Genomic DNA, 144,179 nt, shown 5'->3' with positions numbered 1-144,179 from the left:
GATAGGGACCCCCCCACCACCGGAGCTATACCCTCACAGGCAGTCAGGGAAGCAGGAAGGTCTACAGTGTACAAGGAAAACAAGGCCGTTCAAAGATGGAATTCGGTACGAGAGTCCCCTTTCTCCACCTTGAAGGACACAACACCAAGTATCCGTGTGGAGAGCACGAACAAGATCCAATAGATAAGATGGTAAACCAAGGGCTGCTAATTTTCTCCACAGCGTTCCACGATCTACTTTATCGAACGCTGTGGAGAAATCAATTAACGCAGCGAACACTACCCCCCCTCTCAAACGTGTGTATTTATCAGAGATCACATGTAGGGTGGTGAGATTATCTAATGTACCGTGCCCCCTACGGAAACCAGTTTGTTCTAATGGCAAGATGTTGTTCTCCTCGATCCAATCGTTGAGTAGTATTAGGATACATTTTGCAAAGACCTTTCCGATTGAGTCGAGGAGGGCTATCAAACGGTAGTTCATGGGGTTGTCCCTAGCTCCCTTCTTAAAAATAGGGATCAATATACTTCCCCTCCAAGAAGCAGGGACCGTTTTAGTAACAAAGCAGGATTTAAACAATGGGTAGAGGATCTTACTCCATAGCAAGGGTTCCTGCTTTAGAACCGTCATAGGTAGTTCGTCAGGTCCCATTGCGCCGGAGGAGCGCATGTTCTTTATGGCCATTTCTATTGTTTTCTCTGTTGGAAAATTAATAGGAACCTCAGGTGTTAGATCAGGGTCACTATCTACAGCCAATGTATCATTCCCTGCATACAGCTTCCGAATGTGAGAGGACCATACCTCTTCAGATATGGGGATGGGGAGAGGGCTCGTTCTGGTACCGCATCCCTTACCAACTATGGACCAAAATTCTCTAGCCTTGCCATGCGCAACTGCTTCCCGCAAATTTATCCATACAGAATCTTCCTTCTCCTTTTTTAATTTCGCTTTTAATCTAGTTCTCTTTCTTTTTAGCCTCAATATTTCTTTTGCTAGTTCACCAGATCTACCTAAGTATTGCTCTCGCACTAATTTATTTATTTCCTTATTCAGGCTACGCAATACACTAGGATAAACTACCTTTTTCCTAGAACAACTAGCCTTTTTCACATCCAGGATGATCTTCCTCATAAGTTCTTCAAAGTTAACAATTTCGGAACCATGCCAATCATTTAATTCTAATATAGTTTTACATAGAATATCCTGCACCCCTATAATGGCAATTGGATTCCAGAAACATCTACCCAAAGAACCATGAAAATTAACATCCTTATTATTAAGGGACCAAGACTCAGTGGGGGGAGGTTTTAACGAAATAGTTATAATGATTATGCTGTGATCACTCAAGGATGTAGGGGATACCATAAGATCCTGAATGCATGGGAAAATGTCATAGTCTGAGATCACATAGTCAAGTATTGAGGCACTAAAGGGGGACCTGTGAGTAAATTTCGCAGGCACATCAGAGGGAAATCTCCCATTTAGAATAAGCCCCTCAACTGCCGATATTTCTTCTAAAAGAATCTTCCCTCTTTTATTAGTTATTATTTTATCTGGAAAGAGGGATTGAGGAATAAAATAGGCCTCTTCTTTGGGTTTATTTCTAAATAGATTTAAACTAGCATTAGAAATTTTACAGTTCAAATCTCCTACTAGGATAACTTCAGGTGGGGAATACACATTTTTAATCTGTCCAATATACTGAAACACATGCTTCAATAAAATGTTAAAACGCTCTTCGGGAGGAATGTACACATTAATAATTACGACAGCAGACTTATTTGGAGAGCTAGGGAGATTTGCTATTGTTATAGCTTGGAAGAGATTATTTCGGTCAATATAATGAGAGAAACTCCAGTGCAGTTTGTTAGACAGTAAGCAAGCAATTCCCCCTTTGGCATGACCTTTCTTGGAAGGGGCCGCCTGCGCTTCCAACACATAGTAATCCTTCCCTACATCAATGTTATTAGTACACCATGTTTCTTGGATGCAAATCACATTTGCTCCCAGCGAGAATAGAAACTCTAGTTTCTCTGGATTACTATGTATTCCAGCTGCATTCCAAGAAATAATTTTGAAATTATTGTTAAAGATGATGGACTAATTTGGGGTTATCTGTGCTCTTATTTGATAGGGCACTAGGCAGCCAATTCCACCGATGATTATCCTCTGATGGAAGAGAGTTCTGAATTAGTGGAGGAGGCAGTACCTGGGAAACCGAACGTTTCCCCTTAGAGACCCAAATCTTTAGATCTTTAGGTTTAAGTATTTTATTAAGTAAGTACAGTGGTACAGCAGTGAAAAACAAGAAAGAAACCAGGCGATAATAGACAGTTCCTAGCGTGAAAAATTGATGCTTTCTCCAGAGCTCACCGCCACCTGCAAAGTTCTACAGTCCTAGCTAGGCGAGAGCCGCCATGGGTGGCATCCTCGAGCATTGCATTCGAATGTCGATCAGAAAGCAAATAACAATCCCTCTGTACTTTACATTTAATGTAACAAACTACCCCAACAGCCCCCCTTGCCCACCCCCTTTCCCACCCCCTCACTCTCCGTCCGGTGTCGTGCAAGGAAGATCTCAGAAACTCACAAGTCCTCTCCTGCCATCTACCTAACATGCGTACCCGACCCTCCCACTTCCTACTGGCCGTTCAAGTGATCGGTGGTGTAAGCCTAAGGAGTCTCAGGTATCTGGGGCACGTAAGCTCCCTGAATTCAGTAGCTAGTAAAGTATGGAATGGTTGCCACAGCTCTGTGAATTGGTCGACCTCCCCAGCCAGTGTAAGCGAAATTTTCTCCATGCCCAGTACGTGCCACAGCCTGTGTAGCCAACCCGTGATCGAGGGAACAGTGGAAGTGCGCCAGTGTATTAGAATGTTCTGCACAGCTGAGCCCAAAGCGATGGCTATGTGTCTCCCTCTCCGGGATTTCAACGGGAACATTAAGGCATTAGGCAGGCCCAGTAGGGTATAGGCCGGGAAACGAGGTAACTCTATATCAAAACATTTATCAATTTCATCGATCACCTCCTTCCAGTAGTCCTGTATCAGTGGGCAGTCCCATAAGATATGTGTCAGTGTCCCAGTGTGCCCACAAGCGCGCCAACATGTAGTGTCTATGAGCCTGTTCATTTCGTGCAAGCGTTCGGGAGTGTGATACCAGTACGTTGACACCTTGGTGAAGGTTTCTGTGAGCCCACATGATATGCAGAATGTCGCGCTCGGTATGAGATTTGCTCCCATTCCTTGTGGCTAAGCGTTCTCCCCAGTTCCCTGTTCCATCTCTCCCTACCAGGATTATAGATGTGTGTGGGTGGAGGCTGTAGCATTTTATATAGATCCGATATGAGTTTTGCGTCCGATGTGCGCGTCGCCATCCATCGCTCATAAGGGAGCAGGTCCCTGTCCGCCGCGTCCCGCACCTGTGGTTGTAGTGCCCAATGTCTGACTTGCCAATATCTCATCCTATCCGCCTCGGCCAGCTGGTAACTCTCTTTAAGGTCCTCAAAGGGGAGGATCCCATCCCTCCCGTACACATGAAAAAGCGCTCTGCAGCCTTTCTCTCGCCAGTGCGCAAAGGCACCCGGTTCCGTCCCTGGCGTGAAGTCTGGATTGTCCACAATAGGAGTGAACGGAGAGGGGAACGAGGTAAGCTCGAATAGTTCACTAGTGGCATCCCATACCCTCAGCGGCACCCTAGTAACATAGGAGGCGTAGAGATTCGGGGGTCTGTGTTGTCTGCGCAGGAATGGTATTTCCTGCAATGGCCGGCCCGCCACTGCCTGATCCTGGAAGAGCCAGTGCTTGTCCGACTCCCATCTGCTCCATTCCACCAGGTACCTCAACTGTGACGCCTGGAAATATTTTTGAAGGTCAGGGACTCCCAGTCCACCCGCTTCCGGCGCTAGAGTCGTCAATGCTCTCTTCATTCGGGGTTTACGGCCTTGCCAGACGAATTGGGATAGAGCAGTCTGCATCATCCGTATCCAGCCTTTAGGGGGCTGCAGCGGAAGTGCCCGGAAGAGATATAGGATCTGTGGTAGCACTGTCATCTTCAACGCCGCTATCCTGCCTAGCCACGATATCGTCCCCTTGTTCCACCTCCCCAGTTCCTCTTTCACTTTCTTGCCTAACGTCTCGTAATTAACCGCCACCGTTGCCGACAGCGTGGGAGCCAGCAGGATACCTAAATAAGGCACGTGGTCCCGCGACCACCTTAGTGGGTAACGCCTCTGCAAATCTTGTCTCGTCCCAGGTGTCAGGGAGATATCCAATGCCGTAGATTTCCCCATATTCATCTTAAACCCGGCCGCTCTCGCGAAAGCCCCGAGCTCTCCCATACACGCGGGTAAAGCCCTCTGCGGATCCTCTAGCGTAAAAATGACATCATCTGCATATAAGCTGACCGTGTGGGTATAACCCCCCATCCGCACTCCCGTAGCATCTGGATTTTGTCTCACTCTCTGGGCAAAGGGCTCCATGTAGAGAGCGAAGAGTAGAGGAGACAGCGGGCATCCCTGTCTCGTGCCGCGTTCAATATAAAAGCGCTTCGATCCACAGCCATTGACACGCACCGCCGCCGACGGGAACTTATAACAATTAAAGACCATGCACCTAAATTTCTCCCCTATGCCCATTCGAGCCATCACCCGCTCAAGATACGGCCAGTGCACCCGGTCAAACGCTTTTTCGGCGTCGACCGAGAGGAGCATCCTTTCCCCAGGGATTCGCAAAGCTTTTTCCAGTACGTGCACCAACCGCTTGGTATTATCCACCGTTTGCCTGCCGGGTACAAAGCCGGACTGGTCCGGTTCAATCAGCCTGGGGAGATACTGTGCCAACCTCGCAGCCAGGACCCCAGTGTAGATTTTAAGGTCAACGTTTAGGAGGGAAATCGGTCTGTACGAGCCACACTGAGCCCTGTCCTTCCCTGGTTTTGGTATGACTGATACCGTGGCCTGCAGGAGATCCGGTGGGATAGCACCGGGGCAGTCGAAAGAGTTAAACAGCTTGGTCAATATTGGAGCCAAGGTAGTGCAAAACGTCCTATAGAAGAGGGTGGTGTATCCATCTGGTCCCGGAGCCTTCCCGAGTTTCAGCCTAGCGATCGCCGTAATAACCTCTTCTATCCTAATCTCTCGGTCCAGGTAGTCAGTCTGTATTTGAGCTAGGGACGGGAGAGTCACTGAGTCCAGATATACATCAGGGTCCCCAGTCGTTGTGCCGTCCTCAGCATAGAGCTCAGAGTAGAACTGTCGAAAAGCTTCAGCTATTTCGACGTCTTCTGTGACTGTGCGCCCACCTGGCACCGCAAGTTCTTTGACTCGACGGCATTGGTGTGCGATTCTGAGCTTAGCTGCTAATAACCGGCCACAACGATCCCCTCCCGTGTAATATGCGTGTTTCAGACGGAGAGCCGCATATTCAGCTCTGTCCAGGTCCAGAGACGACAGGAGTTTCCTCGCCGCCTTCAGTTGTTTCCAAATTCTAGGAGCCCCCGTTCGCCGATGCACCTGCTCTAATTCCCTGACCTTGAGCGTGAGTTCTTCCCGTTTAACTTTCCTCTCCTTATTTTCGGTTGCCGATATTGTTATAAATTCTCCCCGTAGAACCGCCTTAAGCGCTCCCCATTGAGTCGCCAATGTGGTGTCGGGGTTAGAGTTATGCAGTTGAAATTCAGTCACTGCCTCGGTGATACGCTGCACCACAACTTTCTTGTGTAGAAGAGTGTCCCGCAGACGCCAGACTCCGCGCTGAACCGGGGTCGACGGGGGCAGGAAGGTCCCCGAGACCGGTGCATGATCTGATAGGGAGATGACCCCTACCTCGGAGGCAATGGCCATGTCCCGAACCGGGCCAGAGACCAGCAGATAATCCAGCCGTGCATATGTTTTGTGTGCGTGCGAGAAATAAGAATAGTCCCTATCTGTGGGGTGAAATCCTCTCCAAAGATCGTGCATATCGAGTTCAGCTAAATGTGTTTTCAAAGTGTTCGACAGTTCCCCGGTCTGTGGAAAGCGCTGCGCTGATCTGTCTAGTGAGGAATCAAACACCAGGTTCAGGTCCCCCCCCAGAATGAGATGCCTGTCAGGAGATGCTGTGACATCTATCAATGTAGTGTGGAGGAAATGTTCCTGACGCTCGTTTGGGCAGTAAACCGACCCCACCGTGAATTGCAGAAGCCCCAACTTAAATCTGTACGCCAGCATTCTCCCTTTTTGCTCAGCTAATTTGTGTAGCACCTCACCCCTAAAGGATTTAGATACCAATATAGCTACTCCTGCCATTTTAGTGGTGTTGGAGGAAAAGAACTGTGTGGGGAAGGAGCGGGACCGTAACCTATGACAGTCACCAACCAGCAAGTGCGTTTCTTGCAGCAGACAGATGTCTGCCTGTGAGGCCTCTAACAAGGAGAGAACCGCCCTACGTTTCGTGGGATTGTTTAGCCCTTTCACATTCAAAGTCACTACTTTCAATCCTGCCATACTAGATTAATGTAACCTTCCAGCACCTGACGAGCACAAGCAGCAAGTGCCAATCCTGCCTTCGGATCGGCCTGTGAGGTCTGGCTAAGCTGAGCGAACATAACAGAAGCACCGGACAGAGCTTCCCCGAACTCCCCCCACCCGGATCCCAAGGCCCCCGAACCCCAACTCCCTGACCCCCGCACTTCCTTCCCCCTTACCCCAACTTGAACCTTCCAACCCATCCTTCTCAACCGTCTGTAGTCGAAGTAGTCCCAGGCCTGCCCCTCTCGGACAAGTCTGTGGTGAATTACCTTCGTGGGCGACTTGCCACCAGCACCCCTCCCTCGCCTTCCCGCGCCCACCCTCCTCCCCAAAGCCAGCTCCATCAGTAATGCATTGTCAATCTCCCCCCGAAGTCACGTTATGCGGTTAGCGCCACTTCTTCCTCAACCACCGAGGTCTCGGCTGCTGTTCGAATTGCGTCCGCCATCCCAGATCTGATTGTGGGCGAATTCGGTCTCTGTGAGGCACTCTGTGTCCTGCGTCTCGAGACTCTCCGCCAGCCTCCATCAGTTGAGTTCCTCCTCCTCTGTGGCGTGGACGATTCCTCCTCCTCTGCTGTGATCCCTAGTACTTCGCAGACATCTTGAAGAGACCGCAGCTGGTGCGACTCTCCATTCCATCGGAATATGAGGCGAAAAGGGTGCCCCCATGAGTAGGGCGTATCGTGTTGTCTCAGGAAGTCTGTTGCAATCTTGAATGCCCTGCGCTTCTGGAGCGTGGTCGCAGCGAGGTCTTGATACAGCGCTACTTGGTGACCTCTAAATGTTATTGTCTGTTTCTTCCTTGCTTCGTACATAATCCGCTCTTTCAGTGGAAAGTCAGGAAGGAAAGCCAATACATCCGGTGGGGGCCCAGTTGCAGGCCGTTGCGGGCCTACTCTGTGAGCCCTATCTATCTTGACGGGGAAATCCGCAGGTTCGCCAAGGACAGTGCGGAACAGTTCCTGCAAATAGGCCACTATGCCGGAGGTCTCTTCTGTGGACGGCACTCCCCGGACTCTAATGTTGTTTCGTCTTGATCTGTTTTCCAGATCTTCATTATGCAGCTGAAGGTCTATGTGTTGGTCCCTGAGGCGGAGTACCTCCTGCTGCAAGTGCGTAATCTCATCGTCCTGTCTTTGCGTGGAGCTCTCAACTGCTTCTACCCTCTCCCCGAGTCCATCCACGTCTCTGCGTAGTTCCCGTACTTCACCGGCCACCTCCTTTTTCAACTCTTGAAAGTCTTCCCTCAATGTCCCGAAGAGGGATTCTAAAAAAGATCTGGTGACCGGGGGCTCTCCGCTGCTCCCCCCTTGAGATCCGCATGCGCCTCCCGACTGTGTTGAGGTCTTGTCTCCTTTGCTTGGTGGTTTATTGAGCATGTCCGTGAGCGTGCGATTGCTTCCTTTGCCGCCCTTCTGCCCGGCCATCTTCCTCACTGCTCCGCAGCTCGTGTGTAAACTATAGCAGGCCCCAGCCAATCCGTCCCCCGACCAGGCTCTTATCTCTGGCGTGAGCCCTCGGGAGCCTCCGTTATGTAGGCCTGTCCCCGATGGTGTCTGTGACACAAGGTCGAGTCCCCGGCACCCGTTCACTCAGGGGGAGCCCAGTGCCACTCAGTTGCTGTCCCCAGGTTACTCCTCCTTCCTTGTTATGCGCCGGGTACCAGGCGCTGTCGTGTCTCCCAGGCCACCCCGGTGCAATATGTCGCAAACTTTCGTTTTACTCAGGGCAATCTGTAGCTCCTCTGGGGGCTCCACATCCCAATGCACTCACCCAGCCCACACCTCACCTCCTCCGCTGAAGTCGTGGGGAGAGGGGAAAGCTCTGTCCAGGGCCCGGCTCAAAGCAGCCCGACTCCGACGCCCCGGCCTGCACCACTCCGGCCCCCAGGTGCGATCCGCAGGGCGCCGAGGATCCTACACTACCGGCAGCTGTCCACTCCAGAGGGGCCTTTCCCAGCCCCGTCACCGCTCTCCGGGGCAGCGTCCCTGTTCAGGCTTTGTTCCTCAGGCCCGGTGTCGCCGCGGTGCCAGTTCCATGCCGGTGTTGTGCTCCGCAAACACTAGCTCTTCTTGCGGCCAATCCGCAATGCCCCTGGGCGCTCTGTACTCTCCTCGTCACCCCGGGGCGCTTCTGCCAGATCGCGGGGGGGAATCACGCCCGGGGCCCGGCCCCACCACAATCCGGCCTCGATACCCCCGACCAGGACCACTGCAGCTCCCGGGGCAGGCCGCCGATCGCCGGTGATCAGCCCGACAGGATCCGCCACTCCTCCGGCGCCGCCTCTCTGGCGCCCTCAGCCGTCGGTCGTTCCCAGCTAGGCCGCAGCCACGGCCTCGCGTAGTCCCCGGGCCGGGACCGAGCCTCCCTCACCACTGGGGAACTGGTCAGCGACCTTGAAGTCAAAGTTCCTCCGCGCCCCTCCTAAGCATCCGCCAGTACCCGCTGTTGCACCAGTGCAGCCTCCCCAGTAGTCCCGGCCTGCGTCTTCTCCCAGCCCGGCCGCAGCCGCGGCCTCGATTAGCCTTGGGGGCGTGCCCGGGGCCTGCCGCACCGTCCACGGACCGCTCAGCTCACCTCGGTCCTAGGCCACCGGCACCTCCGGTCCCCTCGCGGGCGACTCCGTCGCAGTAGATCTTCCTCCGCAGCCCCCAGGGCCTGCGTTACTGTCAGCTGGGCTTCCAGGCGGCGCCGCTCTGCCACCGCTGCTCGGGGTTCTAGCAGTCGGGTTCACCGCATCTGACTCCGCGACCGGCGAAGGAATTGGCGCTCCACTCAGCTGCGCTCCTATGCTCTCCCGATCACACCCGGACCACCGGGCCGATTGGGGGGGAGAAAGGCGTGAATTCAGGGCTCAGGGCCTAGGCGGGCGCGGGAGCTCAGGAGGAACACGTCCGTTCACTCCGCCATCTTGGCCACGCCCCATCTTTAGATCTTTAAATGGAGAAAGAGCCCCATCTTGCTTATCACCCTTTTGGGCCATCCTGAGGGGATGAATGGTATTACCTAAACTGAAAATAGGCAGAACGTCAATACCTCTGTATTGGAAATTCTCCGCTTGCTGTAATATAAGATTTACAATAATTTTGGAGTGAAATTTGACCCTTATGCTTGACACACTATCTCCACCTAGCAAAGAAAAAAACTCAATGTCACTTGATTGGATAAGGTGAAGACTTTCCAAGTCACTGAAACATTTAAGCAGCCATGATCTATTTAAGGGCAAATCAGCATCAAATAAAGGCAAAAAGTCCAAAACCAAAGTGTCCACATAAGACATTGATATTTTTGCCTGGGAAGAGAGATGTGGACGTACACCAACCCCATCTGTAGGAGAAAAAGAAGAAGCCAAAGGGTTGAGGGCCCCAAGTTCGGTTGGGATAGAGCTCCTTATCTCTACCATTGGAGGGGCAATCAACCCATGTCCACCGTTCTGAGGTAGATCCTCCACAGTCCTAGGAAGAGTATTACAAATGATCTCTGGACCACAATATGGACGGCAGGATTCACTAGCTAAATTTGTGGACACCGGGTTAGAGACAGTGACATTATCTTCATTATCAGTTAAAACAATTGGATCTTGGAAGATTATCCACCTTTGTCTTTTCTTCCTATATTTGCGCAAAGGTTTCCTTTTTTTCCCTTTATTGTTTCTATGTTTGCCGATTTTTTCCTTTATCTCTTTCTCATCATCATGTTGCCCTTTTTTCTCAGGGATGAATATTGGAAATAATTCTTGTGTCACTTTTAAAACTGAAACAGACAGGTTTTCTTCCTCTATTTCCAGATCTGAGTTCTTTCCACAGTTAGTCGCCGCAGTGATTGGCAGGACCGTAGCATTGTTTTCTATAACTACTACTGTAGGCTTTATACCAGAGTTCTCTGGAGGGGCGTTTACATACCCCGTTGCCAAGCTAATATCGGCCTCGGGGGGGGGGGGGGACACTCCTCATTTCAGGAGCCTTTTGCAGCAACGTATTCAATATTTGAGTGACAGAGTCCAAAATACAGTCAGAGCTGCCCACAAATTTGCCCAAAAGAAGTAATATGGAGGCTAGCAAATGTTCCAGGGCAATCAGAGATTCCGATATAGGTTTTTCACCTGCAGCAACAGAAGGACAAATTCCAGATAGATTGAGCTCATTTAGCAACGCGGACATATCCTGTACATTTATTGAGGGAGTACTGCTATATAACGATAACCCAGATGGGGTAGCACCCACTGATGGCTTAATGGCTTCTGGAGATTTCAAACTACCTGCATCCAGGTAGCGGCCACAGAGTTCTAGGTCAATAGATGACAGCGAGGAATCTCCTCCTGACCGAACGTGAGGAGTGGAGGCTTGTGGAGCTGGTGAATTGTTAGCTTGTTTTCCCTCCATAGTTTGAACCTGGAGCTTAGTAACACCATCAGCTTCGGAATGTACAAGGCAGGTCCTCGCAGTAGTTTCTATTTGGAATGGATCTGTCAACAGAGAGAGGGGGACCGAATTATCAACCACTTGTGTCGGCCCCACATGTACAACTGACAGCGGGCCATCTTTTCCATCAGCTGGTAAATTCTTATCCACCGGTTTTTCCCATAATTCAAAAAGCTGACATTGTCCCTTTAGTAAAGGATTATTAACTGATTTATTTCTTAGGGGGTTGGATTTTGTTCTAGCACAGTTCCTTCCCCCTACTAGTCTCCCAGAACGAAGTTTCTTTGTCATCCTCTCCAGTATTTTTCAAAGGATGTCGTTTAAAGAAAATTAACCTCCACAAGAGTGCAATTAAAAATGTACATAAACCGTAAAATAAATGTGATAATGGAGGAAAGTCTGGGGTTGCCCTCCAGTCAATGTCAATAGAGCAAAAAAAAAACAAACTGTTGTTTAAGTTCACAAGGCGGCACTTCGTTTTGAGCACAACACGTATATTTATAAGCAAATATAAATATAAATAACCTGGCCCAGCCCAGCCTACCTCAGGCTTAGCCCGGCGCCGCCCGCGCGCGTCCCTCGATGCGCGGTCCTGCAGCACAATTAGAGCCAGGTGAGGGGGGCGTGGCGGGGAGGTGCTCCAGGCCCAGATGGCTTGTGGGCAATCATGTTTCCTGGTCTCCCTGGCTGCCTACCAGCCCAGAATCACGAGTGTTTCCCGCAAAGCGGGAAACGCGAGCAGTAGAATACAAGCGCTGCCAAATAGTGCTTTCAGAAGATCAGCGCTTTAAATTGACAGCAGCGTCCTTCCAGCGACGAGAGTTCTCCTCTTACACAGAGCAACAGCCAACCCCGGATCAGCAGCAGCAATCTCTGCTCCCCAGCGGTCCTTCAGCGCAATTAGAGCCAGGTGAGGGGGGCGTGGCGGGGAGGTGCTCCTGGCCCAGATGGCTTGTGGGCAATGATGTTTCCTGGTTTCCCTGGCTGCCTACCAGCCCAGAATCACGAGTGTTTCCCGCGAAGCGGGAAACGCGAGCAGTAGAATACAAGCGCTGCCAAATAGCGCTTTCAGAAGATCAGCGCTTTAAACTGACAGCAGCGTCCTTCCAGCGACGAGAGTTCTCCTCTTACACAGAGCAATAGCCAACTCCGGATCAGCAGCAGCATGTGCATGAAACCATGCACAATTCACAATTGCTCTATTCATGGAAGTTTCCCTTTTTTTATATGTGTTTAAATGAAAATGAAGATGCCCCCTAACTTTATCAGTACAGCAAATTGCAGAAATCCCCAGAGTCACTCCCTTCTGTGTGAAACAATATTGCTGCATGGAATGTGTAGCCTTTTGATGCAAGGGTTAAGTTGTGTTTTGTCTGTAACTCCCACTTCATCCATCCCTACTCACCATGAACTGTTGAATAATAGTTCTAATTTATTTTTAAAAATAGTTACTGTAGGAAGGTGGATATCTGACTATGGTTAGCCCCAAACTTTTTGCCTGGTGTTTAGCTGGTTTTTGACATAGTTGGCCTGGGATCCTGCTATTCAGGGCCCCAGGCTAATTGCTCTCTCCTTAAAATGGACTCCATGTACCCTAGGTACATACACAATTGGAACTGGTTCACCTTATAGGCCCCTGTAACAGTGTACCATAGGTATCCAGGGCATAGGTGTTTCCAAGACCTGCCAGGGGCTGCAGCATGTATTGTGCCACCCCTGGCCTGGCCTCCATATTTGACACAACTGGCTGATCACTCAGCTGGGGTAAGTTGGTGTAATCACCTCTTACTTAGATATAGTATCCCTATATCTAACCCTAACTGGACATATGTTAACCTATAAGCCACTCCTATGGAAGGCCTCAGCAATCCTGGAGGCAGAGTGCTTGGTTTCATGTGAGATGGTGCTCTGGCATGAACTGAGCCTGTCTGCAGCTGTCGGGAACAACTCCCTTAGCTGTTCCGGGATATTGCCATACCATATACTCTTAATTGCATTATAATCCTCACGGTTATATGCTAACTTTGGTTTGACTTTATCAAAACATGTCGAGTAAGGTGTCATATGATTTGGAATACTATCCCCTCGACAGTCCTGTCGACGGGGATAGCATTCCACCCTTTTATAGGGACACGACATGTACATAACCTGAACCCAGGTTAAAGTTAACCAGAGCCTCAGCATCACAAAATGGATGCTGCCACCACAGACACAAGTCTGACCTCCTGCTGCTGGGAGTCCTTCCAGCGAGGGAGGCTTGGACAAAGGGTTTCCTGCCTTGGGAGGTGCGAGCACCACCCCAGACAGGATTTTGTGTATTGGGTAGGACAGGGCTGAATAGATTGAGACATGCCTGGGGCACACATGGTGTCCCTGTGCATAAGCCAGTCCAAACCGGTGCTGGGGCTTTCCAGCCCCAGTCCTGGCGCGGAGCAGGACAAAGGAAAGTAGAATACAAGCGCTGCCAAATAGCGCTTTCAGAAGATCAGCGCTTTAAACTGACAGCAGCGTCCTTCCAGCGACGAGAGTTCTCCTCTTACACAGAGCAACAGCCAACTCCGGATCAGCAGCAGCAATCTCCGCTCCCCAGCGGTCCTGCAGCGCAATTAGAGCCAGGTGAGGGGGGCGTGGCGGGGAGGTGCTCCAGGCCCAGATGGCTTGTGGGCAATGATGTTTCCTGCTCTCCCTGGCTGCCTACCAGCCCAGAATCACGAGTGTTTCCCGCGAAGCGGGAAACGCGAGCAGTAGAATACAAGCGCTGCCAAATAGCACTTTCAGAAGATCAGCGCTTTAAACTGACAGCAGCGTCCTTCCAGCGACGAGAGTTCTCCTCTTACACAGAGCAATAGCCAACTCCGGATCAGCAGCAGCATGTGCATGAAACCATGCACAATTCACAATTGCTCTATTCATGGAAGTTTCCCTTTTTTTATATGTGTTTAAATGAAAATGAAGATGCCCCTAACTTTATCAGTACAGCAAATTGCAGAAATCCCCAGAGTCACTCCCTTCTGTGTGAAACAATATTGCTGCATGGAATGTGTAGCCTTTTGATGCAAGGGTTAAGTTGTGTTTTGTCTGTAACTCCCACTTCATCCATCCCTACTCACCATGAACTGTTGAATAATAGTTCTAATTTATTTTTAAAAATAGTTACTGTAGGAAGGTGGATATCTGACTATGGTTAGCCCCAAACTTTTTGCCTGGTGTTTAGCTGGTTTTTGACATAGTTGGCCTGGGATCCTGCTATTCAGGGCCCCAGGCTAATTGCTCTCTCCTTAAAATGGACTCCATGTACCCTAGGTACATACACAATTGGAACTGGTTCACCTTATAGGCCCCTGTAACAGTGTACCATAGGTATCCAGGGCATAGGTGTTTCCAAGACCTGCCAGGGGCTGCAGCATGTATTGTGCCACCCCTGGCCTGGCCTCCATATTTGACACAACTGGCTGATCACTCAGCTGGGGTAAGTTGGTGTAATCACCTCTTACTTAGATATAGTATCCCTATATCTAACCCTAACTGGACATATGTTAACCTATAAGCCACTCCTATGGAAGGCCTCAGCAATCCTGGAGGCAGAGTGCTTGGTTTCATGTGAGATGGTGCTCTGGCATGAACTGAGCCTGTCTGCAGCTGTCGGGAACAACTCCCTTAGCTGTTCCGGGATATTGCCATACCATATACTCTTAATTGCATTATAATCCTCACGGTTATATGCTAACTTTGGTTTGACTTTATCAAAACATGTCGAGTAAGGTGTCATACGATTTGGAATACTATCCCCTCGACAGTCCTGCCGACGGGGATAGCATTCCACCCTTTTATAGGGACACGACATGTACATAACCTGAACCCAGGTTAAAGTTAACCAGAGCCTCAGCATCACAAAATGGATGCTGCCACCACAGACACAAGTCTGACCTCCTGCTGCTGGGAGTCCTTCCAGCGAGGAGAGCTTGGACAAAGGGTTTCCTGCCTTGGGAGGTGCGAGCACCACCCCAGACAGGATTTTGTGTATTGGGTAGGACAGGGCTGAATAGATTGAGACATGCCTGGGGCACACATGGTGTCCCTGTGCATAAGCCAGTCCAAACCGGTGCTGGGGCTTTCCAGCCCCAGTCCTGGCGCGGAGCAGGACAAAGGAAAGTAGAATACAAGCGCTGCCAAATAGCGCTTTCAGAAGATCAGCGCTTTAAACTGACAGCAGCGTCCTTCCAGCGACGAGAGTTCTCCTCTTACACAGAGCAACAGCCAACTCCGGATCAGCAGCAGCAATCTCCGCTCCCCAGCGGTCCTGCAGCGCAATTAGAGCCAGGTGAGGGGGGCGTGGCGGGGAGGTGCTCCAGGCCCAGATGGCTTGTGGGCAATGATGTTTCCTGCTCTCCCTGGCTGCCTACCAGCCCAGAATCACGAGTGTTTCCCGCGAAGCGGGAAACGCGAGCAGTAGAATACAAGCGCTGCCAAATAGCACTTTCAGAAGATCAGCGCTTTAAACTGACAGCAGCGTCCTTCCAGCGACGAGAGTTCTCCTCTTACACAGAGCAACAGCCAACTCCGGATCAGCAGCAGCAATCTCCGCTCCCCAGCGGTCCTGCAGCGCAATTAGAGCCAGGTGAGGGGGGCGTGGCGGGGAGGTGCTCCAGGCCCAGATGGCTTGTGGGCAATGATGTTTCCTGCTCTCCCTGGCTGCCTACCAGCCCAGAATCACGAGTGTTTCCCGCGAAGCGGGAAACGCGAGCAGTAGAATACAAGCGCTGCCAAATAGCACTTTCAGAAGATCAGCGCTTTAAACTGACAGCAGCGTCCTTCCAGCGACGAGAGTTCTCCTCTTACACAGAGCAATAGCCAACTCCGGATCAGCAGCAGCATGTGCATGAAACCATGCACAATTCACAATTGCTCTATTCATGGAAGTTTCCCTTTTTTTATATGTGTTTAAATGAAAATGAAGATGCCCCTAACTTTATCAGTACAGCAAATTGCAGAAATCCCCAGAGTCACTCCCTTCTGTGTGAAACAATATTGCTGCATGGAATGTGTAGCCTTTTGATGCAAGGGTTAAGTTGTGTTTTGTCTGTAACTCCCACTTCATCCATCCCTACTCACCATGAACTGTTGAATAATAGTTCTAATTTATTTTTAAAAATAGTTACTGTAGGAAGGTGGATATCTGACTATGGTTACCCCCAAACTTTTTGCCTGGTGTTTAGCTGGTTTTTTACATAGTTGGCCTGGGATCCTGCTATTCAGGGCCCCAGGCTAATTGCTCTCTCCTTAAAATGGACTCCATGTACCCTAGGTACATACACAATTGGAACTGGTTCACCTTATAGGCCCCTGTAACAGTGTACCATAGGTACCCAGGGCATAGGTGTTTCCAAGACCTGCCAGGGGCTGCAGCATGTATTGTGCCACCCCTGGCCTGGCCTCCATATTTGACACAACTGGCTGATCACTCAGCTGGGGTAAGTTGGTGTAATCACCTCTTACTTAGATATAGTATCCCTATATCTAACCCTAACTGGACATATGTTAACCTATAAGCCACTCCTATGGAAGGCCTCAGCAATCCTGGAGGCAGAGTGCTTGGTTTCATGTGAGATGGTGCTCTGGCACGAACTGAGCCTGTCTGCAGCTGTCGGGAACAACACCCTTAGCTGTTCCGGGATATTGCCATACCATATACTCTTAAGTGCATTATAATCCTCACGGTTATATGCTAACTTTGGTTTGACTTTATCAAAACATGTCGAGTAAGGTGTCATACGATTTGGAATACTATCCCCTCGACAGTCCTGTCGACGGGGATAGCATTTCACCCTTCTATAGGGACACGACATGTACATAACCTGAACCCAGGTTAAAGTTAACCAGAGCCTCAGCATCACAAAATGGATGCTGCCACCACAGACACAAGTCTGACCTCCTGCTGCTGGGAGTCCTTCCAGCGAGGGAGGCTTGGACAAAGGGTTTCCTGCCTTGGGAGGTGCGAGCACCACCCCAGACAGGATTTTGTGTATTGGGTAGGACAGGGCTGAATAGATTGAGAAATGCCTGGGGCACACATAGTGTCCCTGTGCATAAGCCAGTCCAAACCGGTGCTGGGGCTTTCCAGCCCCAGTCCTGGCGCGGAGCAGGACAAAGGAAAGGGGATGTAACCGCCCCCTTCCTGGTCCCACCCAGAGGAGGGACCTAGCAGGTGAACTACCCCTCAAATTGGGAATAAGAGTGGGAGCAGTGCCATAGCACCTCAGATCATCCTGAAATCAACTTGAAACTAAGAAGACGACTGGACTTCGACATTCTGCTGCACAGAAGACTGAAGAGCATCTTCCTTGTGGCCTAGGAGTGGCCACCCTGTGAACACAGGCACCATCCAGCAACTCAACATCTGCTTTGCCGCCGCCTCCTGCCGGAGCCCGAGCCCACAGCCCGCCGAGACCCAGACTCCCAGACATCTCAGAGCCCGATCCACAGTCCCTGCAAAGAAGGGACCCGTGGAGGCACCGAGAGACGTGGGACAGGACATCTCGAAAGACCCCCGAGAAGCTGACTGCGCAGCACCCGAGGCACCCTCGATGCTGTGCTTTGGAGTTTGAGAAGCCCCACAACCGAGCAGCACTTGCACCGAAGACCAGCCCAATTTGGAAAAGAAGGGGACCCCTACTCCTAATGCATTCACTACTCATAGGGAATAAATTGAACTTATTTTTGAAAAGCGAACAGTAGTGAGCTTATTAGTTAAGCCAAAAAATCCCAAGGAACATAGTCAATTAATTAAGTGAATATTGTGACATATAGACAAAATTAATAGAAACAAAACTAGCTGTGTGTATAAAAAATAGTTTTTTAAAATTTATTTAGATTATTTTCTTCATTTTTGTTGAAAGTTTCTTTTATAAATATACATATATTCAATTAAAAAAACAATGACATACATTCTATGCTTCAAAAAGATTGTGGAAACATATAAAAAGACAAGGGAAAAAAAGGAACAAGTAACACAAATGACTATGTTGTTAAGTAGGGCTAGTGGAGTAAGCAAAGCGGTGGATGGAGACTCTACGCGCGTTTCGGCTATTGCCCTCTTCAGGAGTCCGTCATTTGCAATAGGACATAAAACACAACAATAATAATGAGATGGCACACTATCTTAGGTTTATTTCTTAGCTTTATTCAGGAAAAATTATTCTGTTGGGGGCAACGCTCTCGATATCTTATTATCATGTGTCTGTTTCTTATTGGTATGCTTCTTGAGAGGCTTGCTCAGTTATTAAGGTAAAGCAGTAGAGTGGATGACACTTTTTGTTGAGTAACTGGGTAATTGATACTAAGCGATAGACAGTCCGGCAGAGCGTGAGACGACTGAAGTACCCTTTACAATATATATATGCAGATTCTGTAGTAAATGTAGAAAACTTGTTTCCTTGTTTGATAGTTGGAGGATCCGCGGCGTTGGCAGACTTTATCGGCATAAGACGCCGTGATGTGGTTAAAGATGTGCAAATTGTTTATTTCATTGCTTGATGAGTGACGGATCCAGAGCGCTTAGTCTGCATCGGACGCCGTGTTGTAAATGGGGGTCTGGATATCGTGAGTTGTGGTGGCCGAACCAAAGGCACCGAGAGACGTGGTACCGGACATCTCGAAAGACCCCCGAGAAGCTGACTGCGCAGCACCCGAGGCACCCTCGACGCTGTGCTTTGGGGTTTGAGAAGCCCCACAACCGAGCAGCACTTGCACCGAAGATCAGCCCCCAGCATCTCCACGATCTGCGTGGGGCCCTTTTGCATTGTGCCACTCGACGCGCCATCCCGGCCACTTGCCACGTGGCTAGCGGCCATCTTGGTGACGAAACCTACAATTTACACTGCAGGTCTGGTTGCTCCAGACTTGCCCTCGCTCCTGTAAAAAGGAGCACCCGCTCTAACCTTGCTGGTCCGAGTGATAAGCTTTCTTCACTTCCTGCGTGGCTTGCATTAGCCAAGGCCTGTTTGCTCCAATCAAGTTGCCGACACCGCCATCAGCTAGAGCCTTCGTGGGACAGCTCGTGATCGACTCCTGGACGTCCTCGACCTCTTCGTGTCCACGTGGCTGAGGAGACAAGCTGCACCTCATCGCCTGTTTGCACCGAACATCGCCTGGTTCCATCTTCGTTCCACGGTAGTCACTGGCTAGTGACTTTGAACATTGTCCCCTCTGCTTTCAGGTCTTCACCGCTTCAGATCCACCCTTGGATCCACCGGAACTCTTCTCGTCTCGACGCCTGCAGCATCTTCAGCTCCAAGCACCATCAACCAGCGTGACGAAACCCGACACTACTTCGCACATGTGCACCCGCTTTCTCTGGGTGAGGTAACTCAGCAACACCGGTGTTCCTACACTGGTACACACCTCTAGTGTATGTGTCTAAAGTTTCATCTTGCTAGGTTAAGCGGAAGGTTCCTTAAACACTAACTTTGTAACTTTTACGCACCATTGACATTGAATTGGTGTATGCGTGCACTTTAAGCGCTACACCCGAGTCCCGCGGGCCTTTCCCGACTTCTTCACTGTTAGTGCCGAACAGCTCCAGAGATTCCCAAGGCCCTAAGCCTACATCCTTCCAGCTAGGTGGTTCTTATACCACTATTTTAGTATATGGTTTAGGTGGCCCCTATGGCTCATCCATATTGTGCAACTTTTGTGTATTTAAACTGTGTTTTGTTTTAACGCATTTGCTTCTGTGCTCATAAAGAGTATAGGGGATATTTGTAGTAAAGAAATATATATATATTTTCAATATATATCTGTGTGGTGTCCTTTCATTTGGTATTCAAGGGGATTGTGTATGGTAAAACAGCTTGCTTCACATGCCTTTACAGAGTTTAGCCTAAGACTGCTTTGTCCATGCTACCTCTAGGATAGCTGGTCTATAAGGTTGACTTACAACCAATCATCATAAGGGTTGCTTGGCATGGTACAAGGTGATCACTAGAACTAGTGAGCATCATATACCAGGCCAACTTCTCACAGTTACTTGCTGTGGGCTGGAACCCGGCCAGACGTATGTGATTACAGTTTTGAAAAAAGACATTGTTGTGGAAGGACTTTGCCACCACCTCAAAACATAATTAGAAATTTCCCTCAGCCTAGTATTGATATGAAGGACATGCGTTTTGATGACTTAAACAAATTGTCAGTTTTGCTTAAAAAAAGAATCCCTTTGATTTCTGCGATTGAACTATATAATCTGCAGACAGCTAGAACTGCTTCATTGATTCAAAGGATGTTACATATGCAATATCTGATGCATTTTGCTGATAGCATGCAAACAACATTCAACTCATTTTTGACAACTGGTGTTGTGCATCTTTTTAAGAACATTTGATCAGGCAGGTGACTAGATTTAAAGTAGTATTTGGACAGATACCATAATTTTTTAGGTCTTGCCTAGCCCAGAGAGCATGCGCTGCTCTAGGAGAGGGCCTCTTGAAATCCCTCCAGGTTCCAAGACACTTCTCCGTGTGGGCCAGCCTCCTCCCACACATTCCATTGGCCTTTGTGTGTGGCTTTTACTAATGAAAGCACGCAAATGGCCAAAGACGGGTGCATGTGCCACCTTTCCTCAAAAAGTTCATTCCCATGGCCTAGGCGTATCGGGAGCGAGCAGCTGCGCACATTGTGCCAGCTGCATTCCTCCCTGGATCAGGTTACTAATTAACCCAGTTGTCTGCGCTTGTTTTTGTTTGGTGTTGGGACTTACCGACGTGCAGGGTAAGGCTTATTTCTGGAAACATCTCTGAAAAGGAACCCCTTCCCCTCCTAACGTGGTGCCAAGTCTCGCCTGTTGTTTATTTTTGTGCTGTTTGCATGCCTTTGTTTGGTGTCCGGACTCACCGACGCCAGGGTAAGACTTATTTCTGTAAACATCTCTGAAACGGAACCCCTTCAACTCCTAACATTGTGCCAAGTCTCACCTGTCGTTTATTTTTGTGCTGTTTGCTTGCCTCAGTTATATGATTTTGTCATTTGTTGCTGGGACTTCTGTTAAGTTGAATGACGTACGAAAGCATCATCGCTTTCACTGGATGTTCAATATTAATCCGATGCGAGGTGCGAGGAGGCTAAGTTCCCAGTTGTATATGTTGTTGTGTCCTGAGTTTCTGGTGTGGAGCCCTAGATACGGCTTACAGGGAGCTAGAAGGTGCATAGAAAATATTTTGTTTATGGGTTACAGGTCCTGTGTATGTCCCCGGCTGCCGCCCCAGCTCTGCACAGTCTGCAGTTCCTTCCAGCTCGCTCTTTCCTTCTAGTTCCATTGCCTTCTTGGAGTTACTACTATGCCTTTTTGCTATGCCTGGCATTGTACTTCCTTAGTCTTTCATAATTTTCACATATGGCAACTGTTATTTATGTTTTCGATTTCTTCCACTGCTCGTGTCCTTCTTTCCCTTCCCCCTGAAGTTTATCTCACCTTCTCCTGATAATTGAAGGGTCTTGGGCCCTAGGCCCGCATGCAGCCAAATTAGTTTCTTTCTCACCTTACCTGGTAAAACCCCTTTGTTGCTTTGGCAGCATGCTGCATGGGAGATGTGTGTATAGTGCTGCTCGTGGTTTAAGCACTTAGGGGTCCATTAGGATGGCGGACGGATCGCCACCGCCATGCAGGCGGTGGCAATCCGTCTGCCATCCTTGCCCGTCCGCTCTCAATTTCCCCCCCGCCATATTACAATGGCGGGGGACTGCGGCGGTCAGAAAGTCCGTCCGCTGCTTTTCTGACCGTGGCGGAAAAGTTTTAATATGGTGGCGGTGTCTATCAGACACCGCCAGCCATATTAGGATGGGCTGTGGTGTATGCCTTTCCGTGGCGGCAATGCCGCCATGAAAAGGCATACGGTTCCTGCTTTGGGGGTCTACTGCGGGCCCCCAGGGTGAAAGGGGGGTAGGGGGTGCACATGGAGGGTACCTATGGTACCCCCCTGCATTTCACAGCACTACATGGCAGGCACCGCGCAGTGCCTGTCATGTTGTGCTGTGAAATGCACAACATGCATTTTTCACATTGCGGCGGCCGGTGCTTTAAGCACCATCCGCCGCAATGTTAAAAATGCAGAATGCACCCGCCACTGTGGCACGGTTCCTCCGCCCTTGTGGCGGATGGTACCTGCCCCCGACAGGATGGCTGACGGACTTTGTCCGCCCGCCATCCTAATCGACCCCTAAATTGGTAAACTCGACATTTGATCATTTTGTGGGCGATATATAGGACTACAGACTTGTAATCTCGAAAACAGGGGATTCCTTCCTTTGAACTATGGGGTTACATCCAATGTCACTGGAAGAATGCGCCAGCAGGCTAGAGCCAAATTATGCCGCAGGTTTGAGTAAATTATGCAGAATGAAAAGGTAAATAATGGAGCACATAAGTATTACTTATTTTGCCATTTTTACACTTGTCAACACTGTCTTGCCATTGGTTGCACCTTATTAGTACCAGTTTAAAACCCATATATAGTAAAAAGCAAACTTGTACGATTATTCGAAAATGTTAAGAGTTCGTGGGCATGTCAGTGGGGGATAATGTACTGCACTTATAAGGTCCCAAAGGTGAGACCTATTGGCTATGCCAATGTTTGTTTACTCTTTGTTCTCCAGCCTGTTTGGAGATTTTTCAACCATCTTTTTGCTAATTGCCTGTGGTATTGTCATCTTTCTTCTTTTCTGACAAGGAAACCAGTAACATGGAGTACATGTATCCAGCTGAACTAAGATGCAGGGAGACTCTAACATGTTACTTGGGATATGCTTGCCTATCCAAACTCAGCGAAAACTGGATGATATCCTTTCACAAAATGGACGCTATGCGAGTGAATCCTGTGTTCTGGTGAATAAACTATCCAAAGGAAATAATTTTGGACCTACACCTGGAACAGTACAGTGACTTATCTTGATCTGAATACTTTGATGTAACCAGTGGCAGGGTCTGCTTGCACCGCACCATTTACACTCCTCTTTGATTTGACACGTTGCTTAGGATTTTTGACTTTTTAATTTGCTTGTGTGTATTGTTGTGTACTTTTTAACATCTTCTTTGCACTTACCTGCAACTTTCTCTGTGCCTCTTGCTTCAGTCCGCCGCAGCGTAATTGCCGATTGTGTGGAGAGCAGAGGACACTCCCACACCATTTCTGGCTGAGCATTTCCGGGCAGGCAGCATTCTAGTTGTTGTTAGCTGCCTACTTAAACCAATGCTCGTGCGGGTGCGCAGTGTGCGCGCCGCTGGCGCGCTTTAGGCGCGTCTAACGCAAGCCTGTCTGCACCTGTCCGCGTCCGGCCGGGGCCAGAAACCCTGGTCCTTCTCTACCAGCCCCCATAGTTTACACCTCACCCGCCCTCCACAATGTAAGGCACAAAGTTAATGCCTCATGCCAGATTTTTTTCTCTGGAGGCACACCAAGTCCTTTGCGCATGTGGTCAGTTTGAATGGCCAACTTTTCATCCTCAGTCGATGCCAGCCTTTTTTCAACAGAAGGCGGCTTCCCAGCCTAATGCTAAGGACTTAGCTCACCCTTCCCCATGTAAATTGCTCAGGTGTTTCACTCTAAACTGTCATTCCCTCCCTAAAAATCAGATTCACTTGCTTAATTTTATTTGTGATATGGACCCAGATATAATCTTTTTTAGTGAAACATGGCTCCATGATGGCTGCTCACCTGATATAATTTCTGCCCTCCCTGCTAATTTTGCACGTACGGGGATCATCAGACCGCACAGAACAGGGTGTGGCATTGCCATTATTTACATAAAGGATTACAAATGTAATATTAATGACCTTCAAGTTCCTAACTGTGAGGATCTTCATTTCTCTCTACTGGTCTCACCAAAATTAACTCTCTCGGCCCCTTATTTATCGTCCCCCGGGACCGCCAAGTAACTGGTGTGTAAGCTTACCAGAATACTTGGCACCACACATTTTACAGGCAGCTAATTTCACTCTGCTTGGTGACATTAATTTGCATCTTGAGTACCCCAAAGATAAGCTATCTGTAACCTTCCTTGAGGATTTGAGATCTCTTAATCTTTCTCTTTTGAATTCTGCAGCCACCCACATTGCAGGTCATCTTTTGGACCCTATTTTCTCTAACCCCTCCTCCTTCTCTGTGACCCTCCTGTCCAACTCATCTGGCCCAACCATTTTGAAGTACCATTCAATATTATAGTCCCTTTCTCTTCCTCCACTTGGTCGACCCAACATACTACTAACAGGCACTGGGCCAAATTGGACATGTTGAAATTAAACAAACTACTTCTTCATACCATTAAACCCACAAGCAAAGAGAGGCACCCATTAAATAGCATTAAATATGCAATCAAATAACAACGTTTTCAGAGACTTGAGTGTGGAAAATTCTTCTTTATTCTTTTCTCAGGTTGGTTGATACACACAGCCAACGCGTTTCACCCACACAGGTCTTCCTCAGGGCTGTTGAGGTAACGAAAAAAATGCCTTACACAAACTCCATACCACATTCAGACAATATACAACAACAAAACAAATTCACAAAAAATGGGCAAGAAACAATCACCCTTGTGTTGATGTTACCATGTTTATACCCATGATCGAAAGTCAACATGGCAAGTCCCCAGTTACTTCTACCACACAATAGTTGATGTGACTTGCAGTGAAAACACCCACACTCAATACAAAAAGTAAAGAAAGAAACTGAAACAGAGAAAAGAAAACAAAACCGTGAAATCACACAAATAAACGTCAGCAAGAACTCGATTCTGGTGGTACAGCCGCCCTTATCCTTCTGGATTTAAGTGCGGCCTTCGATACAGTCTCACACTCCATTCGTTTGGATAGATTGGAGGCTTCAGGCATTGCCGGAACTGCCTTGAAGTGGCTATCCACCTTTCTGAAAGATCAAACTTTTCAAGTCTCATCAGTTTTAAACAATTAAAAAAAAATCTCTTTATTAAGCAGCTTGCAACAAAATAATACAATACCCAGTGACCAGGGTCACACGAAGGTCTCATCAGTTAACACACCTCTGCTATTCTAATACTGACCTCGGGGGTTCCTCTAGGTTTTATTCTGAGCCCTATACTGTTTAACATCTACCTAAGCCCCTTGATGGACGTGATTGAAGAATCTGGTCTCACCGTTTTTTCTTATGCGGCCGATTCCCAGATTAATTTCTCACTATCTGATGCTCAAAGTAAAGATCCTTCCCCTCTCAGGCAAGGCTTGGCTAATGTCGCCCTCTGGATGAACAGAAACGCCCTCAAACTCAATGGCAATAAAACCGAAGTCCTGATCCTGGGAAACAACCCTGAACTTTGGGAAGTCAGCCACTGGCCTGCCATACTGGGGCCTTTACCCGCACCGGTGGATGAGGATAAGAATCTCAGATTCATTATCGATAAAAATCTCTCCCTGACACTGCAGGTCTCTAAGCTTACAGCCTCCTGTTTTTCCATTCTGAAATGGTTTAAGAAAATACTCTGGCTGATTCCCCAAAGCTCACAGAGAACAGTGCTGCAGGCCCTGGTTTCATCCAGATTGGACTATGGGAATGTACCGTATCTGGGTGCTGATAAAGCTTTGATTTGTCTCTTGCAGATCATCCAGAATGCGGCTGCCCTCCTTCTTTTCTGTCTGCAGAGATACTCCCTGGTCTCCCCCTTGCTTCATAAACTGCACTGGCTGAGGGTTGATAAACAGATTGAATTCAAAGCCTTGTGTTACATGTTTTGTACTAGACACGGTCTCGCTCCTTCTTATATCCAAGATCTGGTGTCTTTGTATTTCCCTACCCGAGCGCTGAGATCAGCCAATCTTGCACTGTTTACTGTGTCCAGGTTTCGCAAAGCTTGTTTGAAGGGGCGCTCCTTCTCCGTTTTACATAGTAAGGTAAACAAAGGTACCCCAATATTAGAACCTGGGGTGATATAATGTTTTTAGACGACAATGGTTACTATGTGGCCAAAAATGGTCCAAGAAAAGACGCAAGAGTTGCGTCAGAGTTTAGAACAATAGGTCTAAATCAGGATAGGCAATTAAGGAGCAAGGAAATATGTTGCCAGGGAAACGTTTCAATCACGATAACATATATTATTTATTTTCAACAATTTGCAAAAATAGTTCAGGTTCTCACATAAACAAGTGACAGTAAGCGTGATGTGATAAGTGAGGGTGATTTTAAAATATATACATCACATTGACAACACGCAAGAGAACTCCTCATACACAAATTATAAAAAATGCATGGAGTTCTTGTAGGGGGTTGACAGCGTTTCACTCTCAATGACTCAAGATCTTCTTCAGGACAGAGCATATGTGAGCCAGCGGAATTCTGAAAACCGGATGGGGCCGATGAGAATGTAGAAGTATAGTAAGAGATCAGGCGTTGATCAGTTGGAGAACGATAAGTATTGAACGCTGGGTATGGCGACTACCGATCAGCTGCTTTATCTAGGTGAATTGGAAAGGCAGTGCCTAATGTGAAGACATGATTGGGAGCGCTTAGTATGACCCCAACCGGTCCAATTCCAAGATATGGTTTAGCTAATTAATTACCTTGGCGACCGATATTGTCGAGGTGCAACACAGCGGTGTTGATCATGGAGGAGAATTAGTGGGTTCCTTCCATTGGTACTACTTAACTAGACCACATGAGTCAGTTTGTTCTAGAAGAGCGGGCTGTGTCTTCGGCTTCAAAAACTTGTCCCTCCACTCAAAAAACCTTCTCCGTTTTAGGCCCTAAACTCTTGAATTCTCTTCCGATTGCTCTCAGATCCTGTAACTAACTGCTTCAGTTTTGTAAGAACCTAAAAGCTATGCTTTTTAGCAGCCCTGACTGAACCTTCGCCACCTTAGGTATTCTTTCTCTGTGCCCCTGTTACTGTTCGTCGATAGCAACGGGAGACCCTTTTGGGTAGCTGTGAGCTTTATAAGCTCTTAAATTAAAAAATAAATAAAATAACCACTACAACCGCACCAGAGACCATGCCGAGCAATGCATCTGTTTCCCTAACATGATGGTGACTATGATAGATTAGTCTCACCAGTGACATTTGTTGACGCAACACTTGATGAGTGACTTGATTCATTGTTAATGTTCGAGCCTCCAAAGGAAGAACTTTCAACATTACACAGTACCTTAGATGAGCAACCAATTGCTGGTCCATCAAATGTGCAAGCTAGTAGTAACACACATGCATTACTTTCTTTCTTTAAGGACCACACATGTGCTATGTGTGCATCCAATTCCATTGACATTTTCTCCGATGAGGATTGAAGTCAACATCTGAATCACCCAGTGACCTGCATCTAACTTTTGCACCATGGAGGCTGTACAATAAACTGGGAGAACGGTTTGTGAACAGACTGTTTCAAATGTTTTCTTTTTCTTTTTTATGCTGCATCTTTTTTAATCTGTTCTATTTTTATCTTCGCTAACTCACATCTCTCTTTAGGACACACTTTAGACAGACAGCATTTTACATATAATCATTGTGAGAAGTTGGCCTGATATATGATGTCTCCAATTCTGGGGGCACCTTGTATCAGTCCAAACAATCCCTTATGGTGTCTGGTTGTAAGTCAACCTTATAGACAAGCTATCCTAAGGGTAGCATGGACTAAGCAGCCTTAAAGGCTTAACTCAAGAGGGCATGTGAAGCCAGCTGTTTTACCATATGCAATCCTGTAATATCAAATGAAAGGACACCACACAAGTTATATATTTTAAAAATATATGTATTTATTACTAGAATAATCCTCTTTACTCTTTATGAGTGCAGAGGCACAAACGTATAAACAAAAGCACCGTTAAACATATAAAAGTTGCACAATTATAGATGAGGCCGGGGGCCACGCAAACCATATATTAAAAAAGTGGTATAAGTATCACTAATCAAACAGTGGTCAGGCCTGGGGCCTGGGGAATCACTGGGACCAATCGGGACTAGCAATGCTGAAGTCGGGAAAAGCCCACGGGAATCTGGTGCAGCGCTTGAAGCACACACACACACCAATGCAAAGTCAATGGTGCGTAAAAGTTATTGAGTCACTGTTTTAAGAGTCTTCCGACTGACCTAGAAGGACAAAACTTTAGACTTAGACACTAGAGGTGTATACCAGTACAGGAGCACCGGCGTTCATGAGTTACCTCACCCACAGGAAGCGGGTGCACAGGTGCAAAGTAGTGTCGGCTTTCGTCGTGTAGATCTTGGGTGCCTTGAGATGAAGATGCTGCAGGCGGCCAGAAGAGAAGTGACCGGTGTGATCCAAGGGTGGATCGAAGCTGAAGGGTACCTGAAAGCAGAGGGGACAGAGTCTGGGTCAATCAGCAGTGACCAGGGTGGAACCAGGAAGGAACCAGACAAAAGTCAGGCGCAATCAGGTGGTTGTCGAGAAGCTTGTCTCTGCTGCCACGTGGACTCTGCGGCACTGAGGATGTCCAGGAGTGGATCACAAGCTGTCCCACAAAGGCTCTCGCTGTCGGCAGTGTCGGCCTCCGGAATGGAGAAAACAAACCTTGGCAAGCGCAACCCACGCAGGATTCGAAGATCGCTTCTTACTCGGACCAGCAAGGTCAGAGTGGGTGCTCCTTTTCAGGGGAGCGAGGGCCAGTCCAGAGCAACCGAACTGGCAGGTCAAATTCAAAGGTTCGTCGGTACTGGGGCCGCTAGCCAACAGGCAAGCGACCGAACCTACGCGTTGAGCCAAAAGATGCAGAAGGGCCCCACGCAGCACTCGGTGAGTGTAGAGGGGTGAGCTTCGGTGCAAGAGTGGCTCAGGGCTGTGGCTTCTCAAACCCCAATGCACAGATTCGAGGAAGCCTCGGGAGCTGCACGGTCAGCGCCTCGTGGTCTTTCCAAGATGGTTGGCCCCACGCTTTAGGTCACCTCCACGGGTCTCAGCTCTGCAGGGACTGTGGATTGGGCTGTTAGAAGGCAGGCACGTTGGGTCTTGTTGATCTCTGTCACTCGAGTTCCGGCGGGAACTGCAACAAAGCAAATGTCGAGGTGCTGGATGGTGTCTGTTTGCACAGGGTGGTCACTCCTTGACCACAAGGGAGATTCTTCAGTCTTCTATGTCGAGTAGGATGTCGAAGGGTCCAGAGTTTCATTTCATAAGTTTCAGTCAGGATAATCTGAGTGCGTTGGCACTGCTCCCACTCTTATACCAAACTGAGGGGCTGGATTACCTGCTAGGTCCCTCCTATGGGTGGGACCCAGGAAGGGGGTGGTTACACCCCTTTCCCTTTGTCCAGGGTCACGCTGGGACTGGGGCTGGTGTGCCCCAGATCCAGTTTGACCGGATTATGCAAGGGACAGCCTTGTGCGCCCCAGGCACTGTCTAGTTTCATTCAAACCACCCTGCCCCAATACACTATCTCCTGTCTGGGGACGTGTAGCACCTCCCTGCAACAGGAAACCCTTTGTCCAGGCCTCCTCTGCCAAGTTTCGGTCAGCAGCAGGAGGTCAGACTTGTGTCTGTGGCAGCAGCATCCATTTTGTGATGCTGAGGCTCTGGTTAGAATTAACCACGTTTTAGCAAAGTAGCAGGTCTTCTCCCTCTAGAAGGGTGGAATGCTACCCCCATCGCCAGGACTGGCGAGGGGGTAGTATTCCAAAGCGTATGACAACCTACACGACATGTTTTGATAAAGCCAAACCAAAGTTAGCACATAACCGCGATGGATTATAATGCACTTAAGAGTATATGGTATGGCAATATCCCGGAACAGCTAAGGGAGTTGGTCCTGACAGCTGCAGACAGGCTCAGCTCATGTTAGAGCACCATCTCACATAAAACCAAGCACTCTTCCTCCAGGATTGTTAAGGCCTGCCATAGGAGTGACTTATAGGTATATATGTGTCCAGATAGGTTTAGATATAGGTATACTATATCTAAGCAAGGGGTGATTACAATACCTTGCCCCAGCTGAGTGATCAGCCAGTTGTGTCAATTTTGGATTGCCAGCCAGGGGTGGCAAAAGATATGCTGCAGCCCCTGGTAGGCCTTGGATGCACCTATGCCCTGGGCACCTATAGTGCACTGTACAGGGGCTGATAAGGTGACTCAAGCCAATTTAGGTATGCACCTAGGGTACATGGAATCCATTTTAAAGAGAGGGCAAAAAATCTGGGGTAACCATAGTCAGGTAGCCACCTTCCTACACAACTCCCCCCCCCCCCCCAAACAAAAGGAGATAAGGCTATCCTTGACCAGGTAAGCCTATATTGCCTGAGTGGCCATATAAGGAAGTACCTGCACTAGCATGGTTACCCCCTGTCTCATGGTCCACTAAGCAATCCCTCACCCTTGGGGTATTAGAGTGTCTCCACCATAGGGAATAACTACAGTGGGTGTGTTTTTGCAAAGTAAAAGGCTGGTGTTGATATGGATTTCTGAAGTGAGGCTCCACTAATGTAGGGCTCAGCTTCCTCCAATTATCTTCCACCATGTGTGCCTTTCTTTCATTGACTGAGTTGCACTGTGCTCTCAGGGTCAACCTCTGGCTGCCTACAGCTGGAGGCTGGGTGCCTTTGGTTGGCTTACTGGAGGGACAGTTCAGGTTTGGGCCCTTTGGGTCCCAGGTTTGGCTGTGCCCAACAGAATCCATCTGTGGGAGGTCCCTAACTAATTTTAAGGGGGATCCCTCAGGAGTTTTTAAAGTTTTCACCTGGCTAGGGCTGCTAGCTTCGGTGCCCCTAATCTGCTGATGGGGTGCTTTATTTGACCGGGGGCCTTTGGGGTCCCACTGTCCTTCTTGTCCTCTGCAGCCCTAGGCTGACTAAGGCCAGGTAGAGAGGGGCAGGTTACCTGCTCCAAACTGGGTCCCACCTGAGAAGGGTCCACTGACATCAGGGGTTCTGCCAGGCTAGGCCTGACTACCTCTGGGGCAGTTCCTTCATCGGGGGTAAGATAAGTTCCCTGAGGAGGCTGATCCTTTCCTAAAGTCTGGTGGGAGGGAGATTTCTCTTCCTCCTCAATGCTCTCTATTTGTGTGGAGTGATCCATCTTTTCAGGCTTCACAACACATGTATCAGTTTGAGTTTGGGCTGTGGCCATCACAGCCCCACCAACCTTTTCAGGAGGAGACTCAGTTTGGGTATGAGCTGTTATCATAACAGCTCTGCTATTCTGTTCAGGAAGGGAGTTAGCTAAAGATGGGGCTGAGTCTTGCACAGCCCTACCAACCTTTTCAGGAAGGACATCTTGGATTGGGGCTGTAGCCATCACAGCCCCACTAACCTTTCCATGGAGATTTATCATTTTTGAATGGATTTCTTGTTCAACCTCAGCCCAGGCTGAGATTTCCAAATAATTCCCCAGTAGACAATCTACAGGCAAGTTTGGGGTCACTGCCACTCTCTTTGGGCCAGTGACTCTCCCCCAGCTGAGATTTACCACTGCTATGGGATGATTTTTCTGAACGCCATCAATGTTTGTCACATGGTATGTGGCACCAGGTAAAAGTTGCCTTGAAGGGACTAGGCTCTCAGCCACCATGGTGATACTAGCCCCTGTGTCTCTGTAGGCCTCAACATTCAAACCATTGATGAGGGGTTCCTGTCTATACTTGCTCAAAGTATTTGGGCAATCAGTGAAATTGGCAAACCCCATGCCAGTCTCATAGACAAGATCAGTTGGGGACCTGGTTAGGCCAGAGTCCACCTGTGCTCCAAAGGTAAACGCACCCAAATTCTTGGGGGTGCTCCCACCACCTGGGGGACCACTGCTAACAGTGACAGGAGGTGTTGGAGCTCTACCTGGAGGTATATTTTCCTTATTACTATTCTTTGGACAACAGCTGTCTGTTTTCCAATGGCCAACCTGTTTACAGGCATGGCAATAAGGCCTTTTCTGAGTAGAGGAAGTGTCTTGGGACCCACCCCCATCCTTGGAGTTTTGGCGCCCTGGGGAAGTCTTCTCTTTTGATTTATCCCCACACTTTTCTTGAGGCTTGGTAGACTCCTTCTTCTGGTCATTACCCTAATTTCTAGGCCTAATCCTGGTTCTGACCCATTTATCTGCCCTCTTTCCCAATTCTTGGGGAGAGGTCAAATCTGAGTCCACCAGGTGCTTGTGTAAAAGCTGGTTCTGACAATTACTTATGATCTGCTCCCTCATAATCAAATTATACAATCCTGTATAGTCATGTACTTTGCTGCCATGTAGCCAACCTTCCAGAGCTTTAGTAGCACAATCTACAAAATCAGTCCAGTCCTGTGTCTGTGTCTTCTGGGTATCTCTGAACCGTAACCTGTATTGTTCAGTAGTTAAGCCAAACCCATCTATTAGAGCACTCTTCAGGACATTGTAGTTTTTAGCATCCTCATGTCTGACAGTGAGGAGCTTAGCTCTCCCTTTCTCAGAAAAGGAGTACCATATAATTGCAGCCCACTGATCCTGAGGAACCTGCTGTACCATGCAGGCTCTCTCCAGAGCAGTCATCCATTTGTGGATGTCATCCCCATCTCTTTAGGGGGGCACACTTTTGCTCAGGTTTCTACTATCATAGGACCTGTCTTTCTCTCTAGGAATTATGTTGCTGCCACCAGTGGAATCTAATCCACACAATTTCTGCTCCCTTGCTAAAGCAAGTTTAGCTTGGGCCAAGGCTACCTCTTCCCTCTCTATCTGGAGTTGGACAGCCCTCATTCTGGCCCTATGCTCTTTTCTCTGGGGGGAAGTCATTCCCCTTTGAGATTCCCTTGAGGCATTAGAAAGGTGAGAGTCCCTTGAAGGAGATCTATCCCTTCTATTGCCTGGAAATATTCTGGGTTGGGACCTGGGGAGGTACTGGCCCTCTCCATTTCCCAGTAGGTCCAAGTTGGCTGGGCTAAGCCTCCCAACAAGTACCTGGTTACCCCTCTGATCCTGATCTGACCCTTCATCCTCTGATTCAGGGTCCACCACCTCATCTTCTGGGGTGCTGTTCTCAGTTTCTGCAGGGTTCACTCCATCTCCTGATCCTAAAGGAGCTGTACTAGCTTTCTCAAGATCATCCCTCTCCAGGATGCCTATCAGGATGGGAATGGTGGGGTTGTGACCCCTTTTCAGCTTCCTTGGCATGCACAAGGCACTCAAGTCCTTAAAGCTGAGTTTGTCATAGCTGGAGGGGGCCTTGGTAAGGTCATCCCTCACAGGTAGAGAGCTGGAAGCTTCACCTGTGCCAGACATGACTGCTAGTGAGGTGTAAGTGGTGCACTTACCTACACTATTGCCCAGATGCATCAACGATATTCGCATTCGCAAACGGTGCGAATCGCAATATACGGCCGTTTGCGAATGCAAAGCATGTCATCGGAATGCATCATTATTTGGCAGTGTTTCGCATTTTTAGGATTCGCACTTTCAATTGCGATTCCCAAAAAAGTTCGCTAACATTGCGATTTCTTGTCATTTTGCGAAAAAATGCAATGCATCAAAATTAGCAATTTGCGATTGTGTCAAAAATCGCTATTAGGAAATGCAAAAATAAGAAGAACTCAAACGTGGTGCTAATTTCAGCAAGTGGCAGGAGTGGATCTGTCACTCACCTGTACTGCATATAAGGACCTCTCAGACCATGACCCAGCCTTTCAAGATGGCTGCACTTTACTTTTTGGCACGCAGACAGAGGCTGAGAGCAGCTGCAGGTTGGAGGAGAAGGCTCATCGAGGAGAGGATCTTCAGAGTGCGCATAACGTTATTGGGGCAGACAGAGGCTGAGATATTCAAGAAATATAGGCTGAATGCCACTTTAATATTAGATTTAATCCAGGAATTGGACCCAATCCTGCAGAGGCAAACACGCAGGACACAAGCCATACCTACCCATGTGCAGGTATTGTGTTCGTTGCACCTCCTTGCATTGGGGTCATTTCAGGGGGTAGTGGCCATTGCTGGTGGCGTGTCTCAGAGTTCCCTTTCCCGAATTTTTAATTCCTTTTTAAATGCCATGTTACAACGAATAAGGTTACATATCCAATTCCCATCCACACCCCAGGAGTTAATGAAGACCAAACTGGATTTCTACAATATGGCACAATTTCCTCATGTAATTGGTTGTGTAGATGGTACACATGTTCCCATCTGTCCTCCCTCTGAAAATGAATATATTTATCGGAACAGGAAATGCTTCCATTCCCTTAATATTCAAGCTATCTGCAATGCAAAAACCATAATCACAGACCTAGTTGCCAGTTACCCTGGAAGTGCCCATGACTCCTTCATCTTTAGACATAGTGCCATTCATGCGAGATTGCTCTCCGGTGAATTTGGAGATGGATACCTACTAGGTAAATGATTCATTCAACTCTACAGACTTTGATTTGAACTACGCACATGTATGCTTACCTTACATTTACATTGCTTTCTATTGCAGGAGATAGTGCTTATGGAGTGAGGTCCTACATATTAACTCCATACCTGAACCCAACTACAAGGAAAGAGCAGCACTACAACCAGGCGCACATTTCAACACGGAATGTCATAGAGCGTACCTTTGGAGTCATGAAATCACGCTTCAGGATTCTACATAAAACTGGAGGAGCATTGCAGTACCAACCAGACATTTGCTGCAAAATTGTCGCTGCATGTGCAATGCTACATAATCTAGCAACGGAAAGGGGAATCGAACTTGATGAGGACGATGTCTTACCTCCGAACATAAATCAGCCTCCACAACCTCAACCAAGAGCACATGGACCAGAGGCAGCAGAGGGCAGGAGGAGAAGGGCAGAGATCACACAGCATTATTTTTGAAAGAGGTAAGAAAAACTCCAAACAGTTCATGTTGAGATAAATGTGTGCATTTTAATGGTCAAATAAAATGAATGCCTACATGACTCGTACTCAACTTGAAATTGAAATTAAATTGTCGGCCAAAAAACCAAGCAGGGTCCAATGAACAACTACAATTGAACAAAAATGGCACTCATGCATACCCTGCAAGATGTTTCAAAATGTCATTTTTTGTGGCCACGCACTCCTAATGCCTTTCCAGGACTTTTCACAGTAAGCATTTTGCCATGAGTGGCATCACTCTGCTTTCTTATACTTCTCCGTGTGGCACACAAGGCATGCTGAGATGTGCCACTCTCAGCACTCGTGTCACCCCGTTCCTCATTTTCAATGACATTTCCAGTGGATGCCTTGGACTGTGTTTCGGCTGATGTCTCTAGGGATGCCCCCACACCTTTTTGTATGTGTTTGAAAGTTTTCATCAAAAGTACCTGTGTGGATAGTGTTTGTTTGCAGAGGGCACGGGTACAATTAGTAAGGGAAGTTATTTCCTTGTAATGTGTCTGCATGCTGTTCAAGAGTTTCTCCTGTTTTTTTGCAGAAATCTTTTGATGTTTGTTAAACAAATTGCACATCATTTCCAAAGAGTTAGCAATCCGGTCAAGCTTTGATGTTGTTGATTCATGGCCAGTTTTCATCACATTGATCATCGCATTCATACTGCTTGCTAAAGTGCCCATTTGTTCGCTTATGTGACCCATTTTGCCTTTGATAATCCGAATGTCTTTTCCTTGCAGACGCTGCACCTTCAAAATTTTGTCCTCCACAAGATTGCCTGTGAAGGTTCCATCAGCATCCACTCCACTTTCACGCGCTGCACTTCGACTCAGTCTGAACTGTTGCTGTCTCCTACGCCTGCTCATCGATATATTTGACACTGCTGGAGTGGTTTGTGGCTGACTAGGTGTCACATTTACATTCTGCTCTGGTTCAGAATCAGTCTGGAGCAGTTGACGCACTCGCTCTCTCTCACTTGGCACTGAATGAGCATTAGATGTACTGGGAGCATTTTCATTTTCATTATCAGGCCCTTCTGAGTGGTGCATATCCCTTAAGTCATGCTCGATGAGATCTTGTAATTGCTCTATGGATCAACGAAATGGGAAAACATTTGTTACGTTTTGTTTGCAATGACATTACTCTATATCTATATAAAGTTCAAGAATGAATTGACTCAAAATTATGTCGTGTCTTATTTCCGATTTGCATGTGGCTATGTTTATATGTGATGCTAATGTTCATCATTATGTAGTCCAACAAAAGACCTACAACTACCACAATGCACTGCTCCGAAGTCTTTCTAATCATGACTGGGAGAGACTTTGGGACTCAGGAAGATCAGTTTTAAATCAAAATGCAGCACACACATCATTACTTGTTAATTCATGGACTGAAGTCACACTTTTTAACCCACATAGCATTCACTTACCTTCAGTAGGAGTTGGAATCTCCGATGTGTCGATGTTTGTAACTCCGACTACAGTCTCCGGCAAAAGTGTGGCTTCCACCATTTCTTCTAGGGGAGTGTTTGCAGTATCCCTGGGTGTTCCGCCTCCGGTGAGATTTGAAGATTTCATTATTTTGGCTAGCTTCTCTTTTGCACGGCTGCGCAGGTCATACCACCTTTTCTGGAGATTATTGATATCACGATGTGCCACTCCGACTGCATTTACTTTTGATTGTATTGCACTCCATAGGTTCCTTTTCACAGGTTCAGGAACCTTAAGAGACAGCTTTCCAAACAGCTCCTCATGTCTTGCAGTCACCTCCTCGATGAGTATTTCCAGTTCTTGATCAGAGAACTTGATTTTGCGTTTTCGAGCAGGCCCCTCGGCAACGGGATTCTCGTTTTCCATTTTCAAAGGCAAGTCCCAGACTCCAACAGCAACCGCCGCGAACAGCTCACACTGTGAACGCCCTTACCACACCTTCTTACTGAGGTGGTGACCCACTTGTGGGACACCCCCGCGCCGCACGGCCACCAGCTGCTGCGTGTGCCCCCTGCGTGCCCTCTGACTCGCTGCTGCCTCGTTTGCCGGCTGCCGCCGCTGCGAGTGTTTTTCCCTGGTTTTGACGATTCTTTGTGCTTGCCTTGCATTACTTTGTGTAACTCTCTTTTTTTCCCGTTTTTTTCGTTAATTTGTGCCTGTTTGCATTTTTTTACGTGTCTTTTCTCCTTCCTTGTTGTCCGCCTACCGCGCCGCCCCCCGCCCTCCCTTCCCGCCACCACCGCTTGTCCCCGCCCCTTTTGTCTTCTGTATCCCTCCCCGCTCCCGCCTCCCAGCTGCCCCGCCCACCCGCGCACTTGGCCTTAAATGGCGACCGTGCGACGCAGGTGAGTGTGACCCACTTGTGGGACACCCCCGCGCCGCACGGCCACCAGCTGCTGCGTGTGCCCCCTGCGTGCCCTCTGACTCGCTGCTGCCTCGTTTGCCGGCTGCCGCCGCTGCGAGTGTTTTTCCCTGGTTTTGACGATTCTTTGTGCTTGCCTTGCATTACTTTGTGTAACTCTCTTTTTTTCCCGTTTTTTTCGTTAATTTGTGCCTGTTTGCATTTTTTACGTGTCTTTTCTCCTTCCTTGTTGTCCGCCTACCGCGCCGCCCCCCGCCCTCCCTTCCCGCCACCACCGCTTGTCCCCGCCCCTTTTGTCTTCTGTATCCCTCCCCGCTCCCGCCTCCCAGCTTCCCCGCCCACCCGCGCACTTGGCCTTAAATGGCGACCGTGCGACGCAGGTGAGTGTGACCCACTTGTGGGACACCCCCGCGCCGCACGGCCACCAGCTGCTGCGTGTGCCCCCTGCGTGCCCTCTGACTCGCTGCTGCCTCGTTTGCCGGCTGCCGCCGCTGCGAGTGTTTTTCCCTGGTTTTGACGATTCTTTGTGCTTGCCTTGCATTACTTTGTGTAACTCTCTTTTTTTCCCGTTTTTTTCGTTAATTTGTGCCTGTTTGCATTTTTTACGTGTCTTTTCTCCTTCCTTGTTGTCCGCCTACCGCGCCGCCCCCCGCCCTCCCTTCCCGCCACCACCGCTTGTCCCCGCCCCTTTTGTCTTCTGTATCCCTCCCCGCTCCCGCCTCCCAGCTGCCCCGCCCACCCGCGCACTTGGCCTTAAATGGCGACCGTGCGACGCAGGTGAGTGTGACCCACTTGTGGGACACCCCCGCGCCGCACGGCCACCAGCTGCTGCGTGTGCCCCCTGCGTGCCCTCTGACTCGCTGCTGCCTCGTTTGCCGGCTGCCGCCGCTGCGAGTGTTTTTCCCTGGTTTTGACGATTCTTTGTGCTTGCCTTGCATTACTTTGTGTAACTCTCTTTTTTTCCCGTTTTTTTCGTTAATTTGTGCCTATTTGCATTTTTTACGTGTCTTTTCTCCTTCCTTGTTGTCCGCCTACCGCGCCGCCCTCCGCCCTCCCTTCCCGCCACCACCGCTTGTCCCCGCCCCTTTTGTCTTCTGTATCCCTCCCCGCTCCCGCCTCCCAGCTGCCCCGCCCACCCGCGCACTTGGCCTTAAATGGCGACCGTGCGACGCAGGTGAGTGTGACCCACTTGTGGGACACCCCCGCGCCGCACGGCCACCAGCTGCTGCGTGTGCCCCCTGCGTGCCCTCTGACTCGCTGCTGCCTCGTTTGCCGGCTGCCGCCGCTGCGAGTGTTTTTCCCTGGTTTTGACGATTCTTTGTGCTTGCCTTGCATTACTTTGTGTAACTCTCTTTTTTTCCCGTTTTTTTCGTTAATTTGTGCCTGTTTGCATTTTTTACGTGTCTTTTCTCCTTCCTTGTTGTCCGCCTACCGCGCCGCCCCCCGCCCTCCCTTCCCGCCACCACCGCTTGTCCCCGCCCCTTTTGTCTTCTGTATCCCTCCCCGCTCCCGCCTCCCAGCTGCCCCGCCCACCCGCGCACTTGGCCTTAAATGGCGACCGTGCGAACGTGCAGCGGTCACGCGCAGCGGGCGCGCCGATTGTGCGCCGAAGGCGCGCCAAAGGTAAGCCCGTCTGCGCCCGTCCGCGACCGGATCGCGACCAGCGCCAGGACCCCTGGACCTCGAAGACCTCGACCTTCCCGCCTGACGTACTCAGCCGCCGCCCTCATCGCTCTCAACACCGGCCGACTCCCAGATTGCCACCAAGCCACTCCAAGACGCACCCACGGACCGTTCAGCTGCCACGCCTGCAAGTTCTCCTGCATCCGGACCAGCCCCGCACCAGCACCCGCCAAGTCGAACTCCAGCAGCACCCACCTCAAGTGCATCCTGCTCAACACCCGCTCCGTCCACAGACACGCCATCGAACTCTGGAACCTGCTAGACGCCACTGCCCCTGACGTTGCCTTCCTCACGGAGACCTGGATGAACGCCTCTTCAGCTCCCGACATCGCCATCGCTATCCCAGAGGGCTACAAGATCGTCCGGAGGGACCGTAACGCCAACCAGATGGGAGGAGGCATCGCCATCATCCACAGGAACACCATCCGTCTCACGACCAGCACCGACAACACCCTGACCAGCGCCGAACACCTGCATTTTCAGATCCACACCAACCCGAACACCACCCTCAGAGGCACCCTGATCTACTGACCCCCTGGACCACGCACGCAATTCAGCGAGGACATCGCCGACTTCGTCAGCCCGCATGCCCTCCCCTCCGCTGACTACATCCTCCTGGGAGACCTCAACTTCCATCTGGAGAACAACAACAACCACAACACCAGCACCCTGCTCGACAACCTCGCCAACCTGGGACTCAAGCAACTGGTGTCCACCCCCACCCACCTCGCCGGACACACACTCGACGCCGTCTTCTCATCCAGCACAGACATCGACTTCAGCCACGCCACAGAGCTTCAATGGACGGACCACAGCTGCGTCCACTTCACCTTCAAGAGAACGACGACCCACCAACACCAGCAACACACCGCCCGCAGAAGCTGGAACAAGATCACAGCAGACCAGCTCGCCACCTCCCTGAGCCAACACCCTCCGGCCAGCTCAGCGAACCCCAGCCAGGCCGCCGATAACTTCACGAAGTGGATCAGCAACTGCGCGGACGAACTCGCCCCGCTGAGAACCCCGCCTAGCAGACCCGGCAGCAAGAAGGCCCCATGGTTCACCGACGAACTCAAGCGCTCCAAGAAGAACTGCCGAGCCCTCGAGAAAGTCTGGAAAAGGGAACCGACACCGGACAACAGGACCTCCTACAAACTTGCCACCCGGAAACACCACCAGCTGATCCGCGCCGCCAAGAGAACAGCATTCAAGGACCGGTTGGACAACAACGCACACAACAGCAAGGAACTCTTCAACATCGTGAAAGAGCTTTCCAACCCCAGCGCAGGAAACAACGACATCACCCCATCGCAAGACCTCTGCAACTCCCTCGCCTCATACTTCCACAACAAGATCACGGACATACACAGCAGTTTCAACAACCAGCCAACGCACACCACGACCGACCAGCCACCCCCCCCCACCACCACCCTCCACGCCTGGACCCCGATCAGCACCGAAGACACCATCCGCACGATGAACTCCATCCACTCCGGATCACCGACCGACCCCTGCCCTCACCACGTCTTCAACAAGGCCGACGCGGTCATCGCACCCCACCTGCGAGACATCATCAACACATCCTTCGACACCGCCGTCTTCCCTGAAAGCTGGAAACACGCCGAACTCAGCGCTCTACTCAAGAAACCAACAGCGGACCCCACCGACCTCAAGAATTACCGCCCCATCTCGCTTCTCCCGTTTCCAGCCAAAGTCATCGAGAAGACCGTCAACAAGCAGATGGCCGCCTTCCTCGAGACGAACGGATCCCTCGACCCCTCACAGTCCGGCTTCCGAGCCAAACACAGCACCGAGACCGCCCTCATCGCCGCCACCGATGACATCCGAGCCCTGATGGACAATGGAGAAACAGCGGCCCTCATCCTCCTAGACCTCTCCGCGGCATTCGACACGGTCTGCCACCGCACCCTAACACGGTGCCTCAGCAACATCGGAATCCAGGACAAGGCGCTGGAATGGATCATCTCCTTCCTCGACGGTAGAACACAGCGAGTCCGCCTACCACCGTACAAGTCAGAGGCCTCCGAAGTCATCTGCGGCGTCCCCCAAGGGTCATCCCTGAGCCCCACCCTCTTCAACGTCTACATGAGCCCCCTCGCGGCCATCGTACGCAAACACCACCTCAGCATCATCTCCTACGCCGACGACACCCAGCTGATCCTCTCCCTGACCAACGACCCTGCCGCCGCCAGAGCCAACCTGCACGAAGGGATGAAAGAGGTAGCCGAGTGGATGACGACCAGCCGCCTGAAACTGAACTCAGACAAGACGGAGGTCCTCATCCTGGGCTCCTCACCCTCCGCCTGGGACGACTCCTGGTGGCCTCCCGCCCTGGGCACCGCACCCAAACCGACAGACCATGCACGAAACCTGGGCTTCATCCTGGACTCCTCCCTCTCCATGACCAGGCAAGTCAACAGCGTCTCCTCGGCGTGCTTCAACATCCTACGCATGCTACGGAAGATCTTCTGGTGGATCCCCACAGAGACCAGGAAGACCGTCACCCAGGCCCTCGTCACCAGCCGACTGGACTACGGCAACGCCCTCTACGCCGGGACCACCGCCAAGCTCCAGAAGAGACTCCAGCGGATCCAAAACGCCTCAGCCAGACTCATCCTCGACATCCCACGATCCAGCCACATCTCCGGACATCTGAGAGACCTTCACTGGCTCCCCATCAACAAGAGAATCACCTTCCGCCTCCTCACCCACGCACACAAAGCCCTACACGACCAAGGCCCGAGCTACCTCAACAGCCGAGTCAACTTCTACGCTCCCAAACGCCACCTCCGATCAGCCAACCACGCCCTCGCCGCCGTCCCCCGCATCCGAAGAGCGACTACAGGAGGAAGGTCCTTCTCCTACCTGGCCGCCAAGACCTGGAACTCCCTCCCGTCCGACCTGCGCCTGACCCAAGACCACCTCTCCTTCAGGAAGAAGCTGAAGACCTGGCTGTTCGAGCAGTAGCGGCACCCTCCCCCCCCCAGCGCCTTGAGACCCTACGGGTATGTAGCGCGCTTTATAAGTGTCACTGATTGATTGATTGATTGAGGGGCAGCTGCGCCTAATTGCTGTACTGGCTTTTAGGCAGTTGGCAGTAAATGAGATGCATCATGTGTGTGAAATCGCATTATGCGATACCGCAAAAAGCGAATTCGCAGTTAAGGAATCGCATAAAAAATGCGAATTTGTGAAAAATGCGATTTTTACCGAAACGCAAAAATTTAGCGAAAAAAAAATGATGCATAGCCATTTGCGATTCTTTATATGCGATTCCTTATTTTTCGCAGATAAGAAATCGCACTTTCAAACGTTGATGCATCTACCGGTAAGTGTTTTCCTACTGTACCTTGCTAGTGAGTTGTAGGCAGGGTGTGCTAACCCCTTTGATCGACAACTACTAAGTTCAGTAGAACTTAAATATGCTAAGCTTTGTTTATATGTACCTAAGGTACTAGATGTGATCTTACAATTTGATAAAAGATTGCGATGGTAAAACAACAGCAAGCTCAAATCCGCACCGCTGCGCACCAATGTGAGAAGTTGGCCTGATATATGATGTCTCCAATTCTGGGGGCACCTTGTATCAGTCCAAACAATCCCTTATGGTGTCTGGTTGGAAGTTAATCTTATAGACAAGCTATCCTAAGGGTAGCATGGACTAAGCAGCCTTAATGGCTTAACTCAAGAGGGCATGTGAAGCCAGCTGTTTTACCATATGCAATCCTGTAATATCAAATGAAAGGACACCACACAAGTTATATACTATAAAAATATATGTATTTATTACTAGAATAATCCTCTGTACTCTTTATGAGTGCATAGGCACAAGCGTTTAAACAAAAGCACAGTTAAACATATAAAAGTTGCACAATTATGGATGAGGCCGGGGGCCACGCAAACCATATATTAAAAAAGTGGTATAAGTATCACTAATCGAACAGTGGTCAGGCCTGGGGCCTGGGGAATCGCTGGGACCAATCGGGACTAGCAATGCTGAAGTCGGGAAAAGCCTGCGGGAATCGGGTGCAGCGCTTAAAGCACACACACACACCAATGCAAAGTCAATGGTGCGTAAAAGTTATCGAGTTACTGTTTTAAGAGTCTTCCGACTGACCTAGAAGGACAAATCTTTAGACTTAGACACTAGAGGTGTATACCAGTACAAGAGCACCGGCCTTCATGAGTTACCTCACCCACAGGAAGCGGGTGCACAGGTGCAAAGTAGTGTCGGCTTTCGTTGTGTAGATCTTGGGTGCCTGGAGATTAAGACGCTGCAGGCGGCCAGAAGAGAAGTGTCCGGTGCGATCCAAGGGTGGATCGAAGCTGAAGGGTACCTGAAAGCAGAGGGGACAGAGTCTGGGTCACTCAGCAGTGACCAGGGTGGAACCAGGAAGGAACCAGGCAATGTCGGGCGGAATCAGGTGGTTGTTGAGAAGCTTGTCTCCTCTGCCACGTGGACTCTGGGGCACCGAGGATGTCCAGGAGTGGATCACAAACTGTCCCAAGAAGGCTCTCGCTTTCGGTAGTGTCGGCTTCCGGATTGGAGCAAACAAACCTTGGCAAGCGCAACCCACGCCGGATTCAAAGATCGCTTCTTACTCGGACCAGCAAGGTCAGAGCGGGTGCTCCTTTTCAGGGGAGTGAGGGCCAGTCCAGAGCAACCGGACTGGCAGGTCAAATTCAAAGGTTCATCGGTACTAGGGCCGCTAGCCAACGGGCAAGCGACCGGACCAACGCGTTGAGCCAAAAGATGCAGAAGGGCCCCACGCAGCACTCTTGAGTGTAGAGGGGTGAGCTTCAGTGCAAGAGTGGCTCAGGGCTTCTCAAACTCCACTGCACAGCTTCGAGGGAGCCTCGGGAGCTGCACGGTAAGCGCCTCGTGGTCTTTCCAAGATGGCCGGCCCCACTCTTCAGGTCGCCTCCACGGGTCTCAGCTCTGCAGGGACTGTGTATTGGGCTGTTAGAAGGTAGGCACGCTGGGTCTTGTCGATCTCTGTCGCTCGAGTTCCGGCGGGAACTGCAACAAAGCAAATGTCGAGGTGCTGGATGGTGCCTGTTTGCACAGGGTGGTCACTCCTTGACCACAAGGGAGATTCTTCAGTCTTCTACGTCGAGTAGGATGTCGAAGGGTCCAGAGTTTTGTTTCATAAGTTTCAGTCAGGATAATCTGAGTGCATTGGCACTGCTCCCACTGTTATACCAAACTGGGGGGCTGGATTACCTGCTAGGTCCCTCCTATGCGTGGGACCCAGGAAGGGGCTGGTTACACCCCTTTCCCTTTGTCCAGGGTCACGCTGGGACTGGGGCTGGTGTGCCCCAGAACCGGTTTGACCGAATTATGCAAGGGGCAGCCTTGTGCGCCCCAGGCACTGTCTAGTTTCATTCAACCCACCGTGCCCCAATACACTATCTCCTGTCTGGGGAGGTGTAGCACCTCCCTGCGACAAGAAACCCTTTGTCCAGGCCTCCTCTGCCAAGTTTCGGTCAGCAGCAGGTGGTCAGACTTGTGTCTGTGGCAGCAGCATCCATTTTGTGATGCTGAGGCTCTGGTTAGAATTAACCGCGTTTTAGCAAAGTAACATGTCTTCTCCCTCTAGAAGGGTGGAATGCTACCCCCGTTGCCAGGACTGGTGAGGGGGTAGTATTCCAAAGCGTATGACACCTTACACGACATGTTTTGATAAAGCCAAACCAAAGTTAGCACATAACCGCGATGGATTATAATGCACTTAAGAGTATATGGTATGGCAATATCCCGGAACAGCTAAGGCAGTTGGTCCCGACAGCTGCAGACAGGCTCAGCTCATGCTAGAGCACCATCTCACATAAAACCAAGCACTCTGCCTCCAGGATTGTTAAGGCCTGCCATAGGAGTGGCTTATAGGTATATATGTGTCCAGATAGGTTTAGATATAGGTATACTATATCTAAGCAAGGGGTCATTACACCACCTTGCCCCAGCTGAGTGATCATCCAGTTGTGTCAATTTTGGATAGCCAGCCAGGGGTGGCAAAAGATATGCTGCACCCCCTGGTAGGACTTGGATGCACCTATGCCCTGGGCACCTATAGTGCACTGTACAGGGGCTGATAAGGTGACCCAAGCCAATTTAGTTATGCACCCACGGTACATGGAATCCATTTTAAAGAGAGAGCAGATAGCCTGGGGCCCTGATTAGCAGGGAGCCAGGCCAACTAAGTCGAAAACCAGCTAAACACAAGGCAAAAAATCTGGGGTAACCATAGTCAGGTAGCCACCTTCCTACAATCATGAATTGAATAATCATATATATATATATATGTATGAATTTCCTTACATGTTAGCTAAACACCTATAGGTTAAATGCCCCCCATGATATCACATTAAGACGTACAAGCCAGGAATTACTTTAAGCCCCTAAGGTCTGACTCCATTTTATGTAGGCCTAGACTCCATCTTAGGTAATGGGAGTTGCTATTGTCACAATTTTAAGTAATGGTAGTTGCCATTTTCCTCAATTTATGCAGAATCATTGTCCTGTGTGCCATTGACATAAATGTTGTCTGACCTTATAATTCCAAGAACTGTAAAAGCATCAAGTCATTTAGACAGTGACATAGTTATAACACCTAAAGGGATATCAGTCTGGAACAAGTGTCTAGTTATCACAATGTCAAGGTTAAATAGGAACAATTGCAAACATATAGTCAAAATTGTGTAGTCTGAATTTACGTCCATTTACGTCTGGAATGCACCTTTATGCACACAATCTATGTCAGACATTTCTAAACATGTCAGAAATTCCAATCTCCGATAAGATTTTGACCACTTGTCAGGAAAGATCCTTCGCCCAGATTATCACACAATATACAACCAGAGACGGTCTTGACTGTTGCCAGCGCATCAAGAAGATGCTACAATGCGCTTGATGGAGATAACAAGCTGAGGCCAGGAGAAAGACTGCTGCTATGTTGCCTGTTTTTCTTTTGCAGAGAGCACTGCCTTCACGGCTCACTAAAAACCACAGCTTTTGCTGTCAACAAGGTATGCAGTGCATTGGTTTTCCATAAGAAAGTCTAGATTACAAGTTTCACTTCCCATGCTCTCCTAGTGTAATGCATAGAAGTAGGGATAAGGGAGTTAGGTTTTAAATGAAATTTTCACTATGTTAAAAAAGTTCATTTTATTCTCGTAGTTCACAATAGGCCAATATGCTGTTTTTATGATATTTTGTGTTCTCGTTTTAGATGTGCTGAGAAACAGGATTGTCTTGTTGCAATAAATGCTTTTAGTTAAAAGTGTCTATTCTTCTTAGTACCTTTTGTGTGTGAGATATTGTGAACAGTGAAATAGATTTGTTTCTGGTACCACAATGCCCCAGATTCCAGTTTAGGGATTGTTAGTAACCCAGAAGAAAGAATTCCACTTCAGTAATGCATTGGGTGGGGTTCTGTGGGCTACATTAACCTGTCTTTTGCATTCAGCGCTGGTGCATTGAACCAAGTTTTCCTATGTCACACGTAGATGGGAAAGCAAACCTTGTAGAACTATGCCAGAGTTGTAGTTTATGCAACAATGCAATGCAGATGTACTGAATGCACCTGACTATACTCAGACTGTCATTGTACAGAGGGATGGCTCTGACAAAGAAGTTGGAGTGGAGTTAGCTCAGCTAGGTAACAAAGGTAAATAGCGTCCAGTAACCTTTATTAGTAAAAGCCCATTATACAAAGATAGTGTGGGCAATGTGTAAATTCCACCATTACTTGCTTAGCACTAGGCTTGCAGTACAAACAGAACATATGCTGTTGTGTTGAAGTGGTTGAAAGCTATGAATGGAGAGTATCCCAAGTTGTTGAGATGGTCTAGCTCTTTGCAAGGGTTAGATTTTGTAGGGGAGCACAGAGCTGCACTTATGTACTGGAATGCTGATGGACTTTCCTGCCGGTGTAACCAATCTGATGACCCAAACATTCCAGGTTAGAAGTTTGTTCTGGGTAGTCTGATCTGGGAAGAGCATTTGTTGGGATGTAAAGTTGCTCTTACGGTAATGGACGTGTACCCCGGCCCTGTGTCCCCCATCTACAAATATATCTCCATCCTTGGTAACCCTTTTTGGTCATGAGCGAGTATGGATCATGCATTTGTGCTATGACGTAAGCCTGTCTCATGGAACACAGTCTGTTTAGACTGGGAGGGGCAACCAAAAGGCTACCCTCAAGTGGCGAAAGGCTACTGCCTTCACCTTAAGAAATGGCCCAATGGACCAAAAAGGGTAAATGTGAAAATGTTCCATCTTTTGACTATATATGACTTTTGAAGGTGGATCATGACTGTGGTAGCTAAAATAATTGTTTTTAGAGTGATTGTCTTGCTTCAGGATGTTCAAAAAACAACATTTCAAGCATGAGTAAAAATCTATTTTAAAAAAAGCTTGTTTGGTCACTTTTAAGGCCTTAAAAAAGCTTCTTTCACTTCTAGGTGTGAAATAAACTAAATTTGGGGCAATTTTCTATTCATGCGAAATCACTGTATTTTGGTAGAAATCATGATATTAGCCCTTAAGAAATGGCGCCAAAAGTTCACAAATGGTCAGTTTTTTAAATGTTTCATCTTCTGACTATTTATGACTTTTGGAGAGCATTGTGAGAGCTAAAATCAACCTGCTAACAGGGGTGTTTATGCTCCTAGAACCTAAACAATCAGATTTTTGAGTATGAGTTGAGTTTTTGTTGGGTGGGAAAGAAGATGGCGGATTGAAGACGCCGCCTGGTGCAGCTCGAGTCCTTAGCTCCCTTGCCTCAATGACTTACGGATGAATAGCGGCTGGTCAACCCCCCTTGACGAGGCTAGGCTACGCTAAAACCTGAGAAACAGCAGACCACAACTCTTTCTTATAAAACGTATACATTCAAGGCTTTGTGCTGACTACCTTCAGGAAAGACGCTATTTTTGTGCAGAGGAGCGACGAATGCGGCTTCTACTCGTGGGCGGATACGTTGGCCGGGACCTTTGGTCAGAGGCAGGCTGGGCTCGCTGGGCGCTGCTCTCTTGGCTCAGCTCCCTGGGTCTGGGCCACGGCTTTCATCCTTACACCTGGAGAGTAGCTAGCGTCTCCTGCTTTGACACACGAGGAGTCTGTTCTCCAGTATCGAACAGTACGGCGTGTGTAATGGCTCCGAAGAATCCGCCGCGGAGCACAAGGACCGTGAAGGGTGCCCCGGCTGCATTAGCGGAGGAGAGCAGCTGTCAAGGAAACGCCGCGGCCGCTGCTGCAAGCAACGTAACGGCTGAAAAACAAAAGACAGCCGAAAAACAAAAGACTCCTGCGAAGACCCTTGGGAATGGGTTACCGAGAGAAGGAGCCGGAATGAGCTTACAGAATCTGCACATGACTGGGAGACAAGATAAGGCTGCATTCGTATCGGGTAAGCAGCAGATTATACGACCTCCTTTGTTCACTGTGGCAGATAAAAACACCACTACAAAAACGAAATTGATTACTGTAACCACTGCTTCCGCTGCCTCTGTAACTAATAGCGCTAAGATTAACAAAACGGATGCTATTGACCAAACAAGCAAAGAAGCGGAAGATACAATAGAGTTAATGGATAAGGAGCAGATCAAAGACACTGCCAGAGATGAAAACGCTGAAAATTCTGAAGAGGCTATAGAAATACCAGAAGCAGATAAGGTTGACAAAGATATAGTGCAGGCGCTGGATTTAAAGGTTATGGAGATAATGGATGTAGAGCCAGATTTATGTGACGCTGAATCGAACAATGCACTTAGTACCACGAACTATGAGACTTTGGAACCTAATATTAATACTCAGGTGGTAACGGGGCAAAATGCTATTGAAGGTTACGAATTAACTGGGCCCTCCGGCGATTCTGTTGTGGAAAATAATGAGAAACTGGATGGGTCTAACGATGAATATGAGGAACTGATCGACGAAGAAGTTAATGGTGGGGTGGACTCTTCCCAGGATGTGTTGAAACCACTTGGTCGAAAAAAGGGAGGGGGAAGGCCAAAAATAAATCAAAGAATAAGAAAAATACTAACCCCCTCCACTCTTTCCACGGCTTTAACATATGCAAATACTAGAGGCAAACCTATTATAGACGAGAGCCCACTGCGTAAGTGGATTCAGGCTAAAGGAGGGGTCAAAACCATGGCCTTACGATTATCAGGAAATAGCTCTACGGGGTTGCCCATCCCCCCACAAGAAGAGAGGGACAACACAACCTCCTCTAATTCCTTAAATCAATCACTAGTAGATAAATCTTTGGGGGGATGAGTTCGCATGAAGCAACGGGTGGTAGAGAAGAGACAAATGGAAATGCCCTCAATCATACTGTATACCCTACCCATTCTACTATAGATGTCACGGATGAGGAGAGTGGCCACTTTGAAAAGGACACACATATTGCCTCAAACCTATCTCCGGAGACAGTCTCTCGCATGGATATTTTGACTGACACACCATTGTCGGAGATTCCTTCTCTAGCCTTAATCCTACATACGCTGACTGAACAACGGCACGAAGCGCAACAATACTTCTTAAAATTGAAAGAGGACAACACAAAGACGCAAAACTATCTGCTTGAAGTTAATAATAAAATGAGTAATATAACCCAAGAAGTAGAAGAACTACAGCAGAGGGTTGTGCAAATTGAAGAACAATCGGCAAATACTGAACAAAATAATGTCCACCATGACGAAGAGATCTGTGCCTTACAATAAAAAATTGAGGACATGGAAAATAGACAACGAAGACAGAATCTTAGACTTTTCGGGATTCCAGAAGGGTCGGAGGGGTCAGCCCCTCGTGCTTACATTGTTAAACTTTTTCAACGTGCTTTCCCGGATCTGGCGGATTGGGATTGGGACTCTCAATTACAGAGAGTTCATAGACTGCCGCTAGTAAACAGAAACAAAGGAAACAAATTTCCTCGTCCTTTTTTGGGAAATTGTTTACTGAGGCAGGCTGTTTCTCTGAAAGCAAGACCTAATTCCCCAATTGTCACAGAAGATGTAACTTTTTTTGTTAGGTCAGACCTTTGTAAGACTACTATGGAGAGACGATGGAACCTACGTCAATTAATTGATTCTTTTAAAGCAACAGGGGCACAGGTCTTTCTTCAGGAACCGGAATGCTTAAAAGTCATTAAAGCTGGCCATACGTATTTCCTCAATCAGGTTAAAGAGGCGGAGATAGTTTTAGCAAAAATTACCATGTATAAGACTTAAAGGGACTAGATGCTGATATTCTTTGAATCTCAATAATGTTCAATAAGGTGATAACAAAATGACAAACTGATATTGCATTTGGGGGGTCTATAACGATACACTTAAAGATGAAGGTGAGGGTGAGGGGCATACGGATAGCTGCACCCACAAGAGGCTGCCCACCCAACGGCAGCAGGTGCGTAAGAGGGGGATTTCCCTATGGTACGGGGGGTGGACAGAGTAGGGAGGGGGAGGGAGTGGGAGAGGGGTATGGAGGGGGAAAAATTAAAAAAAACATGACTAGTCTAAGTAAGAATAATTTGGCAGTTATAAGATGCAAAATTAATAGGAGCGTTAATGAAAGGGATAGATATTTATGATTTCACTCACATCCGAAATGGCGTACTGTAGTTGTTTAGCTTGGAATGTGTCAGGCTTGAATAATAAGACTAAAAGAAGCCTAGTCTACGAGGAACTGAAAATGTATGATGCGCAGCTGGTTATGTTAACAGAAACACATTTTTGTTTTAAGGACAAAATATTTCTGACCCAACTGGGATACGAGATGGTAGTTTGCACAACTTTAAATGCCCCAATAAGAGGAGTTGCAATATTAAAGAAGAGACAAATGCGGGGAGAAGTAATTAAAACTGCTGCAGATAACGGGGGACAATGGGCAATAATGCAAATGCGGATAGAAAAATTTAATTATGTCTTTTGTGCTATCTATGGGTCAAATAGAGATGAACCACGTATATTTGATTGGTTGAATGTAGAATTATTATCCTGGGAGGGCGAACTTATTTTAATGGGGGATTTTAATTGTGTATTAAATTACGAACAAGATGTGACGAAGAGAGGGATATTCCCACGCATGCGTAAAACGAGAGCGGCAAGTCTGGAACTAGCAAAGATACATAATGTGAAAGATATATGGCGCAGCCTTTATCCAGGCATACCAGGGTATACTTATTACTCATCCCCCCACAAACTTTGCTCTCGAAAAGACCTGGCTTGGGCTACAGATGCACTAATGGATTCAGGACATATGGAGATTATGCCAAAAATTTCCTCTGATCACAATCTTATTATCTTTACATTTTGTTTAGCCCAAAGGCCAAAAGAAATACGACCCTTTACGTTTCCAAGATACTTACTATCGGACTAAGTTTTTGTAACAGCCCTTAAGGAACATATAAAGGAATTTATTACAAACAATATTGATACTGCCACTGTTTTATCAGTATGGGATGCTTGCAAGGCCTCTATTAGGGGGATAGCACAACAATATGTATTCAAACAAAATGCAATACGAAGGAAAGAGACTAAGGCAGCGACGGCCAATATTTTACAGATTGAGAAACAACTAGCCGATAATCTCAGAGCCGAGGTGCTGAGTAGGTTAGATATTGCTCAATTGGAAAACAAACTTTTGACTTTGCGCTCAACTATAAAAAGTTCACTTAGGGAAAAAAATAGCTGTAAGATACTTAATATAAACTTCATCAATATGAATGTGGAGATAGAGTAGGGAAGTTTTTGGCTTACAAAGTTGCTGACGATCGTGCATCAACTTTAATTAAATCTATAAAGGGCCCTAACGATATTTTATATTCACAGCCTATACAAATTATGGAATAATTGGCCTCTTATTATGAAAATCTATACACTCCAGAGAGCAGGAATACAGAAGATCAGATTCAATCTTACATAAATGATAAGATCTGGCACACTTTCTTTTCATCTGCCCTTATTATTCCACCCCACGGAAACTATACCTTATACCGTGCCTTAAAAAATTGAATTTTGTACAAATCAAACCTGCACTTTACTACCTCCAACTACTGAATTGTGACTGTACTTTATTTGTCTGTAACTTTTTTTAAAAAGCCATCTGTTTCAGGAAAAGTATGGATGGATAATCATGCTGTGAATGTTTTAGGTACTTTTTAAACAATATAGTAATTTATGTTTTTAACTAAATACTAAATACTGCTCATGCTTATAGTGCCCGCTGTACTTTCTTTTTCTTTGTACTGTATACTGTGTCTCTTACATGTCATATGAAATGAATTGTCTGGATTGTTTTTTAAATGTGCACTTATGAATTGTACTTTTATGATTGTAATACCTACAATCGAATAAAGATTTTTGAATTGAATTTACATAAATGATAAACTAACAGTAAAACAATATTTAGATCAGGAAAATCTTGATAAACTGGAAGAGAACTATACTTTAGAAGAACTACGCTTAGCAGTGTTTTTTCTTCCATCTAACAAGGAGGCAGGAGAAGATACACTTCCAATCGAACTTTATAAAATCTGTGCAGATGAAATTTTACCTCTTTTTTGTTTAGTAGTTAATTCAATTAATGTCACAGGCAAGGCCCCGGACTCTTGGAAAACCGCTAAAATCATGTTTTTTCTGGAAGAAAAAAAACCAAGTACAGAATGTGGATCTTACAGACCTATATCTTTAATAAATACCGACGCTAAGGCTTACTCGAAGCTGTTATCAATACGATTGGCACCTCTTATGCCATATTTAGTAAATGATCAACAACATGGCTTTGTAGTAGGAAGGGATACTACTAACCATGTTAATATGGCCATTACGGCATTTGATGTGGCAGCAACTAATCTCACCCCACTCGGTATGATACTTCTAGACGCAGAAAAAGCGTTCGACCGAGTTGGGTGGGATTACTTGTGGAGGGTTCTGAAACAGTTCAGCATTAAAGAGCGGTTTCTTAGAAGTATACAGGCTTTATACAGAGATCCTAATGCTAAAATTAGCTATGCTGGGTCACTCTCACCAACATTTGCGTTCTTAAGGGGGACTCGGCAGGGGTGTCCGCTTTCACCCCTGCTTTTTGCTCTTTCTATGGAGCCCTTTATTAACGCCTTGCAAACCCAAGATAAGATTGCACCGATACAACATGAACATAAAATCCTTAAAGTAACTGCATACGCGGATGATCTAGCTATTTATACTGCTAATGTGGCGGATGCATTAATCGGAATTACGGAAGAAGCTAAAAATTTAGGAGCTATTTCAGGGTGTAAATTAAACCTTAACAAAACACAAATTATTATGAATTAACAAGCTAACTATGTAGTCCCAGGACTTTGTAAATCGGTAGTTTATTTGGGGGTAAAAATCTCTTCTAAGATCAATGAAATAAATATGTTAAACTATGACCCCTTACTAAAGGAGGTGACCATATTGCTTAAAAAATGGCATAAAATTCCACTTAATCTACTTGGCCGAATTAATCTGATTAAAATGAACATCTTGCCTACATTTTTATATCTCTTTCGTTCTATTCCGCTGCGAGTTAACAATTTATTCTTAAAAAAATTAGATGGAATTTTTAGCAGTTTTATTTGGAGTTATAAAAAGGCCAGAAGATCCATGTCCATACTAAAATTACCACTTGAAAGAGGGGGTCTGGATTTTACGGACTTTAAAGTTTACTTTTTTGCATAATTTTTAGGCCGGCTTCGGAGTCTGTTAGCTAAAAGTCAATATTTCTTTTTCTATCAGTTCATGCTTTGCACTTACTCAAATCAGTTTTTAGCAAGAGTGCAAGATCCTAACTATTTTAAGCGTGTAAAATTTAAGACCGCAAGGGATGCTGTACGTATCTGGAACTTGATTCTGACTTACTGTGACACTTCTTTTTTTCACACTGAACTACCACTTTGGGACAATCCTGGGCTTCCCGATATCTTTAGTGATAAGACTGGGAGGGACTGGGCTAATTACGGAATTAAGACGCTAGGAGATCTGTATGGCTCAGAGGGCTTCCTACAGTTTGCAACTTTACAAATTTTGTATAACCTGCCCGAAGTAATGACATACAAATATCTTCAAATCAAGGACTATTTGATACGGAAAATGAAGTTGAAAAAAATAAACAGCTCGGACATCTGGAGCTGTTTATATACTACGAAAAAGAAGTCTCTAATTAGTATGGGTTATAAATGTCTTAGTCAAAACAAATCGGATGACTGCCCAAGATTGGCGTCAAAATGGACTGTTGACTTAGGAATTAAAGTGACACCACTGAATGTCTCAATTGCTTTTGTTAATATTAATAAACTAGTCCATTCCTCTAGCTTGAAACTACAACTATATAGGACGGTTAGCCAAATATATCATACTCCATTAAAAATATCTAAATGGTCACAAAATATTTTAAGCAGTGATCGTACAAAATGCCCTAAATGTGATCTGGTGGCAGCAGATCTCACACATATGATCTATTTGTGCCCCATGCTTACTAAATACTGGCAAGAAATTGAAAATGTCTTACTTCAAAAGTAATTGATCAATACTTCAATCACCGCACCTCTGGTATTACTATCTTTACACCCTATGGGCATTAATAATAGACGTTGGCTAAGCATAGCTTTGTCCTGTGCGAGACTGGTTGTAGCTAGGGCCTGTATCTCGAAGAACCCTCCTCATACGATTGAGTGGTGGAATCTGCTACATGAAATATATACTATGGAAAAGGCTCTTGCTAAGGGTAAAAGCTTAAAAGCTGTTGCTAAATTCGAAAAGATTTGGGTTAATTTTCTGTAATTTATAAAGGATCTATGTTGTTTTTCTTGCTTTACACAAGAATTACAGGAAAATGGCTTATTTGGTCACTTTTAGACTTTAAAAGGGATTCTTTTATTTAAGGGTATGAAATAAAGTCCATTTAGTGTCAATTTCTGTTCACATGAAAACTGTTGTATTTTGGTTGAAATGGCTGATACCGTCCGGGCCATAAGAAATGGCTACAGACAGCCAAAAGTGGTCCAGTTTTAAATGTTTCCATTTTTTTTTTACTAATCATGCCTTTTAGAGAAGATTCACAACTTTGGGGCTAAAATCAACAGGTTTGGGGAGATTTTCTTGATGGCACTGGGCCAAAAATCAAGATTCTGAGTATGAGTAGAATTATACGAAAAAGGCTTATTTGGTCACCGTTAAGGCTTTAAAGAGTCTTATTTCAGCTCTTGGCGTGCAATAACTGCCGTTTGTGGTCATTATCAGTTTATGTGGAAAACGCTGTATTTTGGTGGAAATCGCTGATACTGGACCTCAAGAAATGGCCCCACATAACCAAATTAGTCCTTTTTCAAATGTTCCATCTTTCGATTATTTGTGACCTATGGAGGTGGATCATCACTGTTGTGACCTAAAACCAACGTGTTTAATGTCATTTTCATGCTTCCAGAGGGTGAAAAAACAAGATTTTCATTACGAGTAGAATTCTACAAAAAATGCTTATATTGTCACTTTTAAGGCCTTTAAAAGGGTTCTTTCATTCCAGTATGTAAAATAAGTGTTATTTTCTGTTCACATGAAAACTGTTGTATTTTGGAGGAAATCACTGACATCGTCGGGCTTTAAGAAATGGCTCCAAAAAGCAAAAAGAAATCATCAGTTTCTAAATGTTCCATCTTTTGAAAATGTATAACTTTTGGAGGGGATCATCGTTTTGGGAGCTAAAATTAACGTGTTTAGAGTGATTTTCATTCTCTAGAGGACAAAAAAAACAATATTTTGAGTATAAGTAGAATTCCACAAAAAAGCGTATTTGGTCACTTTTAAGTTTGTAAAAAGACGTATTTCACTTCTGGGTGTAACACCAAGGCTCAAGCACCTACCTTCACATTATGGGTCAGATTTACTAAGGGTTTGGTTTATCCTTATGAAGGTGACACAAGGCAACACAAGCCCTTAACTGGGATTTATTAGGCCATGCAAAGCCACCTTGCGTGGCTTAGTAAATTCGATGGAAAGCAAGGCAGTGCATTTCACTGTCTTGTACTACCTTGTGGGGGGGGGGGGGTCCATGTGGATTGGTATGGCTCACTGGTTAGAGGCGGCAGACCCGGGAGCAGAAGTCAGCCGGGACCAGGGTTCAATTCCCGACGCGGCAGGGTCGTGGACTTTGGTCAGCGGACTCGATAATTCACGCTTCGGTGCCTACTCTAATCAGGGGTCCCACTCGGCAACTCTGGGCACTAGCTTGCCTAATCTCCACAACGGCCCCTCCAACGCCGGGGATGCTTGGCTCCACCTTGGGGACTCCCAGCTGGGAAAATCCCACAGGGAAAGCCAGGACAGGTTCCCCAGCGTTACACAGCGCCAGGAAACCTCCGGGTAACAGTGCGCTTTACAAGCTCAAACATAATAATAATAATAATAATAATAATGGGTGGTGTGTGGGTGTTCTCATGCACCCCACCTTGGTGAAACAATCCCAGATTTACAAAGGTCTGTAAATCTGGGATGGCACCAAAATTGTGCTAGTTAGCAGCACATAAACAAAGAGGAAAATGCCCTTCAGGATTGTTTTTGTGCATTGGCACTAGGTAGCCACGAGTGCGCCAGCTCTAGGAGACAGAATAAATGCATTATATTTTAGTAGATATTGTGTTTTTCTTCTCTTTCATGCAACGCAAGGTTGTCTAGCTATGTTGCATGAAATATTGGTAAATCTGCTCCTAGGAGTCGAAGACCGTAACCACTAGGCCACAATTTACTTTTGAGCATGTTGGCTTAAAACATAACTATGGTACTGAAGTCTAAAATACAAGTCAGTGAAAAGCTATAGGTGAGCGTACACTGGAAGTTGTATCATTTACAGAATAGAAGGAAGAGTGAGAGCGTGAAAATAAAACATACATAGTGAAAAGAATAATATTTGACCACCAATAAAATTGAATATCACTTAAAGGTCACTCATTCATTTTCGTAAGGCTATACAATGGACCAGCCACAAGACCATGGAGACACCAAGAATAGAACACTTGACCTTCACATTGAGCTTCTAAGATCTTAACCACTAGGCCACAATTTACATGGTGGGGCCCCCTGTGTACATGCACCCACTATCCTGCATGGCATGGACTGCACAGTCCATGGTGTGCAGGAACGTGCTTTTGCGCTCCCATTGCGATGCCTTTCTAAAGGACACCGCCTTGGGACCACCAAAGGACTGCCCGCCAGGCCACAAGAAAACTTGTAATCTGGCAGCCGGCCGGAAGTCTAGTTTGGTGGTGTGGGAGCGGGGCCCCCGCGTGGTGGCAGCTCCCACACCACCACACTCATAATCAGGCCTTAAGTATACAAACCTTAGTGTCTCCAGGGTCATCTATCTGGTCCATTACAAAGTATTTTCATAATCAACAAGTGATACTCAATCTTATTGATGGTCAGGTATTATTCTTGGCACTCTGTAAGCTTTATTTTCACTCTCTCTCTTCCTTCCTCCTATTATTTCAATGATGCAGCTGTCAGTGTACACTCACCTTTGGCTCCAGATTTACTTGTATTTTAAAGTTAGGTTTCATATTTAATATTTTGATCCAAAACGTTAATGAGTCACATGACATGGTGGTTTGATCTTAGACTCTCAATGTGAAGGATAGGTGTTCGACCCTAGGTGTCTACATGGTCATGTTTTTCGTCCATTACTAAGAGCTACGATTAGTAATTTAAAAGTTGATTTTCATTTTTATTGATGGGTAAATATTTTTCTTGGTACTATGTATCTTTTATTTTCACCTTCTCTCTCTCTCTTCCTCATTATCTGTAAATGAAACAGCTATCAGTGTTACACTCACCTGTGGCTCCACAATGATTTGTAATTTATAGTCAAATGCCATAGTTATGTTTTGAACCAACGTGGCAAAGAACATTTTGAGGACGAGTAGTTAAAGTCTTACACTTGCAATGTGAAGAGTAAGTGTCTGAAACTTGCGGTCTCCACGACTCTGTGTCTGGTCCACTACAATGTGTTAACATAATCGATAAGTGATTTTAATTTTTATTGGTGGTCGAATATTATTCTTTGCACTATGTATGTTTTACTTTCACTATCTTTCTCTTCCTTCCACCCATTCTGTAAATGATAAGCTAGCAATGCATACCCACCTGTAGCTCCACATTTACCTGTGGTTTACAGTTGAACGTCATGGTTATGTTTTGATACAAAATGTTACAAATACACTTGTGGTCTAGTGGTTAAGTTCTCAGTCTCTCAATATGAACGTTAAGAGCCTTCATGTCTCCATTGTTAAGTGTTTGATTTATTACAAAGAGTTCATGTGAGGAAAGTGGTCCATTATATTGTGTGGTTGTGCAACCTCACTGTATAGTGAACTCACAAAATTGTCTTGAGTCCAGTTAGGCTTATTTGCAAAACCTTTGCTCAATCTTAAGTATCTGTGGCTTTGAGAAGCCAGGTTTTGTCAAAGGAGTAAGTACACAATGTTTAGAAGCACCAAAACAGTGGAACAAGAAAGCAAAGCAACACAAAGGAAACCTGACACCAAATTATTAAAATAGTTCTTATTTTTATGAATTTGTAGATATCAAAATTTAAAAAAATCTATTGGAGGGTTCCGGAGATATAAATTATTAAGTAAATAATACATCTTTCCTGTTAATTTAAAACGCAAATAGGTATTGGCAACTACCATGGTCAGTGGTTACTTTGAACATTTTTGAAAACTTTTGTAAAGTTGAGAAGGGCTACTCTGGCCCAGTCTGGTTGACTAACTCCAGCAGGGAGCGAGTCACAGGGGCTAATAAGGCTTGACAGGACAGTTACTTTGCAGTCAAAGCAGTCTCCAGCCCAAATATAGGTTATATGGGCAAAGTAGACTAGATGCAAGGTATACAGAATGTTGAAGATGCTGCAAGATGCTGAGGAGCTGATTCGGTGACTGCCGTCTTCCAAGGGCATCCCTTGGACCATGAATACGGTGGGGTGACTTTGGCCACATGGGTCAATATCCCTCGAAGTCCGATTGGGGTCCAGCCAAAAACCAATTGCCACTGGTCTACTGGTTACAGCGGAACCATTGGTTATGTTTAACAGAGCCTAGCAGCCAATTTGGGTGACAGACATGCATTCCAACAACTATCTTGGGTCCAGAAGACTCAGATGCAACTTTTGAGCTTCAAAACGTGGTCTCCTGTGGCTCTCCCAGAGGCCTCTCCCCTGGAAGATAGAGTGCTAGATGGACACATCCCAGAGAAGATAATTTCCCTCATTTACAGGAAACTAGTCAATAACATGGATGATCCACTGCAAACTCTGAAGGGAAAGTGAAACAGTGACGGCTTAGAGCTGGACGACGAGGATTGGCAAGAAGCGGTCTCTTCCCCAAGGGTAGTAGCGATCCAAGCCAGACTGAGATTAGTGCAGCTTAAAATAATGCACAGGGTCTATGTCATTGGTTCGCATGGGGCCGGCTGAAAGCGGAGAGTGTAGACGGGGGTGCGGGGAAGTCGGGACATTTATGCATGTCCTGTGGAACTGCCGGATTATTGAGGAGTATTGGAAAAACATTCACCACACAATGCGGGCAATACTAGGAGTGGATATGCAGCCAGAGACGCAAAGATGTTTGTTAAACGTTTGGGAGCCTACAGATCTCAACACGTATACTAAGCAGTGGGCGACTTTAGCGTTCATGGTGGCAAAAAGGAACATCGCACAGCTGTGGGGGGCGGGTCAGCCACCCCTACTAGGGAGGTGGAAGGAAGATCTGGACTGATGTATGTACAGGCAAAAATCAGTCTATGTAACTAGAGGTTTGGGGAGCCTGGAACCTTAAACAAAGTGATGTGATAACTGTTATGTATTTTGAAATGTATAAGAAATTGCTGGGAAAGTGCTGAAGTTGCCTGCCTGTAACTAATGATGTGTTTCAGTTGAATTGTTTAATAAAAAGATTTTTTTTTTTAAACGTGGTCTACAAGGCCCCGCAACAGCGTTCAGTGCAGTCAGGCAGTCTTGGCTATCAAGTCGCCAAGGCAGGCTACTTCAGCTTTTGGAGTCATGTAGCTGTAATAGAAAGTCAGCCAACCGACTCTTGGGAGTCACTCTTTCTGTCTGAGGCTAGGGGCTCACCCTTCCTCAAGCAGGACACTATAGGCACAGCTCATTACTAGCCCAGGAGCAGCAGGCAAAGTCCAGTCTTTGATGGAGCCTCTCTTTGCCAGGTTCAGGGAACATCAGGACAGTCCTTCTTCGGTCCTCTATTCAGTAAAGATGTGATCTGAGGTCTAGGTGGCAGGGGTGACACTTTTATGCACACAACTTGCTTTTGGAGGAATTGGTCTCTCCGAGCCAATGGATACCAGGTCTTCTCCCGCCTGATGAGGACTTCCTGCAATGTATTTAATCTAGCTATCTCAGAGTGTATTATTCTTCCCATTTCCAAGATGGCAGACCTCTTTTCCTGCTATATGGAGCTTGGTAGCCCACCCTAGAGTTGTGGCTACCTAAGGGCTACATGCCCATGGGCAAACTGATTTGGCAACTGTTTCCCCTTCTCCGTCCCGGATGCCAATCTGTCTACCGGAACAATAGAGCACCCCCTCTTACATTTGTGTCCACCTTTTGCCCTTCAGAGGCGGCTTCCCATTTGAAGGTCGCCTTTTGGACTCACACCCTGTGTGGCTGCCTGCCATGGAGAGGAAACACCTCTTTGTAGTACAGACCACTATTGGTTCCTCTCCTGAGAGTCGCTCCCACCCCTTCCCAGGAGGGCAGAAGGCAGTCTTGTGGTCAGCATATGCAAATGGCCACTGGAAAACTCTGGCAACAGAGTTGCAACTTTCTAAAATTGCCTTTTACTCACAAGTTAAATTAAATTAGACTTGGGCATCAAGTCTGGTTTAATGTAATGTTTATTTTGATACCTTGAAGTACCAACTTTAGAAGTCCCATTCAGAGGTTAGCACAGCCGAGTGGTTAGTGTGTAACTCTGTACTTGCCAGTGGGGCTACTAGCCTTTCCACAGTCAAAACAACAGTTTGAGGTTTTTACTGTTACGGTATATAAAAACACAAGTCCTACTTTGTAATATGCAGCACACTACCTTAAGGCTCAACAGGCCTAACTTAGGGATGACTTATAAATACTAAAAGGGGAGGTCTGGACTTAGTCATTAATTTAAATGGCAAAGTCTAGTTGCCAGTTACGATGGTTCACATAGTGTATGTGTCAGTTGTACTTTGTATGCCAAAAGTTAATAACATTTTGCTTCAAAAAGAAATCCGCTAATTTACATATGCATGTTTACTCAATACTGCTACACATAATAAAAACCCAAGAACATAACCCTATTTTGACCTGCCCTGGTGTTGGTCATGAATTGCTTACTTTTCTTTTATTGTCAGAACATGCATATGTCTATAAAATTAAGTTTTTGTCCTGAACATCTGTTTTGCATTTTGAACCTTTGTCCTGCAATTTAACAGTCACTGTCCAGAATTTGCCTCCATACCAGGTGGTCACACTACATTTTGTATATACACAGTCACTGTGGTGCGCATGCACAAATACAGACTGTGTCCATGTTGTGCACCATGCCTTAGACACATAAATACACTGCCAAGCTGATGCACAACTACACATATCTGCCAAAACACAGGCACTGCTTCAACACACTCACATATTTGCCCACATACAAGTCAGGTCTCAGGTTAGTCAGTATGAACTTTATTTGCTGGTTAAGCAGACACATGGCACAATAACATTGCAGCGGGGTATACAGGAGCACCAGAATCCTCCTTTGCTCCAGGCATTCAGAAGCAACATAGTAACCCTAGTGGCATTTATAATGCCCAGAGCACAGAACTCTGCCTACTCATGGAGGGAAGGACACTTGGCTAGGAGAGAATGAGAGATGCCGGAGGGCTACAAAGAAAATCCTACAAGAAGAAAGTGGAACTGGGTACGAGGCTCAGACACCACTGGAGGTGTTGGAGTAGTTTCCAGGGTGATACCCATTTGGGTGAGTGAGAGCAGGTTTCCTAGCCTGAGGCTCAATTTGGTGATTGGCAGTAGGAGCTTCGGGGGGATCTTTCATTGGGTGAATGGGATAAGGGGTGATGTTCTGCACTTTCATTGGATCAGCTAGAGAAGGGTTCCCCAGCTAATATTTATATGGATCAAGGGGACTAGAGGTGCCTGGCTTGGTTCAAGAGCAGTAGTGTGGCAGAGTGAAGAGCACTGCTTAATTTGAGCTGCTGGTTTCCAGTCCATAGCACCGGCACTGAATTGTCAACACCATCCCTTGTGACTGTCTCCCACAAGGTAGCGCTGTCTGAGATGACCACAACAACAGTCAATTATTACTTCAATATACATAAAAAAATTATTATTACCTGCCACCTAAGCCATTCTTATAGTTTTGGGGGCATGAAATAGTCTGCATGGTCACATTGTAGCAGTTGTTGTTGTTACTATCACTGGCAGCATGGCAGGGGTAATGTGTAGCACAAGCTACAGTGGTCTCCTGATGAGAGCCCTGGCAATTATTTATTTCCAAATTAAGCACTGGCCAAGAGAGCTTCTCATTAGATGGGAAGATATTAAAGAACGAGAGGTGTTCTCAGACTATGTTTCCACCAAGTGAGCCAGAGTTTGGGGTCCTAAGATGAGCATCATTTATGGTGAATGGGAATGTGGGACATGAATGTTTCAAGCTGAACATCTACTGGATTGCGGATACATAGTTTTCTAGGCTTAGACACTAGGGGGTGACTGAAATAAGGGGGGTGATGATACAAACACCATAGGATGAGACACAGTAGAGCGTTCCAGCTCGGGCTCTCACTGAGTGAGAGTGTGGCCATCCTTTATGTTCTAGTTCTATGTTGAGCATTCAGCTAGAGTCCCTCACATTTTAAATGCATGGAGGAATGCAGGCAATTATCTCACTGCAAAGAATCCCTTTACTGCTTCACACTCCCCCAATGCAGGCCAATCAGGCCTTTTAAGAAGTGTTCTTTGAGGGCCAGGGGAGGTCCATGATGGGAGTAGGGGTGAGTTTCTCAGTGTGATCAATGAGTTCCCTGCAGTGAATATGCCCTGGGCTGTTGTTGGCTTAATTTAGTTGTTCTCTTTGGGATTTCCAGCTGCCGTGATTCAAATTCCTGTCCTTTGGATGAAGGTTACTTATCCGCCTCTGTTGTCTTCTCCTTCCTGGACTCAGTTACCACCTAAAAAAACAAAGAGAGAAGTTTGGAGGTTTGGCATGAGTGCAATATCAGAAAGGGAAAGCTGCATTCCTGAAACACTAGCCTAGCAGCATGATGTATTTTGTAGGTACATAAACTTTACATAATTCCACCTTCTAGAGTCTGAATCCAAAATATATTCTAAATATTTGAAAAGCACCCATATGGGAGTTAATTTAGGGCATTTTTGCAATGGTACATGCATCTTATGGAGTCTGTCAGAACCATCATGTGAGATCATCACAAACTTTACTGTCCTTGTGAGGAGGCTGGGTGTGCTGCATATAATTCTTTACCTTATGTCAAACTGCAAGACTGGTGCTACAACTATGAAACTTTGTAGAGTTGAGCCCTAGGTTTTGAGACAACTCTCTGGGATAGAACAGCATCTTGCCTGCCCTGCTTTTGTCTTGTGCATGTCTCTCTTTCTTTTTTTTATAAATCTTTTTATTGAAACATACATCAGCAATGCAGTACAGTGCAGGAGGGTTATGCAGGTTACACATTACAGGACGCTTGGGTGGATGGATACATTGATTACATCATAGAGAGCAACATCATGGGGTCATAGGGTCATCTTGTTCAACACTTCGAGGCGGTACACAGATCTCCCCTCTATATACATTCCACGGAGTCTAGATACGGTTTCCTAGGCCCCCCCTTGCCAAATATACAGTTTTTTTCTCTGAACATACACCAATCAAGGCTCTGCTCCCAGGCCTCCAGAGGGGGCGGTTGTGCTGCCCCCCCCTACAATTGAGCGATGTTTCGTTTGGCCAACATGAACCCCAGTGTGACTCATTGTGTCTGAGGAGTGTTTAAATCTGTGGGCTACCAAATGTTTAAAAGACATCGTCTCGCCTCTGGGCGAAAAGAGACGCGCAGCACCTCATTGATTGTATCATGGATCTGGCGCCAATAAGGGCTAATATGTGTGCATTCCCAGATGGTGTCATAAATGTTCCAGTGAGGCCGCAACCCCTCCTGCATACGCCTGTGTCGGACCATTCCATGTGTACTAGCCGGGGCCCAGTTATGTAGATCCTGTGGAGGATTTTAGGCTGAACCAGTCTCAGATGTGCCGGAATAGCCACCTCTTTAGGGAGGATACTGCAGTTTGCCAATCCTCATCATCTAGTTCTATCTCATCCTGTGTCCGCTTATCCCGCAGTATCTGTAGAGGGTCTGCCATGTGGTTGATTAATTTCTTGCATATCAATGGGATTGTTTAGTCGGGGAGGTGACCGTCTAGAATTCTATCTTCCAGGGGAGAGGCTTCCGGGGGATCGGAACCCCTAGGTAGCAGTGATTGGAGTGAGTGTGAGACCTGGGCAAATTTAAATTACTCTGTACCTGCGAGCTCATATTCGCACTGAAGCGTACTGAAGGACTTGACTCCCTTTCCTCCCCAGATATCCTTGATAGCCGAGATACTGATTAGGTCCCACCTATCGAAGCCCTTCATTTTCCACAGATCACCCAATTGTTCCGAGTCCCAAAGAGGAGTGGCCAAAGTCAACGTATGTCTCCAACCCAGTGAGTTGGTGGCATTGTGCCAAATTTGAACGGAATGTTTCGTGGGGCCAGTTAACAAAAATCTTTTAGGTCGGGAGTACAAAGCTCTGCCGTATATACCTCCCGGGAGGAGCCACCTATCCATAGCATAGCCCGGGTCGTCCACACGACCATATTTACAGTGATGAATGGCCACCAGTTGTCCATCATACCAGTTTAGCGTTAGTTTGTTGAGGGCAATTCGGGGTCTACCATCCCACAATAAGTCCCTCTGTAGGCCTTCAATTTTCCTAAAATAGTGGGCCAGAACTAGATCTAAGGTGTTTTGAAGGGCATAGAGGAATTGTGGTAAGGCCATCATTTTGAATAGGGCGGCCCTGCCCAGGAGCGTAATAGGGAGCGTCTTCCAGTTAGCAATGTCACTTTTGAGTCTCCGAAGAGGGGGAAGAAGATTCTGGGCAAAACGGACCGAGGGATCAAGTGAGATAAAAATTCCCAGATATTTAAATCCGGCCATGTTGATTTGTATTGGACAGTCCCGGGGTGGAACAGGGGGTTCCCCGCTCAGTACAAATAGCAGGGACTTTCCCCAATTGATGGAGAGGCCAGAGAATCTGCAGAAGATTGCGAGGATGTCTAGTACTACCGTCAGCAATTTCTTAGGAGAGGCCAAATAAAGTAGTATGTCGTCTGTGTACAAAGATATGAGGTCCTCCCATCCGGGGGACCATCGAAACCCCCTGATCATCGGATCCTAATGGATCCAAGCAGCAAAGGGTTCTAAGGCCAAGTAGAAAAGGAGGGTGGATAATGGGCGACCCTGACGAGTTCCCCGACTAAGCGAAAAAGTGGCAGAAACTTTGTGGTTTACCACCACTTGAGCTAGTGGATCGGAGTACAAAAGACACACCCAGTGAATATAGTTCGGGCCAAACCCTAACTTAGCCAATACTGCCCATAAATAGGGCCACTCAATTGTATCGAAAGCCATGGTCGCGTCTAGTGACATGACCACTGCTAGTTCTCGAAGGATGTGGGCTATAGCCACCACCCCATGAACTCTGCGCAAGTTGAGGGCAGTATTACTATGGGGCATAAAACCAGACTGATCCATGCACTAGGCCACTGATCACCTTCACCAGGCAGTTAGCTACTAGTTTGGCTAATATCTTAGGTTCTGCATTTAGGAGAGAGATAGGCCTATACGAGGCACAGTCTGTTTTAGCCTTCCCTTCCTTATGGATTGCGACAAAGGTAGCTATTCTCTGCTCCCGGGGGAGCATTCCAGCTTCCCTAGCCTCTTCAAACATGGCTTTCAGATAGGGCGAAAGTTTATCCGGCTTAAGTTTGTAAAGTTCAATAGGAAGTCCATTTGGGCCCAGAGCCTTCCCCGAATTGAAAGAGCGGATCGCTTGTGCAATCTCGTCAGCCGTGCGAGGGCTGTCCATGATGTCCCGATCATCCGGGAAGAGACCGGGGAGCTTAATATCCCGTAACAAGTCCTGAGAGTCTGCTTCTGTTTGGGAGTTCACTGACGTGTAGACCGTTTGAAAATGGTCAGCAAACTTATCAACTATTTCCTGGGGCTCAGTGATCGAGATGCCACCCTCTACTACAAGCTCCAGGACCAGCGGGCTTGCCCATTCCCTTTTGTCTAGCCATGCTAGAAGCTTTCCGGCCTTATCTCCGAAATCATTTAGTCTACCCTGCTGTTCCCTGCTGAGGGCCTTGGCCCAATCAGAGACTAAACATCTGTAATCATGCTGCTTCAGGTTCAGCAGGTGGAGCTTCTTCGGTGTTGCCCCAGATTCCAAATCGTCCTCTAGTCTGTAAATATCGTCCTTGAGCTTGAGCACTTCCTTCTGCTTGTCTTTTTTGGAGCCAGATATCAGCGACAGAGCCTGTCCTTGAATCACTGTCTTAAATGCTTCCCATAAGGTCTGAGAAGAAGACACCGACCCCACATTGTCAGTAAAGTATTTGTCAATGGTCTTGATAAGGTCTTTACGAATCTTTGGGTTATGCAGGTACCAAGGGTTAATTGGAGCCAGCCTTCACGTCCTGCCCGGGCTTATATGTAGATGGACCCAGACGGGCAAGTGATCGGAAATACCCCTAGCTAAGTGTTTGATTTCGTTTATGTAGGGGACTTGTGCAGCGGGAACAAGACAATAGTCCAAACGGGAGAGACTGTGGTGTGTCCCAGAGTGAAAGGTGTGCTGTATCTGGTCCGAATGGTATACTCTCCATCCATCAACCAGCCCCATTGCCTCAAGAAACTCAGGCAGCCACCAAGCCGATGGCCTCACCTCCCGGGGGGGGGGATACCTATCCAATATACCTGAGACCACTACATTAAAGTCACCCCCATCACTAAGAGTCCCTCTGGAATGGTGAGTAGGACTGCACCCAAGTTAGCGAACGTTGAGTCTTGTAGGCCCAGAGGGACAGAGACGGACATGAGGGTAAGAATCGGGCCCTCCCACATCCCAGAGACAACGACGTATCTGCCTCGATCATCTGCCCACGTGGAATTCACCGCTAGAGGAAATGCATTTCTTGTCATAATACCTACCCCCCTGGAACCCGAGGTGAACCCGGAATGTGCAACCATTTTGTATCCCCCCCCCTGTGCATCGCCTTACATAGGTTCCCAACCAGGTGCGTTTCCTGGAGCATAACCACATCTGGAGCATGCCTCTTAATGTACTGGAGTACAATACTCCTTTTGATTTTGTCCCCCAACCCATTTACATTCCAGCTCAAGATTTTAACGTTTTTATCCCCAATAACGTCTCTGATGCAGGTCACAAAGCCAAATATCCTCCGCATTTGCCCCAATCTGTTAGTTTCCCAAGGTTGCAATCATATACTGTGCCGATGTAGCCAAAGTAGCACCAAACCATCAAACAAAACACCCCAACCCAACAACCACCCACCCTGCTGCCCTACACTCTGGGCTTAGAACTTCCCATAGAAAACTTGCAGAGTGCCTGTCGCCCCAAAGAAGAATTCAAAGAAAGAGGGGGAAAAAAAGTGCGCTCCGCGTCCCTGCCCCTAATCATGGTGCTTGTAACGCCCCAAATAGATGGATAGCTTAAAATCACGTGCAATCCTCAACCCCTATATTCAAACACTCGTGCCCTCCCCCGACCTACCTCACCCCCAATTACTCAGGGTCAAGCTGCCATGTTCTGAGTCCTTATCTCAGGGAGGTCGAGTGCCGGCATGTTCACCAGCATTGCGATCTGTAGGACCCTTGGCACCACTATACTCAATCCACTCTGCCACAGCCTCCGGTTGATCGAAGACCATGCTCTCTCCTCCGCCTCAACCCGTAGGCGCGCCGGAAACAACATTGAGTACTTCAGGCCCCGTTCCCTCAGGTCGCATTTCACAGCGAGGAATGACCGCCTCCGTTTCTGTACTCTTTGCGTGAAGTCCGAAAAGAAGGAAATGTCAGCGTTTTGATAGCGAAGTTGGGCCCCTCCTCTGGAGTGCAGGAAAATCCCATCTCTGTCCCGAAAGTTTAGGACCCGAGCCAGCATGGGCCGCGGGAGTGCGCCCGGTTTGGGATGGCCACCCAGGAACCTGTGAGCGCGCTCAATAACGAAGAACTTACTAAGGCCTTTGGGCTGGAGGTGTTGGAGGATATGGTCCTCAATTAACAGGTCTGGGGATTGCCCCTCTGCCCTCTCCGGAACTCCCAAGACACGGAGGTTATTGCGCCAAAGTCGACCTTCATAGTTGTCTAACTTAAGATCCGCGAGGGTGCGAGAGTCCTGAAGCTCACAGACCTCCTTTGTAGCTGTGAGACGTCGTTGACGAGACTAGAGGTCGTGATTTCAACCTGCCTGACTTTCTCGTTCCATGTTCCAAGATCCGCCCTAATAAGGTTGCCATCGATCGCTACGGTATCCAGGAAAGTCTTGACTCCAGTAATGGCCTCCATGACATCCCTGAGTGACCGCACTGGTTCATCTTCCCCGGGGCTCCCCCTGACGGCATCTTTGGACAGTCAGACCCTCTGAGCGTCTTTGATGACCGTGTAACAGTCCAGTTTGTTAGTTTGGACTGGCTTCGTCCCACGGGATCCAGCTCCCTGTACTCTCTCCATATTGATGCCCAAGGTAAGCTGCCAGTCAGAGTAGGGCACCTAGTGTGGGCCGGAGTGCCACCTTCCACAGTGCGTAACAGTGACACCAGCTGGGTAGTACCTCAAAAGCGATGTGCAGGCCCTAGAGTTTCTCTCACTGTCTGTTTTCCCCTGGGGTAAATGGGTCCCCAGAATTCAATGCCTGGCAGCTGCAATCGCCCAGGGGGGCAAGACCGCCAATGGAATCACAGGCTCCAGGGACAGTAGTCGCTGCACACCCAGTAGTCGTCTTGCGCTGACCCCCGGGGCACCCATCTCGGCTCCGCTCGCCTGGGGTGGGCTGAATGTCAGTGAAAGCACAGGGGGAGCACTATGATAAAAGGACGCAAGGCCAAGTCCAAGACAGCCAACTGCTTTCCCAAAGCACCCCCGAGCCCTCGGGGGGGGGGGCTTTCCAGTACCTCAATGGAACAGTAATGTCCACGCAGGGTCACTGAGAAGGCTGATGGTGCGGGGCACGTGACTCAGATGGTGCAATCAGGGGGGGGCACAATAGTTAAATGCGCATCACCGCCATTAGCCAGCTGGCGGCAAATGCACGCTGTGTTGGCCACCAGAGCTGCCCCCACCGCCTCGCCGGGAGTGTCACGCAGTCCATAACTCACCGCTGCGGCCGCCGCAGGTATCGGGCATCCAGCTGCTGAATGTTGAGGAGAGTCGAGGCGGCACCTTTGGGCTCGCGGTGCCGCCAAACGTTGCGGCCAGACCGGCCGGGTCTCCTCGCCGGCGCTCTCCTGCGGTGCTATGTGTGGGAGCTTGCAGCCAGGCGTCCAGTCACTGCCGCCGCCACGGGCGAACAACACCTTCGCATGGCTCTGGTACTGGGCCGCGGCGTCCCTGATTGATCGCGGTGCCACTGCAGAGAGGGGCCGGATCAGCCAGGCCACACCGCCGGCGTCTGGGGTACTGTGGGCCCCGGCTTCCGTGATCTCTGTAGGCCTCAGTGCGTAGGGGAAGATATCTCCCTCATCAGATCTGTGCGGCGGTTCCGGGATGGCAGGCTGGGAACCGCTACTAGTCCGACCCCTGAAGCAGTCGTCGGGTGATCCGGATATCAATGCAAGATAGTCGCGGGGCAGGGACGGCCTCTGAAGCTAGTGCACTACGCGGCCATCTTCGACCCGCGCTTGGCCACGCCCCCCCATGTCCTTCTTTCTTAAGGGATTTTCTAATTAGCTTTCCATCCAGACTAAAAGGAGTCTCCATTTTGGGGAAAAAGGTGACATAGTTTGGGACATAACATTAAGGTTATTCAGCAAACAATGGGATGATCTACTGCGCGTGGGTCTGAATGTTTCAGAACAATTATTGTCCTAGATCACTACTCTATGTTCTGTGTATAAGCGGTCATTCGCAAGGGTGGGCTGTTGTCACTATGGAGTCTCTCTCATAAACAAGTGCTCCATCTCTCCACAAATCCCCTCCTTGTCCCCTTTGTGTGCAATGCAAGGCAGTGACAGAGAACTACTTGTCAGGAAGGCCCATCTGTGGTTACATGCGTTCTTAGAGCGGCATATCATGCCCTCAAGCTCTTGGCGAGAGATTGAAATGGGGGGAAGGTTGGGAGGTGGATGGTTGTACTTAATGTTTTTTTTCTGTAAATACAAACCCGTCTAGCACAGGGCCTTGTTCGCTTTTGGTGTTTGTGTTGGTTTTGCTATGCAACATTAGAAAAGGTAACATTACTGTTTTGTGTATGTGATGTTTATTTTCTGTTCTACCACCAGACACAGCTACTTATAGTGTAGATAGATATTTAGGTTATCCAGTTTTAGGTTTAAACCAATAATAATGGATAAAACCCACCAAAAGGAAAATAGTCCTCACTAGTGTAAACATATAAACACTGAAAAACACATTCACAACCATAAACTAAATGCCATTCAAAGAAAAGAAAAGGTGAGTGAAAGAGTAATTTTTATTTCTTCCATAAAGGGCTAATACAATGTAACTTATACAAGGCAGCAGTAAGAAAGATTGGGCTAACATTATTCTGCTTGAGGTTTGTTGTTTAGGGATGTCACTAAAATTGTTTCTTCTTCCTTTTGCTTTTTATTTTAAGGTTTGTGGTCTTTAGTTTAAAGATGCAGGGTTTAGAAGCATGTTTTAGGTCGTATTTAAGTATTTTTGGCCTAGGGTATAATTGTTAGAAAAAGTTGCTAAGGGAAGCCTCTGGTACCTTTTCATTATCTCAGATCCTGATGGCAGGAGGGAGGGGAGAGAATGATGTCACCTTCCTTGTCAGATACATCGCTCTGCTGTGGGAATGCAATGGCAAGCTGATCTTAAAGAAGGCTCACTTTGCCAGGAAGTTTGTACTCTGGGACCTACCGACATTCAGAGCACTCACAAACTCGGTGGTTATACCCCCTTGACGGGGAGGTGGGTGTGAAATCTTAGGAGACCTATTCCCCAAGGAAGAATTCCTATCCTTTGAAGCTGCCCAGGATAGTTTTAATTTGGGAATGGGACACTTCCTCCAACATGCCAGCCTCATGGCGTTCACTAGGGATATATGGACCTCCTTCCCAGTGGCCCGAACTCTTCACACACCTTTCAAGCTCTGCTGGAACTGAGGGAGGGTGACACCTGGTCAAGCAATTGTACAAGGCCATGTCCGTGGGCAGACCACCTGCATTGCCCACCTCTAGAGCGGCTTTGGATGGAGAGCTTGGGTTACAAATTGAGGATGCATAGTGGGCAAGAATGTGTCGCCTGGTGCAGTCTGTCTCCAGCAATGCTAGATTTAAGCCCACACACACTTTCAATTTCTGCGTGGTACCTACATAACACCTGTCATTCTACACAGAATAGACCTTTCAAAATCCTAGCACTGTCCCCCTTGTCACCATCTGGATGCCTTTTTCTTACATCTTGCTTGGCACTGCCTGACGGTCTACGTCTTCTGGATGAAGGTGGTCAAGAGGGTGACGGTGGAGGTGACAAGTCTCAGTCCGGCGGACCAGTCACGTGTCTTTTGGGGGACATTCGTCGTTAGTTAAAAATATGTTTTTTAAATTCCTACATTTACTCCCTGTTCTTGCCAAATGGCTTATTACGAATACCTAGTTGGGTACAACAGGCCTCAACTTGGGGCGCTGGGAGGGCAAAGTGAGCAGTAGCTGATATTTGAGATTGAAAAAGTGCAGACGAGGTGAAAAACTGAGTGTGGATCTGAAAGTTTGGGATGGACTGCTGGCTACTTTCCTGGACCCCTCAGGTTCCCATAAGGCAGCGGTCTTCAATCTGTGGGGCGCGACCCCCAGGGGGGTCGTGGAGTCCTGGGAAGGGGGTCGCAGATTCTGCAGAGTGCAGTTCCTGGCATTGGGCTGATCAAGGATGCTCACGGCGGAGGCCTAATTCACACCGAGGTGTGAAAAACATCAACGCCTCATTAACAAGTAAAAGGTCTTTTAAAGACCTGTCAAGTACTTGGGTGTGACTGTATGTGTGTCCCTGAAGCTGTTTCAGCCGGGCTCACATACACGAGCTGGGGGGAGCTGGGGGGGGGGGGGGCAGGGGGAGTGGCTGTAGTTTAGCCCTTTGAGTTCAATGGATGTTGTGCACCTGGAGCTGTGGGTCCAGTGACACGTCCCCCGCCCCCAGCAGGGAGGCACAGAGATGCCCTCCCATGAGCGGGAAAGAAGAAGGACGACGACGCAGAGAGATACTGATCCCCCCGCCCCCATGAGAGAGGCACAGAAAAGGTGGGTGGATGGATGATGGGTGGATGGATGGATGCAAGGCTGAAGGATGGATGGATGTGGATGGATGAAAGGCTGAAGGATGGATGAATGTGTGAAAAGGTGGGTGGATGAATGATGAGTGGATGGATGAATGAAAAGGTGGATGGATGAATGATGGATGTATGGATGGAAAGAAGGATGAAAGGGTGGATGGATGGATGTGTGAAAGTGTGGGTGGATGAATGATGGAGGGATGTGATGAGGTTTAACAGGCGCATTTATGATTGTCAAAAGTTGATGATGAGGAGTACCAGTTTCTAGAAACTTTTGTCGGAAGGGGGTCCTTACGCCTAAAAATGTTTTACAAGGGGGTCTCGGCATCAAAAAGTTTGAAGACCTCTGCCATAAGGCCTCCGTGGATGAGGGAGATGTTCTTCATTGTCGACGGATGATTAGACTAGATTGGATTTTTTCCCCTGCTTCCTGTGAACCCATGATACCCCCTCACCATGTGCACCTTGCATGTTGACACCAGATGCTAGGTGTTATTTTATGCAGTTTGAATCCTCACAGATTATGATGCCGACTTTGTATTGTACCTTCCTGTGACTATCTGCTTGATGGCAACCTTTTGCTGTAGTTTTGTTTCCGTTTTCTGCTGATCTTGACAGCACCCAATAAAGATTTTTTTAAGGTCTTTTGGCATCAGGTGAAGGCTGTCAGATGGCTCTCAGATGACATCTTGAACAGTAGAAGAAGAATCCAAGAAAGGCACAGCCAGTGTTGCCTTTCCAGTTCAGAGTTGCTGTACTAAATCTTCCTCAACTTTCGGAAAAATGATTCTTTGAAGATGCTGATCCCAGGATGAAACAAGATATCTGAAGATAGCGCCAAATCAATAAACACCATGAGTTTTTGGGTAGATGACATTAGTCTGACTACAGATCGCCCTCCAGTCAATGCCCACTTTGTTATTTTTCTAACTTTTGGACCCCTTTACAGACTCTTGCACTAGGTGTCAGAAGTGTTCAACACACAACGCCATCTTCGCCGACGTCCAAACCTTAAGGATGTGGCAAGAATGGTTATCCTTCCTCAGAGGAGCGGACGACGTTGCACTTCACGCCTCTCCCGGGAAGCCTTGGAAATCCCTTGACGCCTTTTCCTTTTCATACGACCCACCGTGAAAATGGACTCACACTTTCCACAAGGTAATGCTTACCGATCGCAATATCAACTGTGCTACACCTGTAATGTATTGTATAATGTATTCTATTGTTACTACGGTGTAATTGTACTTACACGACACCCCTATGTTGTATCATATTTTACACTATTAATCGGCTGTAACTGTGCTTGTTTGACCACCTCTATGTCATTACAGCTTCACTGCGACTCCCATGGTAAGGCACTTGAGTAATCTGAAGTTTTGTTTGTTTCAATTTCTATTTCTACTTAATTTGCATTTCTTTTTGTTTTTGCCATTATCATTGTGTTTTCTTGTGGTCTATATTATTATCATTGTGTTTATTACTTATTTGTTCATTTTTTGAAAACCTCAATAAAAATGACTTGAAATAAAAAAGAAGTGTTCAAAACATGTGGATCCATGTGGATAAATCTTTCCTTTGCTCTAATCCACCTGCAATATTCAGTTAACGAATGATCACCTATCCTGGGGATTTTGGGTGCCTTAGAGCTTGGGGGCTCTTCATGCTCCAAATTCTGGAGTCTGGCAAATAAAGCAGCCCAGAGTACATGGGCAACACTCCCATTGTTTCAGGGATCCTTTACAGGAAGTTGTTGGCAGTGTCTCCCCTTCCATCAAACATGATTGGTTCTTGGCAATGACATGAAGTTCATATTCCTGTCTGTGCTTCTCAGAATCCCCTATACTGGACATGTGTAGACTCTGTGGTGGACACATTTGACTGGAAGGTTTAAAAAAGACCTTCCAAGAAATACCCTATAACTTCCAGCCTCAATGTGGTGCAACTTTCACCAGCCTGCACTTCTATTCTTGGTACAGGACCTAAAACTACATGTTGGTATATATTTGTCTCACCTCTGCCACTGGCCCCTGAAGCGGCCCAGTGCAGAATGCTCCCAACTCATCTCAGCCTGGGCCATTATAACCATCCTTGCTAGTGTATCTTTGATGCTCTAGTTTCCATGCAGACACTAAACCATTAAGTTAATAAAAACAATCTCACCTCAGACCACATTTCTCTGAAACCATCTATGGAACTGTGCCCCTACTTCACCTATGCCCTGGGGCCCTAAACCACTTCTTTGTAGCATACCAGTGTCCTTCATTTTTAGTATATCCTGACCACGCCACTGCCCGCAGACCCTACAACCGTCCATGTTGGTATGCATTTATCTCACCCCTGACCCAAAACCCTGAAACCCTCCATGTTAGTGAATCCTGCCCCACACCTCTGCCCTAAGACCCTCCATGTTAGTATGGACTTATCTAACCTTTGAAAACAGGCACTAAAACCTTGCATGCGATTATGTCAGTGTCTCATCTCTTCCCCCCAAGATCTAAATTTCTATATGATAGCATACCCCATGCCCCCAGGTCCTAATCCCTTCCATGTTAGCATATTCTTATTTCACCCCAACCCTCGGGCACTAAACCCCCTCAACATTAGTATGTGCTTATCTGACCTCTGCCCCAGGCTCTAAAACCCTCCATGCCAGGGCACCCTGCCACTCATCTCTTGTCCCAGGCCCCAAGTCCTCCGTGTCCAGAGCGCTCACGTTTTGAGAAATCTTAGAATACTTGGTGGCATCACATAAATTGATGACACAGACCTTAACGTGAAGGACTTCATGAGAAGTGATCAGAGAAATACAAAAAAGCAAAATAAACGTAAAATGAATAAAATAACAGCAACACTCGTGGTTTGCTGTCCAAGCGGGGCAGCACTCCGATGTCTTCAAATCAGTTCCTCATATTACATGCAGAGGCCTGTAGGAATATTTCGCTGAGTTTGAGGTTGCTTCATGGTGTCTTTATAACTCCCTGGAGCTGCTCTACACGCAGCACATCTCTGAACAAAGTTGCATTTAAACTTTCTAGTCCTTCCCACCAGGTGTGACATTTAGCCTGTTCTGGCGTGAGAGATCAAGCCACGCTCCAAATGTGAGAGTCTCACCCACAATGAGTGAAACTAGTGGTCTCTGCCTGTTATTAGGTCACTGCCCCAGCTCTACGCCCAGCCCAGAGTAGCTCTACGGCCAGCCCGGAGTTGGCGCCATGTTCGTATGGGCCTTTCTCACCTCTCCATCTCGAGTCTAAATGGTTTTAATTAGAACTGTCTTCCGACTCAGGCCATCGGAGCTGTGATCGACGTCTGGAGCTAAAAAAAAAAAAGCTTCATGGTGTCTTTATACCTCCCTGGAGCTGCTCTACACGCAGCACATCTCTGAACAAAGTTGCATTTAAAGTTCACTTTCTAGTCCTTCCCACCAGGTGTGACATTTAGCCTGTTCTGGCGTGAGAGATCAAGCCACGCTCCAAATGTGTGAGTCTCACCCGCAATGAGTGAAACTAGTGGTCTCTGCCTGTTATTAGGTCACTGCCCCAGCTCTACGCCCAGCCCAGAGTAGTTCTACGGCCAGCCCGGAGTTGGCGCCATGTTTGTAGGGCCTTTCTCACCTCTCCATCTCGAGTCTCAATGGTTTTAATTAGAACTGTCTTCCGACTCGGGCCATCGGAGCTGTGATCGACGTCTGGAGCTAAAAAAAAAAAAAATCAAAGAAGAGGAAAACGGTAGGGAGGATAAGAAGGATGAGATGGGAGGACAGGAGAAGAAAACAGAGGAAAAGAGTGGGGTAGAAAAGGCAAAATTAGAGTTGGAACATTAAAAAGCAGTTCGTTTAATAACAACCACCTATAGTTCCTTTCTAGCCCTCCCCTCCATGAGTATCCCCTATACCACAACACCGCTTCCCTTACTAGATCCACAGTAGAGGTTACGGGTGGAATGGGGATGCTTGGAGATCTCCCAGTGCCTCCTAAAGGCGAGTGCGGCTGGGGCAGAGTCATTCACATGTCAGGCAGTGACCGGCATGCTGTGACTGTCTCTACCCTGGTCCTACTATCCTTTTGAGGCGTTGCTGTAATGTGGGCCTGGGATGCTTTCCTATGGGCCAGTCCATCCCTGCGGAAGACATACAATCACAGCAATGCTCCCCTGGGAGCAGCCAGGAGCCTTCCTAAGCCTCACTGAGTCCCTGCACAGTCACAGGGGCACCCACTCTTGAACACGGTGTAGCCCATTCCCGAGTGCAGACTTGTTGTGGCTAGCAGGGGTACAGCAAGTACTCAGGACTGTTCAGGCTCCCAAGCGTAACCTTGCCTCAACTAACTACACTTTGACCCATTGCAGGACTTCTCCATGCTTTGAAAGAAGTAAACCTTCACCATCCTCGGTATTCGTAAACTGGGGCTCATTGGAAAGGATGCTAGGGGTATAGGCTCTATGGTTAAGAATGGCAACATTTGAGGTCCTATGGATCTTGCGATATAGTCTATTGTTGATGAAGAAGCTAATTTGTATCATTTAAATATTGGAATGTCCCAGATTAGGTACATTAGCTGATGATTATGATTATTTTCTCTAAATATTTGGATATGTTAAAGTCATTTTTTCTGACGATTCTATGTATATATTGTGATTTATGTTATGAACTGATGTATACTACCCTTATGTGAGGTCAATAAAAAAAATTAAAAAAGGAAAGGTTGTAGGTGGAAATGCCAGCTACTTCCTGTGACAGGGTCTGAGAGGCACCTTGCACGCACAGTCCATAGTCAATGCTTCCCAACCAGAGAACCATCTGGTGTCTCAGAGCAGGAATCCTGGAGGCAGAAGAAGTCAGAGATCCTCTAGAGCAGTACAGAGCCCCGAACCTACTAGAAATTAGGGATGGCAGATGATCACATTCTAAGGACGCCCTCATTGGGATATTTATAAGATCTTTTGTGGTTTTGGGACCCATTGGAGGTGCAGCCACTGTTACCTGGTCTACAGACTACATACAGTAGGCGTCATGCAATGGGTTGTTTCTCCTGGTCTCTCCTGGCACACTCACCAGTACCTCTCTCTTTATCTTGGTTAAATAAGCGGTCACCTTGTTCTCTGTTCAATATGGCTGCCTTGTTGTAAAAAACAACAAGACATCTTTCCTTATTTAGAATTTTTCTGCATTCTTCTCTTTGGTGCTATTTTCACATCACAACATTAAATACGGTGGGCCTTATTTACGAGAAAGTAACCCAGCGCGGTGCCACAAGCCATTGGGCTGTGCCGTACCGCGTTACTTTCATAGCACAGGGATGCGTCATATTTACAACAATATGATGGATTCCTGTGCTCTCCCCTGCGCTGGCGCACAATTGCCTGCCAGCACTATGGTGCAAGGGTGCCTGTGTTGCGGGGATGATTGTTTTTGTGCAGGAAGGGATACCTTCCAGGACTAGTGTTTTCCACTTTCTATGCGTGCACAGCACGCCTGGAGAGAGGACAAAACGAGAAGAAATAAAAGTATTTCTCCTCGATGCGCCTCCTAACGCCTCCCCTGGGGAGGCATAGGATTCTGGTGCATTCCCAGGTTTACGAAATGCAGTAAGTCTGGGAATGCAGCAGAATTGATTGGTGTTACGTGAACAAACACAGCAACGCCCATGGAACGCCCCGGTCACACAAAGTGCTGCGTGAAAAGGGAATGTATTTACAAGGAAACAGAAAGTCACGCAGAGTGGCTTTACATTTCCTTGTAAACGTGAAGCACCAAATTGTGCCGCTGGTGTGTCACAAAAAGTGACACACCGGCGGCATAAATATGCCCCAGTATCTTCTATTCTCAATATTAGACCCAGGTGTTGATATTTGTAATCATTGTTTTGAGGTGTGTTTGATTTATAGAGACAGCTCCTGAAACACTGCACTCTTGCCAACATATTTTGGAAACATACTTAAGTAGACAAAATGTCAGACGATGTTTGCCTGATTCCAATTCAATCATTTGATATCAATTGACGTTAAAGGTCTCAGCCCATCAATGCTTGTATTCCACTTTCTATAAATAAATCTCAATTCAGTCAGGAGTGCTGCATCCATAGCATTTTTTGCCTGTGTCGTCATTGGGGGATCATGCAGGGCTGCATAGCGTGTTAAAATTGAGCCCATCTTCGTGAAGGTTTACAGGTGTATTGCAGCCCCTGCTAGCTAGGAGTACAGAAGATCAGCAAGCACAGGCATCATGTGAGTAATGGCATCTTGGGATCAGTTTTCTAAGTGGAAAAGACTTTGGTGCTGAGGTATGCCCTTCACTTTGAACCACATAACAACAATCCTAATGGCCTTCAGTGGCCTCCTGCAGAGTCCCATTGCCAATCCACAGAGGCTTGTTGTGTACAGGGCCCTGCAGGAAAACCAGCCTTACTGTTTATGGCTCAGAAGCTTGGCCGGTGTTCCTGGAGCTCTGTCTTTCAAAGCCTACTACCTCCTTTAAGAATGAAGATGTTTTGCAGACTCGTGCACTAATATTCTTGTATTTTCCATCTGTTTACCAGCACTGTACAAGGACTCCATAAAATACACCTTTACCAAATATTGTAACACTGAATGTGGACTAGTAAACATCCTGCCTTTGACTATTTGGGAATATTCTTATGCTTTCTCTCTACTTTTGAGGGTTTGACCAGGTACTTCTGGATGAGACAAACATGTACAAAAGTTCAAATTTGTAAAACACTGTCCACCTCAAGCATTTTGTCTAAAAGATGGAAATGTCTAACTCTCTTCACAGATCTGAAGGTCCTTTGTTACCCCAGAGATTGCAATAGGATCTTACTTCATTTAGTTATTATTGGATCCTATGCAGAAATGTCAAAGTAAAATAGCTTATTGTTTTTGAAAGTAGTAAGATCACCTCTTCAATGGAAGGGGATGGCGTGGTAGCAAATGTTTAGTATAAAATAAACAAACCAAAGCTTTCACTCTTAGGAGACTTTTATTTTTTTTTTTTTTTTGATTTAAAGATTGAGTCTCAAGGACCGTCTTCAGTTTTGCAGAATCTGAAGGTGAATTTGTGAAGTGCTCATATTCTAAGACTAAGAGATGATACGGCAATCCAAGGACAATATTAGTGCAAATAGCGCCTGCAAAGGTGCTCCTGCAGTCTGACGGGACCCCAAAAGGACTATGGTCATTGGGCGCTTAAAGCTCTAGATAACAAGCAAACGTCTAAGTGGTGGGATTATGTGCCTGCCTTCCCCTGGATCAGGAAAATGCTTGATTGAGTTCTGGAGAGGTTCCTAGAACTTCTCTACTGAAGAGGAAGAGTGTCAGGCCATTGATAGTGGCTCTTATGAGCCTTGTAGATGTTCTTATTATTTCTAATGTCTTGACATTCTTGAGTTTCAAAAGAACAAGGGAACCCTATATATAGTCAAGGACCGAGGGTCACAATCGCTGAGCGATTGTGCCCAGAAGTACCCTAAGATATTCCGAACAACACGGGTAGATCACCCTTTTAAAATACCGTGAACTTCACTGATGGTTCCTTCTCTAGCTGGAGTTATTTGCCTTGCGGCCCTCCCTGACCTCTGACACAAAGCCTCGGCTGCGGTTACCCTCCACTGCTTGAGGCCCATCTTACTTGCTGCTCATAAATCTAATACACGAATCCATCGAGACGCCATCCAGATGTCACGAACGTTCCGCCCAGACTGTGGGCACTGTCTCTCTCTAAAATAGAAGCACGTTGCAAAATTACCTTCTTGCCCCTGGACTCGCTGAATAGCTACATGGTCCAGTCATGAGCGTCCCTTCAATCGTGCCTAACTAGGTTGCAATTAAGGCAATGTTATTTGTAGTCCTGATGATGATCCTTTATTGGTTATACGATCGAAACGCCGTCGACTGTTTATGTAGTGACACACTAGCTTTCCAATGTGTTACCAAACCGTGTTATCTACATGAGCTTAACTAGGCCAATCTGTTATCTTCTCACTAGTGGCTCTATACATAATTGCCTGTTTATTTCTTTTTTACTGTATTGTTTTTGTCTTTTCCCTTATGTCGTATGTACTGGATACAGGACTGTATCCCATTGTATAATTGTCTGTCTTTTATATTTTTCGCCATTCTTTCAATCAATTAAATCAGTGTCCGGCTGGACACCTTTCGTATTATAGAACAGATTCTTGTCTAGAATTTATCTTTTGCCTGTGTATATCTTGCTTAATCAAGGGCCTTTGTTACTTGATAAAATTGACATTCTTGAGGGCCATGCGTGAGGTAGGCAGTTTCAAGAAAGCCAAGGTCAGCCGTACACAATTACGTCTCATTGCTTCATAGAATATTCTTGCGGTTGTATTACAGCGCATTCCTATGGGTTACAGTCCACATGCCATTCACAGTGCTGGGGATCCGAGAGCACACTCACATGTTGGCCGCTTTCCAGGTGCTGCGCAGGACCCTTGGTATGCATTGCAGACATTTGTGCAGGTCACAGCACATCCAAGTGGCAGGCAGGGGATTATAGATCATGCAGGTTAAAGAGTAAAAAGGTTGTTCATTTACCAAAGGGCTGACTCACCAGGGCTCTTGATGCTGAAGGAGGCAAAGGAGTGCATGGGTACAGTGATCCTAAAAGGAAGACGAAACTGGAATTAGGGGAGGCAGCAGAATCTGCACACTGTTACTTCATCCTAATCCACTCATGTAGTCACTCACCGCCGCCTTTCCACCCACCTTAAGCAATCGATTCACTGTTTAGGCCCATGTAGCCATGAGCTCACTCACTATCACTCTTCTACACATCCAAAAGCATCATTGGTTCACCAGTTACACTCCCACCTTGCACGTAATCACTAACACTCTTCCAGCTACCAAAACTAGCATTAGCTCACCCTCTGACCCCCATCTAGAGATGTGCTCACTCACTGCCACCTTCCACATGTTCAGCACTACCTTTTTACATCACCCCATCAACAATCTATCCCCAATCACCTTTTATATTCAATACACAAACCTGCTCTCCTCGCCTTCCAGGAGCTTGCGGTACGTCGCAATTTCGATGTCCAGGGCCATCTTGACATTGAGCAGGTCCTGGTACTCGCGGAGGTGCCTAGCCATCTCCTCTTTCATGTGCTGGACTTCTTGCTCCTGGCGGTTAATGGTGTCCTGGTAGTTGTTGGCCTCTGCATAAAATTGCTCTTCCATCTGCTTCATCTGACGCAGGAGTGCCTCATTCTGAAACAGGAAAGTAAACAGATAATCCCAGGTCCGTGGAATATAGCGCGGAATGAGTCCTAGTGACCGTGCTGAACCTGTCACACAAAAGCTTCCTGCACTAGTGCAAACATGGAAAGAGGGGTCAGGAAGAATTGTGCTTCTGTTCCTCTCTTCCTCTTCCAAGAGGGTTCAGAGGCAATAACTTACATACATCTGCTGCTGAAGCCGAATGTAACTCTTCTCTTCCTATGGCCCCAGATAGGTAGCGCTGATAGTGCTACTGTAGTTATGGTTGAATAAGAGTTTCAACAGGAAGTTAATGTATTGTTTTCTTAATAACTTTGGACTTTGAGGCCATTGGAAGAAACTGCATCAAACATTAAATAATTATTCACTTTGGGTCCTTCCTGGCAAGTTGCATGCAGATTCATCAAGCGGAGGTCAAAAACAGGGCAAGATCCAAAAATGTGAGTTTCAATTTGAATTCTGATAGGGTTGTTTACTTTTCGATACAAAAAAATGGCTATATAGAATTACAGCAAACGTGAACGTGATGGAAAGTTAGAATTTGACTGCTTTTGTTAATTTGATGCCAATGCTTTCAGTAGTATTGAGAAATTAGCATTTAAAGAGATGCTCAGAGGGGCATGAGGAGGTTAAATTGTAAAGTTATCTTGGCAGTGGGCAAACTATATCATTTGTCCTTAACTTTAGCACTGTTTGATGGATTGGCATGGAATTTGCTAGATACTCAACATGTTTATCTTACTCTTTGCATTTTTTAACTTGTGCAGATTTGCCAAGGGGGACACTTTAAAGAGTGGAGGTCAAAGTTTGTTCATTTACTTCAAAAGTTGGCATCATTTAACAAATCCACATGAAATCTGACAGATATTTAACATGTTTCACCTTCTTTGGATGCAAGTTTTGTACAGATTCCCCATGAGAGGAGCAAAGTGGAAAGATGGGCCACAAACAATTTCATGTGCTCTTTAATGAATCTGTATGAAATGGGGCAGGCTCCAAGCACTAAGCACAATGCAGGAATCTCAGGTTTGATGCAGATATGGAAAGGGGTGCAACGTTAAAAGGGGTTGCGTAAATTCCTTGAATTGTTAATCAATTTGGTACAGTTTTGTAGATCTGCATAGCACTTGACTCAAACTAACCATGTTTAGCTTACTATTTGAAGTGCCAGGCAAACCCACCCACCAATGAGAGGGTGGGAAGGGGTGTAACATTTACACACCACTACAGAAAGAAACCTTGAGGGGAATTATATCAAGCTTGGAATGAATCTCAAACCTTATTCAGGGAAGTGTTGGTACTTGGTTTGAATTAAATCCATTTAGTAGTTTTCAAGACATTACCATAACAATAATGTGTCAGCGACTTGAAAAGGTCATCAATTAGATATAGCTGGAACATAAGTGTGTTAACAGGCCACAGTCATGTTTGCAGACTTTTTGTGGACCTACACATTTTAAAAAAAGGTCCCATGTGACAAAGAAATGTTTAACTCGTGTTATTAATTTCGAATCTACAGTACCAAAGTTTGGCCCCAAACCCATTATAACAGATACAGGAATAAAATACCCTGTCAGGCTATAGACCAGGCCTTATGGCCAACTCGTGCTGTCCGTGTTTGAAGGTCAAGTGCATCAGGGGTTGGCATTCTGCGGCACACTAGCAAATTATTAACACTCCCGCCTACAGCGGGAACTGTGCCCCTTGTTGATGGATTCATACAAAAATCCTTGACATGGCACCCAAGATATTTATTTATAAAGTTTTATATAGCGCGACCATGACCCCAAAGGATATCAGAGCGCTTTACAATAAAATGTTACTTACCTTATAAGCATCTGATTGTGGCATGTAGTATTAGCAAATAAATGTGTTTTTGGCACCTGCTCACTTTTCCCCCATTGTCAGTCTAGAGTGCCACCTGGCCTCTACCTACGCAAAGTGTATACACCCTCCCTAGAGGGCGGGTACAGCCGTTAGGGATAAATAAAAGGGTAGTGGGCCACTTGAGGCCACACCCATATAGTGGAAGTGTTGGTGTCTGTGTGCAGTTGTATTGATCAGCCTGCCCAAGACCCTGTGATTAGGCCCCAGGCCCTTTACACAGGCAACAAGGAACTCCCTGATCATACAACAGCACGCTGTGGTGTCACCTGTCCTGCTGTGTACCCTCAGGCCCGCCCGCCTCCTGAACCTCTTCCCTGGTGCTCTACGCAGGAGCCTTCTTTTGCCCCAATGGGCAGATCAGCTCTGGTGGGAGTGCAGCTGTACCTCTGTGAAGTTGGGTGGCACAGCCCCCTCATCGCAGCCTCAGCGAGTACAGCAGGTGGAGGCCGTGCCCCTCCCTGCTCCTCCCAGTAATGGACATGCCGCCGGCAAGCCGCCAAGGGACTCCCCAGTGAAATAGCTGCTGAGCCTGACTACTCTGCCCCCAACTAGTGGCCACCTGAAGCAGCCTGAGCATCAGTAGGGCATGCACCCATCACCAGCTGGTGGCCATCAGCAGGTGGTGCACCTGTTGCAGACATGGCTGCAGATCCACCAGCAGGCCCTGTATGCACAATCCAGCGCCATCCTTGCCCACCCTTGCAGAGAGCCAGAAGACATATCCATTTCCCAGAGCGGACAGCACTGGTTACTACCATGGTGGACAAGCAACAACCAGCAAGCAGGAGCAGCAGGTTATTTGGCTCTGATAGGACACATAATCAATGGGGGGAATGGATCACTTGAACCTGTAACACCAGGGTCAGGTGTGGTAACCAACTTTAAAAACCCTCATTCACGTACAGGAGTGGTATAGAGGTATATCTTGGTTCTCCGTTTCCCATTGATTATTTACCTTAAACAGGAAGCCGAATGGATCACAGCTTCTTCCTCCCTCCTCTTGGTTATTTGATTCTGATAAGACACAGCCCTCACACATCCTTGCCAAAGCTCTAGCCATCCAGTGCCCTGGCGGGCCTGGCCACACCCATCCAGTGGCCTGGCCACAGCCATCCAGTGCCCAGGCAGGCCAGGCCCAGGTGGCACATGTGGATTCCTGTCTGAACAACTATTTATTTCCGAGTCATACGAGGAGCGGGTGGCATGGTGAAAAGGTCTCTCCACCTGCACTTTGGGGGGGACACTGCTTGCAACGGGCATTGAGGACGACTATGAAGCATCATTGAAGGCCCCTGATGATTACTTCGAACCGCAGTAAAACTAGGACTTTGAGTCGTTCAAACTGTGTCAGGCTAGCCAGATTGAGGACTGAGAACATTGAAACTTTTCACGCCTAACTGCAGTATCTCACCGGCACATGCATGAATGATGACCAGCCCAAGGAAGTGCGGGCCCAGCTGATACAGGGCTGCAGGTCTGCCAACCTCTGACTCATCCTGAGCCAACCCGGCATCTCGCTCGAACCCATCCTGGTCAAGGCCCAGTCGAACAAGCTCTTCTAACAGCCAGGTGGGGTAGCTTGTGCTCACCCTCAACAGACCACCTGATGTCTCAGGCACCTCTGATACCGGGCCCGAGGGTCAAGATGGAGAGAGTTGATGCCATCTTCAGAAGACGTGGTAGATAACAATCTACAATAGCACCAACCATGGTGCCACCAAGGTTCAGCAATTGTGGAATGGAGCAACATCAAGGAGAAGACTGCCCAGTGAAAGGCAAGACATGCGCCAAATGCAGAAAAGCTAACCACTTTGAAAGTGTCTGCAGGAGCGAGGAACAAAAGCGAAGGCCCCTGGTGAGATGCAGGCAACCAGCCCCTCTGAAACACCTCATGCTGGATGACAGCCCATCACAGGGGAGCAGAACAGGATCCCACTCTGTTAAGGGAACCCCAGAGAGTAAAGATGAGGTTGTAAGAAGAAGTGCTCATTCTTCAAATAAACCATTGAGTTCTCTGGGTACATCTTCTCCAACGATGGGGTGCATATGGACCACAAGAAAGAAGAAGATATCCACAGTGCCCCAAGCCACAAAATGCTTGAGAAAGTGACGCTTACTAGGAGGCCACGGTGAGAGCCTCCGAGAGCATTAACAAAACTGGATGCCACTGGGAACAGACTGATCGAATTGAAGAGGCCTTCCAAAGTGTGAAGATGGCACTCATAAGTGATGCCACAATGGCGCACTACAACCTGCACCGCAATATTGAGCTGGTGGTAGACGCCAGCCCGGTAGGACTGGGAGCGGTGATGATGCAAGAGGCAAGCCCCTACAAATGGGCTCCAATTGCATTCACCTGCTAGGCCCTCATAGAAACAGAATCTATCTGTGTCCAAATCGAGTGAGAGACCCTGGCCATCAGATGGGGCTGCTGCCAGGTCCACCTCCACCTATGCGGTGGAAACTTCGGTGTTGTAACTGACCACAAGCCGCTGGTACCACTCTTTGCAGCCATGCCCAGAAACCCACCATCACAAATTGGATGGTGGGCCTTCCAGCCCCAGATGTGTAAATTCACGGTGACCCACAGGCCAGGAGCCCACAACCCAGCCAACTTCCTGTTGCAACACCCACCGGACAGGGGAGTGGCCAATAAGTATGAGGATGAATGGGCAGAGGACATTGTCAACATGGTCGTGTGCAGTGCATGTCCTGTGGTGATGAACGTGGAGGAAATCGGGACAGCAGTTGAGGCAGACCCCTGTCTCCTGACAGCAAAAGACACCCTCCACGACCGATGATGAAACCATTTCCTGGACAGAGCAAACGTCTTGCAACTCCAATGACAAAGCCACCCTCACTCAGCTGTGGTGTGTCCTCCGTGAGCTAAGCTACATTGGATGGGCTCCTGCTGAGAGACTCCTGAAGTGTGATTCCCAGAAGCCTATGAGGATCCGTTTTTTTGCCATGGCTCATCGGAGGCACCATGGCAGAGCGAGACCAAGACCAGGCTGAGGACAAAAATCTGGTTCCCCCAGATGTATGAAATGGTGTACAACATGGTCAATGCTTGTGTCCCTGTCAAATCACAGGGGGAGGGTATGTGCCGAGATGCCCCCTTGCCACACAGGATTGTCCTCAATGGCCATGGACTCACCTCAGCATGGATTTTGGCAGCTTCCCTGAAAGGAAGTCCACTGTTGTAATTATGGACGATCACTCCAAATACCCCGTCCACTGCATTGAAAATGTGGCACCAAGTGATAGACAAAACATTTGCGATGTTTGGACTCTCTGAAGTCGTCAGAATGGATAATGGTCCTCTGTTCCAGGATACGGAGTTTGAAAACTACTTTTTGCACCTTGGAGTGAAGCACAGGAAGATCATGCCAGCCTGGCCCGAAGCCAATGGGAAGGCTGAATGCTTCATGAGAACCCTTAACAAAACCCTCAGAAATAGGGTCGACCTGGAGTCTGCCTGCACAGGTTCCTAATGGCGTATATCGACAAACACCTCGTGGCACGACGGGGTGCACCCCGTAGATCTGCTCCTGAAGTGACCTGCTAGGGACACCATTCGCCTCCAGTAGCTGCTGGCGGCCATCGGCGCTGAACAAGGAGGGGCAAAGGAAGCACTGAACCATCAACAAAAAAGGCCAGCCTGCCCAGAGGGGCATGAGCACCGACTATCAAAGTGGGGGATCTGGTGTTCCTCAAGAATCATCACCCCAGCAACACATTCAGACCATACTTTGAATGGGACCCGTGGAGAGTGGTCCACATATAATAAACCATGGTTATGGTGTCACAAGGGAGTGAGATGGTGACTAGCAAAGTATCATGGTTTAAAAATGCGCATGGTGCAGCACACCCAGACACCCCTGAGCCCCGGCCAACACTCCCAAAAGAGTAGTGGGTCCAAGATGGAGGGGCAGTGACTAGTCCAAGGGCCCCAATGCTAATTTAGGAAAGAAGCTCAAGAGAACGATCGGATTAAGCTCCTACTCCGGAGATTGATCAATCAGCAAGGGGGTGTGTTACAGAGAGCAGTCTTGAGGGAGTAACGGATGCCCGGAGCCGGACAACAACATCGTACCACCTGAGGCTAATCCCAGAACCCAGTTAAATCCTCAAACATTATACATGGGTGGCCCAAAGAGACCTTTCCAAGGACTAACCAGAGGCCTGATGTACAGTGCCACCCGGCCTCTACCTATATAAAGCGTATGGATCCACCATAGAGGCCAGGCATGGCTGATAGAGATGGTGGACCACTCGAGGCCACACCGTTGTAGTGAAAGTTTCGGTGTTGGTGTTCAGTTATTAATGAGTCCCTGGGTTTAGTCCGCAGGCCTTTTACAGTCAGATCTTCCTTAAACTTGAGATTCCTGGACTGGGATCAACTTGCTAGCAGCTGATTTATTAACAGTGCTAAAGTTATTTGACTCCTGCATTTTTACCATGTTATCTAAACGTGATCAGGGCCTGCCAAATTTCATGCAGATCTGTGCTAGAGTACCAAAGTCTCTTGCATATCAAAGAGTATATTTTCCCTCCTTTGTTTGGTCAGCATAAACCTTGGCACAACAAGAACGAAATAAACATGCTATCAGTTTGTCAAATGTCATGCGAATTCATGAAAGGGTATCACAGCTATTAGTAAAAGAGCTCTGTCTGAGCACCTCCTTTGTAAATGCGCCTCACTTGATGAATTCGCACACATTTGAATAAACTAAAGCGAGTTGAACATGCCTGCCTAATTCCATCTACATTTGTCAAATGGTAAAACATATATAAGCAAATCAGTATCCAGTTCACTGGTGGCGATAGTTCGAGCGCAGTAATGGTGGAGTTTCCACAGGAAAGGCATTCTTTTCTTAATAACTGCGGTGCCATTCTACATATCTGCATGAAACTTTCCCAAAAAAGTGGATCCACTTTGGGTGCTTCAAGGTACGTTTTGTGCAGATCCGTCAAGCGGGGGACAACAAAAATGGGGCAGTCCCAAAAGCATGATTTCCCAAATTCATTCCCAACTGGGACCCTGCGCTTCAATACAGGAAAATGGCTTCAAGTAATTGCACCAAACTTAAAACAAAGTTATAACTTTACTCAAGGGTTGCGCTTGTTTGCTTTAGTGTAAATCCGTTCATTAGCTTTTGAGAAATTAGTATTTAACGAGGTGCTCGTGTAGGGCATAGAAAGGATATATTTTAGGTATCTCTGGACTGTTAATTGTAAATGTATATTGCTCATGACGTCAAAATAAGTTACAACACCTAAAAGGAAAATTTAATTAAATAACAACAGATTATTAAATCAAGGAATAATAATACATTCATAGTCATCCCTTTCTCAGTAGTGAGAGTAACATGAAATCTAATGTTATATGTAAGCTTAGTTATAACTTTTGTTATTGCACCTGTCGCAGTAAGGGTGAGAGCATGAACACTGCACTTGGTGTGCAAGTTATGGCTTTGCACGGCTCCAGTGTGAGTTATGGTTCCATCCATAACTTGCAATAGATAGATAGATAGATAGATAGAGTGAGGACGATAGATAGAGTGAGGGCGATAGACAGATAGAGTGAGGGCGATAGATAGATAGAGTGTGGGCGATAGATAGATAGAGTGTGGGCGATAGATAGATAGAGTGAGGGCGATAGATTGATAGAGTGAGGGCGATAGATTGATAGAGTGAGGGCGATAGATAGAGTGAGGGCGATAGATAGAGTGAGGGCGATAGATTGATAGAGTGAGGGCGATTGATAGAGTGAGGGCGATAGATTGATAGAGTGAGGGCGATAGATTGATAGAGTGAGGGCGATAGATTGATAGAGTGAGGGCGATAGATTGATAGAGTGAGGGCGATAGATTGATAGAGTGAGGGCGATAGATTGATAGAGTGAGGGAGATAGATAGATAGAGTGAGGGCGATAGATAGATAGAGTGAGGGCGATAGATTGATAGAGTGAGGGCGATAGATTGATAGAGTGAGGGCGATAGATTGATAGAGTGAGGGCGATAGATTGATAGAGTGAGGGCGATAGATAGAGTGAGGGCGATAGACAGAGTGAGGGCGATAGACAGAGTGAGGGCGATAGATAGATAGAGTGAGGGCGATAGATAGATAGAGTGAGGGCGATAGATAGATAGAGTGAGGGCGATAGATAGATAGAGGGAGGGCGATAGATAGAGTGAGGGCGATAGATAGATAGAGTGAGGGCGATAGATAGATAGAGTGAGGTCGATAGATTGATAGAGTGAGGGCGATAGATAGATAGAGTGAGGGCGATAGATAGATAGAGTGAGGGCGATAGATAGAGTGAGGGCGATAGATAGAGTGAGGGCGATAGATAGATAGAGTGAGGGCGATAGATAGATAGAGTGAGGGCGATAGATAGAGTGAGGGCGATAGATAGATAGAGTGAGGCCGATAGATAGATAGAGTGAGGGCGATAGATAGATAGAGTGAGGGCAATAGATAGAAAGATAGATAGATAGATAGATAGATAGATAGATAGATAGATAGATAGATAGATAGATAGATAGATAGATAGATAGATAGATAGATAGACTCCAGCCTGTGGGTGGTACTTACAGTTCCCTTTAACCCATCAATCTCACAGTTGAGGCTCTGGATCTGACGCCGCATATCATTCGTCTCCTGCTTGGCCTGCCGAAGGGCTTCTGTGTTACGGTTTGCAGCATCTGATAGGTCAGCAAACTGTGAACCAATGACAAGATGTGGTACAGTGAACAAAAGAGAACATACTTATATAACAGATGGGAACATGTAAGGGGAACCGAACATAGAGTAAGGAATAAGTAAGGATATAATTCATTACATTTGTAACACGTGCACATGACCAAAGAAGAGCCCCCAGGGATGGGAATTATGGGGATACTAGCAGCTACATGGTAAAGAAATAAAGAGAGGGAAGATATCAAGAATACAAAAGGATGAAACGGGGTGAGATCAACATTTTAAGACAGACAATGAATGAAAGTGAAGTCAAACAACAAGACAAAAGATCTGAACATAGGTAAGATAAAGAGGAAGAAAGATGAAAAGACAGAAAGTCAAGAAAAGAAAAGGACAATGAAAGATAAAGGAGAATAGAAAGATGAGGAAAGATAAGAAAGAGAAGAAACAAAAAGGTAAGAGTGATGAAGTAAGAAAATGCAGGAAGAGGGGGAAAGAGTATAAAACATATGGACAGTAAAGACGAATGTGGGGGGGGGATGCCAATCTACTTAAAGAGGTTTGCAGAATGCCACTCTGTTCGTCCTAACTCACTTTACAATGCAGTCAGCCCTTACCTTCCAATCTACCTTCCAATGTCTTTCTAGGCATAATGTATAACCCCACCTAATGCCCTCTTTAACCTCTATCCTGCCCTTCCTAGTGGGGGTTGAGCAAAAAAAAGTAGAGGCAGATCAAGCACAAATCACTGAAATGTTGCTGCTGCCCCACTGCCTGCCGTTGATAAAAAATGAGGCATAAAGCAGTCATCTCAACATAAGCGTACTGCCCAGTTCGCGAAGACTTTGTGTGGTTTATATTGTTCTCTCTGAACCACATTTCACCAGGGAGAACCACACAAATCGTAGGAAATCTACTCTTTCTCTGGGTCAGCTATCGGGTGATTTGGATAGTTTAAATAGCCCAATATCACTGCGTAAGCAGTTTAAAAAAGTGGATTTCACCCATTTTCTCTTTTCGCCCACCTCTACCTCGGAATACCTGAGGCTCTTCCTTGGCCGAACCATCTGGTTCCTCAGCCCTACCTGCCACAGAGCCTCGCTTTCCACCATGCGCCGGCAGTACCTTGGATTTGTACCACTCCTCGGATTCCTGCTGGTTCTTCACAGCGATATTCTCGTACTGGCTGCGGATTTCCCGGAGGGCGGCAGTCAGGTCTGGCTGCTTCGTCGCCTCGATCTCCATGTGCAGAGGCTGGCTGTGAACCGTCACCTGGACATCATTCAACTCCTGAGCATCAAGGGAAAGTAGCAAAACATGATATGAATGTCTCAATTCTCTCTAGCGTAATTACGCGTAATTACCGCAATAGTACTTGTAATTATTTGTTATTACGTGAGAAGCATAATCCAGCATTTAGCAACGTTTTTTGAGTGCAAAATGCACCCTGGCTTCCAAAATGGACCAGAGGATGAATTTTGCGCTAAGAAAATAACACTTAATGCTACATGACACAAACAGCCGTAGCCAGCAGCAGTTTACGCTCTCCTAGCTTGTTGTTCCTGTGCTCCAACTGTAGGATTTACGCCCCAAAATACTCTTAATTACTCAAGCTGGCGTAATCGCATAATTTTGGCAGCTTCACATTATAAGAGAAATGCGTAATTACTGAAATTACTCTGTTTACTCCATGCAATTACAATTTCACCCAGGCCAAATATTTACTGGAGAGAAAATGTGCGGTACATTGTGGGACAGGCAGAATTTTTTATGGAAAGCACCAAAATCTGCAAGATATGCCTCATATTTCAGGGAGTGGATCCTAATGGGTGATACTTATCACACATTAAATTCTGAAAACAGCACTGCCAGATATTATTGAGTGCGATAAATATTGCATCCAACACCATGGTACTTGTAATCGAGACCCAAGCTGGTTTCTCCTTCATTTTGCATGGGCCTATATGGTAGCCCCAGCTCCCTTTTGGCTTGTCTCTACGCCCTCCCCCCACCTTCTTCGTTTACCTCTATCCTCGTAGCCTATGTATCTATTCTAAACTGTTTTGCCCGAACTTTGAGACCTGAGCCAATATGGCTAATGCCCGATGGAGTTGCTAGACAACTAATGAGGAGATTGGCCCTGGTTTCCCACTCAACCGTCACCTACCCAGCCGGACATTGGACACAGTTCTTCCTCGTCTCCCTGCTATGGGCTACTTCCTCTCCTCCTTTCCTATAAATTCTCCCAACCTCGTTGTTTGTTCACTATACCTTACTATGCTATTGTAACTGATGTCATTTTAACGCAATGTGCCTCTGTTATAGTGCTCCGATACCGACGGGTAAAGCCAGCGCTTTATAATCCTCTTGATGTACCTTCTAATGCAACGTTCCCCTGGTTTTGCGCTCTGATACCTCTGGGTCTAGATAGCGCTATATAACATTCGCAAATCAAATAAACTTAAAACTGTTTTTTCCTGTTTGCGGAGACATGAGCAATATGGCTGATGACCGGTGGAGCTGCTTGACAGCTAATGAGGAGATTGGCCCTGGTTTCCCCCTTGACCGTCACCTACCCATGCCGGACATTGGGCATTGTTCCTTGTCGCCTCCCAGCTATTACTCCTTCCTCCCCTCCCTCCTCGAATTACTGCAACATTGTTTATGTGTACTGTACCCTACTATGCTCTTGTATCTGATAGAACTTCTAACGATTCTAAATGTAAAGCGCTCTGATACCCTCTTGGGTCAAGTTTGCGCTATATAAAACTTTATAAATAAATAAGAGTAGTAAGTAATTATTTATTATCAGCGTCAGTATATGAAGTAGATTCTACAGGGTGCACTTGAATATAAAAAATGTTTCTTCATATTATGATTATCCTTTTGGCTTTCTATTTTATGAACTCCCTTACACAGTTCAGTGTTCCAACCTATCTTATTTTATTACTCCAAATCAAGGCACTCTATTCTTTCTCAACAGCGTGCTTTTCTGACTCCCATAGGACTATGGCAGCATCTTACAAACCCACTTATCTTTATATTCTTGCAAATCAAAGTGAGACTAGTCATGTTCCAACAGCATTCAGGTGTATTAAGAAACCGTTTTGCGATTCCCTAATTGCGAATCCTTGAGATTTGCCATTAGGAAATCGTAAACCGGCATGTATGAAAGTATGTTGAACACTTTCTGCGATGATTCTCAGTGGGTCGCAAATGATCTACCTCATGAATATTAACGAGGTAGGTCGCAATTTGTGACCCATTAGGATTTGCAAGAATCATAGAGATGGTGGCATGCGGAGGTCAGCAGACCACCATGTCTGGGATTGCTTTTAAATAAAGCAATTTCTTTTTGTAAAGCAGGCTGTTTTCCTTAAAGGAAAACGGGCTGCTTTACAAAAAGAAAAATGTAAAGTTTTCCTTTCATTTTTAGGTCTCGCCTACACAGCGCGCATGAGCTGCATAGGAGACCTTTAGCCGTCGTTCTGCTCTTTTTCGAAGCACATACTCGTGCTTGTGGGAGCATCCACCTTGCGGGAGCGAGCATGAGTGGCCCACAAACACGAGTATTTGCTTCAAAAAAGAGCAGACTGCGTGCGCACGCATACACGCACGCACCACTCCCGGGCCAGCAAACACATGATTGCAGTGCCAGCAGTGTGTTTTTCTTTTACTGTGACAAGCACGAGTGTGCTTCAAAATATCAGCATTATAACTATTAGCTACCATCTTCGAAAGGCGCGTTCTTTAAGTTGACTCCTATGAACTGCCGTGTGTACATTAATGTGAAAGGGCAAAAATGCTGCTTTTTCACTAATTAACCAGTTTATATTTTGTTCCATTATACAAGCTTTAATTTAGAAAGGTGCCATTTCATCCTCACGTGCAGTTGAGCAACAAATTGATTAAGTATTACACTGCTTTCTTGGTCCCTCAACAGGTGCACGTCCACCTGAATAATCGATGACGTTCCAATTTCCCAACGCAACAGCAAAGGCATCGGTACCAGAACGTAGTAGATGAGAGGCATTCTTGACACAACAGGGGTGCTTCTAGTCATAAAAACGCATTTAGGAGGGCAGGAGAATGATTAACCAGTGTTGATTTTTTTTTAACACTGTGACGACGGAACATTCGGAGTGCGCTGTTCTGCCTCAGACCGGGGTTTAGCCCTTGCTTGAAGCGGCGGCCATGCGAATGTCAGTCAAATGTAATTTTACTTTTATTTTAGTCGACGCCTTCCTGGTTCGATCTTCTGGTGCTTTTCAATACATTTTGCCTGACTTTGATAAAGTCCCTGCTCCGCCCACAAGCTCGTCCTTCGCTACGGGTATTTTTTTTACATTTATTTTTTAGGTCTTGCTCTCACTTTTTAGTTATGTGTTATATTATTGTATGTGAAAGAAGTTTTAATACATTTATGGGAACTTTCACATATAATAATAATTTAAAACATAACTAAAAATCGCGCTCCACTTTCTTTTGCCTCTTTGTGCCCTCTCACTCCCTGTCTCTATGCCACAGGGCCTGCTTAATCCATGTCTCTACTCTTTACCCCGCTCTCACCCCGTGCTTCCGGCACCCTCTGCCTGTCCGGCTCTTTGCCACAGCACCCTGCTCGCTGTCTCTACTCTCTGCCCCCCTTCCCCCCTCGCTCTCACCCCGTATTTCCAGTAACTTCTGCCTGCTTAGCTCTATGCCACAGCACAGTGCCTCTACTCTCTGCGCCCCCGCTCTCACTTTTTAGTTATGTTTTATATTATTGTATGTGAAAGTTTTAACACATTTATTAGAACTTTCACATACAATAATATAAAACATAACTAAAAACTTAAAAGATCCCGAAGGAGAGACCTATTGGCTATGCCAATGCTTGCTTAAGAGTAGGCAGTGGTCTGTGAAGTTACAAAACATCATTTAAAGATTTTTTATGTGTAGGAAGGGGGACCTTCTGCACATAAACAATCTTCCCCTCAACACAGACCATCTTGCACTATGGTGCAAGGGTACCTGCGTTGGCACTAGGCAGCCAAAGTTAGGGCCTGTGCAAGGGAAAATGCAACCCTCCACCATATCCTAGTAAATATTGTGCATTCCTGTGTTTCTAAAGTGACGACGGGGTTGTTAGCGTTCTTGGCTTAACGACAAGCTTCGCCACTTTAATGTATATATGCCCCTAAGTTAGAAGCGTTTTCCACACCCATTTTCTCTGGTTGCCTGGAGACCCAGGAAAGGTTTTTCCAGGTGTAATTCCAGACAGAAAATGTGGCTTAGGCTTTAGGAGCAGCAACATCAAAGCTTCAATTGCCATTTTGCTTCTAAATAGGCTTTAAATGCTCTCCCCTGCCAAACATTAACTTCCCCTTCCCTCCCATACTCCCCCAAACCCCCTCACTCATACCCCACCAAGAGGTCCCCGCAACATTTACCCCCTGTTCAGAGCAGGTAGTAACTGTATGTGTTGAACTCCATCGAATTGGGAATTCCATGTGGATTTATGGCCCTAAAAGTCAGTTCCACCCAGTAATTCCCCGTTCCATGGGATTTAAGTTGTACTTTATGGTACTGGGATGATTGCACTGAACAGTAAATGCAAACTAGTACCATCTACCTAATAACCAGGGCCAAAGCATCTTCCTGCTCCAGACTGTGATCTACGAAGTTACAGGAGAAGGAAGGGATAAATTATATGAGCAGCTACACAGCACCAACCTAGCCACATATGGATGCAGATTGCTCTATACATACACACCAAAAAAGAGAGGCTTATCATAGGAGACCCATCCATCCATATGGAAACATACACTTGACAGAAATGCTGTCAAATTATTAAAATGATACAAAATGGCTATGGATGGTAGTTGGAGACATGAGAAGTAGCTGTGCAACTTTTGAAAGGCAGGGTGGCCGCCTGCTGCTGTACAAATACGCCTTGTGGACAAGGAAAGAAGAGGAATGGCAATTAAGTTTGGCAACCTGAACAGAAACTACACAATCTTCAAAAAGCTCAGATTCCACAGACTTCTGTTAGGCCAACATTTTGAGCAGTGGCTTGCGCCTCTCTCAGGCTTCAGAAACCCACTGAGCTCCAGTGAGAAGAGTCCTAGTCGGCTCGTGGATGAAGCCTATTGAGGCTGTCACTCTGCTGTTGACATATTGAAAAAAACACAGTTGATGGACAGAATGCAGAACAATGTCATACATTCACCCCAGTACAGAGATCTGGGCCTAAATCCATCGTTTTTTTTGCACTCCACACCACCCCAGTTTAGACATGGCCATGTGCAAATCAGTCTAACCCTGTGCCTCAAGGGAACAGTCCAGCCCGAACTGCCAAGCCATGCCTTCCCTGGACCGGAAACAAGCTTCCCAGTTCAGACATGGCCAGTGGTGTGGAGTGCATGGGACTCAGAGCATACCCATCCAGGGAAGGCATGGCTTGGCAGTTCGGGCTGGACTGTTCCCATGAGGCACAGGGTCAGACTGATTTGCATATGGCCATGTCTGAACTGGGGTGGTGTGGAGTGCAAAAAAACGATGGATTTAGGCCCAGATCTCTGTACTGGGGTGAATGTATGACATTGTTCTGCATTCTGTCCATCACCTGTGGTTTTTGCATTTGTCACCCCGAGTGGGATGGGTATGCTCAGACGTGAGTCCCATGCACTCCACACCACTGGATTCAAGCAAGCCGGGCTGAAGACGGCTGGAATGCCAGAAACCGGTCCTCTGAAGCTTGTTTCCGGTCCAGGAAAGGCATGGCTTGGCAGTTCGGGCTGGACTGTCGCCATGACGCACTGGGTCAGACTGATTTGCATATGGCCATGTCTGAATTGGGGTGGTGTGGAGTGCAAAAAAACGATGGATTTAGGCCCAGATCTCTGTACTGGGGTGAATGTATGACATTGTTCTGCATTCTGTCCATCACCTGTGGTTTTTGCAGTTGACATATTGAGGCATCAAGTGCTTGGTATGTTGCTGCCCTGACCTTAAGGATGAGTTGGCCCATCCCGTATTACCGCCCCACCGCTCCATGAGAGTCCAATAGCTTTTCTTAGCTCCTAGAGGCCTTTGCTTATTCGAGTTTACATAAGGAGGCCTCCCCCTACCCTTTTAGGTTATCATTATATCTGACACACGCTGGTAAAGATGCATGTAGACAAGATCATCACTGATTTATATGGATTGTTTGGACTTTTGGACTGTCAAGGAAGTGAAACTGACAAATCACATGCAGTGACTCACCGGCGAAAGATTATTTCAACCAATGTTTGAGTGTGACATGCCATTTGCTTGTTGTGTTCGCATCTCCCACATGCAAGTTGTACATACAAAAAGCATGTGGGACATAATATTGTTTATGTTGCTTTAAATTGCTTGCAGCCTTGTGCAGGCCTACAGCCATATGGGCTAAGCATATGGTTGCTGTATTTTGTTTATTTTTCTGAAAGATGCTGTTTGTATAGAAAAGTTATTTCCCTGTAAACAAATGCACATTTGGACCAAGCAAGGATATAATCGGTTAGGTTTCTGAAAAGTGCAGACATCTCTATAAACAGGTCTCGTGACTGTAAATGAATATACTTATTATCTATCCCAGGACACTGTGTTACTGTGGATGTATGCAGCGCTACTGCATTGCACTTATTTTATGTCATGCACTATACCAATAACTCCATGTATTCTTGTGTTATTTATCCCCCTCTCTCTTACTGCCTTACCTCTGCAGTCGCATCATTCACCAACCAGCATAGATTATCTTTCCAGTTGCACAAGTATACTTGTCATTCCTCCAGATGGTTCCAAACCTATGGCCCTAGTCACTAAGTTACACCAACATGCGTATTTTTATTTTTCGTTTCTATAGCACTCGTTCTGCCATTATTAAGGCATCTCAGCGCACTCAGTTGTCTGGGGAATCATTCATGGACATTAATTCAACACAATGCAAAAAGTCGCAGAAGTGACATCATACACCCTGTGACCTTAATGATGTCACAGGAAGTGACATCATATGACCTTTACCCTGCATCGTCCCAAGTAGTGATGTCACATAACCTTAATCCTGATGACATTGCAATAATTAACATTGCTAAAGTTACATAATTGAATAATTAATATGATATATTCTCCTAGGAGAGAAAAAAGGGTGGGGGGGGGGGGGGTTCTCTTCCCAGAGAATATTTTTTTTAATGGGCTCTACTAGCGCATTTTAATAGACAATTTTCACACTCACTAAATATTTCAGTCCTTTCATGGTGTTCACAAGCTACTGAAATCTGACAATCCAGAGGCGTTTACCCAATTAGGTTTTTGAAATGTCCTATGGGTGCCCCCTTATCAAACAAATTACCTCCATTGCTAGGACCAGCATTTTACCACGGTGGCGTCTTTTGTACAAAGATTACATACAATGTGCTAGTGTCAGAGTTTTCCTAATACTGCTTCTCTTGCACTATTGCGGTCCCTTATGTCAAAGGTTATGTCTTATATGTCATGGACCACATTTTATCATGGATGACCCCATGACCTTACCACAGTTGTCTTCTCATATGCCAAGAATTTCCTCCAATGTGCCATTACCACCAATTTGCCACAGGTGCCAATTATACCAAGAATTTCCTCCAGGAGGCCAGCGCTGGCATTTTTTCATGGGTGCTCCATGCCAAAATGTGCCTACAGAGTGCCAGCAGTAGCATTTTGCCGAGGGCATCCCATATGCAAGTATTTCCTCCTGTATTCCAGTGCCAACCGTGTGTGAAGCTCACTTACAGACACTTATTCACACTCATTCGATCACTAGCACTGACTTGCACTCATTCAATTCTCACTTATACTTACTCACTCATTTTGACACACACATCCACAATCCCATATACAAACATACATGCTCACACATACACGCCCTCTCATCCAAATTCACTCTCACCCACATACATGCAAACAACATTAAAAACATTTTTTTCTTATCTAAGATGCCAGTGAAGGTCCACATCTTGCTGCTCCACTTTTTATTACAATAATAGTGAATAATAAACTATTATTCACTATTACTGTAATGAAAATGAGCAGAAAACGAGGTTAGAGCCTGAACTGATAATGCGAAACACCCCTGTGTTCTTGGCAGTGATCTGCCACTTCAAAGACCAGGGGTTACAAAGGCAATGCCAGGGGTAGCAAGAAGCAAACTAGGGGTCGCAACTTCATTAATCCATCTCACCCTACTTGAGACAGAAAATGTAGCGTTTGCTTGGGGATCAGAAGTGAAAGTGCGCAGAGAGGACTGATTCCAAAGCAGTCCACCATCTAGGAGCAGTAGCACGCAGTACATGTAAATGTAAATGTCATGGTACTTATAGAGCGCACTGTCACCAGACGGTCACCTTGCGGTGTCACCTATTCGGCTTCCTGACGCTGATACTCATACCGCTGTGGAACCCCACCTGGCTTTCCCTGGGAAGTGTCCACTCCTGGGCACCCCCAGGGTGAAGCCAGGCATCCTTAGCGCTGTTGGGGCCGTTGTGGAGGCTAAGCAAGCTATTGCCTAGAGTTGCAGCGTGGAGCCCGTGATTAGAATAGGCACCGAGGCGAGAATTAACAGGTCCGAAGAAATTGAGCCCGAGACCCCGCCGAGGTGTGAATCGAACCCTGGTCCCTGGCCAGAACTCTGCATCAGGGTCTGCCGCTCTAACCATTGAGCCTCCAGTACACAAGAGCTCGAATTACCCTGGGATCTCCATCAACTGTGAACCCTGCAAAGGGACCATTGAAAAAGGGATTGAAGTCCTGGCTTTTCCCATAATTTGTGCTAGCATTTAGCCGTCTCATTTATGTGCCCATTGGCAGGCACATGTATGTGATCACAAATGTACCCACTCCTTGTAAATAAACGCGCTGTCTGACTATATGATGAAGCATTACCGAAGGCCTCTGCCGCAGGGAAGCCGCTCAGCCTGCTCAGTGTTCCTCAAAATACCAGAAAGTACCTCTTCGTGGAGTTTCTTCAGGAACTCAATCTCATCCATCAAGGACTCAATCTTGCGCTCCAGCTCCAGGCGCGATAGGGTAGCATCGTCCACATCCTGCATCGACGAGGTGCCAAAAGAAGAAGAAAATGAGAAGGACTGACTGCAAACAACACTGAGGAGGGACAAAACCAGAGGAAAGGGAAAATGCGTACAAGGAATGGGTTAACATGGGGAGTGTTGGGGTAAGTAATACAGAAAAGGCTCCAGTAAAAGAAAGTTTTTGAGGGAAGAAGAGTGGTAGGAGGGGAAAGATAATTTGAGGAACAAGCTTGAGAGTGTGGAAAATAGAGAGGGACAATAACAGAGGGATTATACAGAGTCAAAGGATATAGAGGGAGAAGACAGAAAAGGTGCATGCACAGAGGTGTGAAGAGAGGGTGTGAGGAAGGAGAGAGAGTTCAAGGGAGAAAATGAGTTGTGTCAGGAGATTAAGGTTGAGAAAGAGAAGTAGGTGCGAGGAGGAAGTTAGTTACAAGTGCAAGACGTGTTGGTGGAAGGAGAAATCAGTGGAAAGGCAACAGAAGGGTAAAGGGAGAAAGATAGGTGTAAGCGAGAGCGATGCAAATGGAGATACCAGGTATCAAGAAAGCAAAATGGATTTTTATATACATTGTATTACATATTTCTATGTACACACCAGACGTGTTATATCCTAAGCCATGTTTCACCTGAATGATTCTTTTCTACTGTATTGAATTATATACTTGTGTCTTAACTTATGTTTAATACATTTACTCTTTAAAACTTTACAAAAATGAAGCAAGGTGGAGGGGAGAGACAAGAGGTGAGAAGCAAATTTCTGGGCTCACCTTACGGAACATAATGAGGTTGTTTTCGGCCTCTTCCCGCTTGTGAGCTTCCTCATCCAGCCTGTGCAAAAGAGAGAAGATAAGTGAGTGCAGCCAAATCAGCAGAAGAATGGTTAATTGAATTTTTACATAAAAAAAAAAAAAATAATAGCTAAAATATCGGGCTATAGGTCATAAATATTTGGCAGAATGGTCATCCAATTGCTCCCGTAAATTGGTTGTCACCGCGACCTGAGACTTTCTAAGAGTTCAGCTGGGGAGCATTGCTGTCACTTAATTGTCATAAAGAACAATTGATGGTCATAATACAGAACAATGTCATACATTCACCCCAGTACAGAGATCTGGTCCTATATCAATCGTTTTTTTGCTCCCCGTGCCATTCCAGTTTGAACCCAGCCATATGCAAATCAGTCTTGACCCTCTGCCCAATAGGAACAGTCCAGCCCGAAAAGGCCAGGTCCTCCCTGGACAGGAAACAAGCATTCTAGGACCAATTTTGGGGTTTCACCCCATATCAGCTAGGATAGCCTTACTCCAGTGGCATGGAGAGCACAGGACCCACGTCTGGGAATATCCGTCCCACTCAGGGTGACGGATGCAAAAAGAATAATTGATGGACAGAGTGCAGAACAATGTCATACATTCACCCCAGTACAGAGATCTGGGCCTAAATCCATCACATTTTGCTCCCCATGGGTCTCATGCTCTCCATGCCACTGGAGTAAGGCTATCCTGGCTGATGAGGTGATGCCCTGAAACCAGCCCCAGGGTGCTTGTTTCTGGTCCAGGGAAGACCTGGTTTGGCAGTTCGAGCTCGACTGTTCCCATGAGGCACAGGGTCAAGATGATTTGCATATGGCTGGGTTTAAACTGGGGTGGCATGGTGAGTAAGAGAACTATTTAACCCATATCTCTTGACTGGGGGTGAATATTCGATGTGCTATGCATTCCGTCCATCATCTGTGTGTCTTTTGCTTTCTCGTCACTTAATTGCCAGCACCTGCCCTATTGACAGTCCACCAAATGGTGGCGTGTCTGAGATGTGCAGGCATTGAAAATTAATACTACCGGCCTCTCACCCCATTATTACTGCTTTGTGTGGCCTGAAATAGCTTGAATTGTCACACTTGTAGGAGTGAGATGGTTAGGTGTTCTGTTGGTACTGTCATTGGCAACGCTGGCAGGGGCAATGCATGGTGCAATCTGCAGTGGCCTTCCTAGAAGGGCCCTGGCACTTAACTTTTTGCAAATTAGACACTGCTAGGTTGTCTTTCTCGCTGTCCACAGGATCCAAGTTATACCTCACTGTTAAGGCCTAAAGGCCTGACATGGCTGACAATGAACAGTGCAAAGAACAGGATTACAAATCCCAGATTCATAAACAAAACGCAGGCTGGATGAGATACACACACAAGGCCCTGTGAAACATACGGGCTCTGCACACACCGCTGTCACCTGGCCCTCTGCTAGCACAGCAGAGTGACTTCCAGTCTGTCCTGGTTACTTAGCACTCCGCTTAGCATGCTGGGAGCTGTAGGACCGTTTAGCAAATAGGGAAAGTGGTACCACAGAACCCAACATGCCTGGTTCTTCTTGCTAGCAGCAGGCCCCCCTGAAAGCCTTCCTCGGACAAGGGGTCAGTAGGCAATGTCGCTAAGAGGATTCCGCCTGGCCAAGGTGGAGAAGTGTGGCTCACTGGTTAGAGGAGGCAGACCCTGAAGCAGAGGTCAGACCCGGGACCAAGGTTCAATTCCCGACGCGGCAGGGTCTTGAGCCCAAATCTCCACGGACTCGATAATTCTCGCTTCGGTGCCTACTCGAATCATGGGTTCACACTCTGCAACTCTGGGCATTAGCTTGCTTAATCTCCACAATGGCCCCCCCGCGGCGGGATGCCTGGCTTTCCCCTTGGGGATGCCCTGTAGGGGCTATCTCACAGGTAAAAGCCAGGACGGGGGGGGAGGAGCCTAGCCTGCAACCATGATGGCCGCCTGACTCCTCGGCTCCGCCGACCCGCCCGCTTTCTTTCCGAAACACCGCTTATCCTGATGTCCATCCTGATACAGCGTCTGCGTTTCGGAACCGGGTGGCGATCCTGATTCCGATGGTGTGCTCCCCGCTGATTATCTTGCGGCAGAACTGGCGATACGTCCCTACCTCCGTTCCAGCGTGGCGCGCTAGTGACCGGGTCTTTGTTCCCGGAGACGGCTGTTCCAGAACTCGACGACTGCGGATGCTTGCAGCGGAGAGATAGGCGACTGGCGAGTTACTGTAGCAATTCCTTTCTGGCTACGTTGTATCGCCCGGCCCTCCGCACCTCTACGCTTGCTGCCTTGCAATTGTGGCCGGCGTTTTATTGTACTTTCCAATCGACCTGTGGCTAGCATTGGGAGCCCTATTATTCCTCAGCGCTTCGGTGGGTGCCATCTTCACCGAGCGCTCCATATTTGGGACTGCCGACCCCGGAGGATTGATCCGATAGCTCATCGAGGTGCATGCTACATTGTAGCCGGGTCTTGGTGGCCAGGGACAGATTCGCGGTTGTCAACCCCGCGGCTGTGGTGCTTCGTGGATCTACTACTGGCGCTTTGTTATGGCGATGGGCACCAATGGACATTTTCGAAGACGACAATATGGCGGCGCCCTCCGGGTGCTTGAAACTGCTGCAGAGGAGCCTCTTGAGATTGCTGTTGTTCTGGGCGCTCTGAATAACCTGCGAGCTTCTATGTGCTTACATGCACAGGACCTAGAGGGCCGACTGGATACTATATTGCTCGGCGGTGCTGCTCATCATGCTCTGTGCGCCTTGCCCTATCCTGTGCCCGACGGTGGCTGCCAATCTACCCAGACGTATGTAACGGCACTGGACGCCCAGGAAATAGTGGCCGCCGCGCTACCCATTCAGGATGTGCAGAATTTGCGGACTCTAGACCCTATCCGTCGGCTGGAGGCTTCTTTTTGGACACTATGCTTAGGGTTTACTTTGTGGCCCCTCGGTGGATCCCTTTGTCTCATCATGGGGTTGCTGCTATGGCCCTGGCCGGTCAACTTTCAGGTATTGCTGCTGTGTTTCCACCGTTGCTGGGTAGTTCTGCTCAGTTTGGCTTCGCGTTGGACAGACCACTGTGGATGGTGTTTGGCTCGGTCATTGTCCTTACATTTGAGATTCCCGTCTAAGATGGCCGCTGCTCGACCGAACTTTATTGACTGGCTGGAACGACAGGGACAAGGCTGAAGATGTTTTCTTTTTCTCCACTTTGTTCTGCTGCGGACAATGCCGGTGATTACATTGGACAGCTGGGGAGGTGGACGTTGGTGCGGTGTCGGGTTGGGGTCGGGGGAGGGGTGGCCGAGGTGCGAATCCATTGATTGCTTATTTGTTTTCTCTGGCCCTCCTCCGGTTCTCCTTCTTCTCCGGGGGTTGTCTTTCCCCCGTCTTTTCCCTTATGTGGGTACTCTTGGGGCGACAGGCACGTTAGTAGGGGGGGGTGGGCCATAGCCTCTTCGACGTGCAGGGTGGGGGGGTTTGGGCTTTATTCCTTTCTCTTTTCGTTTCTATGGCCTTCTTCTTCTCTTTATTCTTATTTCTCTTCTTCTTCTTATATATCTTGGGTCAGACGGGAGGTTGGGTTTGGTTCTTTATGGGACGTCCTTTTTCTTTGTGTTTTGCGTCTATGTCCTTATCACATGGTTTATTGATTCTATGATCTAGATATCGATTTTAATACATAGTTATTGAATGATTACAGAATTTGCTCTTCCTTCCTTTTTCCACTATCGTTTGAGGGCGCAGATCCTGTCACGAATTTTCCCATGTAACAAGTGTCCTTTATATACGTCAATGGATCCTTTATTACTGCTATAGAATGATCCCTTCTATATCCTATCATACCATAGGCAAGCTAGATGTAACTCCTGTTGTATACATTGATTGGGCGGGCGCTAATTGGGGCGACATCTACTTCTGTGCTTATGTATCCTTATTGTGAATGATTCACGCCAGTATTTTGATAACGATGTATCACTTGTGGATATCCTTTATGTGGCTCGCCCACTCAGCTACCCTGTCTGACTTTAGGATGATTCGTCAAAATTATAAAATGAAACCCTCTTTATCCTTTCCCTGTGGCTCCTTGCAAATCCAACGTGGTGTTCTTATTTTTATCTGCTGCATCGCAAGGTACCTCGGAATGGTTGTATATTGTCATAGCGGCCGGCCCGCAGTGGTTGTAGGCAGACGCTGTGTACTATCTTTACGGAAAATAAAGATTTTCAAAAAAAAAAAAAAAAAAAAAAAAAAAAAGCCAGGACGGGTTCCCAATGCAAGCGCCGAGATGCCTCCCGGTGATTCGAGCGCTATATAAGAAGACATTAAAAAAAAAGGTGTCCAGATTACGCTCACCACATGCGGCTTTTATCGGGCTGGAAGCTGCAGAGGCATCAAGCCTCCCAGGTCCATGGGTAAGCAGATCGTCCAGGTCAGGATTTCCTTAGTGTTCTGGTACTTAAACAGTTTTGAAGTTAAAACGGGCTAAAACTACCAGAATGTAGAGAGACAAAAATGGTACTTGGAAAAGCTGCTTACGCATTGAATCAGGAAATGTGAGTATTCAGAGACTGGGGAAGATAATACGAGTGCTGTTCGCTCTCTTCCTGATAGTTTTAGGATTATCCCACCACTCCATGTCATAAGGGCACAATTTTCTAGCCCTGGCCTTTCACTTGGTAACCGAATGAACCCTATTGCTGCCATCTTTCCCAGGTTTATGCGTGACCACTTAGGCCAGCACGCGTTTTTCACCCTAAAATTTCCCGACTTGTAGTCTTATTTAACTCTGTATAAAACCAGGACTACAAGTCCCAGAACTCTAAGAAAAAAACCAGAAACTGGAATAACTAGTCTCACATGACCTGAGAAACGTGGCGCCACTTAGTCTTGGGAGTTAACCCAGGTACTCTTAAAATTATAAGTGGGATGAGTTGTCTATTCCAAAATCATGTTCCTATCTTGCCTTTTAATTAGATGGCGTGTGATATGGTGTTGGAGAAACCCAGCCTATTTTCCTTCACCCACCGTTTTTAAAGCAAGCACTGCTGCCAAGGTACAAGATTACAGACATACTTAAGGTGGAAGCAAAGCCACCAACAGCCCACCAACAGCTTTGGAGTTTCCACAGGCCCCGGATGGAGTAGCTCATCCTGTCTGCTATTGCTTTGCATTCTGGAACTTGTTGTACTCCTTTAACACCATTATAAAATCAGTACTACAAGTCTGAGATGGCAAAGCAAAACCAGGCACTGGATGAGCAAGGCATGCCCGGAGCGGGGGAACTAGTGCTCTGTACCAGCTGCCACCTCCCCCAGTGAGTCAACTCTCAGTCGCTCCCGTGGCTTTAGCCAACAGAACTGTGCATGCTAGAATCTGTAATTTCCATTTTAATATATATATACACATTTTAAATGTGGGGTTTAAGAGACCATGCTCCAAAGTGTGATGGACTACAAACCAGTAATGGCTGAAGGTTTCATGCTTGAAATTAAAGGAGGAGAAATAGAGTGGTACTTGGCTGTTATGATGATTCCGAGCCACGGCAGGGCCATATGAGTGTTCCAGTCGTGGTAGAGGTTGCCAGCAGCTGCAGAACATGATCATAATGGCCGCCTAGAATGATGTGGAATTATTTATAATGTTAAAGCGCTGTGATGGAGCTCAATCACACGAAAAAGCCGACCAAAATGGATATGTTGGGTAGACAATCACCCTTAGAAAGGAGGGCATCATTGGTCACAATGAGCACCGTCTGCTGCAGTCTGGGGCGGAGTCAGGGCTCAGAAGGCGAGGGTTGTATTGCAGTACAGGGCATAAAGAGGAATTTAAATTCCACCATCAAAACCATCTCTAGGACATGCATTCGCTGTCAATCACACCCATATCTAAATGATCCCTTCCTTGATCTAAAACACCTGTTTTGAAGTGTGGCCTTTGCCGCAGAGCACAGCTGTCTCTAGATGTACTCGCAGTCTAAAACACCCAACTCTTAGATAACCCTTAGATCAGCTAGCACACCCATCTGAAAAGGTGCCTTCGCTGTCCATCACAGCCACATCTAAGAAAGGTACTAGTCATCGAACACACACGTCCAGTGATCCCTTCGATCATTTAACACACCCATCTCTAAGACATTAACTTGCTGTTTACCACACCCATCAGAGCAAACCCTTGGATTATCCAACACACCGATCTCTAACATACCCATCTAGCGAACCCTTCAATTATCTATCACACCTAACTCTCAGTAACACCCTCGCCATCTGATGGCACATCTCCTTGCGATCCCTTCGATCATCTAACACATCCATCTCTGAGCGATCTCTTTGTTTAGCTAACACACCAATCTCTAGAGATAATGCACTCACCGCCTAACGCACCCATCTTTAGAGGTGTACTCACCGCCTGATGCACCCATCTTTAGAGGTGTACTCACCATCTAAAACACACGTCTCCCAGAGACCACTTTGATCATCTAAGACATCCTTCTCTCAGAGATCTCTTGTCCGTCTGACACAGTCATCTCCTGGACATGCCCTCAATAATCTAATACACCGCCTCTAAGAGTACTACTTGCTGTCTAACACGCCACTCTTCTAGTTATCTCTTTCATCATTGAATTCACTAATTTATATGAGATACCCTCGTCGTTTTACACATCTAATCTCTTAAAGAGATCCCTTCAATCATTTAACACACTTATATTTGCGGTGACTTCACAGTCTAACATCCTGCTCTTAAAGGGATGCCTTTGGCCTTCTACAACCATCTGCAAGAGAGGCATATGTTATCTAAGCATACCTTTCTCCTACTGATCCCTTTGAACATCTAAGGCATCCCACTCGTCTAAAACTTGATCCACTAAAAAGGATGCCTTCAACCATTTAACACACCCATCTAGCGAGCACTTCTATCACCTAACACACCTAACTCTAAGAGGTGCCCTTACTATCTCATTCATACATCCGTGTTTAATTTGTAAAAGAATTATTGTCAGTGCCAAAAGCTCTGCTTAGAAGTCGCGGCTGGGGCGATTAAATATTGGAGCGCCAAATATAAGGCTGCACAGTCTCCAATCCACATCATGCCTCTTTAATTCACTACTAGACACTCCCTGTCCCATTATCTCTCTCCTACAAGTTCCTGCTACCTTCTTATGAAACATTTTTTCTGTCTTTTTCTTCACTCTTCTTACTCATTTGTGTGTTTTCCCTTCTTTCTCTTACGAAAGGTAAGAAGAGATAAAATAAGTGCTGGTCCCCAAATATGAGTGCTTGTGGCCCCCACCAGGGTGCGGAGCAGGAATATCGCCGGGGAAATATCGTGGATCAAAAATATTGCCGCAGAAATATCGTTTGGAAGAAAGATCGACCACAAAAATATAGATGACAAGAATATCGACTGACAGGTAAGTAATATTGATTACAAAAATATTGTTGTAATAAATATCGTTTACAAAAATATAGTTTACTAAAATATCGATTTTTTAATAATGTTATGTATTTTAGTGTTTTTAATAAGAATTGTTTGTCATTTTATTATATGTTTTAGAATTTTTCTACTTATTAATTTATTTTAAGTTTAGTTTTGCGTTATTAGTTCTGTAGCAGGTTTATAGGGGAATAGGGTGGGAAGTAATTTAATTATATAAAATTAATTAATGTGTTAATTTATTAATTATAGTTGAATTAGTTAATTAATTTCAATTAGTTAATTAATAATTAAGTATGTTAATTGTTTAATTTATTTTAGGTGTGTGTTGTGGTGTTTATATATGTAAATGGTGTGAAGGGTGGTAATTAATTTTTTATTGATTAAATATTAAATAGTTTAAAATTAATTTCTATTAATTATTTAGTAATTATTAATTGTAATTGTGTAATTAATTTTAGGTGTGTGTTGTGGTGTATATATGTGTAAATGGTGTGAAAGCCGGTATGTAATTAATTGGTTAATTATTAAATAATAAAAAAGTAATTTTAAATAATTAATTAGTAATTATTATTGTAATTGTGTAATTATTTTCAGGTGTGTGTTGTGGTGTATATGTGTGTAAATAGTTTGAAAGCTGGTAAGTAATTAATTGTTTATTTAATAAATACAAAAATAATTTTTAATAATTAATTGGTAATTATTCATTGTAATTGTGTAATTAATTTTAGGTGTGTGTTGTAGTGTTTATATGTGTAAATGGTGTGAAAGCTGGTAAGTAATAATTGTTTAATACATTAATACAATTAATTAAAAATTAATTGAAAATTAATACAAAATTAATTTTCATTAATTAATTAGTAAATAATAAATGTACTTGTGTAATTAATTGTAGGTATTTGTTGCGGATATTAATACAATTAATTAAAAATTAATTAAAAATTAATTGAAAATTAATACAAAATTAATTTTCATTAATTAATTAGTAAATAATAAATGTACTTGTGTAATTAATTGTAGGTATTTGTTGCGGATATTATAGTGCTAAATATTTTTTATCTTTCTTCATATTAATATATTTATATATTAAATATGTTAAAATTAGAAATTAAAGTTATTGAAAATGTTGATATTTTTATTTTTTATTGTTTTGGGATCCTGCGCTTTCCCTAATTTTGCACTCACTGGAGTGGGAATAGTAATTTTTACCCCAACGCTATCCTGCGCTTTCCCTACTGTTGCACTCATCGGAGTGGTAATGGTAATTGTTACCCCTACGCTATCCAGCGCTTTCCCTACTGTTGCACTCTATGGAGTGGGAATAGTAAATTTTACCCCTACGCTATCCAGCGCTTTCCTTACTGTTGCACTCACTGGAGTGGGAATAGTCATTTTTACCCCTACGCTATCCAGCACTTTCCCTACTGTTGCACTCACTGGAGAGGGGATAGTAATTTTTACCCCTACGCTATCCAGCGCTTTCCCTACTTTTGCACTCTCTGGAGTGGGAATGGTAAATTTTACCCCTACGCTATCCAGCGTTTTCCCTACTGTTGCACTCACTGGAGTGGGAATAGTAATTTTTACCCTCCCGCTATCTAATGTTTTTATTTTGTTATTATATGAATGTATCTGTTTTTTATAGTTTAATGTGTTAATTAAATATAGAATATATATATATATATATTTCATTATTTATATATGTTTTTATTTTATTTTTATATATTTAATAAAGTTTATAAATTAAATAAAGATAATAGTAAATAAAATGTATTTACGTAAATATATGTACACTTTTTTGTGTTTATATTAATTAAATGTCGTTTATTTGTTATAATTAGTTAAATATATTCAAATTAATTTAATTTGTTATTAATAATAATAATAATAATAATAATAATAATAATAATAATAATAATATTTAATTTAAGTTATGTTATTTTTTAAAGTCGATATTTTTTACATCTATATTTTTTACATCGATATTTTTGAGTCGATATTGCTGTAAGTACCTTTTTAAGTATAGGGAGGCGATATTTTTGTTATCGATATTTTTTTCATCTATATTTTTGATATCAATATTTTAACATGGATCCCCCACAAGGGGCTCAAATTAAACACTGCATGCCCCTGGGCTAAGTTCGTGCTTTATAAGACTCATATTCATTCATTCATGCTTCTCCTTAAAGTTCCCTTCGATCATTTAAGACACTCAACTCCAAGAGATGCTCTCTGTATCTAACACAGCCATGTCTTAAAGAGATCCCTTCGGTCTTCTAACACAGCCATCCTCAAGAAATGCCCTTCCTGTCTAACACACCCATCTCTAAGAGATGCCCTCATCATCAAAGATACCCATTTTTAAAGGGATGTTTTGATCATCTAATACACCCATCTCCAAGACAATCATATCCTTGTCATCTAACATACTCATCTCCTAGCAATCCTTCGATTATCCGACATGCCCATATTTAGGAGTCACCCTTGTTGTGTAACACATCTATCTCTTAAAGAGATGCACAGGTCATATGGCACAAACACCACTTAAAGGAAGCCCTTCAATCACTTAACACATCCATTTATTAGAGGTACCCTCATCATGTAACACATCCATTTAATAAAGAGATCTTTTGGCAATCCAATATGCATCTCCAGGAGATAACCTTACTGTCTAACATACAACTCCTAGAGACTTCTTTGATCATCCAACACACCCCTCTCTAAGAGATGCCCTTGATGTAGAAAATGTTCAAATCTTAAAGACATGCATCGTCCTATGAGACATCCATCTCCTAATGAGATGCTTTCAATCTTCTAATACACTCATTTGTTCAAGTGTGCCTTTTGATCAACTTAACACATCATTTTGAAAACATTTCCCAACAGTCTAACGCATTCACATCTAACACACCCCTTCCTAAGAGATCCGCTTGCCGTCTAAGCTACCCATCTCTTAAAATGATGCCCATGCTTGCCAACACCTCCAGCTCTGAGTGATGCCATATATGGTCTTACACACCCATCTCTGACAGATGTCAAGGAGGGTTTGTTACAGCCCATTCCACAGGTTTTTCAATTGTATCCTATTTAGTGTTTCTATAGGGCTACTGAGCCCAACTAGTTCTTCAGGGGGTTTTACATACAAAGGAAGTAACAGCAGCCACTGCATGTTTGAAGTGCGTACAGTTCGAGAACTGCAACATCAAAACATTATGTAAGATGAAAAGTCTAATCAATACATATAGCGCAAGATTATGTCCAGAAGTAAAGGAAGGAGAAACCATGAAAATTATAAACCTACACACCCATCTCATAAGCATTCCTTCTATCATCTACCATACCCGTCCTATGGAATGTCCTCATCTTCTAACACGCCGCCTCTGACAGAGACGCCTTTGCTGTCTAATACACCCATCTCTTAAAGACATGCCTTCGATCCCCTATCACACCAGTCAATATATTTAATCATCTAACTCACCCACCTCTAAGAGATCTGATCTCTTTAGAGACGTGCCCCGGTTAATGTAACACCTGAATCTCCAAGAGATGCCATGTGGTGCCTAATTGGCTAATATGTGCATCTTTATTACACGATGATTGTCTATCCTTCCCAAAAGATGCCAACTAACTGTAGGATACCCCCATCTCCAAGAGATGCATTTGATCATCCAACATGGCTATCTGTTGGCCACTTCAAACATCAAACACACCTATCTGTAAGCGATGCTCTCATCGTCTAACCCATTTATCTCCTAACGGTGCTCTCTATTGTCTAGCGCACACCTTTCCTTTAGCAGGTGCTAATGTTCATCTACCACCCCCACCTCAAGAAATGCCAACAACTGCTCGATACACCTATACTCCGAGAGATGTATTTAATCCTTTGACACACCCATCTCTTAAAGGTATGTATTGCCCATTTAACACATGCATCTGTCCAAATAAACACTTCGATCATCTGTCGCACCATCTCTGAAAAATGTGCCTATGGTCTAACAAACCCACTTCTCAGAAAGATGTCTTCCATTTTCAAAGGATGCCCTTGATTGTCTATCACACCCAGCCCAAGAGATAACAACAACTGCCGGCCACAACTGTTTCCAGGAGACACTGTCAATTGTCTAACACACTCAAGTCAAGTCAATAAACTTTATTTGGATATTACATTATCCATAAAAGTACACACATAATTACATACATGGTCAGGAAAAAAAAATTGCATTAAAATAGGGTAACATTGCTGAATTTTTCCTTATTAAAAGCGGTAACCGCAAAAAGTGCAAGGTGTCATTATTGTCCGGATCCTCCAATTCATGTTTTTTTCTTTGGCATTATCAAAAAATAAAGTGCATATGCAAGAATTGCCCTTTAAAGTAACACAATATATACACAGAACACATATTTTGTGCATCAATCTAACACACTCATTTATTAAACAGATGCATTTGATCAAGTATTGCACCTAATGCAGGCCTTTCTAAAATAAAAGCCCTTGACTGTGTAAGACACCCATCTACAAAAAATGCACACGACCATCTAACTCAACAATTTGTGACATAGACACCGCGGACCGGCAAAAAAACCTATGTCTTGGAAGGATGCCTCCTCATCCTAACACACTCCTCTCTAGCTTTCAGTCTTCGAACGCATAATTTTCAAGTGACGCCAACAAAGGTCTAAAGCAAACCTCTAAAAAAAAAAAGCCCTCGATCATCCAAGATGTGGTGTGAGGAGCAGGTCACACGTTTGTATTTGGCAGGGAAGGCATAGCTTTTCATCCATCAAAAGTGATTGTTTGAGTACTATTCCATTTGGTAATAGTAAAACGTTATTCACAGCTTTTAACAACAGAAAAAAAGTGTGATATTAGGATTTGCACCAAAATAAGTTATTATTATTAACACTAAAATCTTCAAGAAATGCCCCTTATAGTCTAAGATATTCACTCTACATGTGATAAAGATATGCCCTTTATTGTGTAACACACTCATCTCCAAGGAATGGCCTAAACTACTAAACACATGCATTACCACCTCATGTCTTCAATCATTTAACACTTCACCAGGATACACCCTGAGGTGTGTAACCCCAAATGTCAAAGACATGTCATTGATCACGCATAGTAATCTCCAAGACCACCCTTGATTGATTTTACACACATATTGAAAAAGTGTCATGGATTGTTCAGCACAACGATCTCAAAAAGATGCCATTGATCTTGTAATTCACCAGCCTCCACGAGATGTCTACTGATGAATAACACGTAACACGAACATCTCTAAGAGGTGTCTTTGATCATTTAACACACTGCTCTTAAGAACAAATGCCAACAATAGTATAACACATCCACTTCCAAAAGAAGCTTTCAATCATGTCTCATAACCATCTCCAAGAAATGCCAATGACAGTCTTACTGACCAAACTCATGAGATGTAGTCGTTCATCTAACCCAAAGTCTACAAGATTTGCTCTTAGGCGTTTAACAAACCTATATCCAAGAGACGTATTAGATCGTCTTAAGACTCATATCTCCAACAGATGTCAACTGATGTCCAACACATAACACGCCCACCTCTAAGAGAGGGCTCTTAACATCTTAAGACTCATCTCTCCAAGAAATGTCTTCAAGGGCCTAACACTTCTATCCCCATGAGATGTCTCAAATGATCTAACACTGGTGTTCCCAGATGTCTGATTGCCTACCACACCTAACGCATCTAAAGCATAGGCGCTAGAAGTAGGGGTGCGGGGATGCTGTAGCACCCTCAAAATAACCCTGCTGAAGCTCCGATGGTGAACGAGCAATAAAGATGCCTTTAGATTGTGTTTTTACTGTGTCACATTTGCTGTGCTTACAAAGACAGAGGACAAATGCTCGGCTATGTCTTCTGATGAATTGCTGCCTATTCTTTTAACATGGAGACTGGTGTTTACTTTTCCTTCTCTGATTGCAAAGCAGGAGAATTTTGTAAAGGGAACAATGTGGCAATCTTGCTGGTGTGAAAGGAAAGGCTGTTTTTTTTTCTCTCTGATACACAACACAATTTAAATACCATTAGATGAACTGTACAAATATTTCAAAATATGTCAACATTTTGGAAACCACAAATTAATGCCCATTAGGATGGGGGGGCGGACTTCCTCACGGTGCTGAGAGCGCCCGCCAGACGTGTGGCGGTCCTGCACCACTGATTAGGAAGCGACCGCCAACCTGATGGTCGCAACCTGCATATTTGACATTGCGGCGGGTGCTGCTTACAGCAGCACCCGCCGGAATGCCAAATTGATATGTTGTGCATTCCCATGCACAACGTGGCAGCCACTGCGCGGTGCCTGTCACCTTGTGCATGAGAATGCCAAGTGCACCCCCCACCCCCCTGGAGGCCCTCAACGGGCCCCCAAAGCACATCCCTGCCATGGAGAGGGCAGTTACCGCACCCATCTTAATATGGATGGAGGTGCCTAGTGCCCAAGTCTGCCCGGCCGGTGATTGTAACAATTGCCAACTGTCAGAAAGGCGGCAGACGCACTTTGCGTCCGCCGCGCTATCCTCCGCCATGGTAATATGGTGGGGGGTAAATCAGGTTGGGATGGCGGGCGGATCACCACCGCCCGGCCGGCGGAGGCGATCCTCCCTCCATCATAATCACCCCTTTAATGTTTTGTTGGTATTTCTGAATTGTGGTTAAACAAAGGGGCATATGTATAAGCCCTTTGCGCCACTTTTGTGTCACTTTTAACATGCGAAAAGGGATGCAAAAGTGGCGCAAGGGGCTTGTAAATCTGCCCGGAAGATTTTAATGGATTCAAAACTAACCAATACCCTTTTCTTGGCGATTCCCAAATGACAAATATTCGCTGAAACCTGATTTCCACACATTATCCTTTGTGCGCTACATAGTTTTACCAGCAAAACTGTACGTGTGTGCAATGTTAGTGGCCATTTCAATGGAAAATGTGCTGTGTAAATTACAATGAACTACCATACTAGGTCATGTGACAGTGTGCTTCAAAATTCACCCCCAGCTACATACTGCACCCTTACAGCTCTCTTGCTGAATGGGCAAGGCTCATTTACTACACTTGTTCTTTGTGCGACACTTGAACTTTTCACAGTCCCTATGAGTTCAGTGATGTAATACTGGTGGCAGCACCATCACTCTGAAAATTGTTCCAGCACCACTTATTTCAAATGATGTCAGCAATCATATAACTGACTCCTCAAGAGATGCTCTTGATCAACCAAAGTAAAAGTAAAACTTAACTGCATATCAGGCACATTGCACCGTTATGCACTGAAAAATGACTAACAATCAAAAAGTAAATCTTTATTGCATATTGGATATTTGATACCATTATGCATAAAACACGGCTAAAAATTACACAATTATCTTCAGTTATGAATGGGCCCAGCATAATATAAACTATGAAAGTCAATGTATCACCCAAGCCATTGAGCACCTTAAAAAATTACCTAATTAAAGCAGTCATAAATTTTACAGCTGTTGTGCAATCAGCATTTGTTATTTCAATTACTTTATACACGCTGCCTGCGGAATATGAATTAAATATAACCCAAACATTGGATTTAAATAAAACTTTCTTGCATTAATAAGTCGTGGGCAATTACATAGCAGAGCAGATGACTACAGGATTCCGAGATGCCCCGCCTAATTGCCACCTCAGGCGAGATGATAAATAACTCAGTATCCCAAAAACAGATTTTTCTGTTTAGTGGAATCTAAGGTGGGGAAACTGTCTCTAACACGAGATTTCATAGAAACATAAAGCACTCCTTCAACCAAGGGTACCTTGGCGCTGAATAATAGATGTTACCATGGTTTTTCGACCACAGAAGTATAAAAGGCTGAGTGGACCCGCCAGGATTTGAACCTGTGACCATGAGGTCGAGCACAGGTCTCTTCAGTGGATTTAATAGTCCACTAAGTCACCAGACCCGGCATTTTACCCTAAACAGCTAAACACCCTTGATCATAGCCACGCCCATCTCCAGAGAAGGTCCCACTCGCCTGCCACGCCCATCTTCCAGAGATGGTGCAGTCCACCCATCTCAGCAGATGTCAACCATGGTACATGTACAGCCGCCCCATGAACAGCCACAAATCCTGCCCGTGAGTGTCCAATACTATCCCCACGAGGTCCTAATCCGCCTGCTGGGAGTGCTGGTGGACAGGAGTGGAGAGCCTGCCCTTTCTTGCATTAACAATCATTTAACACCTTGCTGTTGGCTAGGGTTAATAATACTACAAAAGGTTGGGGGCTGTAGTGAAGGATTAAGTTAAAAACGTTCCCCGACATCTGTGTTTCAAAAGCACTGTTGATATGTAGCGTGCATAAGTGGGCAGATTGGTCGAGAGCCTGCCTATTTATTAAAAGAGGGCACAGCATGAGTTGGCTCCATATTTATCCTTTGCTTTCCCAATGTTTTATTACCTACCTGGTTCTAACCAGGATATTTTGCTTTTTTATAATACGGTTACAGTGTGTGTCATGTCCACATTTGTTAGTAGTGTTTTATGCATTCATATATTTTCTATCTTTGCTTCTGCCGCCTTCCTCCCTGGAGAGTTTCACATTGTGACCTTTCATTCCGCCGTGACCACATACTACCTAGCGTCCCTTCGGTTTCATAGATCACGACCTCTTTGTCTGCCTCCTTTCTCATATTGTGATCTGCTTTGACCATCCCGGCTCCCCAGAATCATGTCATGACTTCTAAGGACACCCTCCAGTCTCACGTCAAGATCTGTTATACCCCTTCAGTCTTTTATCGTGCCCTTGCATTCTCATATCGTGACCCATCTTCCCAGCAGTCTCTTTGTCGGGGTTCTGCGGGCACCTCGTCTCGGGGTGTGGCGCGGGGGGGGGGGGGGGGGGGTGCAAGATTGACAGGGGCGGAGGGTCAGAGCCAGGCTTGGGCTCAGCTGGGGGATGCCTTCCCTCAGTCCTTCCCTGGGACCGAGGGAGCTGACCTCATCTTTAATTCATGACACTCTGGCCACAGGTCCCTTGCTTCAACCAGAGGCACAAAGTATTGATTTTATCACAGTTTCTTCGAGCCACAAGAAACAACGTCTGCGTCCTCTGAGTATGTGGGAGACATGGGGGAGGGGGCAAACCAGCCTGGAGAGTGGCAAAGATCGCCAAAGGCGGAGGTACGTCAGGTGCATATCAGCCAATATTTGAAAGGTCAGAAGTTAAGGGTGGGGCTGTGAGACATCCTGTTTGTGGGCCCCAAACCTCCAAACAAGCTTCGTTCAAGCCTACCATGGGACAGCAGCACCGGAACCACCACACACTGAAAAGTGCCTTCCCAGTGTGTTCTTGTGGTTTGAGAGTCTGTCATTTATTGCAGTATTACCCTTCTACCTGTGTTTGGTACTCTTTTGTAACATGCACACGTCACTTTTCTCTTGTAACACACTGTTTGCTACCTCTTACATTTTGTTTGCTTTCGATACCTGCACAAGTGCCACCAGTGCCTACGTAACGTTTGTTCTTGTGTTTGAGTGTCCTCCATATATTGCAGTATTATACCTCTACTTGTACTTTGTACGCCTTTGTAACCTGCACACGTCACCTTTTCCTCCTGTAATGCACCGTTTGCTACCTCTTGTATTTTGTTGGCTCATGATTGTCACTTTTGCCTCATGTAATGTAACGTTTGCTTTTGTAATTTGTTCACTTGTAATGTTTTCATGTATCATTACTGTTCCTATTGTGAAGCGCTGACACCTTCGGGTGACGTCCGCGCTATATAAAAACGCATAAATAAATACATAAATAAATAAATAAATAAATAGAGCAGATTCTCCCGGCATCTTGCTTGTGGGCGGTGCCCGTCCCTGGGAGAGTATCTGCCTGCACCCAATGCAGGGAGCCAGACCTTGGTGCGGACCTGCATCTACCCCCCAGCACCCGGTGCAGGTATTCTGAGTCTTGAATGCTTCTGCCCCTTCCGCAATCAGAACTTCCAGCAGGCCCAGCCCAGAGACCGCACCTGCATGATAAACCTTACTCATAACTCCCGTACAGAGAGCCCCTCCCCGAGGGAAGCCCCCACCCATCAGCGCCTAACCCGCTTCCCCCGCACCATTCTCCCGGAGCTCCTTCCAGGGAGTATAGCGACCGCCCCCCCACCACCACCACCACCTCTAACACTCGTGCCCGACCCATGGCTACAGCCCTGTCCCCCCAGCCCCCATCATAGGGTCTGCACCTGCAACCTAGGCAGACAGCCCCACCCAAGGACGGCACCAGCCCCTGTGAGGGTGCTGCACTTATGTTCCCAGCACCCTGTGAAGATGGCCCCACCCAGGACTGCGCCCACCCAATCAGACTGCGCAGTAAGCCCCATCACAAAGCACTGAGCGACGACCAAGCCCGAAGCAAGTGCTCCCTAATGGCATCCTGGAATCTGCAATCCCACGCGCTGCGGAGTCAGAGCCCCACCCCAGCGCAGCACTGCACAAACGCCCCCTCCTTTCACCTCCGTGGGCGGGGTGCCCAATGCTGAGCCCCGCCCCATCACCCTCCGCGGAGATCTGAGTTATGGGACGAAACGTCCCCACCTCCCAAACACTCCCCCGTGGCACTGCCCACCTCCGACCCAGCAGCCATGGCACGGAGACAACCGCGGGTCAGAACCTGCCCCACCCTAAAAGGAGCAGAACTACAGGATTCTGTGTAGAGAAGCACCCCCTGCACCCAGCACCGGGCCCAGGGAGGCGCTCTGTGGAACTCCATCTGTCCACCCGTATTCTGTGCAGGAAGCCCCACTCAAAGAGACCACCGTACCCCACAGCGATTAACTTCCTGGTTTCAGGTCCAGGTATTTCGTCGAGTGTCTCCCACCCTCGGTCCCCACACTCACCCTAACTGGGAAACATGGAGACCTCTTGCACTGTGGGAGTTGTAGTTGCTTTCATTGTACATAATGGACTAACGCCCCTGATTATAAGGGTGTGCACGAGAAAAGCAAAACCCCAGGACTGCAAACATGGTGTTCTGACCAGGAGAAGCTGGAGTGGCCACCGTGGTGGGCCCATCCTCTCTGACAGACTGACCTCCCTGCTTGTGGCTCTCCCGGATTCCCACCTCTTAATCCTTTGTCCTTCTGACATTGATAGTCTAATCCTGCCCCAGAACCTACTTTCCACCACCCCGTATCAGATACCCATGGCCCCATAACCCCCTACCCTCAGCTTTAGTAGACTTGGGCTCTGTGGCAACTAACGGGGAAAGTTGTTCCCTATGGGGTCCTGCGACCCCCCTGACTCTCATGAACTCCTCGCCTCTGCTACAGAAGGCACCGATCCCCCAATAGTTTGTCCTTGGGGTGCCCGCTGCTCATTGACCCCCATACACTGGTGACATGTGATTGAGAAGGCCCAGTTCCTCAAACAAGTAGAAGCAGACCCCCTTACAGCTCTCATATCAGCTTAAGAAGGTTGCTGTTCCGTCATTAAGTGGTTCTCTCTGTGGAACCCCTAAAACCCATAACACTCCACACCTCTGCTTGACTATACCCAGATCCACCAAAAGACGTTGTGCCCTAAAGGTCTCACCACCGCTTGTCAGGCCCTGGCCTCAAACATGTGGTTTCCCTGGGTTCACGCCACTGCTTTCCCAAACCCACTTTATAACACCCCTCACCTCTGCCTCACAGGTCGTTCCCTGGCCTATTAGTAGATAGTCGCACTGGGATCCCGTGGCGTCTAGACCTCTTATCCCATCACATCTGCTTAAGAAGGTCCAGATCCTCCAACAGGTGGTCTCCTTGTGATCTGTTCCGAGACTGCCTTAAAACTCTCACCTCTTCTTTGAGCAGGCCCAGACCTTCGAAAAGGCTGTTGTAGACCCGCTTAAACATCCCACCTCTGCTTCATAAGACCTAGATCCTACAGCAGGATGTCCCACTGGGGTCCCACTGCTCACAGACTCCCCTTTTGCTCTCACCTCTGCTTGAAAAGGCCCTTGAATAGTCCCCTTTGGATCCCACTGCTCCTGGTCCCCTCACCTCCACTTTAGAATACCCAGGTTCCAGCACCAGTTGGTCCCCCTGGGGTCCCGCTGCTCGTGGTCCTCTCACCTCTACTTTAGAATACCCAGGTTCCGGGGGCTAGTTGGTACCCCTGGGGTCCCGCTGCTCCTGGTCCCCTCACCTCTACTTTAGAATACCCTGGTTCCGGCTCCAGTTGGTCCCCCTGGGGTCCCCTGCTCTTGGCTCCCCTGGGGTCCCGCGACTCCCGGCCCCTCACCTCTGCTTGAGCAGGCCCAGGTCCTCCAGCAGGTTGTCCCGCTCCACCGTCACGCGGTCGCGGTCCTTTCCCAGCAGCTCGAGCTGGCCCCGCAGCTCCTTGAGCTCCTGCTGGAAGAGGTCGGTGGCCCGCCGGGGCTCCTTGGACTTGACCTGGCCCAGCTCGAGCACCAGCTGCGCGTTCTGCTGCTCCAGGTAGCGCACCTTCTCGATGAAGCTGGCGAAGCGGTCGTTGAGCTCCTGCAGCTCGGCCTTCTCGTTGGAGCGCGTGGTCAGGAAGTCCTGGTTCACGGCCTCGGCCAGGGCGAAGTCCACCCGGTCGTAGGAGGCCCGGAGCACGGGGGCGCTGGAGCGGGCCCGGTAGGCCGCCGGACGGGGGGCGTGCATGGGCGAGGGGGTGGCCATCAGTCTGCCGGACGTCGAGTAGCGGGAGGACGAGGAGTAGGAGGCCGGGGAGAGGAGAGGGGCCCCGAAGACCCGGCGGTAGGAGGTGGACGCAGTCCGGTGGCTCCCAATGTGGCTCATGGTGCGGCTGGTGGCGGAGGGGACCGGCGCGGGAGAAGTGATGCTCTGGAGAGGGCAGAAGTACTCTGGGGCAGAGTGGAGAGGGGGCAGCTGTGCAATGTATGGGAGAGGGCGGCAGCCGGGCACCGAGGTAGAGGAAAGAAGGGGAGTGTAGCAGTGGAGGACAGGTGGAGGCTGAGAGAGACAGGAGGGATGCTCTGGTACAAGTTGCCTTTATAAGTCATCAGCAGGCTGGACCAGAAGAGTGCAGCTGAGCCCCTCCCCGCTGGAACAACGCCCAGAGCCCGCACAGGGAAGGAGGGGGCGCAGTGCCCGAGCGCGGACGAGGGGGCGTAGGACAAGAGGGGTGCGCTGTCTAGAGCCGCGCCCTAGGGTGTGGGAGGAGCCAGAGATGCCAGACAGGACGAGAGCCGCAGAGGATGGAGCAGGGAGCTGGGGACCAGCAAGACCGGCTACACGTGCCCCGCTGAGAGCCCTGCCCATAGATGGCCGGATGCAAGTGCACCGATGACCGTCCTGCCCATGGATGATGGGTTGGGGGGCGAGGGACGGGGTGCACCTTTGAGAGCCGTGCCCTAGACTGTAGGAGAGACCTGCAGTGCAGAGAGCTCCGCACAAGGATGCACAGGGATCTGGGATGACAGAGTGTGCACGTGCGCTGCCAAGAGTCCTGTCAGTTAACAGACGGGGGGCCAGGAACGAGAGAGGGGATGCACCTTTGGGGGTCGTGCCCTAGGCTGTACGAGGAGCTAGAGATGCGAGAGGGGATGCCTTGCTGAGAGTTCGGCCCAAGGATGGACCCCCCCCCCCCCCCCACACACACACACATACACACACACAATCGACGGAGTGGTTGTCGATGGGGCGGAGGCGCTTCGATGGCCATGGAAGCACATGGAGCCCTTTACAAGTGTACAAGTAACGAGGGGTAGCGTAGCGGTATGAGCGGGTGCTGCTCATATGGGGGGGGGGGGGGGGGGCTCTGCTGCGAACCACCTGCCAGTTTTGGAATGGGGATGGTTAACTATGGACAGCACTGTGTAAGTTTTGAATGCGGGGAGGGGTGCGCAGCTGAGAGCCACGGACACGTGGGAGATGTGAAGTGAGCTATTGATGGAGCCGCAAGGGAAAGGCGGGCGGGGGAAGGAGGGGGCAGAGTGGTTGGTACTTCCGAGAACCCTGGCCATGCCATGGGGGTGTGGAGCTGGCCAGCGATGGGAAGAGAAGCACTGCTGAGACTGAGAGCCTCCCTCGAATGATGGGGACGGGAGGACGGTGCCCTGCACACATTGCGCAATTTGATCCGGTGGTTACTGGTGCGACCAGGGCTTTAAGTGGGATGAAAAAACTGGGGGCTTGAAAGGCGCGCGGCCTATATAATTATGGGCGTGTTTGAAAGCGAAACACCCTACCCGCACATTTGCATAGAATCGCATCTAGCATATGCGATAATTGCATTGTCCGCTTTGCAGAGAGGCCAAGCACATGGCCAGGTATTCTCAACACCTTTTTTCCACTGACAGGAATTGAAGGAAATCTGCACTGCCTTCATCCACAACTTAATTGTGCCCCGTTATAAACACCTGTATACGATTCATTTTCAGTTGTGCGCTAGACAAGAGTAATATGATGCCTGAAAAAACCCTGAACACTGAATCCTGCAAAAAGCAAATAATCATAGTGAATTCAAGATTTAGTAAACCATGTGAAATATAAGCAGGAACAACATGGAATAGAATTTTTTTTACACTCATTGTTCCGAAATCGATCAGTGTTTTTGCCTGTAAAGTTAAAAATATGAATAAAGGGCCTGAAAGGGACCCTTTTCAATGACTGTATTAAATACTATTAGGGTTGAGACTCAAAGAAACCCGGGCCACTTTAAGCCCTTATTGGGCCCAGTGGAAACTCATTTTTGGGGACGAGCATTTATCTTTTCTTCAACAGACTTTGATTCAGAGCAAAAGAGAGAAAAACACAAACTAGGGAAAGGAGGAAGAGAAAGACAAAAAAAAGTGAAACAGGATGAAGCAGGGATGAAAAAAGTATCTGCAGTAGTGAGATATAGGCTCAGGGAGTGTCGGGTGGTGGTTTAAAGACTCAAGGTGAAATTAAGGCAATAAAACAATGCAATGGCAGTGCGGGAAATAATTACAACTGCACTTACTCCGTAATCACTGTAAGTATCTAAACATGAAATTTGAAAGAAAACGTGCTCTATAGGTCCACTGGCACAAGACCTAGAAACTATTATAACAACAAGGAAAAAGAGGCACACAGTGGCGTCACTAGGGTTGGTGTCACCCGGTGCGGATAACTAATGGTGTCACCCCCTCACGACTTACCGCATGGACCTCCTCCGCTCCGAGTCTGCGCAAGTATTTCAGCATCCAAATTGTCGAAGCATCCACAAGTTTCCTTCAAGCTACAAGCTTGTTCGGCTCCTGCTGGCTACGATACAGATACCAAAGCAGACAGGCCCTGACCGCCGGCCAGCTCCTCACACAGCATTGTGGTGCTGCTATTTCAATGGGGGTTTTGAGTTTGGCACACAGTTAGTGCCTGGACATCATGGTGGTGCCGCCTGGGATATGCAGTGACCTTCAGTACCAATTCCGACCCCCCCCCCCACGCCCTGCATTTAACCAAACCACCAGAGGTGAATGGCGATTTGTTCTGCCCTTTTTATTGTTTTCTAGTGGTGACATCTGAGGCTGGTATTGATAGTTACTTAAGCAGCCCTACATTCCTGCTTACAGCATTCGCTTATTCGTCAATACATTGTGTCATCCAAAATTCACAAGTTTATTATATGATCAGCATTTTACAAAAGAAGCAATTAAATAGCAATAGAATAAAACACATACTTCCTATCACTTTTATGAAATGTGTAAGTAAAAAAGACTCGGTGTCAAGAAAGGAGATGCCCGTCCTCTTTCATAGCAACCAAGCTTATGTGACATTTTGATAATTTCATTATAATTATTAGTCACCCAGGCAGGCGTTTGCAGTAGTTTCAAGATTGTTTGCAGCAGTTTTAAGATTGTTTGCAGCAGTTTTAGAATCTTTACTTAGAGTTTCTCATTGCTCAAATAGGTCTAATTTCTGATATTTATACGTTTCCCTAGTCTTCATTGCTTGATTTTTTGCTCGCAAGAAAGTGTCACTCATAATCTTTGAAATGTCACTCATAATTATCCTGAAATTATGAAAATGTCACACATATCAATCTGAAACCTTGGCAGCTATGGGTGTAGACTGACAATGTCTTTCCTGTGATATTCCCCGGGTCTAAAAAATAACCCCGGGTGGGCAGGGTACACTGGGCCTGGGTATAAAGAGTGTTTCTGGCTCTGACTGTCCTCGGGCGGACGGGGGGCCTGGCCTCAGGGGCAGTCACGTCTTACCTGGGTTGTGAGGATGAGTGCTGGCACGCGCCCAGGAGGAATAGAAAGACAGACACAGCAACACACATATAATGTAGCGAACACCAGCTCTGAAATAAATCATGATTAGATCGCTCCTTACACGTCTCTTTAAAGCTCTCCTTTTTTATAGCACTAACTGTCTGACTTCTTGGCCGGCCTTGGGGACTGTCTGGGACTCGGAATAATGCGATTGCGATCTGATTGTGTGCCACTGCACTGCCACATTTCTAAGTTCATTCATATTTGATACATTTATCAATGATATGTCTCTCTCATTAGTATAGCGTCACATCTTCTTAGAAACACCTAATGCCCTTTGACCAGCTTCGCACTATTAAAAACTGCCCAAAAATTGACAAGTTACATCTGCTGTCCTTTGAGGTAAACCAGCGGCATGGGAACCCCTCACATCCTCACTCTCGGGATTAGAACTGTAAAGCGCCTCACACTTGTGAGTGGCTAGAAATAAACAACGTGAGCTTTTCTCTGACTGATGAGAAGAAGCGATTCACAGCAAGGTGTTTGAGTACGTGTATGTTCGCACAGGCTGCCAACAAGTTTATCGGACTCGGAGACAGGTCGAGTGTAATAGTAAACGCTTGTGATGGCAAATGGTGCTTGCACACTGTACGGCATCAAGTACATTAAAAGAATGACCACTGAAAAAAGTTTCAAATCTGTGTGCTTCAGAAAACGGATATCATGTAAACGACTAACAAAGCTAAATGCAAATAAAGATGGTGCCTAGTGGTTACATTTTTGCCTAGGGTACTAGTATGAACCTGGGGTCTTTCGATTCCAAATTCACCCTTCGACCACATTCTGAAATACTGGACAAACAAGTAAGTCTGTCTCACCTCGGCCTCCGGACCCAAGAACTGAAGTCAATCCCAAATTTGAAGGAGAGTCGAGAGACGACGGCGCTCGCGATATGAAAGGTGGAGTGACACATTAATTAATTTAATTCTAGCAGCGCAGCACACACTCCCCTGCGCTGCCGTCTCGTCTCCTCCCACAGACGTGGTGCTGGCGCGCGACCACCGCGTCGCGTCAGAGGACGGAGCACAGCGCGCAGGGGCTGTCCCAGGGCCGTCATTGGTAGCCTAAAGATTGACGGCCCTGGGACCCACAAACTGGGTACGCCACCGCCGTGCATCCGCATCACACCATCATCACATCACGTCATCACCACTATAGGTGGTGCGTGCATGCGTGCGTGCGTGGTGCATGGCGACGTGCTGCAGTCCTACTATTTACATTTGTAAGCAGGTGCGCACCATGCAGGTGCGCTTGCTTGCACTATAAATAAAAAGCAGCACTGGCAGCAGAAGAGCAGAGGTGGGGGTGAGGCTGAGGCTCAGGCTGCACTCCACTATGCAGTGCAGAGCGAGCCAGCCAGCGTAACCAGATTGGTGTCACCCCCATGATGGGGTGACACCCGGTGCGGTCCGCACCCCCCGCACTCCCCTAGTGACGCCACTGGAGGCACACATTAAACAGCATAAAATATGCAATCAAGTGACGACGTTTTTGGAGACTTGAGTGTGAAACTCGTAATACATTGATGGGCGTCCCGAGTGGTTTTTGAGAAGAACAGCCATTCAGTATATTTGCGGTTTATTTGTGGTTTTAAACTCCCCGTTAAAAAATTGGACTACTTTCCAATAGATGAAATGGAAAGAACTACGTATGAATACAGAATATATGAAGACGACAATGTGTCCATAGGTTCTAACAAGAAAGTAGTGGTTATTTAGCCCTGAGGAAGCCCTGTGTGGGTGAAACGCGTTGGCTGTGTGTATCGACTAACCTGATAAAAGAATAAAGAAGATTTATCCACACTCAAGTCTCCAAAAACGTCGTCACTTGATTGCATATTTTATGCCGTTTAATGTGTGCCTCTCTTTGCTTGTTGAAATTAAGGCTCTGCAGCTTTTGTATTTGGGACCCTGATTACTGATGGTGACGACCATGACCTTCTGAGCAAAACGTTGGCCCCCAGTACTTATTCTTTTGTAAATTAAAAGACGTCTGCAAATAACTCTGTCCAAGTGAAAAGAGGGAGTGTTACACTGCTGGCAGCCTTTCTAAGGACAGCGTTAGTGTAGCACAGGTGCAGTGGGCCCTAATGCAAGCTAAGAAAATGGCTTCTGACCAGCAGCGGCTCCCCAGGTAAGGCGACGTAATGTTGCCCCACTGCTCGCGAGCAGTTTAAAAAGGGAAAAATAAAAAGATAATAATGCAATGTTATTAAAATTGTCTTTTTCCATTCCTGCTTAGGAGCGGGGCTGGGACGGCCAGAGCAAGGGTGAGGCGGAGGTTGGGGCCCTCTATTGGAATGGTCTCAATATTCTTCTTAGGTCAGAGATAGATTTTAATCCATGGTTTCTTACGATTGACTTATTGCTTGGTGATCCCCTATCATACACTGAAGTTTCTCTCCGGATATATTGTAATAATGTATTACACTCCTTGTTTTCCCTTATATTTTTGATGCTGTGTTTGTTGATTATTATAGTTTTAAGAAATTGGATTTTTGATTGATGGGCAGGCCTCAAGCAGCTGGGCACTCCTCTGAGAAACAAGGCAGGCCTCAAGCAGCGGGGCACTCCTCTGAGAAACAAGGCAGGCCTTAAGCAGCGGGGCACTCCTCTGAGAAACAAGGCAGGCCTCAAGCAGCGGGGCACTCCTCTGAGAAACAAGGCAGGCCTCAAGCAGCGGGGCACTCCTCTGAGAAACAAGGCAGGCCTCAAGCAGCAGGGCAGTCCTCTGAAGAACCAGCCAGGCCTCAAGCAGCGGGGCAGTCCTTTGGTGAAAAAGGCAGGCCTCAAGCAGCATGGCAGTCCTCTAAAGTACAAAGCAGTCCTTCTGAAGTGATCCACAGGTCCAGGAGTGTACTAAAGTGTTGGACTGAGGGTCCATCATTTATACCTGATGATTGCTTTGAAGAGGAATCAACTCCTACAGTTTCCCCACATAGATGGTTCTCGAATCTCTTCCCTTCCTTCCCAAGATGTCAGGGGTGACAAAAGCCTGGTGTCAAGTTCTTTGTTAGTGTGCTGAAGCAGCTCCTTTGAAATGTAAGTGGGGCAGTGAACAGCTCTGCCCATACCATCCTGTCAGGATTGTCCTCTCCCAGCTACACCCAGGTCACATTATTTATTGTCTGCGCCCAATATGCATTCCAGATGGTAGAGCAATTAAGAGGCACAGGCAGCTGGACACTCCTACAAGGCCTCAGAAAGTTTAGGGCAGGAAAATCTCAACTTTTTAAAAGTGCCAGTTTCAAAATCGTAATCCAAAATCCAACTATGGCACTAAGGAGGATTTACAATTATAATTCATTTGAGTTCAAACAGGACATGTCCACCTGCTCCCAATCAAAGATTAGCACTTCTTAAATGTAATAAGTTAACCCAATGGTATTGTATGGGAGAGGTAGGCCTTACAATAGTGAAAAGTCAATTAAGGAGTTTTTGACTTCCAGGACATGTATACCTTAAAATCACATGTCCTACTTTTTAAATACAATACATCCTGCCCTATGGGCTGTTTAGTGTCCACATTAACCCCTTCAGCGAGGCGCGAATTTTCGCGCTGTGCTCAAGGTTCTAAAAAACGGGCGTGGCCGTGACAGAAAGGTTCCGTCATAAGCACAGCCCTACAGGCGCTCATGATGGAACCGCTCCGTCATGAGCACCGAAGAGGTTAAGGGTAGCTTAGGTATTAAAAAGGAAGGTTTAGGCCTGAAAAAAGGTAAATGTTGCCAGATTGAATTGGCAGTTTAAAGCTGCTCACAGGATGAAATGGCAGGCCTGAGACAAGGACTACTTAAATGGGTCGCAAAATAAGTCCGGCAGGCCCACTATTAGCAGATCATTTACAGGTCCTCTGTACATGTAGAGCCACTTTACTAAGAACTTATAAGTAAATTAAACATGCCATTTGGGTACAAGCCAATATTACCATGTTTTAAGGAGTGAGCACATGCACTTAGCACTTCTTAGCAGTGATAACGTTCACATTCTATTAGCCAATAGCAACAGGTTCAGAAATCAGGCAGGCAAAACATTTGGAGGTGACTCTGTAGAGTGGGCTAGGTCCAACGACAGGGTGTTATATTATACTTAAAATAGAGAAAAATGAGATGCTATGGTTAGGCAAACCTTGTTTTTTTTTGCAGTGTACCACAGGGTCACACTTTGCCTCACCCCACAACAATACCTTCTTGTAGGCAGGGGTAAAGGGACGACCTTGACACCAGGTGTTGCAGGCAAAGACGGTTTTATTTTCAAAGTGCTTTTGTACACAAAAGTCTTTCTCCTCCTCTGGGTCAGGCGGTCTCGGGAGAAGGCGCTGGGATCCGTGGTTGAGGCTTCCACTGCTTCCCGATGGTCTTTGGGGAGGTGCTTAGCGGGACTCCGACCAGCTCCGTTACATGGAAGAGACCAGAGAGAGGGATGCCGTTAAAATATGCTCTTCTCAGTTTATGCACCTTTCAGGGACCGGGGTAGTGAGGACAGCCTTAGTGTACAGTGCTCATTCAAACTCGGTGCACGGTGAACGAGGGGTCGGGATAGGAGGTGAGGTACAGGGAAGGAAGCAGGTTGTGGAAGAGGGAATGGTGACACGAAGGGGAGGAAACAAACAAGGGCTTTTTACACTAATTACACGTGAGCACTCCGGCTCCCCACCCAGGCTGCCCAACGCCGCCGTACCTGTGACAGCCACACTCCTCCCTCGGGAGTGTGGCACGGCGGATCACGGGGTCGTTGGCCTCCTGGCTCTCCTCCTTTCTCCGACTCCACCTCGCCTCCTCGATGTTCCTTCGGGGTCTTTTTCTCTTCGTCTCCAACCTTCTCTCCGCTCGCTACCGTCACTTCTTCCTCCTACCGCTCCTCCGGGGTGTAAACACACCCTCCATACATCACATCCTGGCCTTTGACCATTCCGGTGGTGCTGACGTCCTCAGGGGGCGGTTCCTCCTTCTCGGAAGCAAACACCCAGTTAAAGGGGCCGCTGCGATCGCCATCCACGTCACTGTCGAACTGATTGTTCCTCCATGGGTCAGTCTGTAAGGAAGGAGGAGGATCAGGGTCAGAGGGGCACGGACACCACCATTCTCCCGGGGTAAGCCTTCCGGCCTCTCCCCCGTTACACTTATGAACAGCTTTGGCCTTCTCATTTCATCACCATTACCAGAGATGGAGAAGACTTGGTATGCCCAGACGTGGGTCCCTTGCTCACTTTGCCACTGGATTCAGGATAGCTTGGCTGATGAGAGTTATGAACCTGAAACCGGTCCCAGGATGCTTGTTTCCGGTCCAGGGAAGACATGGCTTGGCAGTTCGGTGCTGGACTGTTCCCATGAGGCACTGGGTCAGACTGATTTGCATATGGCCATGTCTGAACTGGGGTGGTGGAGTGAGCTAAAGAATGATGATGGATTAAACCCAGATCAGTTGACTGGGGGTGAGTGTTTGATTGTCTCAAGTGCTCCATCCATCATCCCCTTTGGTATCGCTTTGTTCGCCCTAAGTTGGCAGGGTATGCCCAGACGTGGGTCCCTTGCTCACTTTGCCACTGGATTCAAGATAGCCTGGCTGATGAGGGTTATGAACCCTAAACCGGTCCCAGGATGATTGTGTCCTGTCCAGGGAAGACATGGCTTGGCAGTTCGGTTCTGGACTGTTCCCATGAGGCACTGGGTCAGACTGATTTGCATATGGCCAGGTCTGAACTGGGGTGGTGGAGTGAGCTAAAGAATAATGATGGATTAAACCCAGATCTGTTGACTGGGGGTGAGTGTTTGATTTGCTCAAGCGCTCCGTCCATCATCCCCTTTGTTATCGCTTTGAAGACTTGATTTGACGCAGCAGACTTCCTGGTTCAAAGGCAGCTCGTGTAGAGTGTCCTTTGACATTACCCAGTGCCCCCTCATCACTACAACCCATTGAAGGTCTTCACAAAGCAGAGAAATCCCTTGGCTTGCACAGCTCATGCATGTCCTAAACAACAGAGCTATCATTCACTTTATAAAGTTCACAAGCTTTACAATGAGCTATCATGCAGAATACACCAATTTCACACACACATTGCACAGCGATCTCACATGTCTTACAAAGCAGCACTATCCTTTGGGTTACACATGGTTTGGACCGACCGTTTGGCAATCAGACAGTAAGCGCAAGGCTGGTCTGTCAGGTCTGTGTGGGTCTTTTTTTGGGGTGTTTGTGGGCATGTTTAATGGTCTGTTGGGCCAGTTTTTACTGTTCATTTCACTGATATTAAAACAAAAATTGCCTGCAGCAAGCTCACATCTATGCAGTCTCCCATATCCAGCAAATCACTAGCACGGCATGTCTATACAATTTCAAAATGGTCCCAGTTTGCAAATTGCAGGCAATTTCTGGCAACTTTTTTTTTTTAGGTCTCGCCTAGCGACGCAGCGCATGCGCTGCACGCCTTGGCGAGATCTATTGTCGTCAGTTTGTCGGTGGAAGGGGGATAGGAGATGTGCATGCCTACACGCTAGTAGTCTCGGAGTGTGTGCACACACGGACGGACAGGAGATGTGCACGCCTATGCGTCAGCAGTCTCAGAATCGGCTCACTTTTGAGCACAACGCGCTTTCACTTTCCCTCCCCCCCCCCCCCTCATCGGCTCCAGATCATCACGCGCGCATGGGGCACTTTCATTTCCCCTCCCTCCCCCGTCGTCTCCAGATCATCACGTGCGCATGGAGCGCGCTTTCATTTTCCCTTCCTCCCCCCTTGGCTCCAAATCATCACGTGCGCATGGGGTGCGCTTCCATTTCCTTTCTCTCCTTCCCGTGGGCTCCAGATCATCACACGCGCATGTGGCACGCTTTCATTTTCCCTCCCTTCCTCCGTCAGCTCCAGATCAGCTCCCTGGGACCCTGCATGGCGCCAGCAGTCTCAGAGTTGGAGTTCAGGCTTCCAGCTGGGGAGCAAGACCGTTGTGGCCAAGAGCGTGTGTATAGGGACAGCGTCAGGCAGAGGGTTACAAATGCGTAACTGTCGCGCTGCCCGTCCGGGAGGTTTTGGAGTTCTTCATAATTGCCTATAATAACTATAATAAGGAGGTATCGGAGAGCTTTGGGGTAGCCCCTCACTGTCTTTCCTGCTTGTAATCATTTATCATGTGCAGTGCTGTCAATAGCCAGCAGAAGGAGAGTTTCAGAGGGATGCTTGGCTCCTGATAGGGCAGTGCACGCAGTTTAATTTGGTGTTTTTTGTAAAGAGCAACTAACTATAATGAGGCGGGATCAGAGTGCTTTGAGGTACAGTATTACAGGTAAAAGGCAGTGTTCCTCCTCCCATGGTGATTTCTGTTTAACTCAAACTACGCCTTCCTTTCCTTCTTTCTCATTTCGTTTACTTTCACCTAGCTCCTCCTCCTTGCATACTAACCCTCCGCAGCCACCTTCTCTCTTCTAGTTTTATGTGGCTTTCAACCATCAATAATAGAAACTGAATTACCTAATTAGGACACTTATAACCATTTACCAGTGGTGTCGCAAAACTTGTTTAACTACAGTTACAAAGAACTCCAGACCTTCCTCACGTTTGTTCTGACGCCTTGTCTATTGTATACAACTGCGCAGCCTCATATAGTCACCACGGAGGAACCTTTGAAAAATCTACATTCCCCGCAGCCCTGAAAACTCCCAGAAATTCAGGACAAAATGATAACTTTGCTACTAGATACACAAGGAGACTGAAAGTTTAATATAATATCTACTCTTTATTTCTAATCTTTTAACAGATATTTTTGTCCATAATTTCAGCACTTCCGGATCACAAAAGAGCCTATCCAAATTGAGAAGGAATGGGAATTTATATAGTGACCGGCCAGTGGTTAATTTGTAAAAGAAATAAGTGCGGGGACTCTCTTCAGGAGGCAGCTTGCACCAGCCCATTTCTCCTGTTAGCCACGCCTAAAACAGATAACCAACTACTAACCATGAAAGCGGAGAGGGTGGCGTAGTGGCCAGAGTTGCGGTCTTCGGAGCTGGGGAACCAGGTTCGAGTCTCCCTTGCCGCTCAAGATCTTGTGATTCTGAGCAAATCACTTAATCTCTCTGTGCCTATCATAAATAAATGGGTCCTTAACTAGTGCTCAAAAGCGCCCTTGTTGATTAAGTGCTGGTGCTGAGCACCGGAAACCACCTGCTCAAATTAAACACTGAGTGACCCTGGATTGGAGCATCGCCGGTCATTAAGCAAATCCACAAATAGTGGAGTCATGGACCGGGTGAAGACGAGCTAACTGGGCCTGGGTAAGTGAACTATTGCTCTTTGGTCTGGATCAGGAGAGGAGGGGAGGTTGAGGGAATGGAAGGGGAGGCAGAAGTAGAGATGGCGCGGGGCAGCGTCAGTGTGGAGTAGGGCTGGTCTCGGGTGCTGTAAGTAGTTCATGGTCATACCTGATGTTTATTTATGCTAATTTATATATGTGCGGTACCCCTACTCGTTCACCCACCCCCAGTAATGTTTAATGGTGTTTCAGGGGCAGTCTGTGGAATTGGGTTGCTCTGCATTTTACTCCCATGTGTGCCAGGTGTTAATGGTATCGCTTGCGGTGACGTAACTCTTTCAAGGTTGACGTATCCCTTTATAAAACACTGCAAATAGCTACGTCTCTTAATTTGTCTTTGCCCGGAGTCATTTGTTTCAGGACACAAAAAGCCCATTGTTCTTTCGATGGTCCTATAATAACTCCTTTATGCACATAAAAGTTGCTAAAGCAGCCTGCATATGATTTCTTATACATGATTAATTTTGCCTCAGCAGCTAAACAATCAACTATGACAGTGGCGTTTCAAGGCATGCTGTTCTGTGACGAGGAGGCCGAGGCTTGGCCAGGCCCTGCTGTGTTCTGCAAAAATACTGTTTTCACAGGCATTATGAAGTCGTCCCGAGTTAGTTCCTGAACTTACAATATCATATACCGGTAAAATGCATCTATTGGGGAGTTTGAGGTAGGTGAACTTTATCAATATTAGTAGCAGAGAGATGATATGCACACATATTGCTCGCAGCATAATCACAACGCCTGCTCGCACCATACACGTGCACATCTCCTGTCCGGGCCAAAGGTTGCAGCAGCTGTGGGCGGAAGCAAAATGTGCATTTTGACTGTGACGGGAGCCTGTGAACTGTCCCCTGGAAGCTTCCGGAGGCCAGAAGGTGCAGGCTGCACAATACCTGGACATGTGTGGGCACGGCATTGGTCCTCCTTGTTGGGTGCTGCATCAGGGGGTCTAGGTCCTGGATTAGCTTGATGATCATTGGCCCATTCAGGCGGTACTTAGCGTATATTTGCTCCCTGGTTTGGCCCAGAAGGGTGACCCGCTGGCGGAATATCCGCTCCTGGATCCTACGTCTGTTCCGTGCTGCTCGCTGTAGCCTTCGCCGCCTGACCACCATCTAGAGTCCTGGCATTGAGAGAGTCCTGATGCTGCAGCTGCACCTCCTTAAGTGTGTTTGGTCAGGCCTACACCTGTTGCTAATTAGGAAACGTTTTTTTCAAATATTTTTTTTTCCTTACTGGTTACCACCTGGTTTGGGTTCTCCTTAAATTGCTCGTCGCAAAATGTGATTTTTGGGTTTTTCGCAATTTGCGATTTTTCATGAATTGCGATTGCGATTTATTTGCGATTTTGCAGTTTTATTTGCAGAATCCATGGTTTCTCGCAATTTCAGAATCGCTAATGGGCTTCTTCCAGGATTCTGCAAATTTAATTGCGATATCGCAAAAAAATTTGCGAATTCGCAATTTTTGAATTTCCACTGTCTTGAATTCCTTTTCATCAATTTGCGATCGCAATTGCTTTTTCGCAGCTATTGCGATCGCAATTTGGCTTCATGAATCTAGGTGCATGTCTTCTGAGTATTTTAAGTCGGTGGTTCTCGCTCCAATGTGTTCCCCCTTAAGCCTTGCCAAAAGTCCCCGCTCTGGAGCCCAGGTCCGGAAGTCTTTTGTTTAAAACTATAAATGACATTGTGCCTGTCGTACTGTTTGCACACTAGTAACGTGGTTTCTTGAATGTGACATTGAAGAGGCAGACACCATCCAACACACACTTCCTGAGTCATAGAAGGCACCACATAACTGGAGCAGTTCAGGGGTCTTACCCAAGTTTTAGGCTCAAGGAAAATGTCCCCCTTGTTGTCAGACCGCAGTGCTCAGGTATTGTCAGCATTCTTAAAAATATGCAAACCGAAAGTACACTTTGGTCTTGTATATTTGGGATGGTAATCCCTGAATGCCTGGCTTCGCCAATGCTTGTTTTCAGCATTGTGACCATGTCTTTTTAGGTGGAGCCTCCCATGAGGACAGGCCCTTTTACTTCTGTTGTTACACGGTATGTCTTTTTTAGTCTTTGAACACTTCTTTCTTTAATGAGTTTCTCCTACTGCAGGCACCACATGCTTTCCTGCAACATTTATAGCGCCATGCTCGCTTTCCCTTTCCGAGCAGCTGGGTCAATAGAGGCTGCTTCTTTGAATAGGTCTCGCATTTACAAGAGTTTGAGCTATTGGCATTGTAAAAGCCTTTTATTTAATGGTTAATTAGCAAAACAGATAAATAAAAGGCATTGTCATTTACAATGCTAATAGCTTAAACTCTTGCAAATGTGAGACCTATTGCATTACAAATGCTTGTTACTAATGGGGGGCCACTTTTATTGTAGTACCCCAGCCGATTTTCAGTCCCAGTCCGTCCCTGGTTACATAGGTTTACTTGGCAGTGCACGGCAGAGCTACCCTCATTGTGCACAGATCTCAAAATGCCTTTCGCAGAAGTGCTATTCCTCAGGTTACACTGGTCTCACAAGACCTCCTGCAGCAGAAGTATGCCTCAGGTTATGGAGATCTCACACATTCAAACTATTGCTCGAGTTACACCCATCTCACATGCCTTACACAGCAGAGCTATCCCTCTGGTGCCACACATATCAGGTGCCTTACACAGCAGAGCTTTCCCTCTGGTGGCACACATCTCACGTGCTTTACACAGCAGAGCTATCCCTATGGTGACACACTTCTCACATGCTCTACACAGCAGAGCTATCCCTTTGATGGAACACATCTCAGGTGCCTTACACAGCAGAGCGATCTCTCTGGTGGAACACATCTCAGGTGCCTTACACAGCAGAGCCATCCCTCTGGTGGTGGCACACATCTCACGTGCCTTACACAGCAGAGCTATCCCTCTGGTGGCACACATCGCACGTGCCTTACACAGCAGAGCTATCCCTCTGGTGGCACACATCGCACGTGCCTTACACAGCAGAGCTATCCCTCTGGTGGCACACATCTCACGTGCTTTACACAGCAGAGCTATCTCTCTGATAGCACACATCTCACGTGCCTTACACACAGAGCTATATTTCTAATGGCAAACATCTCAGGTGCCGTACACAGCTGAGCCATCCCTCTGGTGAAGCACTTCTCCGGTGCCTTACACAGCAGAGCCATCCCTCTAGTGGAAAACATCTCAGGTGCCTTACACAGCAGAGCTATCTCTCTGGTGGAACTTAAATCATGTGCCTTACACAGCAGATACCTCTTCTGGTGAATGTTCACCTGTATACTGGATGCACAACGTAAATATTTTAGAATCAACACTTGGCAATTTTTAATGTCTGAAAATAAACCAGATCATTCCGTTGCTTTACACAAAGATTCTGTAATAACCATAGATCTCAACGTGTATTTGCTAACAGCATAAATGAAAAGTGTGTATAATGACATGCAGAAAAACTCAAAACATGTAAAAACTCTGATTGACATGAACTAATGCGTGTTACAACTCAATTACCCAGCCCAGTCCAATGCATTTCGGGATTGTACTCATCCCTTCTTCAGGGGCCACTGTGAAAAAAAAAACCAGACATATCAACAATATTACATATTGAAATACTTGCTCAGAAAAATGATGGTTCAAGCAACGCGATTAACGCCCAGTTGAGGAATAAATACCTGCACATGAATTTACAAAAAGTCTTGTAGTAACTGCAGCCAGCAAGGAACACACGGGACAGACCTCAGTAGCAGGTGTAAACTCCAGAGTTTATTGAATGCCAAAAATGGTCCACATAACGCATTTCGGCCGCCAACCTGCGGCCTTGATCACATAGTTACGCTACGTACTGATGGCAGTTTAAATAGGCATGTAAGTGAGTGACGTTACAATGTGCTGTAAAAAATACATTTGCATCGTGCTAGTACTTTACGGGAGTGCTTAGATGCAGTAACAGTGACAGAGCAAGATAATGCTTTACTGTTCTTTTGTGACATTTTTGAGCCAATAACTGTGTAAAAAAAACTCGGTTTACTGTAGTGCCAGGAGTATGTAAAGTATAGTCTTTCTTCCTTTTCTATTTGTACATGATGTCACAGTTTTGTAATGTGTTCTATGACATTCACGTTCTGCTTTATGCTCGCTCTTATGTTATGCACGCTCCACTGTTGCATCCTCGTGAGTGTGTTTATCTTCAAACATATGTTTATGTTTGAAGGTGCATCTCAAGAGGATGATCTTTCGTGTGGAGCTACAGTGGTGGTTTGGACAGTAAGCTGTTGGTCATTCTCAGAGGCAGTGGTGCTCCCGTGGATATGCTGTTTCACTTGGATTAAACTTCATTTCATTTCACTCCTGGTTTGGTCTATCATAGTTTTCGGAACCTACATTTCCCTCGTTACATTTGGCGACAGGATTTTGTGGAATTTGAAGCATTTTCGGCATTTCTACTAATTTCTTGAAAAGTTACCCGTCTTCGTAACTCCAAAGTTCAAGGAATATATTTGCTCCATTGTGCTCATTTTAAAGTAAAACGTGCACTTTACACTTACCTTTTCAAACGGATGTCATACAAGGAGTTTTCTTCCTAATAAGCATTTTAAAGTGAATCCGTGATTTTAAACGTAACCGAAGAGGCTTGAAGTTACGTGAGAAGAGAACGTGATGACGTCATCGTAAAACCGAGGAAGTCATTAGTTAATGCTGAATTTGGTGAAAGCTTACATTTCAGTTGAAAGTCGTTGTGCTAGCAGTCAGTTCATACGGAGATCTGTAGAAACTTTTGAATGGTATGTGCGACTCGTGTACATTCATGGTAAGCCGATTTGAAAATGTTCTTTTTAAAGACTGTGGAGATATAAAAGACTAACAGAAATATTTTACGTTTAAGCGACAGTCTTAAACTTTTTCATTACCTGAGAGCCGGTTGCGCTCCTGTGAAGTGCATTTATGGGAAGGAGACTGTAAATAGCTCCTTTGGCTCTTTAAAGTCATTTGACATTTTAAAGTTTGCAGAAACGTTGTGAAGCACATTGCTGGTAAGGAGATTGAAAACATCTTTTTAGGCATTTTTAAAGGTTTTCAGCATTTTAAAGACATTTAACATTTTAAAGACATTCAGCATTTTAAAGACATTCAGCATTTTAAAGACATTCAGCATTTTAAAGACGTTCAGCATTTGAAAGACATTTAACATTTTAAAGACTGCAAATTTAGTTTAAAGCTAAAAGAAAGGAAGAGCACTAAAGTTATTTAAATTTTCCAGATAGTATATTGAAGCATATTTAAGAAATATATTATTTCAGAGTAATTTATTTATTTATTTTTTTTTTTAAATGGCTAATAATCAACAGGTGATTATTCTGAATAAATTCTTACCTGTTAATGGAAAACCTGTGGAACCGTGGAAAACTTGGTTTAGAAGCTTCGAGAATTATTTAGTGGCAATTGATGCAGAGGAGTATACTCCTAAAAGAAAACTTGCTATTCTTTATAGTCACTTGGGGAGAGCTGGTAGAGAAGTTTACGATAACTTACCCCTTTCAATTCCACCTTCAGGAAGAGGCGAAGGCTGGAATGTTTACAGAGATGCAATTCAAAGACTTAATAGGACATTTTTGGAACTTCCGAATGTCATTCTGGAGCGTTATAATTTTAGAAAGAGAAAGCAAAACCTGGAGGAAAGCGTAGAAGAGTTCATTTCAGTTTTGAGGAACATGTCAGCTGATTGCAACTTTGGGGCTGATCTAGACATTTACATCAGGGATCAATTTGTTTACGGTTGTTGCCATAAAAAAATTCAAGAACGAATCTTAAGTTGCAGGGATCCAACATTGGCTGAGGTGGTTGATATGGCTAAATGTATAGAAAGGAGCATTGTTTCTTCAAAAAGTATTATGGTTGAAAATGTTTCTCCTGTTAACTTTGTGCAGAATGATGTTTCTGTTAATGCAGTATCATTTAAGAACAATTTTAGTAAACCTCAGCAGAGAGGTAATAACACATTTTGTTTCAGGTGTGGATCAAGAACACATCTCAGCAACAGTCCCATGTGTAATGCTCTAGGGAAGAAGTGTACAAACTGTCAGAAGTTTGATCATTTTAATAGTGTGTGCAGGGCTAGGCCTACTTTACACGTTAGTTCTGTGTCAACATTTGAAAATGCTGATCAACATGATCAACATGATGCTTTTTCAGGGTTTGATGTGTTTCCTTTAGAATCTGACATGCAACATGTTAATATTAACACCTTAGATTTACCTTCAGTTTCAAATGAGTCTCTGCAGGAAGGAATTGTTCAACTATAGAAACATTAGTTTGTTTGGGGGCGGTTGAGAAACCCAAGAGTTTTAGTTGGAGCACACACTTTGTCTTATTGGGTGTCCACAAAATGTATGCTCTTATGCATTGAGTGTCCACAAAATGTATGCAAAGATTTGGCAAGAACTTTTCATTTTAAGTAATATCTTGATGTATGGAGATAAAGGGATCCCACCTTTTTCTTCCCACATGGCATCAGTGGAATGTGTGCATGGAGTTTACTTGGGCTTTGGTAAGTTTAAAGTGTATTATTGTAGAAACTTTCAAAAGGAGTATTTTAATGTTTCTGATGATTCTTTCCTATTTTCTATGAAGGACTATGAAGACTTGACTATTAAGACTTCAAAATGTCCGGTTTTATTGATAAGAAGGGGTGGTAGTGTAAAAGGGCTTTCGTGAAAATGTTCATGGTTCAAGCATTTTCATGGTTATAGATAAAAGAATTCTTTGTTACAAATCTGATTCTCCCTATGATGTATGTTCACATTTTTATTTAGGTACACTCCCTGATTATCCTCATAACATTCTTCTTCATGATGTTATTATGATGTAATGGCATTCTGTATGTTTTCTCGTTCCACTTCTTGCATTAAGGATTTTTAATATGTTTTATTAGTTTATTTGTTTGTTTTGCATTTTGTGTTTATTATAGGAAGGGAGATGATGTAAAGTATAGTCTTTCTTCCTTTTCTATTTGTACATGATGTCACAGTTTTGTAATGTGTTCTATGACATTCACGTTCTGCTTTATGCTCGCTCTTATGTTATGCACGCTCCACTGTTGCATCCTCGTGAGTGTGTTTATCTTCAAACATATGTTTATGTTTGAAGATGCATCTCACGAGGATGATCTTTCGTGTGGAGCTACAGAGGTGGTTTGGACAGTAAGCTGTTGGTCATTCTCAGAGGCAGTGGTGCACCCGTGGATATGCCGTTTCACTTGGATTAAACTTCATTTCATTTCACTCCTGGTTTGGTCTATCATCATTTTCGGAACCTACATTTCCCTCGTTACAGAGTAGTAAACAGAAACAGAATACTTCAATACCCTTAGAAGTGGTAGAGTTATTCAGCCATAAAGTGTCACTAAACTACCGTAAATAGTGACGAGTAAAAAAAGGTGATAAGTGGTGCAACATGGTAATATGTAAAATATATATATATATACAAACGAATGCGGTTCCTTTTTCCCGGCTCCTGGCGCTGTTTGTCTGGTGCCTTGCTCTTGTGGTTGAACGAAACCGCACACTATGTCACATGAACATCCAAAGAAAGTAAGAGACGCACAACCAGCAGTGTTCTTTTCCAAACAATTAATTTATTCTTGAATCCATTTTGAATGCCAGCACAGATTAACCCACACGTTCCGGTATCCACATATACCGTGTTCACGGTTAATTCATTGCATGTTTTTTTTCTTTTTTAAAGACAACATTTACAGGAAACTCTGATTACTGCATTTCCTGTTTGCTTTCAAGGCTACCCCATAGATTTATGGTCATTGTGGTCCCCAGTGTTTACAATTCAAAATTGTTTACAATAAAGCACACGGTACAGAGAATAATTGCCACGATTTGTCACGCAATTCAGTAGGGTTATTGATTTTACATTTCATTTTGAAATTAGTCTATTAGGCAAGTTACGTTATTTGTCTTCACAAAGGAGTCAATAAAGTTTTTGCTTTATCCATGCATGAGAGCATTGTGCCTATAGGCGACATATGATCTAGTCTAAAAATCACAAAACCCTCCAGTGGGTTGTGTTGCAAAACAGTGGCAACCATTTACATAATTATTCCTTTTATCTTCCCTCCAGTGGGAAATTTCCAAGGTGCGCAATTGTTCTTGTTCTCTAATTGTTGCATTTTCAAGCCCTCCAGTGGGCTTTCCTTATTGAATAACTTTACTATTTTTTTCGGTGCATTTATTTTTGTACCTATATAGACAGTTTTCTTACCCTAGTTTGCTGTTCAACCGGTGCTAATATTCAGAGAAGTTAAATAGGAGTTTTTACAGGTGTATGTACAGTTCTTCAGATTGATTTAAACCAAAAGGCGTCATGGTTCTGAAATTTAAAATGTGTCGCAACTCCTTTTGCCGCAATCTTTTTTCCCGGTGGCCACCTCTTTCATTTGCCGGTATAGTTTCGATCCCATAAAATTTGAGAGCTTTCCAATTTCCATTATGATGATTCTCCATGTGCTTAACCACAGCATTATTCCTGTCTTTATTTTTTATGACTGGAACATGCTCAAGTACGCGTTTTTTTAAGGTCACAGATGGTACTGTCCACATACTTTAGCATGCATGGGCATTCGATGACATAGACTATATATTGACTTTTACATGTGATTAAGGGCCATATGTATCAAGATACCATTTAGCAATTCTGTAATAGCGATTTTTAAGAAATCGCTATTTCAGAATCACTAATGTATCAAGAAAATCGCAAGTTTTTAGCGATTTCTTGATATTCCTTAATTGCGAATTCGCAAATTGCGAATTCACAATTAAGGAATACTTTCCCATCCATTTCTATGGGCCTCCTGGCCCATAGGAAGGAATTGGAAATTATTCTCAATTTGCGATTCGCAATTTGCAAATCGCAAATTGAGAATAATTTCAAGGGTGCAGGGGTGTCTAGAGGACACCCTGTTGCACCCCTGAAATATGCATGGGTGTACATGTGGCGCACATACATGCCCTAAGGGCAAGTTTGTGCGTCACATGGCACTTTGAAAAATGCTGAAATGTGCATTTTTCAAGGAAATCGCAACTTACCACCAACTAGAAGTTGGTGGTAATTTGCGATTCCTTAAGGGCATTTTGGATTTTTTTTTGCTTAATACATTGCATTTAAGGAATCACAAAATTTGCGATTCCTTTAATGCAATCACAAAATAAGGAATCGAAAATTTTGCGATTTCTTATTGTGCACCCAAATTCTTTCATACATACCATTTTGCGAAAATGAGTTCGCAAACGCCGAAATTCTGCGAATTTCGGCGTTTCCGAACCCATTTGGCCTTGATACATATGGCCCATAGTCCTTTATTTGCCATACTTTATTATTTTCCATTTTGACTTCCGTTGTGGGTTTAGCAATCTCGCACACTTTACATTTATGGCATTTTATGAATCCCTTTGTCTTCAACCATGTTGTTTTTGATGTTTTCATTTTGAAATGGCCGTGAACCAACCGGTCTTTCAAATTCTTTGCTCTTCGATATGTTATTACTGGGTGGGGCCCATTTTTTTCTCCTATAGTTGTATCCATCTGTAAGATTTTCCAATTTTTCTTGATTATATTTGAAATTTCTTTCGATTCTTGGCTTAAATCTAGAATCAGCCTTATTGGTTCCTCCTTCGTTTCATCTTCACTGATTTTTGGAGACAAGCATTCTGTTCTTATTCTTTTATTCACTCTTTTCCAACATTTATTTATGAGCTTCTGCTGTATTTTCTTTCCTTGAATAGTTTTTATTGTTCCTACGCTATGTTTTTTCCATTCCTGTTCCTCACTACAGAATCTCCCTAGACGCAGGACTTCTCCGTAGGGAATACTTAATATCAAGGATGGTTGATGAAAGCTTATTGCCTCCAGAATTGCATTGGTAGCTGTTGCTTTTCGATGTAAAGTTGTTTCCAAACAGTTGTCTTTGACATAGATTTCAACATCTCGGAATACCACTTTTTCTCTACTTATTTCGCAAGTTAAATTTAATCCTGGTGGACTTGTATTTAGTATTTCAAAATATTCCCGGAACTCCTGATCATTCCCATTCCAAACGATTAGGAGATAATCTATGAACCTTTTCCAGCTGCCTATTCGTTTGGTGAACTTTTCATTTTTGATGTTCCATGCTACCTCATTTTCCCCCCACCCCATTACCAAACACGCGTAACTGGGGCTAAAGGAAAAACCCATTGCCGCTCCATTTCGTTGACAATACAGATCCTCTCCAAATAAAAAGACATTATTTGTTAGACACATGGCAATCATGCTCATCAGCATTTCATTATGTTCTTTATAATGGATGTTTCTCTCTTTCAAAAAATACTGGCAGGCATTCAGACCAAGGGTGTTATCAATGTTGGTGTATAGGACTATCACACCCATCGTTATGAGACAATAAGAATTTTGCCATGTTATGTTTTGTAGGGTTCCAAGGAGATCTGTTGTATCCTTGATATAAGATATTAAATTTGCCACATATGGGATCAGAAAGTGGTCAATGAAATTTGCCATAGTTTCTAGGATTGAGCCTTTTGCTGACACAATTGGTCTCCCTGGTGGTTCTGTGGAGTTTTTATGGAGTTTTGGAAGGAAATACATGGTAGCTAATGTTGGAAAGTCTACCGATAAATATTTCCTTTCTTCATCGTCGATTAATTTGTTTGTTTCCCATGTCTTCAAGTTTCTGTCAATATCATTTTTTGATTTTTATTGTTGGATTAGATTGCAATTTTTCATAATATTGACAATCTGTCAATTGACGTAATGCTTCTGTGGTGTATCATTTTCTATCCCACAGCACCACGTTTTCCCCCTTTATCTGCCATTTTAATTTCAATTTGATAGTCATTGATAAGATTTTCCAGGGCGTCTCGTTCCATCTTGGTTAGGTTGTCCCCGGATGAAAAAGCATACGTCAACTCCCTGCCCATGTGACGGAACCACTAAACAGAGC

The 144,179-nt window shown here is 46.2% G+C and overlaps 1 protein-coding gene across 2 annotated transcripts; it reads right to left on the bottom strand.

Annotated features, from left to right (window-relative positions):
• Positions 1-61,504: 61,504 nt before the first annotated feature.
• On the bottom strand, positions 61,505-121,554 carry LOC147748782 (peripherin-like). Of its 2 annotated transcripts, XM_086963812.1 has the most exons (9): positions 120,886-121,554; positions 101,122-101,182; positions 100,271-100,366; positions 91,407-91,571; positions 90,177-90,302; positions 81,460-81,680; positions 81,025-81,074; positions 76,073-76,152; positions 61,505-63,030 (listed from the first exon to the last, which is right to left on the bottom strand). In XM_086963812.1, exons 1-9 carry the CDS (start codon positions 121,407-121,409, stop codon positions 62,983-62,985), a joined length of 1,371 nt encoding a protein of 456 aa, XP_086819938.1. In that variant the 5' UTR covers positions 121,410-121,554; the 3' UTR covers positions 61,505-62,982. The 2 variants fall into 2 exon arrangements, with proteins under 2 accessions (XP_086819938.1, XP_086819940.1); XM_086963814.1 differs by lacking the exon at positions 76,073-76,152.
• Positions 121,555-144,179: the final 22,625 nt, after the last annotated feature.

This window comes from Lissotriton vulgaris, chromosome 1_1 (genome assembly GCF_964263255.1).
Source record: "Lissotriton vulgaris chromosome 1_1, aLisVul1.2, whole genome shotgun sequence".
NCBI classification, from domain to species: Eukaryota; Metazoa; Chordata; class Amphibia; order Caudata; family Salamandridae; genus Lissotriton; species Lissotriton vulgaris.
This window is presented reverse-complemented; position numbering and strand designations above follow the sequence as displayed.

What these genes read in the sequence shown, in the direction of transcription:
- LOC147748782 (XM_086963812.1), bottom strand. Translation starts at nt 121,409, where the DNA reads ATGAGCCACATTGGGAGCCACCGGACTGCGTCCACCTCCTACCGCCGG. An exon ending in ACCTCATTATGTTCCGTAAG is followed by an intron (nt 100,367 to 101,121) that starts GTGAGCCCAGAA and finishes TCGTCGATGCAG; the next exon opens with GATGTGGACGATGCTACCCT. An exon ending in CTGGAAGGCGAGGAGAGCAG is followed by an intron (nt 81,075 to 81,459) that starts GTTTGTGTATTG and finishes TCTTCCTTTTAG; the next exon opens with GATCACTGTACCCATGCACT.